General features: G+C 42.6%; 2 protein-coding genes across 2 annotated transcripts; one reads left to right on the forward strand and one right to left on the reverse strand.

The window, feature by feature from the left end:
* Positions 1-10,433: 10,433 nt before the first annotated feature.
* On the forward strand, positions 10,434-58,068 carry FRMD7 (FERM domain containing 7). Its single transcript, XM_004778721.3, has 12 exons — positions 10,434-10,703; positions 35,176-35,280; positions 36,092-36,134; positions 38,625-38,703; positions 41,192-41,289; positions 48,659-48,773; positions 49,189-49,336; positions 51,887-51,982; positions 53,348-53,511; positions 54,830-54,898; positions 55,010-55,085; positions 56,151-58,068. Exons 1-12 carry the CDS (start codon positions 10,647-10,649, stop codon positions 57,231-57,233), a joined length of 2,133 nt encoding a protein of 710 aa, XP_004778778.1. The 5' UTR covers positions 10,434-10,646; the 3' UTR covers positions 57,234-58,068.
* A 1,462-nt stretch (positions 58,069-59,530) lies between these two features.
* STK26 (serine/threonine kinase 26) lies at positions 59,531-111,248 on the reverse strand. The gene is made up of 11 exons (XM_004778720.3): positions 111,122-111,248; positions 79,598-79,828; positions 71,321-71,377; positions 66,898-67,006; positions 66,657-66,814; positions 65,285-65,470; positions 64,022-64,170; positions 62,857-62,950; positions 62,359-62,421; positions 62,140-62,276; positions 59,531-61,322 (listed from the first exon to the last, which is right to left on the reverse strand). The coding sequence occupies exons 1-11, from the start codon at positions 111,161-111,163 to the stop codon at positions 61,298-61,300; spliced, it is 1,251 nt and encodes a 416-aa protein (XP_004778777.1). The 5' UTR covers positions 111,164-111,248; the 3' UTR covers positions 59,531-61,297.
* Between the last annotated feature and the right edge of the window lie 32,931 nt (positions 111,249-144,179).

Raw genomic sequence — 144,179 nt, forward strand, 5'->3', positions numbered from 1 at the left:
TGTCCATCAGATGATGGCATTTCATTGGTTTAATTTTACCAGCCTATTTATTTAGTGACATAAAATAAGTTAGTTCAGTATAGACAAAGGCCGGTGTTTTGGGGGAATCTTGCCCAATCAGGTTGAAATGCACTTTTAAAAATGTATCCTTCAAAAACCAGTGTTTTACCTAATGTGGAAACCCTGGGAGCACTCCCACTGACGTCAGAAGAAAGAAAAGAATGTTCACTATTGCCACTATGATTTCACATTTCATTGGAGCTATTAGCCAGTCCAATTAGAGAAAAGAAAGAAATTAATGTTGTAAGAATTGGAGAGGAAGCGAGAAACCATTTCCATTCACATACAATATAACTGTCTGATATCTTTTTTAAAAAGATTTTATTTATTTGCCAGAGAGAGTAGAGGCAGGAGGAGATGAGCAGGGAGAGGGAGAAGCAGACTCCTCACTGAACAGTTCAAAAGTTTAGAATTCAGTTAAACTTGAATTTTATTGTATTATTTTTAAAAAGCTTTTATTTATTTATTGGACAAAGAGAGCATAAGCAGGGGGAACAGCAGAGGAAGAGGGAGAAGCAGGCTCCCCGCTGAGCAGGGAGCCCAGTGTGAAGCTTGATCCCAGGACCCTTGGATCATGACCTGAGCTGAAGGTAGATGCTTAACCCACTGAGCCACCCAGGCACCCCTTGTTGTCTGGTATCTGAAAACTCAAGAATCAAATGAAAAATGACTACAATTATTCATCAAAAATGAATTATGTATTTTATGTTGACTAATATAACACAATTAAAAAACAAAAGAAGTTCAATATGTTAACAAGATAGAAAATTAATATATAAAAATACCCTTCATATGTGCCAACAGCTTCCAGTTAGAAGACGGAACAGAAGAGAAGATCCCCATTTTAAAAAGCAACCACAAGGTATAAATACTTAGGAGTGAATGTATAAGAAATGCACAAAACCTATGTGAGGAATGCTTTTGAACGCTTTTGATGTTCATTAGTTAAACCCATTAATCAATCCTGGTCTCACTAAGAACGACCAGACATATGCCTCTTGATATGATGAAATACAAAGTATACAGTATCAACTATGAAGTCTCCTTACCAGAAAAGTTTGGATGGGAATCTCATCATGCATTTATAGCTACCTTCCATTTATAAGGAATATGAGTAGGATAACAAGTAAAATGACAACACAGTGAAGCAAGCTGACAGATCCAGAACATGGAATATTCCATAGGGCAATTGGCCAAGTTTCTTTAATCAAAGGCATTGAATGAGAGCAAGGGTACTGTTATAGATTAAAAGAAAATTAATAGATGTAACAATTAAATGCAACATATGGAACTTGTTTAGATTCTGATTCAAACCAACCAATTGTTTAAAAAAAATTTGAAACAGTTGGGGAAATTTGAATATGGCCTGGGTACAATATGACAAGAAAATTTTCTTAGTTGTGTTCATGGTCTTGGGGTTATATGAGAAGAAGCCCCTATTTTTAAGAGATGAATAGTAAGCATATGAAGGGAGTGAAATGATGTGATGTCTGGCATTTGCTTTAAAATAATTCCTAGGAGAGAAGCCTGGTTGGCTCAGGGGGTAGAGCATGTGACTCTTGGTCTCAAGGTTGTGAGTTCAAGCCCCAGGGTGGGTATAGAGATTACTTAAAAATAAAATCTTTTTTAAAAAATATTAACAATAATAATTCCTGGGAGGCAGACAGAGAGAAAAAATGCAAAATCTTGATGCTATTTATATTTGTTTTCTAGGGCAGGGATAAAAAAATACCACAACCTGGGTGGCATAAACAACAGAAATTTATTTCTTATACTTCGGGGGTTTAGAAATCCAAGAGCAATGCGTCAACAAGTTTGGTTTCTTCTGAGGCCTCTCTTTTTGGCTTGAAGATGGCTCCCCTCTCACTATATCCTTGCATAGGCTTTCTTCTATGAACACACATCTCTGGTACACGTGGGTACAAATTTCCTTTTCTTATAAGGACACCAGTATGATTGGTTTAGGACCCACCCTATAGGCCCCGTTCTAACTTCACTATCCCTTGAAAGACCCTATCTTCAAATACAGTAACATTCTGAGGAACCAGGGGTTAGAGTTTCAATGTATAAATTATGGAAGAATACAATTCATCTCATAACACTATTTAATCTGGAAGATGAGTGTATGGGAATTTACTGTACTAAACTCTTCGGGTTTGTGTATATTTGAAAAATATTTATTTACAACATTCCAGAAGAGAAGAACATTAAAGTCCAACTGAGAAAATTGACATACACACCCCATGAATGAGAGGACCTCCCATCTAAGATATACCAACTTTCCACAAGTAAATTTATCATTTTAACAAATTTTTAACAAGCTTGTATAGACAAAATGAGTAAACAAGAAAAGCCAGGAAAACTCTGTAAATGAAGATCAATGTGGTGTGGAACAGCCTTGTTAGATATCAAAACATAGGCCAGAAGGGCACTTGGCTGGCTCAGTTGGTAGAGTGCGTGACTCTTGGTCTTAGGGTCTGAAGTTTGAGCCCCAAGTTCGCATAGAGATTACCCAAAAATCAATTAATTAGTTTAAAAACTTAAAAACAAAACAAAACACACTCTAGAGCCTCAAAAATTAAAACAATGTAAAAAACATTAAAACAGTGTGGAATTGGTGCATGAGCAGAAGAGAATAAAAATCTCTAAACAGGCCCAAATATATATGGAAATTTAGTGTATGATAAAGGCATGGGGCACCTGGGTGGTGCAGTCAGTTAAGCATCTGACTCTTGGTTTCGGCTCAGGTCCTGATCTTAGCGGCTGGAGGTTGAGCCCCATATTGGGTTCTGCACTCAGCACAGAGTCTGCTCCAAATTGTCTCTCCCTCTCCCTCTGCCCCTACACCTGTGCTCGCTCTCTCTCTCACACTCTCTCTCTCTCAAATAAGTAAATAAATCTCTAAAAAATGTATGATAAAGGTAGATTTTCAAATAAAAGGGTTGAAAACAAACTTTCCAATCAATGACATCAGGACAATTAGGTATCCATTTAGAAAAAAGGTGAAAGTTGATCCATAAGTCACATCATATATCAAGATAAAACAAAACCATAAAAGTACTAAAAGAAAACCTTGGAGTGAAGAAGACCTTTCTAACTATGATTGAAAATCTAGAGGCCATTTAGAAAATGAAAGACAAATTTCACAACACAAAAATCAAAAACTTGGGGGAGGAGTCAAGATGGCGGAGAAGTAGCAGGCTGAAACTACATCAGGTAGCAGGAGATCAGCTAGACAGCTTATCAAATCATTGCAAACACCTACAAATCCAACAGGGGATTGAAGACAAGAAGAACAGCAATTTTAGAAACAGAAAATTGACCACTTTCTGAAAGGTAGGACCTGCAGAGAAGTGAATCCAAAGCAACGGGAAGATAGATCGTGGGGGGAGGGGCCAGCCCCCGGCAAGCAGCAGAGCAACAGAGCACAAAATCAGTACTTTTAAAAGTCTGCTCCACTGAGGGACATTGCTCTAGAGGCTAAACTGGGGTCAGCGTGGCCCCAGGTCCCGCGGGGTCACGGAAGGATCAGGGGTGTCTGAGTGTTGCAGAGCTTGCAGCTATTAGAGTGGGGAAGCCGGCTACAGAGACAGAGCCGAGGAGTGAGCTCTCAGCTCGGGGTTACCTTGAACAGGTCGCAGGCTGGGTGAGCTCTGAGCATGGCCAGAGGGCAGGGAGACAGGAGTGATTGGGCGCTATTCTCTGAGGGTACACTGAGGAGTGGGGCCCCCAGCTCTCAGCTCCTCTGGGCCAGAGACTGGGAGGCTGCCATTTTCATTCCCGTCCTCTGGAACTCCGGAAAGCATTCCTGGGACAAAAGCTCCCGAAAGCGAACCCGAGCGGATTACTTAGCCCGGCCCCTGGTAAGGGTGGTGCAATTCTGCCTCGGGCAAAGACACTTGAGAATCAGTACAACAGGCCCCTCCCCCAGAAGATCAACAAGAAACCCTCTCTGGAGAAATAAAAGCCCTTTCTGGAGAAATAAAAAAACTAAAATCTAACCAAGTTGAAATTTAAAAAGCTATTAATGAAGTGCAATAAAAAATGGAGGCTCTTACTGCTAGGATAAATGAGGCAGAAGAAAAAATTATCAATATAGAAGACCAAATGACAGAGAATAAAGAAGCTGAGCAAAAGAGGGACAAACAGCTACTGGACCACAAGGGAAGAATTCGAGAGATAAGTGACAGCATAAGACGAAACAACATTAGAATAATTGGGATTCCAGAAGAAGAAGAAAGAGAGAGGGGAACAGAAAGTATATTGGAGAGAATTATTGGAGAGAATTTCCCTAATATGGCAAAGGGAACAAGTATCAAAATCCAGGAGGTGCAGAGAACCCCCCTCAAAATCAACAAGAATAGGTCTACATCCTGTCACTTAATAGTAAAATTTACAAGACTTAATGATGAGGAGAAAATCCTGAAAGCAGCCCAGGAAAAGAAGTCTGTAACATACAATGGTAAAAATATTAGATTGGCAGCAGACTTATCCACAGAGACCTGGCAGGCCAGAAAGAACTGGCATGATATATTCAGAGCACTAAATGAGAAAAACATGCAGCCAAGAATACTACATCCAGCTAGGCTATCATTGAAAATAGAAGGAGAGATAAAAAGCTTCCAGGACAAATACAAACTGAAAGAATTTGCAAACACCAAGCCAGCTCGACAGGAAATATTGAAAGGGGTCCTCTAAGCAAAGAGAAACCCTAAAAGTAGTAGATCAGAAAGGAACAGAGACAATATACAGTAATGGTCACCTTACAGACAGTACAATGGCACCAAATTCATCTCTCAATAGTTACCCTGAATGTTAATGGGCTAAATGCACCAATCAAAAGACATAGGGTATCAGAATGGATAAAAAAACAAAACCCATCAATATGTTGCCTACAAGAAACTCATTTTAGACCTGAAGACACCTCCAGATTTAAAGTGAGGGGGTGGAAAGCAATTTACCATGTAAATGGACATCAGAAGAAAGGGGGGGGGTTACAATCCTTATATCAGCTCAACGAGATTTTAAGCCAAAGAAGATGAGGAAGGACACTATATCATACTCAAGAGGTCTATCCAACAAGAAGATCTAACAGTTTTAAATATCTATGCCCCTAATGTGGGAGCAGCCAACTATATAAACCAATTAATAACAAAATCAAAGAAACACATCAACAATAATACAATAATAGTAGGGGACTTTAACACTCCCCCCCACTGAAATGGACAGATCATCCAAGCAAAAGATCAACAAGGAAATAAAGGCCTTAAATGACACACTGGACCAGATGGACATCACAGATATATTCAGAACATTTCATCTCAAAGCAACAGAATACACATTCTTCTCTAGTGCACATGGAAATTTCTCCAGAATAGATCACATCCTGGATCCTAAATCAGGTCTCAACCAGTATGAAAAGATTGGGATCATTCCCTCCATATTTTCAGACCACAATGCTCTGAACCTAGAACTCAATCACAAGAGGAAATTTGGAAAGAACACAAATACATGGAGACTAAACAGCATCCTTCTAAAGAGTGAATGGGTCAACCAGGAAATTAAAGAAGAATTGAAAAAATTCATGGAAACAAATGATAATGAAAACACAATAGTTCAAAATCTGTGGGACACAGCAAAGGCAGTCCTGAGAGGAAAATATATAGTGGTACAATCTTTTCTCAAGAAACAAGAAAGGTCTCAAATACACAATCTAACCCTACACCTAAAGGAGCTGGAGAAAGAACAAGAAAGAAAGCCTAAACCCAGCAGGAGAAGAGAAATAATAAAGATCAGAGAAGAAATCAATGAAATAGAAACAACAACAACAAAAACCCAATAGAACAAATCAACGAAACTAGGAGCTGATTCCTTGAAAGAATTAATAAGATTGATAAACTCCTGGCCAGACTTATCAAAAAGAAAAGAGAAAGGACCCAAATAAATAAAATCATGAATGAAAGAGGAGAGATCACAACTAACACCAAAGAAATACAATTATAAGAACATACTACGAGCAACTCTACACCAAAAAATTTGACCATCTGGAAGAAATGGATGCATTCCTAGAGACATATAAACTACCACAACTGAACCAGGAAGAAATAGAAAACCTGAACAGACCCATAACCAGTAAGGAGATTGAAACAGTCATCAAAAATCTCCAAACAAACAAAAGCCCAGGACCAGACGGCTCCCCAGGGGAATTCTACCAAACATTTCAAGAAGTACTAATTCCTATTCTCCTGAAACTGTTCCAAAAAATAGAAATGGAAGGAAAACTTCCAAACTCATTTTATGAGGCCAGCATCATCTTGATCCCAAAACCAGGCAAGGATTCCATCAAAAAAGAGAATTACAGACCAATATCTTTGATGAACACAGATGCGAAAATTCTCATCAAAATACTAGCCAATAGGATTCAACAGTACATTAAAAGGATTATTCACCATGACCAAGTGGGATTTATTCCAGGGCTGCAAGGTTGGTTCGACATCCGCAAATCAATCAATGTGATACAACACATTAATAAAAGAAAGAACAAGAACCATATGATACTCTCAATAGATGTTGAAAAAGCATTTGACACAGTACAGCATCCCTTCCTGATCAAAACTCTTCAAAGTGTAGGGATAGAGGGCACATACCTCAATATCATCAAAGCCATTTATGAAAAACCCACCGCAAATATCATTCTCAATGGAGAAAAACTGAAAGCTTTTCTGCTAAGGTCAGGAACACGGCAGGGATGTCCATTATCACCACTGCTATTCAACATAGTACTAGAAGTCCTAGCCTCAGCAATCAGACAACAAAAAGAAATTAAAGGCATCCAAATCAGCAAAGAAGAAGTCAAACTATCACTCTTCGCAGATGATATGATACTATATGTGGAAAACCCAAAAGATTCCCCTCCAAAATTGCTAGAACTTGTACAGGAATTTAGTAAAGTGTCATGATATAAAATCAATGCACAGAAATCAGTTGCATTTCTCTACACCAACAAGAAGACAGAAGAAAGAGAAATTAAGGAGTCAATCCCATTTACAATTGCACCCAAAACTATAAGATACATAGGGATAAACCTAACCAAAGAGGCTAAGAATCTATACTCAGAAAACTATAAAGTACTTATGAAAGAAATTGAGGAAGACACAAAGAAATGGAAAAATGTTCCATGCTCATGGATTGGAAGAACAAATATTGTGAAAATGTCTATGCCACCTAAAGAAATCTACACATTTAATGCAATTCCTATCAAAATCCCACCCATTTTTTTCAAAGAAATGGAACAAATAATCCTAAAATTTATATGGAAAAGACCTCGAATAGCCAAAGGGATATTGAAAAGGAAAGACAGAGTTGGTGGCATCACAATTCCAGACTTCAAGTTCGATTACAAAGCTGTCATCATCAAGACAGCATGGTACTGACACAAAAACAGACACATAGATCAATGGAACAGAATAGAGTGCCCAGAAATAGACCCTCAACTCTATTGTCAACTAATCTTCAACAAAGCAGGAAAGAATGTCCAATGGAAAAAAGACAGCCTCTTCAATAAATGGTGTTGGGAAAATTGGACAGCCACATGCAGAAAAATGAAATTGGACCATTTCCTTACACCACACACAAAAATAGACTCAAAATAGATGAAGGACCTCAATGTGAGAAAGGAATCCATCAAAATCCTTGAGGAGAACACAGGCAGCAACCTCTTCGACCTCAGCCGCAGCAACATCTTCCTAGGAACATCGCCAAAGGCAAGGGAAGCAAGGGCAAAAATGAACTATTGGGATTTCATCAAGATCAAAAGCTTTTGCACAGCAAAAGAAACAGTTAACAAAACCAAAAGACAATGACAGAATGGGAGAAGATATTTGCAAATGACATATCAGATAAAGGGCCAGTGTCCAAAATCTATAAAGAACTTAGCAAACTCAACAGCCAAAGAACAAATAATCCAATCAAGAAATGGGCAGAAGACATGAACAGACATTTCTGCAAAGAAGACATCCAGATGGCCAACAGACACATGAAAAAGTGCTCCACATCACTCGGCATTAGGGAAATACAAATCAAAACCACAGTAAGATATCACCTCACACCAGTCAGAATGGCTAAAATTAACAAGTCAGGAAAGGACAGATGCTGGCGAAGATGCAGAGAAAGGGGAACCCTCCTACACTGTTGGTGGGAATGTAAGCTGGTACAGCCACTCTGGAAAACAGCATGGAGGTTCCTCAAAAAGTTGAAAATAGAACTACCCTATGACCCAGCAATTGCACTACTGGGTATTTACCCTAAAGATACAAACATAGTGATCCGACTCTTAATCTCACAAAACAAACAGGATTGCTGGGGGGAGGGGGGTCGGAAGAGGGGGGTTGGGTTATGGACACTGGGGAGGATATGTGCTATGGTGAGTGCTGTGAAGTGTGTAAACCTGGTGATTCACAGACCTGTACCCCTGGGGATAAAAATACATTATATGTTCATTAAAAATAATAATTAATCAATCAATTAATTAAATTATTAATTAATTAATTAATTTTGAAAAATCAAAAACTTGCCATGGCAAACAACACACCTACACCACAAGCAAAGTTGAAAGACAAAGGACGAATAGGGGACAATATTGGTAACTCACATCATGGGCAAAGGGCTAGTGTTAAAATAGTTCCTAGAGATTGAAGAGAAAAGGACAATAGCCAATATTTTAAAGAGAGTCTATGGAACTGTGTGAACAGAGAGTTCACACAAAAAGAAATCTAAACAGCCCTTAAGCACCTGAAAAGATGCTTAGCTTCTCTCATAAAAAGAAAAATTAAAATTCAGACTTCAAACGGCACTGAGAGGGGCTCCTGGGTAGCTCAGTCAGTTGAGTGTCCAACTCATGATCTCAGCTTAGGAATCGATCATGGGTCATGAGTTCAAGCCTCACGTTGGGCTCTACCCTGGGCATGTATACTATTTAGAAAAAAACAAAACAAAACAAAACAAAAAAGAACTGGATTGGGATTCTTTTTCTTTTTCTCACTTAACAACTTGCAGAAACCCCAAAGTTTGACACCACACTCTGTCGGTGAGCCTGGAGAAAAGAAGCCCTGTCATACACTGTTGGTGGGACTGTGCCCTGCTACAAACCGTGTGCTAGTTTGGTAGGTCTCCCATCAGAGATGAGGTGGGTGGCTTACAACAACAGGAATTTACTTTCTCACCATTCCTGGAGGCTTGAAGTCTGAGATTGAGGGGCCAGCTGGGTTGGTTCCTTCTGAGGCCAGTCTCCTTGGCTTGTAGGTGGCCATCTTCTCTCCCCCATGTCTTACATGGTCTTCCCCTTGTACGTGTCTGTGTCTTCATCTTCTCTACTTAGAAGGACACCAGTCAGATTGGATTAGGGCCCAACCTAATGGCCTTATTTCAGTTCCATTATTTCTTTATAGACCCTATCTCCAAATACAGCCACACTCCGAGAAACTGGGGGTTATGACTTCAGCACATGAATTTAGGGGGATGCAATTCAACCCATAACAAGTTTATGGAGGAAAACTTTGAAATCGCTATCAAAATTACCAACATGTAACTCTTGGCCAGCCATCTTACTTCCGGTGAGTTATCCGAACGCTGTAGCTGCGCACATGTAAGATGACATACGGATGAGGATATTCGTTTCACCCTTGTTTATAATAGCCAAAGTTTGAAAACAACCCACGGCCACCGATGAGGAACCATTTGAATAAACTGTGTTTTACCTCCGTGGTGTAAAATCACAGAGCTGTCAATAGAAACGAGGAAGCTCTCTCCGTGCACGGCTAAAGCGATATACGAAGAAAAGGAAGACACGAAGCAGTGTAATAGCATGCTACCTACATAGAAGAAATATGTTCGGATGTGCTTGTACAGCATTTGCTTAAAGAAACACAGAAAGCTAAATAACTAACAGCAAAAAAACCCGTAATAAAATTGGTTACTGATAGGGGTGCATGGGAAGCCCCCAGAACACGGTGGGCAGAGGGGGAAAACGAAGCTTTTCGGTATATTCCCTTTCACATGGTTTTTGTTTCTAGATCATGTAAATTCAAAACAATTAAAATCATTCTACATAAAAAAAAAATAATAAATAAATAAATAAAATCATTCTACATAAAGCTTCCTAGTTTGGCCATGAGCTTTCTAGTGCCCTATGAGACTAAGGTGAGTACCTAATCCCTTGACTTTGGAGAAGAGCTGTTCTCAGTTTATTCAAGCTTCACCTCAGGATTTCAGACCGTGCTCTTGTGAAATAAAGAAAATCCCCAGGGGTTGCGAATGCTTTCTCTCTTTTTCTTTTCCTTTGAAGAAAGGAACTAGTTTCAGAGGGCTAGAGAGAGTCCAGTTGGATTTGATGTTGACCAAATAGACGAGATTGCCCAGATGCTATCGATCACCAGTGCGGCGCAGCACAAACGCCCTGCTGGGATGGGGGGGGCTGGGTGGGGGTGGGGGCCCCCAAGCGCACGGCATCCAGCTGGAGAAAGCCCCTCTTCCTGTCACAGCTCCCACAGCACTCCAAGCCTGCTTGCAGCCCAACGGCCTCGCCGAGAATGCTACATTTAAAAGTACAGTTTTTGGATGATTCCCAGAAGATTTTTGTGGTTGATGTAAGTGGAAATCACATTGCTATTATTCCTTTATTATTCATTCAATAGTGGTCATTTGTGGACAGCCCATTAGCCGGCGATGTTATGTCTTCTTTAGGACCAAATGAAGGAGGACTGTGGTTTTTAGCTTTGGAAAAAGAAATCTGTGCTTAATATCACAGTGTAGCTTGTGTTTTCCCATTAACCTTTCTTCTAGAACAGGTTCTCTTTCCTCAAGGGACAACAACAGCGAGTTTGGAAGAGATGCTAAATATTTGTAAAAAGACAAAGCAGCAATAACTTATTCGTCTTACCCTGAACGGTATTAGTGCTCACTGAAATAACTTGTGAGTCTCACCCCAGGAACATTTGTGGGGAGAAAAGTATGGTTGTGAGGGAAAGGAGAAGCCGAAGGCTACCCTCCTTTTCTGAAGGAAACCTGGGGGTTTGGCGGAGGGGGGGGGCGTAGAATTATGCAGTCGTAATGAGAACTTCAGGAAGTAATGACAAGTATGAAGAGAAAAATAGGATAAGAGACTATTTAGTTTGATTTAGTACTTATAGTTCAGGGTTCTTAATATAATTCCTAGCTACGAGATGATTGCGTACAATTATACCTCATCTCTTCAAGGAAGAACAAATGTATTAAGCACATCATTTGGGGCTTGTCTTCCAGAATCTTAAGATTCGTACATTTTGATGTAAGGATTCATGTAGGAGCATTTTGAAATGTTCTGTGATTTTATTGGAACAAAAGATGCTATTTTGCTCTCATATTTATATTAGCTACTAACAAGGAACAAGCAGTTCATGTTCTTTGAAATTCGTACAAAACGCCGCTTGTTTTCTTTTATACACAAACTAACAACGGCTGTTGGGTGTGTGGGTAACCCATTTTTCAAATGAGTATTTCATTTTTATTTGAATCATGTGCTTCGTGGGTGATGACTTCATGGCCGTCTCTTCCTTTCACTTCTATTTGCAAAAGGCATTTCTAGGTCCACGGACCTGAATGATTTGTTTTTGTAGCACATAGCTTCCATTATAGGGATGAGGCATTTCCTAGTCTTTCTTGGAACTCTATTTAAAGGGTGGAAAATATCTTTTGAGTAGTTTATCCATTTGCAGGCTGGTGGTGTAGGCTCGTCGTGCTCCCGGACCTGAATGAGTGAGCTGGGAATTCAAAAGACATTGCTTTAGGCTAAGTTTTTAATAGAGATTTCAAGCGACTCAAAGAGAAATCTTTGACCAAAAATGACAGAAGAGCTTTCTGAATATGTAGCTTAAATTCAGATCCAGTTAAATGAGAGGGGGGGGAGGGCGGGGGACAGAGCACCAGAGCTTTATAAAATTCACCTTCTGGGGAACTGGAACCAGTAACAGCAACTGGAAGCCAGCCTGACTTTGCTTCGAGTCGGTCTGTCTCTTTCCAGCTGCGGCACATTGTGTTCCTTGGGAAGATAATGGGAGAGATTTGATACCCAGCAATTCGGGTGTCAGAGCATCTGATCCCTTCTGCCCTGGGAAGGCTCCTCTGTAAGTAGCAATCGTGGTGTCTCCCAGAGTGGCAAGAGCACTGACGGCAGTCCCACGGGCAGCTTCGTCCCGAGGGGCGTGGAACCTTAACTTAGCATCCGTTCGTCCAACACCGTCTTTTCTCCTTAACGACGGGAGACTGATGAGAAGGGGGCGGTAATGATGCTGACGATGATGGTGGGGATGACGGCAACAGCATCGAGTCACGAGTGGCGAACACTTTAAAATAGATAAAGCAATCTCGCCTCCATTAGTTCCCTGGACCCTCCATTCCACCCTGTGAGGGAGGGTAGGGGGAAAGTTCATCTTTGCCCATTTTGCAAATTAACAGGTAAAGCCTCGGGAGCTGAAGTGACTTGTGCTAGATTACGCGGCAGATAAATGCAGAGTGGGGACTTCCAATGCAGAAGTCTTCTCCACTAGTTCATACACAGTGTTCTATCTGGAAGGCTCATCTGTCAGTAGCCTTCTAGTCCTGTATTACTGCTCATGCACAGTATTTATTTTCTATTGCCCTCAAAGCTCATACCTATAGTGAGCCTTTTATGACAATTGTAAACCAATGAGTAGATCCTTCCTTCCTTACACATATTTGAGGAGTTATGAGAGAGAGTGGTTTCTAGAGGCCAGGAAGACCCTGGTGTGAATTTTTTTCATTGACTCAGAAGCTTAAAAAGGTCCCTCAGGGGCACCTGGTTGGCTGTCAGTGGAACATGCAACTCCTGATCTCGGGGTTATGAGTTCGAGCCCCACATGAGATGAAGAGATTACTTAAAAATAAAATCTTTTTTAAAAGTCCCTCAATCCTATTAATAATTCCTTAAAATGCACCCCTGCACCATACGTTGGGAGACTTCAAGTGGGAAAAGGGGGGGAAAAGCAACCTAAACATCCTCTTTCATTAGTACTAATAAAATTTTTTTTAAAGATTTTATGTATTAATTTGAAAGAGAGAGTGGAAGTGTGAGTGGGAGGAGGGGCAGAGAGAGAGAGAAAGGAGAGAGGCACAGACTACTTACTGAGCACAGACCGCCCCCCCAATCATGACCTGAACTGAAATCAAGAGCCCGAAGCTTAAAGTCTGAGTGCCCCAGGTGTCCCCATTAGTACTAATATCTAAAACAGGTGAAGAAATGCTTGGACCCATAGTAAAAAGAACCATTAACAGTGACAGAAAGCCACGCAGAAGGGCTTTTGGTAACAAAGTTGAAGTCTCAAGAGGCATGGATCAGTCCCGGGGAGAATTGTTCTTTAAGATGGAATTTAAGAAAAGAATTGGCTGCACGGGGGAAAAGAATGGTGTCTTGGGCACTGGTGTTGATTTTATAGAAAGTAGCATGGTAGAAATACAACAAGGATGCATGCTCAGGTAGAATAATGTCTCCCGGATGAGACTAACTGACATCTAGAACCCTCTGTTTTTTACTCCTACCCACCCCCCCACAACATTATCTTGATATTTACAATTGGGATGCCAGTGGCACCATTTACAGTGGGACCGGGGACGCTAGGATCCCCCCTCAGTTACATCTGATGCCGAGTATCAGAAGAGTCCGATTTAAAGGAATCGGACCCATGATGCTAATACCTGATGAGCTGATAGGGCAGCCATTTCCTCCAAGGCCCTGTCACTGAGACCTTCCAGTCACCCATTCATTCATTTAGTCTCTGTTCTAGACCCTGAGACAGCCTGGCTCTTCGAAGTTTCTTTGCATATCTATACTCTGAGGTTCTATGTGTTGATTTTATAGATGAACTCTCTGAAAATATTAGTCAAACTTTTCCTTTATGCATTTCCAAGAGTATTTGGGGCGATGCAGGATAGATACAGATACAATTCAGAATTGCTGGCATGTGCCTACTAAACTGTAATCCAATGAGGAAAAATGTGTTTAGTGAAAAGAAACCTCATCTTACTTTTCAAGGTGTCATATTTATTTGATAAAATTGATCATTTTCAAATATCGACACCATCCCTAGTGTCGCACTGATCCTTCAATGACAGAGAAGGACTCGATCTACAGAATGATGATGGGAGTAGACAGTCAGGAGGAGAAATGAAACAAGGTCATTACTTTTTAAAAATAATTTCAGATTTTAGTGTAAATTCAGTTTTGCCTCTTCAACATGAGGACCAGGACTCTTCGTGAGAGAAAAATGGAGGATGAGACCAAAGCTGAGGCCTTCTGAGCTTTCAGAAAAAAGTAGAGGAGGTCAGGTGTCCAGCTCGAGGTTGAATCATCCCAACACCCACAGGTGCCAGGTGCAGTTGTGTCCTTGGAGGCTGACCTTCCTTTAAGCCTAATGTTTGTTTATCTCTGGGTTAGACCGTGAGTTTCAAGGTAAATAATCCCATCACCATATCTGACAGATTTCTGTCTGATATCTCCCCCACCTTCCTGCACCCCACTCCCTGAACCTGACACAGTTCTACCTTGGTAGAAGCATGGTGGAGGGGAAGAAAAGCTGTTGTTGGTGAATTTCCAAAAGCACACTTTGTTTCAATGGTTTCTAGAACCCAAAGTCCAAAGAAGAGGTCTGAAACCTCTCAGATCTTACATTTTACCCGATTGCTAAGTGACAGCATTGACCACTGCAGTGGGTACCTCGTGGCTTACCCAGGGAGAGAAGGTAACGAGTCAGCTTACCTCAATCCCTTGGGAACCCCTCAAAAGTCCACCGGGCCTCATTCTCTGGAAGAGGCAGAGGGGAAGCCGTGCCAGGACTAAGCACTGTTCAAGCTAAATAAGAAAGCAAAGAACTGTCCAGGAATTTTTCTTTTTTTTTGGTAGTGGTATTTACCTTTGGTTGTTTGTCCAGGAGGTGGTTTTTCAATTTATAATGATGAGGGATCTTTTGTACCTCTGTCAACAGTTAGATGTTATATGTCAATAGACATGCCACCCCTTCCGAAGGCAAAGCTTTGCAAACTCCCAATGAGATGGAATTGCGCCAGTGTAAGTAGAATGTACCTGGATTTAGGGCTACAAGAACTGCATGGTTTTAGTGTGTAATCTTGGTCCAGTCACTTAACCCCTTAACTCCCTGAGCTGTTGTGAGAAGTCATAGAAATTATATAATGTGCATTTGGAATCTCATAAAACAGGGTAAATTAGACTCTGCCCCTTATAAGCTGTGTGGCCTTGGGCAAGTCACTTGGCCTATCTGAAACTGAGTTCTGTCAACTCTGAAAACTTGGACTGGGGCGCCCGGGTTGCTCAGTCAGTTAAGCAGCGGCCTTCAGCTCAGGTCATGACCTGAGGATCCTGGGCTCAAGACTCCTGTTGGGCTGCCTGATCGGCGGGGAGCCTGCTTCTCCCTCTCCCTCTGCCCTTCCCCTGATCATGCTCACTCTCTACATGCTGGAGGTGCCAGGGAGAGTCTGGATGATAGTTTCAAGTTCAGTGGTGCCAATGTTAGTCAGCCTCTGTGCTAACCCATACTGCCCACTATCACAGTATTCCAGCCTGATAGGGAATGGTGGAGACAGGAAGGACGGATACAGAGATGCTAATGAGGTAGAATTTCTAGAAGCAAATGATGCTGGTCCGGATACAGGAGATGACCTTCAAATTCCTGCCTCAGGCCACCGGTTGCATGGGGGCCCCCATTCACCAAGATGAAGAACAGAATGAAAGGAGCATGTTTAGGGTGGGCAATAATGAGTTCTGTTTGGATTTATCGATGGCGTTATGGAAAGAAAGAGTTCTGGTCCCAGCCCTGGCAGCCTTAAGCAGAGGAACGTCATGATCTCAGGGTGAGTCCCCTTAGCTCTCTGGGATAATCATAGCACCTACCTCATGAAGTCGCTGTGAAGACAAATGAAATGACCAGATTCCTGACCCAAAGTACAGAGTCAAAGCATGTTAATTCTGCACCCCCACCCTGCCCTTGCTTACAGACCTTTGGACTTCTACACTTGGCAAATCGACAGGGATCAGCCCTGATTTTACAGCCTACCTCCAGGCAAATAGCTCTTTCCCCAGGTCTGCCTTCCTCTGGGACTTCCTGGGGTTAATTTATCCCGCCTTTCTAGCAGTTTGCCCTTTGCTTAGTCAGCAGCCACTGTGGGGGAGGGGATTTGCTCTTCCCCCTGGAACCATTAATCCTGGGAGGGTCCCTAAGAACTGTCTAGAGTTACCTAAAATAATGTTAGGCTTCCTTTAAGGAAGCAGATGGAAATTGCCAAACCCTTTGTGTTTACCTACATTTTAAATTAGTCTGTGGTCACTACTCATAGTTAATCATGATAACAGTACCCCTGGCTAATAACCACAGATCTGATATATTCACAGCCTACATTGTACGTATGTTTTGCTTGGACTATCGTGTGTAATTTTTACACAAATCAGCGAAGGAGCACTGTCTAGGGTAATTATATAACTCTCTGTTGTAGTGGGTTTTCTCATCTGTAAAATGAGGATAACATTAGTTAGCCACTCCATAGGATTGCTACAAAGGTTGGATGAATTAATACACATGAAACACTTAGAACAACACCAGTAAGTGCTATAAAAGTGTTTGCCACACCAATGCCTTATGGAAACTGGCTCCAAATTTAGAGGGTGAACACATGTACTGATATTTATGTCCAAGCAGGAGGAAGGTTTGGAATGAGGATAAGGCCTGGACTATTATTATAAAAATAATAAAAATCCCCAATTTACAAGCATGTAAAGTGAGGTACAGAGAGGTCAACTTAGGCAAGGTCACTGTGCTGTTTAAGTTCATGGGTGAGCCAGGGTTCAAGCCCCAGTCTGCGTAGCTTGAAAACCTTGGCTTGTCATTCTTTAGGTGGTAGGTTTACGGCTCAAGCGGAATCACTCTAGGTTTGGTTTAGGGCTCAAGTCGGGGTGTGTGGGGGGGTCGCTGTAGGTGTGGTTTATAGCTCAAGTGGGGTCACTGTAGGAGTCGTGAAGCTTCCTGGTTTTCCAGAACCTCGTGATGTACCCTCTAGTTCCGAGCAGCCTGGCCCAGGCAGGCGTTCCATCGGTGCCAGATGACAGACTGCCTGTCTCAACTCATACCACGCCATGCCTGTGCAAAGAACTCCGAGGAGCATCCAAACCACGTCAGAAAAACTATCCTGCAATGTTCATAGCATCCCAGCCTAGCCAATGGAGGCCGTTTCTTTGCCAGGGATTTATTTGTCATTACAGGGGGCCCCAGCTGCCTGATGAATGCCTTTGTTTAAACTACTGAGTTTGCTTTGCCCCTCATAGCCTAAGGTTTGTTGATTCAGAGAATAAATTGAACTGAAAAAGAAAGAAAGTGCTTGTGCTTTGTCTGGCCCCGGGCCAGGCTGAGCAGCAGGCCAAGAGGGGTTTGGGTGCTGCCCCGCCCACTCCTTTAGGGGCCCCGGGCCTTCTGCTGTCACCTGGCTGCCAGCCTTCCCTCTAGATGCTCCATCTCAGAGAAGAGGCCTGAACTCAAGCCTCCCACCCCCCGCTGCTTGCTGCCAGGCCCCTCTCCCCGCATCCCTGCATCTGAGAGGAGGAGGGAACCTGAACTCCAGAGCGCTGGAGGCACTGGGGGCGGGAACTGGGAACTCTTTCTGGAGCTGGTGGGTGGTGGTTGGGTGCTCGTTCAAGTCTGCACTCGTGGGAATCTCTGCAAAGAGTTTCAGTGAGTTGGGGCTTTGCCACTCCACCTCTCATCCGGGTGCAAGGCCCGGCCCACCGTGTGCACCACCCCCGCCCCATCTCAGGGAGGACTAGCCTAGGCTCCCCCGCCCCCCCCCCGCAGCTAAAGCCCTCTGGGGGCTTCTCTGAATGCAACGCTAAAGGGCAAGATTCCCCTGAATTCTGTAGGATTTTCTCTCTTTCTTTCAAATGCCCTTGACCGCGCAGTTGCATTATCGGCCTGTCACGAATCCGAACCTATTATGCGAATAAGAGCTCAGCCCTCACTGGCGCTTTAAGCCAAGGCTGTTGTCAATTGCACCCATAGCAATTCTTCGAATTGCCAGTGCCATCTGGGGATCAAAAGGGGACGGCCTGAGGAGCAGAACCACCTGTGAGGTGGCCTGACTGAGCCAGCAATTCCTTAAAAGGACCCGGGTCCTGTCATCCCAGCTGCTGAGAGCAGTGCTGGCCTTCGGGAGACGAAACACTTTTTCCCAGACTGTCAGATCTGGAAGAACATTCGGTTAGACCAGTTCTACCGTGGGAGAGATCCACCCTTAGCTGATCATTTGCACCTGGGGAGGTCCTGGGGGATTGGCCAATCAAGTGTCTAGGCGAGGCAGCACGGGGAAGATCTGCAAAGCTCAGGAAGAATGGAAGGTGACAGGCGTTCAGGGGGGCACTTCTCCGGGGGCTGTGGAACTCTCTGATGTAGAACTTGTCTGTTCTAAACACAGCTGCTCTGCAAAAGCTGCAATTATTTACCCCCACAGGATCTTACTCCAGCCCTCTTTGCTCTATTCCCTGTCTTCTCCTTTAACCACTTCCTCCTTCTCTTCGGGGTCCAAGGTGTGGGGCCAGAGAGGGGTGGTCTGTCTGGGTGAGCTGACCCCAGGCCCTGGAAGCAGTTAGGCGCGCGGCACCTCACCACTAATCGCCGGGCTTAGCTGTCTTAAACAAAAGGTCCTTTGTCCTCTGAGATTCGTTCTATGATTATGAAATTCACCTTTCAACAGACTTGAACAAAGACAAAGTTTCTCCAGAATTTTACACCAGAACGTTTTAAGTGATTGCAAGAGATCCATCACAAAGTTACTGTCAATTGCCTTTGGTGCTCTGAGATACCATTTCCTGACCTGTGTTCCAGGAATTTCCACTTACATTATGCCATTCAATTGTGAGTTAATAAGTGTGGTAAATAGGTATGATTACACGACTTTGTTCATTCATCAGTCAGTTGACAAGTTCTTAGGAGCCTTCCCTGCGTCCGTGCACCGTGTTGGCTACTGAGGATGCAGAGAAAAGTAAGAAATAGTGCCTGACCTCAAAGACTCATGGAAGAGCCAGAAATGCAAACAGGTACCCACACTACAGTGTGACATGTGCAAATGACAGCAGCAAGGATGGTGTTTGAATGACACAAAAGAAGAGGGGCAACTAACCCAGACCAAAGTGTGCGTGTTGAGGGGTCGGTCAGAAAGGTTTCCTTGACGGAGATGATCTCTGTCTTAAGCCATCATGATTAGTACTAATTACTGCGCGGCGGAGAGGGAGTTGGACTAGAGTTGAAGGTTGGTCCAGACAAAGGGAGAAACACAGGGAAAGGCCTGGGGAGGAGCTCAGTCTGACCGGATCCTGCCGCGGAGGGCAGAGGGTTCTCGGAGAGCCATGAGAGGCAGAGATGAGTTAGGAGAGAAAAGCATGAGCCAAGTCATACAAAGGGATGTTTCAAATGAAGAAACTAAGGTTCAACAAGGTTAAAAACGAGCCCAAGTTCATACAACTGCAAGTAAGTACTTGTGTTGACTGTAGAGCCCCCCCCCTCCTTTCCCTACAGCCTGCTGCCTCCAGACTTCCCAGCAGCAAGTCTGGGTTCGCAAACTGCTTTCGCTGCTTTACCCAGCAAGGGCGACGCCGCCATGATCTTTTTCACGATTTATATTTGTATTTCGGTATTTAATTAAAATCTGATACAGAAGTTAAACTCTCTAATATTTCACTGAAAGTCCCAGACAAGGTGGGATCGGGAGGGAGACAAACCACAAGAGACTCTTAATCTCACAAAACAAACTGAGGGTTGCGGGGTGAGGAGGGGGGAGTGGGGGAGAGGGGGGTGGGGTGATGGACATTGGGGAGGGTATGTGCTATGGTCAGTGCTGTGAAGTGTGTAAGCCTGACGATTCACAGACCTGTACCCCTGGGGCTACTAATATATTATATATTAATAAAAATAATTAATTAAAAAAAAGAAAGTCTCAGACAAAAATAAGACAAACAGCCAACAAGGCAACCTAAATAAGCCGAGGAACTCTACTGCTGGATAAACGTCTCCTAAGGAATGATTAAGGTTGTGTTCCAAGATGGAGGTACATCATCGTAGTGTTTGCAATAGCTAACAGGAGGAAACGATGTATGTGTCCATCATGTAGGTGGTTTCCTATACAGTAACTAAGGATGGTATTCAGTTTTTTTATATAAGATTTTATTTTTAAATAATCTCTACACCCAATGTGGGGCTCGAATTCACAACACAAAGATCAAGAGTTGCATGCTCTACCAAGCGAGGCAGCCAGGTGCCCCTACTAATGATGATATTTATAATATAATGCTAACTTTTTAAAAATCTAGTGACCAGAAAGTGTTATTATATCACGTGAATTGGGAGTTATCTGGAAAGCTTTACCCTAAGGTCCTAATACTGTCTGTCTTTTGATGGATGAGATTATAAATACTTTATTTCTTCCTCTAGCTTTTCTGCTTCTTTTTTACCCTGCTTTTTAAATGAGCATATTTTGATTCTGAATGGGGGTGGAGAAGAACCCTCAAAAACAATGAAAAGGGGGGCGCCTGGGTGGCTCAGTGGGTTAAAGCCTCTGCCTTCAGCTCAGGTCATGATCCCAGTGTCCTGGGATCGAGCCCCGCATCAGGTTCGCTGCTCCATGCAGGGCCTGCTTCCTCCTCTCTCTCTGCCTTCCTCTCTGCCTACTTGTGATCTCTGTCTGTCAAATGAATAAAATCTTAAAAAAAAAAAAAAACAATGAAAAGAGGGTGCCTGGGGGCTCAGTTAAGTGTCTGACTCTTGATCCCAGCTCAGGTCTTTTTTGATCTCAGGATGGTGAATTCACGTTGGGCCCAGCGGGGATCCCACTTAAAAAGAAAACAATGAAAGAAACTTCATTTCTATAATAATGGTGCTGTATGAGGTCCATTTCCCTCATAAGCAATCAAATTAGGGATTTTCTTTCAAAATGGCTGGGTCACATGTTCCAATCTGCTCACACCCACACCTGCCTCAAAGTATCAACCCCATTGCCAGTAGTCCACAGTTACTACTCAACTCCTTTCCAATCTAAAAAGTAATCATAAAAGCTAATACACATTACAAGAACATTTATTATGTACTAGGCACTAGTATCAGTATTTTACACATATTAGCTCATTGAAATCCTCGGTGAAGTAGATGCTATTAATATCCCCATTTGACAGATGAGCAATCTGGGCAGAGAAGTATAGTGAGTGGTTGAAACAGAATTTGCACGGGACTTCTGGGTTAAGAACTCATTCAGTTGACTACCATATCCAGTCTTTACAGCTTGTCTTTCAGGAGTCACTGTGCTGGTGTTATCTTGGTATTGATGCCTCCTCAGTGGTTAGGGCTTGTGTGTGTGCTCGGCGAGGTGATGCCGAAAACCAGCTCAGCAGCTTCAGGGGAAACTGACTGGGGGTAAGCAGGACCTGACATAGTTATCAGGGGCTTTCGTGGGACAGATGGACAATGGAAACAGTTCTCACAAATGGACAGGGTTAGAGAGACAAGGTTTAGGGTGTCTGAGAATTACATGAGGCAATCAGGACAGGTCGTTCTTTGGGGCTCAGTGTTGTGGGGGGTATCCTTCCAAAAGGGCACCATTAGTTGTCTTAATCTGGTGAAGTCAGAGACTGTCTGTAGTATATGGTCAGCACCAGCCTGGAAACATAGTAGATGCTCAAAAACTATCCGCTGAAGCAATGAAAGAATGAATTGTCTTCTTGTTCTCAGCTGCCAGGCAGCTAATCCCTGCTCCGATGAGCTCACTGATAAAATGTCAGGTAAGAAAACCTTCTAGGAAATCAAGTCTTAAGTCAGGGGGGATGTGGAACAAACCTTTCATATACTACAGTAACAAAATTTCCCTGGACTAAACCTGCACCCAGGTAAAACCATGTGGTCACGGGAAACCGTCACTGACTGCCAGAGATGAGAAATGCTATGATTGGGCTTCCCCAAAGTTCAACAAAGGAGAGGTCGTGTCCTCTCCTGATAGCCTGCATAAGCTCTCCAAGTCTGTTTGGAGATGCCACCAACATGCCTGTTCGATTCCACATTTGTAGGAATGTGGGGTAGAGCCTCCTCAGCCGGGACGAGCAGATGTCAAGTTCAACATTCAGAAAGGAGGAGTATTTTTGGTTTTGATTTATAAACATCAATGAGTCAACTTCACCAGATCCTTCTGCACAGATAATCGCACCTAAGAAATAAGGAGCAAGATATGGGAGTGTGGGATTTGGGATTGTGCAACTAATTTTAAGACCCAAAGGTTAATATCTCTTGGGACCCCCGTTTCCCACTGAGGATGGCTCGTGACAATTCCTGCCGCTACTTCCTTCCCAGCTTCCCCCAGTTCTACATTTTGCAAGTGAAACCATGCTTTGTCTTTCTTTCTTGAATGCTAGAACTTTAGAGGTCCAGTAGTTAAAAATATATATGAATGCAAATTGTTCTGGGCTTGGCCGTGCTTGTCCCTGCGTGCAGTAAGAGAATCCCAGACAACCGCTTTGAGTTAGGCTGCACATCCCAATGACAACAGATCTGCCATATTGAAATAGCCCGGAGGAGGGAGGATGGCAGAGGTCTGCAAACCTGGTATCAGCCCCCGACTAAGTCCGACTGAGAAGAATATGTAACCACCAGGCTTTGGGTTGGCAGAGCCCAGGTTGCCGCAAGACCCCCATGCATGGGTGAGTCAGCACTCAGGACTTGGATGGCTATACACAGGGTGGACTAGAAGGAAAGGGGCAGAATGCAGCCTGCAGGCCCAGGAGTTCGGTGATACCGCTAAGCCACGGGCTCAGCAAATCTCACCTGTGTGCATGATGCAAGGTGAAGATCAAGCAAGAGGAGGGCGGAGCCTGGTGGAACCGAGCCAGCTGCCACGGCGGGGAGCCAGCAGCAAACGGCAGCAGCCCAAGTCAGAGACTAGGCGAGTGAGGGTCAGGAACTCAGACAGACGTCTAAGAAGGGAAAGAGGAACAAAACCTTGAGGGTGGAGCTTGGCAAGATGCCAAGTTGGGTCTGAGTCAGGAGCCCCTTACTTGCTTCTTGCTGCAGGGCAGAGCTGGTCTCTTGGTGTAGTCCGCAGGTGTCGAAAACGCCAGCACACCTGGCTAACGTGGGGGTGTTGACGGGGTGTGGGAACGAGACGCTCGGTGGCAGGGAAATTAGCCTGAGTGATAGTTCATATGACCTCACGTCTTGCTAATCAGTTAAAAGCCCTTAGAAATTCATTATTATTTTTCCACTTTCACATCCAGCTTTAATACGTGATAAGACATACATTCGTTATGGAAAGATTGGAAAATTCTGGCAATAAAAAGAAAAAAGTAAAATCCCAATAAAACTCCACCACCTAGATTTTTAACATTTTGGTATATATTTTATACACTGATCTACTATGTTCTTAGGGATCCCCAAACTTCACATGTGCCTCCCCCACTCCATTTAGTTTGGCAGACTTTTCTGGATATATTTTTAAAAGATTCTCTGTTCAGACAGCACAGCTTCTCCACAGTAACCTTAATACGTTGTGTTTCATGGCCTCTTATTAAGTAGATGTTTTAAAAGGCATTATTCTTTAATGGCTTCTTTATAGAGTTTCTGTGAAATTCACAACCTGTCAGAACAGAGTGGCTTCCAACCAGTTCAGAGCCCCGCTGGGTGACATACTGAGCACTCTTTCTAAAGGCAATAAAACTAATTCAAGGAAGGAAGAGACAGAAATGGAGAGACGTTGGAGTTGTAAGCAGCACAGAAACAGGAGTCAACAGTACAGTCAAAAGGTGAGAAAAGATGAGGTTAGGAGAAAAGAGTGACCATGAAAGGGAAGAGTGGATCAAAGGAAGGCGTTTTGGGTGTTTATCTCTTTCTTGTCCTCCATGGACAGCCTGGTGTAATGCAATGGGCTCTGCTTTTATTTTTTTTTTTAAGATTTTATTTATTTACTTTAGAGAGAAAGAGAGAGCACATGGTCAGGGGGGAGGGATAGAGGGAGAGGGAAGAGCAGACTCCCTGCTGAGCAGGGAGCTGGATGTGGGATTCGATCCCAGGACCTGGAGATCATGACCTAAGCCAAAGGCAGACACTTAACCAACTGGGTCACCCAGGTGCCCCCAACCCCAGTTTTGCTTTTAACCTGCTGAAAGCCCTTGGGCGAGTCTCTTCCTTGCTCTAGATCCAAATCTCCTCACTTAGAAAATGAAGGGGCCAGACTACATGACATCTGATGGTCTCTCTTGTGCCCTGCGTGTCCCGTATTGCTGCATACATACAGAATGTTTTATCGAATTCAGATTTAAAGAAAACTCCTGCTAGCATTTGGAATCTGGTTGTGCATCACGCACACCACACGGGTTTAGTGCTAAAGCATTACATGGAAACAAACAATTATCATTGTTTTAATTACCCGGAGTAGCTAGCAATTTCGACAAGACTTGGGAGCACTGTCTTGAAAACGCTATTATTACCCTGTCACTTTTCAACAGCCTTTCCAACATAGGCATGGTAATAACAGTGTCCCAGGAGTGGGGGCAAGGTTGCTATTAGAGTGGTACTCTTGGTTTTTTTTTTTTTCTTTTTATTCCTTTAGTACGAAGGCTAACTCTGAGCAATGAGCCACCATCCAGCAAAGAGTGTGAATCAGTTGCAACCTGTCTAGATCATTGCCAGGCCTCCGTAAGGCCTCAGGCAATAACACCAACCATTTTCTGGTAGCTTCAAAAAGGTGTCTGCCAGAAAGTATCTATCAGGTACTAGACTAGCTCTCTGTCTCCAGAGTTCTCTCCCGAACTTGGTTTGGTCAGTATCAATACGGCCGGTAAAGAGGGCGGCAGTCAGGCGGCCACTCACTTTGATTCTCCTTGATTCTCCCAGACCGCTCCCTGCCGGGGCCGCCACGTGGGCTGGAAATCTTGCTGAGCACTTAATCTTAAACAACGTTGAGCGCCCATCTATCATACACGCAGTACTCTGAACTGCCTTGTGTTCTCAGAAATGAAACAAAACCCAGTTGTAGCTCGGTGTGAAGGTCACACATGCACAAGCAAATACAAGGGGCGTTCTCTCCGTTTAGCCCCACCAGGAAATCGTAAGTACCCAGTTAAACTGTGCTTCCCTCCGGGGTTTATGGCTGAGCCTCTGTGCTCCTTGGAAGAGGCCTTGGTTGACTTCCTACTTATTTTCTGCTCTTTGATGTGTCTAACTGCACCTTGCTCTCCACCGGATGCCTGCAGAGAGGGCTCCGTTTTAGAATGAATGGCTGCTACCTGGAAATCAGCCTCTCAGTGGTTCTTTCTTTTTACCAGGAGTTCAACCCCCCACAGAAGGGTTACAGCATAGCCAATCATTTCTTCTGCCTTGCCCTGAAGGAGCTCCATTTCCTAGGTTCCTGGGGAGTTTACCTAGTGCATACTCTGAAATCATGTTCAATTTCTTTCTTAGAAAACTGGTTGCGTCTGACTCCATGGGTAAATGTGTGAGACATGGGCTTAGCTGTTTTACTTTATTTTTTATTTTTTGCAACTTCAGGTTATTTGAATTTTTAAAAAAGGTTTTATTTATTTGACAGAGAGATAGACCCAGAGATCATGACCCGAGTGGAAAGCAGAAGCTTAACTGACTGAGCCACCCAGTCACCCCAGGATATTTTCAGTTTTAATGAAAAGTGAAATAGCCTTTTAAAAGGGGCCATCTCAGGGTTTAATCATCTCAGGGTTTAATCCCTAAGGGGTTCTGAGATTTTTTTGGATATAGCCTGTGCATGACAGGGAAACAAAAAGATTTACCTCTGGAGGGACCCACACTCTCTGTAAATGAGATGTATGCCTGTTGCTGTTTATAAACAAAGAGCTAGACTGAGGTGAAGGAGGGTTTTCCATCATTGAAACTAAACCAGCGTCACTGAAAACATTCTAGCCCTGGATCTGTACCAAATGGTACCCAAGTCCAGAAGTATCTCCAGACTATTCTACTCAGTACAAATCAGATACTCTTACTAGAGTGCCTTTGTGGTTCTGGGTTCTGAAATGCCATTCGGAGTTCGGTACATGAAGAGGAAAAGGAGAGATGGAAATTAGCCATCAGGTTGGCCAGAAGGGACTAGCTCACAGTCGTCTACATAAAGATGCCGAGTGGCAATGTGCTTATACTATCCTGGACAGACCTGATTCTCAGCCAGTTACAGAGCGGGTGACTGGGGTAAGTTGCAAATGGGATAATACATAAAAGACCAGGAAAAAAAATTTCCAAGTGGATGACTTTAGAAGGAATCAGTGAGAACATCAGAAACAGAGTGTCAAGGTCACCTGGGTGGCTCAGTGGGTTAAGCATCTGCCTTTGGCTCTGGTCATGATGCCAGGGTCCTGGGATCGAGCTTCGCATTAGGCTCCCTGCTCAGCTAGGAGCCTGCTTCTCCCTTTACCTCTGTGTGCCGCTCCCTCTGCTTGTGCTCTCTCTGTCAAATAAAGAAGTAAAATCTTTTAAAAGAGAGAGAGAGAGAGAGAGAGACGGAGTGTCAAGAAGATATTTTGTAAGTGTACATCGGCAGAAAACTTGGGTATGACAAACCATGATTTTCTTTCCAGACTGACGCACAGGGTAGGGAGTGTCCAAGGAGGGGCTCAAGTATGTGCAGACATTGGTGAGGAATGTTCCAAGCATCCCCACTCTCAGATAGGTGGGTCTGGGAAGAATTCAGTGGCAAGGAGTGGTGGGAAGTGAGGGAGGCAAGCTTCTGGGGGGGGGGCGGTAGCCCCTTGTTGTGCATGTGGTCGGTGAGGCACCCGGCAAAGAAACAGATGTCAGGAAAGAGCAGGGTGATGCAGAAGGGCGAATAAAAGGCAGCAGAAGCTCGGCCATGGTTGATGCAAACTCTGGCCCTGGCCAAGAGCAAAAGGGGGGCAAGTGAAGGGAACACCAGGACCTCCAGGCCTCTCACTCTCCCTGACCTCCCCAGCCCCAGTGCGCCGGCCGTGGACGCGTGTCTCATACCTCACCTCCTTGGCTGCCAAAGTCCAGGCCACCATCTCTCTTCTCTCACCCAAGCTGTGGAAGGAGCCCCCACCCCGGCTCCGTCTGTTGCCTCTTTTGCCCCCCACTCCCTCTGTTCCTTACACCCTCATCCTGCAAGGTGTTGGTAACAGAGCAGCAGAAGGACCAGTCTCACCTGGGAAATTGCGAGAAGTGCAGATTCTCAGGCCCCTCCTCCCACCCATCGAATCGCAATCTGTATTTTAACAAGATCCCCAGGTGATTCATATGCACTTTACAGTTTGGGAGCCTCTGCCCTAACCACTGTCCAGACGGTGCTCCGGAAACCCAGCTCTGACCATGTCAATTTCCACTTAAAGTCATTCAGCGATCCCCACCTTGAGCCTCGCCTTCCGGTTTATGGCTCCCCTGGCACAAAAGGCCCATCTTGGTAAGGCTCCCACCCACTTTTCCAGTCCCCGTGTCTCAATTTCTCCTTTCCGAACACCTCACTGCTAACAGTTTCGTTCACACCAGGCTTTCTAGGCTCTGCCTCTGACATCCTTCTCATATCCTCCAACTCTTGCTTTCTGTCTTGGGTTAGGTGTCCACTCCAATCGGAATCCATCATGCTATGCCCTTTCCCATCTTTCTGGGTTAGGGGCCCATTGGATGTGATCTTTTATTACCCTCTGCTTACATACTGCCACAAGGGCAGTTAGCCCCAGCTACTGCGATTACCTGTTGAAGTGCCTGACTGGCCTGCCAGCCTGTTCTGTATTCCTTCATGGGAATGCCTGTGTCCAGTTCACCCCAGGATCCCTGGAGCCCCATAAAGTACCTGGCACAGAGCAGGTGCTCAGTAATGTGTGTTACATTGACAAGACAGGAGAAAGGTCACAAAAGAATAAAGGCATACATAAAAGGACCAAGGTAAGGGCATGAGAAGTAAGCCCAGAGTTGGGGCCAGGGGAAGGGGGATGATTACAATAGAAAAAAAAAAAAAAAGAATTGGATAAAGAGTCTAGAGAATGGAGAAAAACATGCTAAAGGGATTAGCTTTTAGAGGGTTTATTAAGGAGAAGGCTAAGACTGATGAAGGCATTCTCTTCCTGTCTTTTTTTTTTTTTTTTTTTTTTTTTTTTGCGAGGCTGTTCTGTGGAGTCAGAGGGTTAACAGGCCCCAAAGGCAACTCATTCACTTGCCAACGAAGGTCTGATCCACTGGCACTGGCCTCTATGACACCTACATTTACGTGGGTGATCCTTAATATTCCAGATCTTGAATATTCAGTGCCACCCTCATCAAACCAGACCCCTTGGGGGGCACCTGGGTGGCTCAGTTGGCTAAGCAACTGTCTTCTGCTCAGGTCATGATCTCAAGATCCTGGGAGTGAGTCCCGCATCAGGCTCCCTGCTCAGCGGAGAGTCTGCTTCTCCCTCTGACCCTCTCCCCCTCTCATGCTCTCTCTTTCTCCCTCTGTCTCTCTTCCAAGTAAATAAATAAAATATTAAAACAAAAAAAACCCAGACCCCTTGGGTGATCCAGATTCTAACAGCTAGGTGACCATCCACCAGGCTTCGTCCAGGACGATCCTGGTTTGCAGCTGTTGTGACGATATAACAATTAGTAGCCCTGTCAACCCTTGAGAGTGTGCCAGTTTGGACGACGGTCCTCCGACACTTAACACTTCTTTTTGAGCTCTTCCTACGGCCCTGACATTATGTAAAGCACTCAATGTCAATATTCTCATGAAATGCTCTCTATGAATCTTTAAAAATTGAGAGGCGATTAGGATGCCATAAGAGTCATCCTTTTAAAGTGTACGATTCGGTGGTTTTTAGTAGACTCACTGTGTCGTGCAAATATCACAACTACCTAATTCTGGAGTATTTCCATCCTTCCCAAAAGAAACCCCATCCTAATGAGCAGTCATTCCCCATTCCACCCCCCCCCACCCCAGTCTCTATGGATTTGCCTGTTCTGGACATTTCCTATAAATGGAATCATAGAACATATGGCCTTTTGTGTTTGGCTTCTGACAATCCTATTTTACAATTAAGGAAATTGAAATTCAGAGAGATGAAATAGCCTGTCGGAGATCGTCCCTCCAGCAGGTAGAGGGCAGAGCTAGGGCTGGCCGCTCCAGGGCCCACATTCTTAGCCACCTCCTCGTATTTATTACAGGTGCTCAGCACAGTCTTGGAACTCTGTTTTGGCCTTCTGTAACCGGGCACATTCTTTCCCAAATGCCTCATAAATCTTCGTTATTTGAGAGTGGATTTAATGTTCGGAGAGAGCCAAAGTCATAAAGAGTGGATATGGTAACTAAAGTGGGCCCTCCAGCATCCAGCTGGGTCAAGGCTATGGACAGAATCGTGTCCCACCCAAATTTGTCTGTTGAGTCCCTAACCCCAATGGGACTACTGTGGTCCTGTTTGGAGATAAGACTTTAAGGAAGTAATTAAGGTTAAATAGGATCATAAGGATGGGGTCCAGATCCAATGGGTCTGGTGGTCAGAGGAGAAGGAGGAGGAGGGGGAGGGAGGGTAAGGGAGGGGGGAGGAGGAGGGAGGGGGAGCAGTAGAGGGGGAGGGGGGCGGGGAGGGGACAGTTACCTTTCCGTTAGGTGAGGACACAGCAAGAAGGCAGCCATCTGCAAGCCAGGAAGAGAGGTCGCCCAGAACCCCTACCATGCTGGTACTCTGATCTCAAACTTCTCGCCTTCAGAACTAAATGAGAAATAAATGTTTGTTGTTTAAGCCATCCAGTCTATGGTGTTTTGTGATGGCAGCCAGATCTAATCCAGTCATATTTGGGGATAAAAGTAAGACATAACCATAGAGTCAGGAGAATGAGTGATAACCATCTGTGACTTCAAGAACAATTTCCTGCGGGGAAAATGAGAAATATTTTGAATGTGGGAATCAGCCCTGGAAACAGGAAAAGCATCTTCTATAAGACTTTTTGTACGGCACTACACTTTTAGATTTTATGCTGTCTATTGCATCTTTCTGAAAAATGTAACAACTATAAGGAAAACGTGAAAATAATTGATTATGCTAGTGTTAAAAATATGCTGTATTCAGTTCCAGTTCATTCTTTTCCAAAACCTTAATGACAGTGTATATTTTTTTAAAGTACACATTCAGGTGTAAAAACATTAGACTCTACTTTACCTAATGTCGTCAAAGGTGATTGTTGGTCAGTTAATCAATAAAATTTGTTAAAGCAGAAAATCATAAATACACACACACAAACACCTTAAACTTCTATTTTTTAAAGATTTTATTTTTTTAAAGTAATCTCCACATGCAACAGGGGACTCAAACCCACAACCCTGAGATCAAGACTCTCATGCTCTGCCAATCGAGCCAGCCAGGCTTAAAATTCTAATTTTGACATAAAACATATACATCATTATTCATTTGCCAATCTTTTGCTCAAGGGTCAAAGTTTTTTGAGTAAGGACTTCTGATTCCTTTTGTCTTTCTTCTATACAGCACACCCATGATGCATCCTCTATGATTTCCAGCGTTTGCTTACTTAGTGTGGAGAAAGAATGTGGATGTTTGCAAAGCATTTTGAGTACAGAATCTTTCCGGTATTTTCTTCCCCCATATTTTACTGCTGTCATATCTAAAGCTAATTTGACAGCACAGTTTGGGGGATTCCCCTCTATTGAGTTTTTGCAAAGTGATGAACTTAGTTTTTATAGAAACAATGCTTGCTTTTAGAAAACAATTTAATGATTCTCTGGGTCCATGCAATTTAATGGTGTGATTACATTAACAAGTAGAATTCTCAAAAATGCTTTCAAGAAAACAATTATTATTGAGCATGGAATTCAACTGATGGGTGCAGAAGTACACAACCTTTAGAGTAGCCTACTGGTCATGGGCTTTCATCATGACATAGGGTCCTGTCAGTGTTTTTTTTTTTTTTTTAACATTTTTTTAATTTATTTGACACAGAGAGAGAGAGAGAGATCATAAGTAAGCAGAATTGCAGGCGGAGAGAGAGGGGGAAGCAGACTCCCTGCTGAGCAGAGAGCCCGATGTGGGGCTCGTTCCCAGGACCCTGGGATCATGACCTGGTCCAAAGGCAGAGGCTTATCCCACTGAGCCACCCAGGCGCCCCTCCTGTCAGTGTTTTAAAGGGGGAATGTACGGGTGTCTGGCTGGCTCAGTCAGTGGAGCGTGGGACTCTAGATCTCAGGATTGTGGGTTCAAGTCCCATGTTGGGTGTAGAGATTACTTAAAAATAAAAGCTTAAAAATAAGTAAAGAGGGACTGTAAAACATTCTGAGTGCATCACTGAGTGCTCGTTAAAAACGTATCGAGATATTCACAGAGTAAATAGTTAAAATTCCCCTTTAATCTATCCTCCCTCCATTTACTGTGTATCTTTCCAGACTCTCCTATGCATTTATCTATATATGTGCATTGCTTAAGTCGTATGATGTGCTGGGCACTGTACTAAAGGCTTTGATGTGAATTATCTTGTTTAATTCTCACAAGTCTATGGGATAATACTCCTATTATCTCCATTTTACAGATGAGTTAACTGAGGCTCAGAAAGAGTCAGTAATTTGCCCTAGGTCACATAGTGACTAATTTGTTCTTCCTCCTGAAAGAGCTGTCTTACAGATGCATAGGAATCAAGTTAATCGTTAGGCTCCGTCCATTTATTCAGCAAATATTTATTGAACATGCGCTCTTTACCAGGCATTGTACGTACTGCCGGGTATTCAAACACATGGCCTGTGTCTTCAGGTACCTGGAAAAGGCAGGTCAATCTGTGAGCTAAAAGATTTTCCCCAATTCATCCAGTTAGTAAGTGGGTAGAGCAGGATTACAATTCGGGTTTGAGTTAACAAATTGTTATATGACAGGTATAGCTGCCGAAAGGCTGTGGGAGATTGTTTTGTATGGGAAACCACCTTGAATATTTGTTGTGCCCATGAGAAAAGGAATTTGGAGCCCCCAGAAATCGTTATGAGTAAAACACAGTTTGTAAATTGGAAATTATAGATAGAAGTTCTAAAAAGTTCTAAATTATATATATATAATATATAAAATATATATAATAATTATATATATAAGTATTATATCTATATATATAGATACAATACTTGAACAACACAAGAGTTACACTGTTGAAAATCCATGCATAACTTTTGACTCCTCCAAAACTTAACTACTAATAGTCTACTGTTGACTAGAAGCTTTACCAATAACACAATGCAGATTTTGTATGTTCTGTGCTGTGTGTGTGTGTGTGTGTGTGCGTATTTTTTTTTTTTTTAAGACAAACGCTGTTCTACTAAAATCAGGGGAGAAGGTTAAACAAGATTCAGGATTGTAGTTCCAATTCCTTGAGTGGGAGGACTGGTAGTAAAGACTAGATCGACGAAAGAACTGGGTTAGAATGTTGACAATGTCAGCTTAAAGAAGAACTTGCAATAGAAAAGAGAATCAGAAGTCCAGAAAGGGAAAAAAGAAAAAAAGTCTTGAAAAGTTGCGTGTAAAGAGTTATTATGAGAAAAATAATCGCAACGTAAAAATCACAGAATTGGATTGTAACGGTTAAACAATATTAAAGTCTGCACGCTGAGACAGAACCAAGAGCTTGCCTATTATGCAACACGTTCCACAAGGCTGGCCAATTTCGAAGTACATTATGGAGGGCTGAAGGGAAATGCCTCTCCCGAGGTGGGGGTGGAGAGCCCCAGCCACGTGAGCACTGACCTCCAAATGCATTATTGCCAAAGGCTTTTAGAGCCAGTTGGCAACATGTGCAGGGACAGAAGAATCAGGAGATTATTCTTATAAACATGGTATGGGAATCTCATGGAAGAGAGCAAAAAGGAAGCCTTGACTGGCATCCTTACAAGAGGGCTATATATTCTTTGTGACAGCAGAAACCTTTAAATATACAAACACATGGAATGTGGCAGCCTTGATGGGGAGGATTAAATACTTCAATGGAAAAAAAAAAGAATCCAAAAATGAGGAGGAGAAAGGAAAATCTTGAGTTTTTTAAATTGTTTGCAAAGAAACTGGAGTCTGTGACGGAATTTGGTCCTCATGACTGAAATGTTTCCTTGGTGTCGGAAAAAGTATTGCTGTCGTATCTCTCTTTAGAAATTCTTCTTCTTCTTTTTTTTCTCATAATAAAAATCCCATGGCAGCTCCTTGTCTGGACGACTTTAAAAATAGGAGCGATTTCATCTGTCTGGAATGGTCTGTGTCAGCATTTGCCCTAGGCAAGGTTGCCACATAGGCAAAAACTCCCCCTTCCCTCCTCCCTCCCAGACGCCCCCTCCTCCACCGCCCCCCAAGGCCTTTCACGCCCTTGTGTTCCACCCCCAACTCTGTGTGGGCTGACCCCCCTCTCCAGGACCGCAGCTCCAATGTGACCTCGAACATAAAAATCCAAGTGCCCCCCCCCCGGGGGGGGGGCTCTGTCCAGGTGCTGGGGATGCAGTAGGTGTCGCCCCTGGCGGCCTCTTTGCATTTCAAAATAGGACCCTGGTTAACCCACGTGCCTGTTGAGTCCGTGCAGCTTTGGGGGGTGAAACCAAGCGGAGCGAGGTCCAGGGGAGAAGGAAGGATATTTGGTCACTGGGGGAAGAGAGTGGGGTAGGCCACCTTCCTGGAAGCTATTAAATCCCAGATGTGGTCCCCCTGCTCAGTGTGGCACTGCCTGGAGGGAGAGGGTAGGGGGTCGGAGGAGGGTGGCCAGACTCTCTGACCTCTCAAGGTTGCCGTGAGTTCTACGGGTCGGTGATTTCCAGCTACATTTCCCTTCGCCGGGCTTCCTGAGCAGCACCATGGGCACTGCGTGACTTGGCTTTAACTAGGGGTTTTCAGTGGCGTGTCTCTGCAACAGCCACCCTCGGGTTCAGCTCTGATGGAATGGTCTGATGCTCCGCTTAAAGCTGTGCTCCGCTTAAAGAGATTTGCAAAGAGATCTTCAAAGCTCCTGTTCTCAGAGAAACCTGGGAAAGGGGCTCTTTTGTGCTCACAAGTCTGCGGGCTTTAGGGGAGGAAACATGATGTGTGGCGTTATGGGAACGAATTGCTGGGAGATGTGGTGGGAAAGGCTGCAAAGTGAAGTCTGCTCAAGGAGCTCCCATGCGTCACTGGGTCAGTTTCACGTCAGAGCAACAGACATTCAAGAGTCCCTACTAGGTGCCAGGCTCTGAGTTAGACGTGGTGAGTCACAGGAGAAATGAAGCGAGGTCCCTTCTCTGAAGGGACTCAGTCCAATGGGGAAGACACACATCCTGAGTTGAGAGTATCAGGTGTGAGGCAAGCGAGGGTGCTTGGGAGCACAGAGGTTGCCCTTGTCTCAACCTGTCGCCGATAGGATCAGGGCAAGTTCTCCAGGCAAGACAGCCTTTAAGCTGAGTAGGAGTAAGCCAAACCGAAGAAAGGTGGGAAGGGCGGTCTGTGGAGAAGGAATGACAGGAGCAAAAGCACGAGGCGCGAAACCACTTGACAGGTGTGGGGAACCTGGGCAAGCGGGCTGCGATTCTTAGAAAGGGGGAGGGGCAAGAGGAGAGGCTGGAGGGGCGGGCAGGGCCAAGGGAGGGAGAGAGGGCCCAGCCTCCCGATGGAGAGCCTAGACTGTAAACTGAGGGGAGCCACAGAAGGATTTTTAAGCAGGTCAGATTTGCTTCTTGACTAAACTGTCTGTCAGTTTGGGGGAAATCATTCAAATTGCCCGTGGGATGAATTGATTAAAGAATTCCACTGAAAGGGTAACACTGCCAACGTAGTTCAATGCAAGGCTCTCTTTTTCCAAGAGGGTTTGTGATGAGTCTGGGGCTTTTTGGAGGGGGGCGGGAGGGCTAAAACAAGCTACAGGTAGATGCATGTATTTATCCGTAAAACTTCGCGGTTTGAGAGGATGCAGGACGGCTGAAGGGTGCTTAGAGGAAACGGTGTCTGCCAAGAGGTGGGTGGCTTCCACCCCTTCTTCCACGTGGCCTGACAATCTCGGGTTAGGAACACAGACTGTGCTATGATCTCTCTGTTTTGTTTAGCAAAAGTCATCCGGGAAGGCGCTGTTTAACCTGAGTTGCAGCCACCTAAATCTCGCTGAAAAGGAGTATTTCGGATTAGAATTCTGTAGCCATTCTGGAAATAATGTAAGTTGGTTTCATTACAGGGTTTTTTTTGTGTGTGTAGCCTCTAAAACGCTGTTTGCGGCTAGGGATGTAGGGCTCAAATCGGATTGAAAGTATGAAAAAGCGTTTGAACCCTTGCAAAGTGCCTGGATTTAATAATGAAGTTTCCCCTCCTCCCTCCTTGCCTATCTAAAATCACCTCAGTTTCCCAAACTTTTCTCCCCTCTACTCCTCTTTCGTCACCCGGAGAACTAGAAGCTCTGCTTTATGGGTTCTGATTTCCCAGAGGCTGGACCTCAGCCTCTACCAGGAAGACTCCTAACTCACCAGTGAGGGTTCAGTGAATTCTTCACTCCTCTCTCAGCTCCGTGCTTTCTCTGTAAGTTCTTCCTCCTGTGTCCTGCCTTGGCATATCTGTTAATCTGGCACCTTCCCAGAAAGGCTCATTAGATCGATTAAGCTGGCATTTGGGGGATATAGGATTCAAATGCAGAGCCAAATGCCTTCATTAGTCTTTGTAGTAACTAATGAGCCTTGGATGTGACACCTTTGTCACCCTACTTAGGCAAGGGAGTAGTGATTCAAATGTCAACAACAAAGAATTTATAGATCAACAACGTTCACTGTCACTGGAAAAATACAAGGGGGCTAACTGAGTGTGGTGGAGATACGTCAGCTCTTTGACACGGCTGTTTCTAACTTTCTTTAGAAGGGGGCCAAAATAGTTTGGTATTTGATTATTTTGTGCTGACTTCTGTTTGTTACAAAAAAAAAAAAAAAGCTGTACTCAATGCCATGTTCTACCAATTTCTTTTCATTACTCTTATCACAGGTCTGGTTGGAACTGCTGAAGCCAATTACAAAGCAAGTGAAAAGTAAGTATGGGAAATCACCGAAGGCATCTAATTCCCAGTTACAGCTTGAAAATGTTTCAGTGACACCATGCTTCCTCACCAAATATAAGCGGAGAAAAGGGCTTCGAAGCATCGTGTTAATCCTTCACAAGTCCAGTGAATTTAGCAATTTAAAAAATCACTGTAATGTTGTCCGAGATGGAAGAAAAAATCATGCTGCTGGATCTTTGGGGAGATTGGAAGAATGCTGGTAATGACAGCATCCTGGGGATTGGCTCAGATCTTGGGAGCATCCTTGACGTTCCCAGGGAGGGAAGAATTTCCTCTGGCCTTCAAGGTCCTTCTAGTCAGACTAAGAATCAAATTGACACAAGACAGATAAACAGGGGAAATTCAAATTTAATCTCATACATAGGGGGAGGCCACACAGACCTGGAAATTAAAAGACAGTCAGACATCCTGAGCAAAGAAAGCAATTCGCAGGGAAAAGGGAGAAGTAAATGTTTGGTAGACAAATGTTTGCTGGGCCACTCAGAAACAATGGAACAGGAGGACTTTGATCAAACAGACCTTGGGAGGTCCCTCCCTGTCTACCACACCTAGTTCATATTATAATGTAGTTATCTAAGGTGATAGCTCTCTTCCTGGTACAGGCTCTCCTTTGCAATGTAGGTTTAGCCTGTTGGGGTTGGGCGGTGAAGAGCGTTTCCTGAACTGTCTGGGTTTTGATTGCTTTTAATTCAGAATACTCTTTTTAGAAAAGATTTTATTTATTTGAGAAAGAGAGAGAGAGAGAGAATGAGCAGGGGGAGAAGCAGAGGGAAAGGGACAAGAGGACTGACACCAGGCTCGATCCCAGGATCCCAAGATCATGACCTGAGCCAAAGACAGACCCTTCACTGACTGAGCCACCCAGGTGCTCCTTAATGCAACATAATCTTAATTCCCAACTGGCCCATTTTAGGCAATCTGACCTTGCTACTTATAATGCCATTCACGCTCGGCCTGAAGATGTTTTAGTTTTATCATGTTACAGACATTGTCCATTTGTTTCAGTTCACATTCGAGTGCCCGCAGTGTACGAAATCTCCCCCCCCACCCCCGCCCCTTTTTTCAGCACCTAGTGCGGCGGTTCTGAGATTCCAGTGGGGAGTAGGAGCACTTGTTCTAATGCAGATTCCCGGGCCTCATTCCCGGGTTGGGGGGCCAGCAACCTGCGTGTTAAATTCCACAAGTGTTTCTGACGCAGGGGGGTTTCAGTGAACACTTTTGAGAAACGCTGTCGTATGGTGTCCCCTGGCTCACCTGCCCTCTCCATGTTGGTTCTGTCTATTCCCACCGCATTGTAATCATCTGTCACATTACTCCAACCGCTTCCTAACTGGCTGTCCTGATCCGTCACCTACCCTACTTCCCAAGGGAACTACTGCAGATACAAAGGTGACCACATCACGCTCTGGCTCAACAGGCTTCTGTGGCTCCGTATTGCCCTTAGAATGGAGTCCGAACTTGTTCGCCTGAGCCACGAAGAGCTCCTGCCAGTCTAGTTTTCCCTCTGCCACTGACCCCTTCGAATGCCTACCTCTCCTGTCTGTGGCAAAACTAACTTCAGGTGTAGGGCCCTCAGAGAAAAGAAAACATGTCCACCTAAATTGGAATTTCAAATTAAGAAAGAAAATTTCTCGGTGTAAGTATGTCCTTGTGTTATGATTGTTTATCTCCAATTTCGATCTAACCGGAGCCCTCTGTCCTCCCTCTCGTGCTTGCTCGGTGCTCTGTGCTCTCAACCGTCCGCCGTTCGCCAGGCTGCCTCTTCTGAGGGCTTAATTGCCTTTCTATTCCCGGTGCCTGTGCCCGCTTAGTACAATGCCTGACCTGTAATAGGCATTTGACAAATATTTGCTGAACGAATGGTGTTAATGGTGTATGGAAGTGTTTGCTTTTGATGCAAAGAGTTTCTTTTATTTTCTTTTCAAACCCGAGCAGGAGTGAAGGCAAGTTGATGTGTTTTCTTAAAGCAGATTTTAAGCAACAAAGAAGCAGCATCCATCCACTTCTAGTTCCCCTTATAAGATGCTTGATGCCAGATGATAATCACCTGCTTCTAAAGCTGAGCTCTTCTCTCAGCCGGGAATGCAGAAACCCAAGGGGCAAGTGGTGTATATCTTTTTAAATGGGACACTTCTTAGAGGACCCATTAGGGCTCCGGAAAGAGGCGCCAACTTTACAGAAAGAAACTCAGAGGGAAAGAGGGTAGAAAGAGGGCTGCAGGAGAACTTTCCCGATTGCTAGCCACATGAAGACGCAATCCAGAGATAGCACCATATTAGAAAAGTGGAAAATTGAAATTTAAAAGAGAAGTCTGAGGGAGGGAGTGATGGGGCGGGGGTGCAGAAAGTACAGGGGGAAGCATATCTGTGTGTGTGTGTGTGTGTGTGTGTGTGTGTGTAAAAACCTGTAACTATTGTGATGGACATTTAAATAAAACTTATGGAGATATTGTGTTTTAAGATCCTAAGGAGGTTGTTTTCAAATTTATGGTGAAATTTTTCCCAGTGGACCCCGGACATCTTCGAGAAGAGCTTACAAGGTAGAGTAAATTCCCTGTGTGTCTGCTGCATGCTGTTACTTAAGAATTGTTACTCTCCATTTATCAGAGAACGGGCTTCCAGACTTCTTTGGAAAGCTTGGCTCTCACTCTCTGGGAGATCGTGAGGAGCTGGAGAGAAGGTGGGCCTAGCTGGTCCCCAAAGCGTTAATTTTGCAAAGAGTGGGGACCTCAGGGAGAAGGAAGGGTGGCATTCTAGCAGGGTAGCCGGCCTGGGTGCCCACTTGGGGGTTCTGCCATTAATTGCTACAACAATAAGAGCACTCGCCTTCAGTGCATCTGTGTTACGGTCAGAGGGCAGCTTGATGGCACAAGTGTGATACCAGCTAATTTCCGTAGATGTTGAAAACCGTGTGTGTATGTGTGTGTGTGCGCGCACGCACGTGCGTGCACATGCGCGTGCATCCCATAGGTAGAGAGTGATGATGACGTGTACTTATAAAAAATTTAAAAAGTAAAAAAATTAAAAGTCTAAAAAATGATTTAAATAAATTATTTATCATATATAATATAAATCATTGATAATTTTATTATAATTCTTTAATAATTATAAATTATTCATTGTTTTATATCATTTTAACAACCATTTATAATTATACATTATTCATAATTTTCGATAGGTAAAATATTTTATACTCATAAAAATAAAAAAGTTAAAAAGTCACCAGTATAAAACAGTTTTTAAAAGTATATTTATCCTTACATACAATGCCCTTCATTATTACAACGTAACCCTGTTTCTCCAAAAATGCACTGTCAACCTAACGCTCTTCCAAACCTGAATGTGCTTGCTAGACTCTAGAATCTTCCCCTACAAGGGATGCATGTTATCATCTAGCCCAACCCTCCTGGTTTATAGAGGAGGAGAAAGTTCCGGGAGTTAGAGTGACTTGGCTGGGCCTTCCGCACCCCCACTCCCCCCACCCCCACCCACCACACGGATCGCCCCTTCTGCACAGGGGCCCTAGTTTTCTGAGGGGTCTCTGCAGACGTTACCTTTCACAAGTCTGTCACTGGCTCGCCCCTCGCCCCACATGTGTGAGTTGTAGGCCACTTTCCCAGATAACCCGATATCTTGGTATCTGTATCGGTTTGCACTAGCTAACCCATTTGAGTCTCAAATTATGACCAATTTTAATGGAGATAAACTTTCTCCCCCGGCCGCCAAAAAAAAAAAGGAATGAGAAAATCAATGTGATGATAAATGATTCATCAGCTGTTCAGAGTGAGGATTTGGTATTTGTAGCAGGCAGCTGCCCTCTTAATAGCGAGGAACGTGTCAAATGACAAGAAGTTTCCTTTCTCGCTTGCTAGGAGCAAAATGAGATTCTCTTTCCCTTTAGCAATTGAGGCTTATTATTCTCATTCACATCTATATTTGAAAGCAGGCAATGGCAAAGGTTAGACTTCCTTTATTCTTTCCTTGGTGGTCCGTTGAAGATACTTAACCATAGCTGACTTCACAAAGATGCCTCATTTGGGGCCAATCTGTGAGTTTCTGAGAGTGGTCTGCAAATATAAATTTTCTATTTGAGTCATTTTTAGCCCATTAGAGGAGCTCATAATTTGAAGGATTATAATGATGAGTGCGTTTAAAATTGAATAATCACCTACTAATTTTGCCTGTTTTTCTATCACCTGCAATTAATTTTGATTTACCACATTGTTTTCAAGGCTTAATTGATTTAAATTAAAAAGTCCAGATAAAAATGTTATTTAGAAAGGCTCATCTTATATTGGGAAATGCCCACAGTAGATACTCATGAATGCTGGATACCTACCCGTACTTGCTGGGTCCCTGACGAGCCTTCGGTGAGCAAAAGGGCAGTGTGGCTTCATTCCATTCAGAACATTGGCATTTCCTACCTGCCCCGTGGCAAGTGCTGGGCTAGGCTCTGAGGATACAGAAAAAGTGGTACAGGTGAAGCCCAGCCTCACGTTCTTGATTTCCACAACACAATCTTTTGGGTAGGAGGAGACCTCAACTCAGTGGGTGACCTGACATCTGGCCGCAGTTTTGCTATCTTTGGGCAAAATCACCTTGCTTAAAATCCCTTCACCTCTGCCCTTCTATAATTGTAAAATGGGTCTGATCGATCCTGCCCCACCAACCTAAGCTGTTTGATAGAGAGGGCTTGATAAGCATTTGCTAAACAGAGCGGCCCGAGTCAGCTTTGTATTGCTGAATCTCCCTTTCTCTCGGCCTGGGTCTGTGGCTTTGCTCCGTGGCAGAAACCACGAGAGGATGGTTGGCCAACTCCCCCAGGCTGGCACAAGGATTTAGCCGGGGTGAGGGAGGCCTGCCAAAATGCTGCACCAGACCTCTGCCTTAGTCACCCTTCCAAAAAGGCATCTCACTGTCTTGGGGTCGCCGTTTCTTTCTTGAAACATCTTGGATCGGGGAGAAAGGAAATAATTCTCTCTTGTTCCTGTTTCTTTCTCAAGAGTTTTCCCCCCAACTTCTTTTCAGGTATCTTTTTACTCTTCAGATAAAGAAGGATTTGGCTCTAGGAAGGCTTCCATGCAGTGAGAACTGTACTGCGTTGATGGTATCTCACATCCTACAGTGTAAGTAGCAGACGGCGGCTTCGGGGCGAGAGCCAAGCAAGGGAGCCGAGCACCCTCCCTGTGCCCATCCTGTGGTAGGACTTACAGAGGAGAGAAAGCCTGCATAAAGTGTCCGGAACCCGCATGGACCAGTACAAAGAGGCTGACCATTATAGCCACTCAGCTTTGAATTCCAGATCCAGTCCCTGCTATGTTCTAGCTGTTGTAGGCTTGGGTGAAGTCCCCTCACCTGTCTGTGCCTCAGTTTCCTAGTCTTTACAATAGTGACAAGAGGTGCTTCTCATAGAGTGGTTATGTAGATTATAAAAGTCAATGCGGGTTTTCTTCCATCATGGTGTAACCTCCACCCTCACCAACCCCCACCCCCCACCCCCACCTGGGGCTTGCTGTCCAGGAGCTGGGCTGGACTCATCTGTCCAGGCATGGATTTTGCCAGGCAAGCTCCACCTCCTCTGCTTGCCCCGGGATACATTTCTGGTATGTGCTTTCTGTAGCACACCATCATGTTTGATGGGATTTCTGCATTGCTCTTTATCCTGAGTCTGGGGAACCAAGCACAGAATACAGCAAGTAAAAGAGGCTAAAAGGAAAAAAGGCCCCAGGGGTCTACTAGGGTCCCCCATTTGCTGGCAGCCAAGTAGCTGGACTAGGCTGAATAATGAAGGCAGGGAGAAGGAGACCCGGGGAACCGCAGGGGCCTGCTTGGGAGGGGGTAAAGCAAGGCAAGCCAGTCTTCTCCTGCGCCCCTAACAGCGGGGTCGAGGCGGCTGGAGACAGTATTTCATCTCCTATGGCCAGTGGACTCTCTCCCTTTTCTAGAGAGGCCTTCCAAGAACAGGCTGTTCTTTACCACTTTTGCGGAATCGTAACATCATTTTTTGGCTTGTTTTACAAGTTCGGTGTTGACCTCTGTCCCTGACCATTCTGACAGGCCAGAGCTGGTCGATTTCTGATTTCACTGGGAGCACCAGGATGAAGTGCTTGGAGAGAGACATTGTCTAAATCGGTGTTTATCTCAGGGATGCCTGCCTGGGATAGGTGACCACAGCCCCAGGGTATCAGGAATGCAGTGGGCAGTGAGAACAATAGTAATCAGGAAAGGCTTCTGGAGGAGGTGGCTTTTGTGCTGGACCTTAAAGGAGCGCATAGGTAGTGATAGGCAGAGACACAGCTCAGGTATAGGTCAAGCATAGGGTCTGTTTAGGGGAAGTAACCGAGAACTACAAGTTGTATGGGTGGGCTTAGAATGCTCGGCTGGTGGGGTGGGGTGTGGGGTAAGGCGCATAGACAAAACAATGTTGGAAGACTTCTCCTTTTTCATTATCAGCCTGTTAATGACTGGGGCTCCCCCGCAGCCTCTCATGGCTGTGGGGGAGCCCCATTTCAATTTTAATAGCTGAGCATTATGGATTTGGGCATTCCCTAGTGGCCATTTGAGGCATAGCACTGAGGACTTTTGCTTTTCTAGAGAATACTTTGTCAATACAAGTTCTTTCCATAGGGAAAAATCTAAAGTTTCAATGAGTCCCAATCCTCCCAGTGCAAGTCACTGGAAGCTAGGGCAGTGTGCAGAACATCAGCAGGTGGCTCGTTCTTTTGCCCATTTAGTCATTCATCTGATATTTACATCATAGGCACTCCAGAATCTCCACATGCTGACCTCATCTGCCTAAGTCTCTCTTACACATCCCTTTTATGAACGCTCTTAGTAACTTCTTTGTCATTCATTCAACAAAAACTTATTGAGTGCCTACCACATGGCAGGTGCTGTTATAGGCACGGGGAACTGGGCAGTGAGCTGGACAAACACAAAGCCTTGCTCTCATGGAGCTCACCTTTTGGCAGGGAAGGACAATCAGACAACCTAAATGAGGAAATATAGCATGTATGTTAGAAAGTTGTAAGTGCATCGGGGAAAAATCACATATGGGAGGAAGATGGGGAATCCAGGGAGTGGATACTCAATTTTTCAATAGAGTAGTCAGGGTAGGCTTCACTGTGAACATGACAGGTGAACAAAGATTTGGAGGAGGTGAGAGGGCAAGCTTTACAGAAATCTGCTGGAAGGTCGTTCCAGGCAGGGATAACATCCTGTGCAAAGGGCCCGAGGTGAGAATGTGCCAGGAGTGTTCAGAAACATTTAAGCAGACTTTGTGGCTGGCTGGAGCTGGGGGAAAAGTAATCATGGAGGGCCTTAAAAACCTACTAAAGAACTAGAACATTATGTGAGATGGGAAACCATTGATGCATGTTAAGCAGAGGAATGAGATTATTAGAATTAGGTTTTAACGGGAACTTGTTGGCTGCCGGGGTGAAAACCTTATTCTGGAATGGTGGAAGTAGGGAGACCAGAGAAGAGGCTGTAGCAGTAGAGAGAGATGATGGTACTTTGGGCCAGCGTGGTAACAGTGAATATGCTCATAACATTTGCTACCTTCTTGTACTGCTGATATTTACTCATGTGAGTTTCATAGGTCTCTTCCTAGATTGTCATAGTCTTGCATGGAGTGAAAAACTAGCAGTCTTATGTGTTCTTGTGTTTTCCAAGGGTCAACATAGGGTCAGGGTCATGTGCTTAATAAATAGTAGGGTTGGGTGTGTGTGTGTGTGTGTGTGTGTGTGTGTGTGTAATTTATTTTTTAAAGATTTTACTTATTTAATTGAGAGAGAGAGCAGGAGAGCATGAGTGGGGGGAGGGGCAGAGGAAGAAGGAGAAGCAGACTCCCCACTCAGTGGGGAGCTTGATTTCAGGACCCTGAGTTCATGACCTAGGCCAAAATCAAAAGTTGGACACTCAACTGACTGTGCCACTCGGGCACCCCCTCTAATTTATTTTTAAAAACAGCTCTATTGAAGTATAATTTACTTATCATAAAATTCACCCTTTTAAAGGCTACAACTAAACAGTTTTTAATAAATTTACAAAGCTGTGCAACCATGGCCACAGTCCAGTTTTAGAACTCTCCCATCATGCTGAGAGACCTTTCCAGGTATAATATTTTTGAAATTCATGTATGTTACACCATGAATCACAGCTATTTCTTCCTTTCTTTTGCTGAGTCGTATTCCATTTTATAGACATACCACATATTGTTCATCTCTGTACTTGGCTGTGGACATTTGGATTGTTTCCAGCTTAGCTAATATGAATAATGTTATGGACATTTGTGTGCAAGTCTTTGTTTGGGCACGTTCTCATATCTTTTGAATAGATTCCCAGGAGGGTAATTGCCTCATCTTAAGGTAAATTTATGTTAAAAATGGTAAGAAACTACCAAACTGTTTTCCAAATTCTAACAATAAAACCAGAAATGTATCACATTTCTAACATGCCACATCTTCACCAGTAGTTGGTATTATCTGAGTTTTGGAGTGTGTGTGTGTGTGTGTGTGTGTGTGTGTGTGTGGTGTTTATTTGGTTGTGGCCATTCTAATGGATATGAAGAGCTATCTCACTGCAATTATACTTTGCATTTTCCTAGTGAGTAACGATGTGGAGCACCTTCTCATCTGTTTATTAACAGTCCCTTTTTGTTGGCAAAATGCCTTTCAGATCTTCTGCCCATTTTAAAATGGATTGTTGTCCTCTTATTGAATTTTGAGAGATTTTTATATACTCTGTTTTAAGTTTGCTTATTCTTGTAAATAATCTCTATGTGGGGCCTAGACTCATGACCCTGAGATCAAGAGTTGCATGCTTTCCCAACTGAGCCAGCCAGGGGCCCCAGATTTTTATATATTCTGATTAAAAATCATTTGTGAAATATGTAATTTGAAAAATTTTTACCCCAGCTTGGTGACCTAACTTTCCGTTTCTTAATCCTGGGTTTTGGAGTGGAACAGATTTTAATTTTGCCAGAATTCCCCTTTCTCAATATGTTTTAGTGGATCGTGCTTTTAGTGTACCTAAAAACTCTTTGCCTAACCTAAGGTCACAAAGATTTTCCTGTTTTCTTCTAGAGCCTTTGCAGGTTTACCTCTTAGGTCTAGTTATATGATGTTTTGAGTTATTTTATTTTTTTTTGTCTGCTTGTATGGTGTATGTTGTGAAGTGGGGATCCAACTTCTTTTTTTCGTGTGGTTGTCCATTTTCCCCCATTTGTTGAAAAGACTATCATTTCCCCCATTAAATTGTCTTGGTGTCTTTATAAAAAACCAATTGACCATTAATGTAAAGGTTTATTTCTGGATTCCTAACAATATTCCATTGATCTATATGTCCTTATGCTATTATTATACTGTCTTATTTATTGTAGCTTTGGATTGAGTTTTGAAATAGGGAAGTGTATGTCTTCCAACTTTGTTCTTCTTTTTCAAAATCGTTCTGGTTATTTTGCATCCATGTGTTTCCATGTTAAGATTATCTATCAATTTCTATCAATTAATCTATCAATTAAGATCATCTATTAATTTCTATTTAAAAATGTGGTGGGAATTGCATTGAATTTATAGATCAATTTTGGTAGAATTACCACCTTAATTATATTGAGTCTTATAATGCATGAACCCGAAATGTCTCTCCATTTATACAATCTGTTAAAAATTTAAAAATGTTTTGTAATCATCAGTATACAAGCCTTATACATCTTTTTATTAAACTTATTCCTGAGCACTTTATTTTTTAGATGCTACTGGAAATGGAAATTTTTTAGTTTCATTTTTGGATTGTTCATTGCTAGTGTATGCACATACAAGTCCTTTTTGTATATTGATCTATTTTGCTAACTTGATGAACTCCTATATTCTAGATGTTTTTTTGTGGATTCCCCAGAATTTTCCACACACATGACTGTGTTGACTGCAAGTAAAGACAGTTTTATCTCTTCCTTTTCAGTGCAAATTATTGATATTTTTTCTTGCTTATTAATTGGATTGACTAGAACCACCAGTACAATGGTGGATAGAAGTGGCAAGAACAGATGTTTTTGTCTTATTTCTGGTCATAAGAGAAAGCATTCAGTTTCTCACCATTTAGTAGGATTATGATGTTAGCTGTAGGTTTTTCATAGATAACCTTTATCAGTTTGAAGAAGTTCCCTTCTATTCTGTGTTTCTTGGATTTTAAAAAATTTTTTATTATTATCTTTTTCTTGAAAGAGCAAGAGAAAGAAAGAGAGCAGGAACATGGGTGAGGGGCAGAGAGAGGGAGAGGGAAAGGCAGAATCTTAAACAGGCTCCGGGTCCAGTATGGAGTTGGATACTGGGCTTGATCCCACAACGCTGAAATCTTGACCGGAGCTGAAATCAAGAATCAAATGTTTACTAGTATTTTGTTGAGGATTTTTGCCTCTGTATTCATGAGGTATATTGATCCGTCGTTTTCTTATGATGACTTTGTCTGGTTTGGGTATCAGAGTAATACAGCCCTCATAGAATGAATTAGTAAGTATTTTTTCTATTTTGGGGGAGAGTTTGTGAAGAATTGGTCTTCATATCTTCTTTGAATATTTGATAGAATGAATCAGTGAAATCATATGGGCCTGATTGTGTTTTAATGAGATCTGTACATTTATCAATTTTGGCAAAAAGTAAATTAAAAAGCCACTGATATGGCCTTTTTAAAAAGAACTTGTTTATGAGGATTTTTATGTAATGCGACTTATATACATACATACCTCATCTGTCATGAGCATATTGGTGAACATGTCATCTGTCTAAAATGTAATACAAGGGTGCCTGGGTGGCTCAAATTGTTAAGCCTCTGCCTTCCGTTCAGGTCATGATCCCAGGGTCCTGGGATCGAGCCCCGCATCAGGCTCCCTGCTCAGCGGGAAGCCTGCCTCTCCCTCTCCCACTCCCCCTGCTTGTGTTCTCTCTCTTGCTGTGTGTTTCTCTCTGTCAAATAAATAAATAAAATCTTTTAAAGAAATGTAATAGAAAAAAAGAGAAAAGAGGAAGTAAGTTTCCAGCCCTCAAAATCAGTGTCCCATATCCATATATTTTAGTCACAGGATTCCATGGAGAATGTATTTACTCTTACAATTCATAAAATGCCAATTGTTTTGGATATCTATATCTTGGTTAGGAATCCTAATTATGACCAAGTGTGGAAACCTTTTCGGGAGAAGTCAGTAACCAAGAAGTGATTCATACCAATCTGACAGAGAGGGAAAAGGCATAAAAATTATAAGGAAGACCCAGTAATTCAAAAATTGAAAGATTTTGAAGCCATTAACTATAGGAACAGATAATCCTGTATACCTCAATCACCTTTGTAGGCATTGTGCTGTGACAGGTGTTTACAACAATAAGCTAGAGACATCTAGAAATGAGTAGATTATGATCAGGGATAAGCTGCCAGTGATTTGGGAAAGCCAGAATGATTTCCAAAATGATTCATTTACTGGGCATTCTGGATAGCTGGGGTTTTACTCGTTTCGTCCACAGTGATGAAAGGCTGTGGCTGGCTTGCATTTGTACTTGGGATTCAGTCTCCTTTTCTGTTAATGCACAATCGGGGTAGAGTGAGATTAGGGGCCCGTGTGAGTTTGCTAGGGTTGCTATAATAAAACACCAGGAACCAGGTGGCTTAAACAACAGAAATGTCTGGACGCATCCTCACCCGCCCTTTCCTCCAGGTACCAGGTTCCTGGTGTCTCTCTGCAGGGTCAAGTTTGCTCTTCTAAGGACACCAGGTCCAACTCACATAGGGCCCACCCTACTGACTCGTTTTAACTTAATCCTTTCTTTATAGGCCCTATCTCTGAATATAGTCACGTTCTGAGCTATGGGGTTTAGGACTTCCACTTCCGTGGTGGGCAGGGGGTGGGGGCACCCATTCAACCCATAATATGCACTGGTGAGAAGAAAAATACCAGAAACAGAGTGTGGAAGAAGGAACCAAAGAAATATTCATCTGTGATCCTGGAGCCTTTAAGACACACTGTGCCTATGATTTACTATACCGAGACTTCATGGCAACCCACTGCTTCTGATTTGAAAAAGACCCAGTTATGGGGCACGTGGGTGGCTCAGTTGTTAAGTGTCTGCCTTCAGCTCAGGTCATGATCCCGGGGTCCTGGAACTCAAGCCCTGCGTCGGGCTCCCAGCTCAGAGGGAAGCCTGCTTCTTCCTCTTCCATTCCCCCTGCTTATCTGTCTGTTTCTCTCTCTCTCTCTGTCAAATAAATAAGTAAATAAGTAAGTAAATAAATAAATAAATAAATAAAATCTTTAAAAAAAGGAAAAAGACCCAGTTAATTCCCCCCCCCCATCCTAAAACATAAATACATATAAAGCATGGAGTAGGGGGCCTAGGGCTGCACTGGCTGCAAAGAAAAGGCTGTTGGCGTGGTTGGAGGGTCTGCTGAGTGCTCCGTTGCTAAAGCCCCCAATGCTAATGTGAAAAATGTCACTTCTCCATCATGCAGCAGAACTGGGAGACTTTCATGAAGAAACAGACAAGAAACACCTGGCACAAACCCGCTACTTACCGAACCAGGACTGTTTAGAGAGCAAGATTGTGCACTTTCATCAGAAGCACGTGTGAGTCCTTCAACCAGTACCCACTTCTACCAGCAGGGAATGGGACAGCTGGGGTCAGCCTCTTAAAAGCAAGTCCTTGGGGCACCTGGGTGGCTCAGTGGGTTAAGCGTCTGCCTTCGGCTCAGGTCATGATCTCGGGGTCCTGGGATCGAGTCCCACATCGGGCTCTCTGCTTGGCAGGGAGCCTGCTTCCCTCTCTCACTCTCTCTCTGCCTGCCTCTCTGCCTACTTGTGATCTCGGTCTGTCGAGTGGATAAATGAAGTCTTAAAAAAAAAAAAAAAAAAAAAAAAAAGGAAGTCCTTAAGTCAGAGAAGCTCCAGGCTCAAGAAAACAGTGAGCTCCTCCAGGATCCCTTAGGGAGGAGGTGGCATTCTTGCTGCATTTATTAAGCTCATAAATTCTTTCCCTTTGCAGTGGCAGGAGCCCCGCGGAATCTGACATCCTGCTACTGGATGTAGCGAGGAAGCTGGATATGTACGGCATCAGGCCTCACCCTGCCAGCGACGGCGAAGGCACGCAGATCCACCTGGCTGTTGCTCACATGGGAGTACTGGTGTTACGGGTAACAACCATTTCATTCCAAGTCCTGCGGCTTTGGGGGTTATCTTGGCTCCAACTTGGGTGACCTTGCCCCTCAGTCTTACCACCAGCCAGGAAGGGAGGGGATGCTTATGAGTGTCCCGTGTCCAGATTCTTGCCTGCCTGGGCTTTGTCTCCATTTGTGGTCTCTGACGGACTGATTTGACTCTGAGGATCATTGGATCGGGCCGGCGTGGCGGAGAAAGTCAAGAGGCCCTTTGGAACTCTTAGACCCTACATATGAATATGGATTTTGGCATCCTAAAAGCTTTGGCTGTGACACTAAGTACACCCACCTTGTCCAGACCCACCAGAAACAACCCAAAGAGACCCAATGAGAGATCCGAAGAAAGTCCCAAACAGGTCAGGTGCAGACTCGGCTAGAAGTTTCTTGGTCTTCTCATGTTTCGGGTTGTAAACTTTGCAGCACGAGAGTCACACAGGTGGGCAAAAGACCCAATGGGTCACAGGAATAAGTGTTCTCCCAGGAAGGAATTTGACCCATTCTACTCTAACTGCCCCCCATTAGTCCTAGCCGTTTCCTACTATGTGGGAGAGAATGGGAAGGGGAGGGGAGCAAGGCCGTCATGTTAGTCGGGAGCTCTTCCAGCCCGAGCACTTCTGTGGACAGTGTGGAATAAAGTAGCCAGTCTATTTTGTCCTACCCCAAATGCAGTCTAAGAATACTTGTGTACCGAGTACTTTGTATGTGTTCGGTATTGCATTATTCTTAAAAAAAAAAAAAAAAACACAAAAAACAGCTTTATTGAGATATAATTTGCATAATCTACAATTCATCTGGTTTAATTGTTCCGTTCAATGGGCTTGAGTATATTTACAGAGTCTGGCGGCAACTATTCCTTCATTCTGTCATCCTTCTGTCGGTGTAGTTACTGTATAGCTAGCCAGTGCTGGATACTAGAGCTGCAGAGGTAAACAGGAGGGATGCTGACAAAGTCTTTCTTTTCTTAAAAGATGTATTGATGTATTTACTTGAGAGAGAGAGAGAGAGAATGTAAGCAGGGGGAGGGGCAGAAGAGAGAATCCTCAAGCAGACTCCCTGCTGAGTGCAGAACCCAACATGGGGCTCAATCCCAGCACCCTGAGATCGTGACCTGAGCCGAAATCAAGATTTCTGGCTGAGCCACGCAGGCGCCCCACGGACCTTGCATTCTAATAAGGGGGGAAGACAGACAATGAAGCAAGTAATTTTAAGCAAATGCCATGTATTTGTTTTCGAAGAAGTATGGGGTGCTAAGGTAACGCATGTGAAAAGGGTTTAACATTTGAGCTAAGGGGGCACCTGGCTGGCTCAGCTGGAAGAGCTTATGACTCTTGATCTTGGGGTCATGAGTTCAAGCCTCATGTTGGGTGGAGAGACTACTAAAAATAAGTAAATAAATAAACTTAAAAAAAATCTAAGCCAAGACCCAAGGAAGTTGTCCAGATCAAAGAGATAGGGTTGGCTGGGGCTGGGGGCGGGGTGCGGATTCCAGACAAAGGGCACAAAGACAAAGGCCCCGAGAAGGGGGAAGGATGGCACGGTCAACAAACTAACGTTAAGCATGACCTATGGCTCAGGTCATTAAGATTCTCACAATTTGGAGAGACCAGAGTAATAGTGATCAATATCAGTAATCAGTCATAAGTAATCCAAAGCTAATCTATCCTACACACCTGAAGCTGCGCAACAAGCATACCTAACAAACTAATAAATGTGGTTATCCATAGAGAATGGACAGATGGGTACAGAGGGACAGATACAGGAATGATGGTGGTGGGAGCCAGACTTCTCGATGTGTATATTTTTTGTATACCTTTGATTTTTGGACCATTTAAACAAACAAACATCAAGCAACTGACCAACCGGCCAACCAACCAACCAACCACCCAAAAGAGCTAAATGGTTTGAGCAGACCAGAAGAGCCCAAGGCGTTCAGAGCGGTTAGAAATGGATAGTTACACAGAATATTTTAGAAGGGGGTGCTGGCACACTGGCAAGACAGCTTGACTATGGAGAAGGCAATTCTGGGTAAGGAGAATGACGAGCCCTCTGGGTGGGAAGGCACAGAGTTGGATGGAAGGGTGTTTTCTAGGGTCAGTGGGATAGAAGGCTGGATGTTCAGTACAGCTGAGGCAGGACACCCCAGCCAAACATGTTTAGACTTGATGATGCCTGCAGTGAGAAGTTCTGGAACGTATTCGAGTAAATGCGGTGGCCGTTGAATCTGGAAACATAGGAAGGGGGTGCAGTTAGAGAACTGACTGTAGTCATCCCTTCCTCCCGTGGTCTCCCTATCCTGGCTAGAGAACTTTCCCACGTGAACCCCTTCTTGCTTGCATTTCAGAACAGCCTTATGTCCCCCTGGAATACCTTCTTTGCCCACAGCTCCTACCTAGTACAACAGGATCATCCCGTGCAAGAGGCGCGATGGTCCCATGCATGAAGTACGTTTTCTACGAGGTTCTCATTGTTTTCCAAACCAGCTTGTGCTGACATTCACCTTGAAATCTGCCATGCATGTCATTACAGGGCAATACCAAGATCAATACTTTCAACTGGGCTAAAATTCGCAAGTTGAGTTTTAAGAGAAAGCATTTTCTCATCAAACTTCATGCCAACATCTTGGTAAGTAGTTTCTAATAAATTCTTTTACTTTCTGTTCACTTGGGATTTCTTGGTTGTTTCAGCAAATGGTCTGAATGTGAGTGGTGAAAGCGGAGGGGTGAGGTACTCCCTTTTTTGCCTCTACATAAATAAACCGGAGCATTAGTCATATTTTTACTCGAGGCAAAACACCAAGAAATCCTATTGGCAGTTCAGAATGAGTAAACTAAGTCGGAAAATGGGGTGGCTGAAATGAAAGCCAAGTCTCCTTAAAAACCATGTTTTTCCCCCAGGGATTTGATAAGTCAAATTCAAGTGACCAGATCTAGGACTACGGACATGTTTAATGGCTGTTACCTGCCCCATTTTATATTTTCGTCTCCTTTCCTTAAACAAAAACAACTGAACACTGAGTACGTGCCAAATAATTGAACACTTATTTGCCAAAGCAGGATGCGGTATGAGGGGGTGGGATATAGATTAGGCAAAAGCAGCTCTTATTGATCAAGGCTGGATTGTACAGGGTAAGACAAAGGTGCTAGAAAGGAAGCTTTGTGACTCTAAAGGAAATGAACATGTGTATCAGCTCATTTTTTGACTTCCAGAAGATGCTGTAGTATGGCCTTCATTCTCTGGATCTTAGTCTCACACAAAAGTGTTCATTTGAGGAGTTCAGGAGACTGTCTCCAGTGTAAAACTCAGGAAGTGTCCCAGGGCTGCATGTGGGAACCTGGAAAGGAATGAGGGAAGGGGGGAATCAGCAGAAAACAGGGCTTCATGCACACATGCGCAAATGGGGGTCATAAAGTGGGTTGGGGTATGGGGAAAACTTAACCTTTAGGTCTGAAAGGCTAAGCTCCCCTGGAGCAGATGAAGACATGCTAAATGAGCAACACAGAGCATCACAGAACAAGGCAGCATAGGGAGGGCAAAGTGCTTCTAGCTGGTATGTTGGAAAGACTGCTATACATGTAATCATCCTACAAAGCCTACCATCTATAAGGAAATCGCCTCCTCCCCCTCTTTCCTGTTGGTCATTTATAACTTCTTGTCATCTTGAAAGGATGTCCTTTGATGTTCATTTTAACTTAATTTACAACTTCATAAAAATGTTCCTGGCAGAGAAGAGGGGGTAAAAACGCGTTTGAGGTGTGGGGGCTCCAGTGCAAGATTGGCTTCTCAGAGAAGGCTCTGTTTTTGAGCATTGGCCATGTCTGTTCCTCGGAAGGTTGCGTTTGGTTTTAGTAGGTGTGAAGACTGTAGGGAGCCAGGTGGAAAATCAGAAGCTGCATGGGCCCCTGAACCAATCGTTTGGAAAACATTAGGAATCAAAGTTCTTTGATAGTCTTGAAGGATGTTTGGTTTGATGGAAATTGGTTTACACAGGTGTTGTGCAAGGACACCTTGGAGTTCACCATGGCCAGTCGAGATGCCTGTAAGGCTTTCTGGAAGACCTGTGTGGAGTACCATGCTTTCTTCAGACTTTCCGAAGAGCCCAAATCCAAGCCCAAAACCCTACTGTGCAGCAAGGGTTCCAGTTTCCGCTATAGGTAATGAAATATTGCACATAAGCAAACAGGACACACAGCTTCTTTTCAGTAGTGTGGAAGGCAGTGGGAGGCATTAAATTCTAGAAGCAATAAAGAATCCCCTTTACTGCTCCTTCTCTGTGTCACACCTGACGTCCATATTTCCTAAGGGGGAGGCCAGAGAAGGGAAGCACCCTAGTCTAGGGGCTAGATCAGAATATTGGCAAAGATGGGGGGGGGGCTTATGCTGTTTAAGAATATGTATTTAATGAATCTATAGTTTTCCTTATATTGCAACTTACGTGCAAGGTATCTGTTTGGTGATGGTTGGGCAAGAAAGGTGGGGAGACAGTCTTGGAGGAGCTCAGGGAGGCCGAACTCCGAGCTATATGGTGGCAGAGGTGGCAGGTGACACTTTGGAGGAATGGAAGCAAGGTCAAAATCAGATCTCATTTTTACACGAATGCACCAGCCTAGGAATTCTTTGGAAGAAGCCTTCAAAACTCTTAGCTAATATTTAAAACAAAACAAAACAAAACGAAATGAAACAAAACCCTCTTAACTGAATGTTTCCCATAGGGGATTTTCAAACAGTGGAAGCCCTCCTAGGAATTGAGATCTCAAAAACATAGGTATTTTTTGATGGAATCTTTCCAAAATGTGTTTTTACAAATCCCCACCTTCTTAAACAGATGATACTGGGCATATTTTGCCCTTTTCTTAACTATCAGAGTTATTATAAACATCACTTATGATCCTCTGTGGGCAGCTGTGGTCCAGTGATAGCCACCGGGTCGGGGCAGGGGAGACATGTCAGTCTCTGTACCTCAGTGATAAATGGCTCAGACTTGTTGGGTTTTATTATTTTTCCTGATTTCTTTTTTGGCTCTTGTGTTTCTCCCCGCCGTCAGCTGGCTTTCTTTGCTGGTGTATGTCTGGCTGTTGCAAACGTCTTCTACTATTTAGTTAGCTGTTTTCCTTGTCAGGAATTGGAAAACCAGCTAAATAGCCTTATTAGAAATTGTATATAAATTTGCAGGTAGGGAAAAGGCCTTTATAGGAAAGTCGGTTTGTTTTCAAGGCCAGAATTTTTAACTGTGATATAGTCCTGTTCCGAAGCTTTTAAAAATCTTCTGGGTTCTGAGTAGTTGAGGTTGCTCTAGGCCTGATAGTTGAAAAAGCGGGTAGTTATCATTATTGTGATTGATGGTCAGCCATTCAGGGCATATGTCATTCATGGGGACGCTTGACTTCAATAGTAATTGAAGCTTTGGAGTTTTAGTAGCCTACTGGCTTAGGAGTGGTGTCAATAAAATATCTCTCTCATTCTTAATCACAGTGGAAGGACCCAACGGCAGCTTTTGGAATATGGAAAGAAAGGGAGATTGACGAGCTTGCCCTTTGAGAGGTACGGGATTTTCTCTCTCTCTCATGTTGATTTGAAGCCGAATGTAGAGATTTCTGTGTATTCTCTGTGTGCCTGCAGACCATTTCAATTCCTTCCCTTTGTGGATTACAGGAAACATTACCCATCTGAGTACCATGAGCGACAGTGCCGGTCCTCACCAGACCTCCTCTCTGATGTGTCAAAACAAGTAAGGTTTCTGAGAATCCCTTCTTCTTTAGATAAATGTACTGCATCTACATGTCAAATGCTTTTAAGAATTGATTCTGCCAGAAACCTCCCGGTGTGTGAAAAGGTGACTCTGAGTAGGCTAGCCTCCTCAGGAGGTCTGTTAGCTCAATCTTTCCAGCCAATAGAAGACCATTTAATAAATTACCACTGGTGTGCACCTTATGGACTGAAAGGATCTGGCACATCTCTAAATTGCAACTTGTATTGCTAACGTCACATAAAATGCGGATCCAAGTGAATTTCTATGGCTTTGAATTTTTTAAACTAAAAGCTCTATTTTTACCTAATGAAAAATTTTAAGGCTTAGAGGAAGCTTTAAGGTCTTGGGTTAACGTTTTAAAGTACCCTTGTCGTGTAATTTTGTCACTTAATTTAAGAACAAAGTGCTATTCTGGAACCGTGAGATGATGGCTTCATTTGAGTTTTATAAGCATTAACCATGTTAATTATTTTTCTTTTGCTCTCCCTAAAAAAAATATATATATATAGTTCTCACCACCTCTCATGTCTTCATTCAAATCGTAGGCAGTTATTATCTCAAAGGCATCACGGAGGTATAATGCCATCAGAGGGTCTATCAGTGACCCTCTGATGCCATTTGTAGCCCTCCTTCCCAGCATTTTATAGAGAATAGGAAGGAAGCTAGAGCAGAAAGGTCAGGAGATCCACCTCGAGTCCCAAGGCAGAGCCAGAACCGGAAAGCAGAACCCCTGGCTCATTTATAAATGAGCTACTAAACCATTCTGCCTGAAGTACCATGCCAGCGGAAGTACCTGGAGAACTCAGGAGGCAAGGAGTGGGATGGCAGTGAGAAAGGAGACTGTCGTGGGTCTTTAGCACAAGGATTGGGATAGGATACAAGGTATTTCCCTTTCTGTATACATTCATCAACTTGGAATAGAACATGGAGTTGAGATGACCTTGTGAAAATACCTTCGTGAAATTCAAGGCCAGTTGAGATCCTTGCCCCACCCCCAAGCAAATGGCTTTTCTCTTCTTTCACCAACGTGTCCTTTCTCTCAAGGTGGAAGATCTGAGACTCGCATACGGCGGTGGGTATTACAGAAATGTGAATGGAGGGCACGCGTCGGAGCCGGTGCTCGACGGTAGGAGGAGGAACTCCGCAGTGGAGGTGACGTTTGCAGCAGAGCTGGAGCGTTCCAAACCAGAGGCGGATCCCACGCTGTTACACCAGTCCCAAAGCAGTTCCTCTTTCCCTTTTATTTATACAGACCCCGTCTTTAGTACTGACCCGGATCCCAGAGACTACTTTGAGGAAAGGAGTCCTCTGAGCTCCTTCCAACCAAGCTGTAAGTTTGCTGACAAGCACATGAGCACATCTTCTGGCCTTGCAAGCAAAGTGAGTCCAGCAAAGCAGCTAACTTACACAGATGTGCCCTATATTCCTTGCACGGGTCAGCAGGTTGATATTATGCCTCCCCAAGTCTTTTTTTATGTGGACAGACCACCCCAGGTGCCCAGACGGTCCCCAGTCATGGCAGAGGAAAGGGAAAGGCCAGACAGCTGTCTAGAGCCCACTGCAATGAAGCCAGCCAAAAGAAGCCCAAGGAATGTCAGAATGAAGAGCTTTCAGCAAGACTTTCAAGAACTCCAAGAAGCTATGGCCAGGACTAGTGGGAGGAGCAACATCAATGTAGATCTTGAAGCGGAAGACCCAAATTTAGAAGATGCATTTGCATACAGCATTCAAGACCAAACCCCCAAGCGATCCCAGAGCCAGTCAGACATGAAAACGATGCGTTTTCCTTTTGGGTCTGAATTTAGACCTTTAGGGCCTTGTCCTACTCTGAGTCGTAAAACTGACCTTTTTACATATATGTTTGCAGAGCAGGAGTTTCCAACAGTTTTAATGGATGAGGGAGCAGCAGAAAGGTACATAGCTAGTGAATCCAGTGATTCGGAATCAGAAATTCTTAAACCAGGCTACTACTCTTTGTATGGCAAAGGAATCAGGTCGCCCATGGCCAGAATCCGCTTGTCTTCTGGTAGTCTACAGCTTGATGAAGAGGATGAAGGTGTTTCTTTCAATACGCCAACTGCTGAAGACAGGACTTTGTTAAAACCATGTAATTACTTTTTAGCTTGAAGGTATGAACTCAGTGAACGTTTCTGGGCCAGTTCCACGTTGTCAACTTGGGTAAAAAATAAGGAACCTCTGCACAAACCATTTTCTTAGTTACCCTTCATTGGTAATGAGGGGATCTGCTATGTTTGGGCACCTAGCTCAGGAAAAGATCCAGCTGCTGCCTCATTCCTCAAGCTCCCCTCTTCAGTTTCCGCTGAAGGGGCTCTAGAACATACCCTCTCCTCATCAGCACTGTGGTGGGGCGAGATGGCTACTGGTCATCTGCATTATACATTTCCCCATAGAGACATCGGTGACTGTCAGCATTGTATGATGTTGACAGTATGGGTTGGCATAGCATTGGCCTCTGATGTCTTTTCGTGATTTGGTAGATTGTGACTGTGTTGGCCATTTAGTTTTTAAGCCATACTGTGACTAAAGGTTCCTGTAAAAATGGTCCTGTTTTATGGTAAAGACTTCAATTTTTTTTTTAACATATGTAAGGGAGAACATGGCCATCCTATACCTCAAGAACAAGATGGTGGCATAGAACCTCCCATCAGATGCATCTGGGACTTGGAAGCATTCTAAACCCTGGAATTTCACGAATCGGTCAATTTCTAAAGCCAGATAGATGCCCAGAAGATATTATGACGTTTGACTTACTACTTCTCTACTCTTAACTATGATATGTAGTGACAGATAAAAGTTTACATGTTGGTTTCTCTACTTTCTCCTGTAAGACTTTATTGTTTTGCCATCTCTTGCATGTATGTAGGCAAGGAAATGAGATGAATGGTATTTTAATAAAGAGTGATGGAAATCCATTTACTAAAAAAATAAATTGCAAGTATGATCTTCATTTTGTTTTAGTCAATTTCAGAAATGGCTGGTTCTGGTCTATTATCAAGGGAAGAGACAGAGAACAAGAAAAAGGAAGGAGACAGGTGAAAATGTAGAGTCAGGGAAGGAGAAGATGTAGAATTGGGGTAGTTGATGAGAAAAAGGATAGTGCTAAAACCAGACTGAGTTCATGAACCAAGATTCATTCTTGAACCATTCAAAATTTCCCTACTATTCCCCCTGGAAGGTCCAATATTCCATTTGAGCCCTTTTGGTTATTGATTTTAATGTTAAGTACAACATATTTATGAGATAATGGTAGGTACTAACTTCAAAGAAACGATGCAATTATAGAAGCAAGCTATTTTTTAGAACATTTTATTTATTTATTTGAGAGGGAGAGAATGAGTGAGGGAGCAGGAGTGGAGGGGGAAGGGCAGAGGGACAGGGAGAAGCAGATGCCCCACTGAGCTGGGAGCCCAGAGATGTGGGGCTTGATCCCAGGATTCTGGGATCATGACTTGAGCTAAAGGCAGACACTTAACCAACTGAGCCACCCAGGTGCCAATATGCAAGCTCAATATACATTTATGTAATATATAAATAAATATAAATATATATTATATGTAACAATATATAAATGTATATATAGCTTGCATCATGGTATTACTTTCCTAGTTCTTGTATCAGAAAAATTCCTTTTAATACACCTCTCTCTAGCCCTTTCCCACACTCTAGCACTTTCTTCCCTGCTCCTACCCAGTAACATGAATATAAAAAAGCGATTTAAACTTAAGAATATACTGAAGCCTAGTCACCTATATGTTAATCCTATAGATTCTTTTTTTTTTTTTAAGAAAGATCTTATTTATTTATTTGACAAAGAGAGACACAGCAAGAAAGGGAATACAAGCAGGAGGAGTAGGAGAGGGAGGAGCAGGCTTCCTGCCCAAGCAGGGAACCCAATGTGGGGCTTGATCCCAGGACCCTGGGACCATGACCTGAGCTGAAGGCAGATGCTTAACGACTGAGTCGCCCAGGTGCCCTAATCCTATAGATTCTCAGAGCTACAGTAAGTTCATCCTTGACTTTTTCCCTAGGAAAAACTCAAATTCCTTTAAGCTCTCAATTTCTGGAAGTCTCTGTGAAATTTCTTTTCCCCAGAGAACTATAGGGTTCAAATCTGTGTATGACTTCCTAATAAAACTATAGTTGGGGTGACCATACAATGTACTGTCCAACCTAGGGCATTTTTGAGCGAAAGATGACTCTACCAGTAATTGTGTCAGGACAGGGGGGCAGATATGCACTGTAAATACCATCAGTGCTTCAGTGTGAAGAATACCTTCTAGTTTTCAATGGAGATGTTGGTGTCCAAGTTCCAACAACAAATTAAAAGGCAGAGGAGACAAAATGTCAAACAATAAAAATTCTGCCTCATACCCCCACCTGGAGAAAACAGACGCTGAGGGCCATGAAATTTAAATATTTATTTTTAAATCCCCCACAACACTGGAGTATGCTTCACCTAGACACAGTTTATAGGACTAATAACTCTAATGAATAAGCAGTATGGTTCCTAACCATGATGCAGCTGTATTGTAAAGTTTCAAATAATCCATTTGTAAATTCACTGCTTTTGTTTTTTACAAAAATATTCATTTAACCCATGATATAAGTTGAAAAATTACTTCTAGACCTCTAATAGATTACGAACTGAAACTGTGTTTCAGTCACACAGAAGGTGAAAATTTCAACTGAACCATTACTTCAAAATACAATGCATTAAAAGTAATTGTTACAGTATAGGCACCAATGAAAAGAACTTTCTTGGCATATGACATGACCACGACTTACTCAAGTGTCTGAATTATTACAGAAAGAGAAGAGGTAATGGCCACTTTGAGGAAAAACGGTATTCTCTACTTGAAGAACACCTTTCTTCTAATATTTGGCAATCATTCAGATTTTTAGAAATGACTTCGGTGCAAAAACCAAACTGTGCAGATTCAAACAACAAAACGTTAACTACCAAAACTAATTAATATCAATAATTCTACAACTACTGAAATACAGCCCCAGTTTGGAACTTAGGCAGGCGTAATATATATACTGGGCTTTAAAGAAAAAAGGTATTATTACCCATGTAACAGTACCATAAATATAACTGAAAATTAACTGTACAGTCTAACAACTTCTCTACGGACATAGGTCATCCCGTACTATGGTTATTTTCACATGAACTAGAAAATGCTTATTTAAATACCCTTTCAAAAATGAACAAATGATGCTTTTTGTACTGGATAATTACGAAGAACAAAAATGTATAAATAGTTTATAGGACATTTCACTACCATAATGAAAATATGCTGGTGTCTAAGATATATTCACACCTGTTGATCAGGTACTTAATCACATGAATAACAGCTCTTACTTAAGCTCCCCCAATCCAAGCATATAGTATGTGATATGAGTTGAAGACTTTAAAAATGAAGCCTGACAGATTCCTCCAGGACTGCCAAAAACCCATCCTTGGTTAATTAGCATTGCTTGAAATCTCCATCCATGTTGAATAAGGGTTAACCGCCTCTTCCGCAAGAGAAGGTCAATACTACACACCAAGAGGTACCTCCGCTGCTACATGTTGCCTAGACATGCTTCAAACACAGGGCTCTCAAATGCGATCATCACTGAGCTGCCTAGAAAATCATCCCAAGTTGGTAAAGGGAGTCAATACTTTTCAGGTTTCATTTCTAAGAGCTTATTAAAGAAAATTAAGAAAGTATGACTTGTTTCTACCTCCCCACCAAAAGTCATTTTTAGAATATGCTTGTTTTTTTTTTAAAGAGTTTTGATGCTTGATGACTTGCAAACATTCGGTATTTAGGATGACTCTGAAAGACCTGTACGTTTCATGAGTGTACAGTTAACTAAAGATCAAAACATGAAAGGTATTCATCCCAGTAACTTAAGTAATAATGATACCTAAAAGCAAAACTGTATCTCAACATTTAGTAGAATACAGGTGAAACTATAGTATTAAAAGTTATTCCTTACAAAATAATCTCTTTAAAATATAAAATGATAAACACCATCACAAAATAGTTGAAGAGCTTCTTCCAAATCTTCAATGTTGCAAAGATCCAAAAGGCACATGGAGCTCATGAGTTAAGCACTGTTAAGCTTGAAGTAGCTTTGGTGGGTTTCTCTGGGTCCGTATGAAATAGCCAGTAAGAAGTTCCTTAGGGGGATTCATCTGCTGAACACCTATAAAATGAAGAAAAACTTAAACCTATATACAAATACACATTTGTATTTCTCATCTGTATGAACTCTGCAATAAAGGTACTGATTCAGCAAACTAATTCTTTTACTGAATCTTATCAAGTAGAAGTTAAAAAAGAAGTTCAAAAATCTCTTCTGTGGGGCACCTGGGTGGCTCAGGTGGTTAAGCGTCTGACTCCTGATCCTAGCTCAGGTCTTGATCTCAGGGTTGTGAGTGCAAACAAAAGTCTGGTTTCAAAAGAGAACTTAAAAATTAAATGTATGAACTTTACTGAATGGGAACAAAGTTAAACCAACAATTTGAGACAGTGTGGAAACTAAAGTCAATCATAAAAACCTTCTGTAGGCTGTACTGACTTCCTCTACCTACAATCCTTCCCTTAACTTTTCTTATGGGGGCTAAACGTAAGAACTTCAGCACTGCAAACTGCGTGAATAGTAGTATGATGAGGGTACTGGCAAGAATGAAAGCATTCCTAAATGGTATTTATAAGGGCCCAAATAAAAATACACTCCATGACCTTTTGTCTGTACCCCTACTAGCGGGCAAAGGAGAAAAAAGACAAAACAGGCCATTTCTTTCAGGGGGAAAAGTACCTTGTAATACCCAAAGATAACAATTCCAAAAGCTCGTGTTTAAGATGAGCAACAAATAAAATAGTTTTATGCATACAACTATTAAGAAGGGACTTAATAATGAAGAAGAGCCAAAATGACTGAATCAAGGTAATCATATTGTAAAATAAACATCCCAGAGAAAAATGTAAAAATAATTTCTTAAATGACATTTCAAGCTTACTTTTGAAATTTTTCAATTAATTTCTTCACCATTTTATCTGTGATGCCAGGACAGGCGGCTTCGGCCACAGCAATACTTTTCTCAAGTTCTTCAATCGCCTGATTCCTGCTAGCGTTATTCTCATCCTGCTGTTTAAGCTGTGGAAGATCAATAGTAATAACATTTGAAATCGCCAGACTTCTTAACATAGATATCCAAAGCTAATGAATCCGTACTTACTTCAGCAAATGCAGGTGTGATTATCATAGACAAACAGCTCAGTGTTTGCACGAGATCTTGCTCCTTGGAACAAACAATATAGATTATGCAGATGAAACTGACATAAGTAGTCACGGTTTTCTTACTCTTTAACAAGTGAGGGCTAACTGGAAACCTCTCTCCCATCATCATCCAGAAGACCTCTAACCTCTAGGATTACAACAGATACCCACGATTCCACTGGGTTTATGCATGTCTAGGTTGCATTTAAAAACATACTGATGGCCACTTAAATGACTCCCATGAATAATGGGAATAATTTTTAATAATTTAATAATTTAAATAATGAGTAATTTTTAATGAGCCCAAAGCTAACGGCACATGAAGCATTCTATGGACACAATGAGGTAAACGGGCACTTAGGGGTATTAAATTCTAGTAATTTCTGGCCATCACAATCTCACTGTATTAGTCCACAAGAGTCCTATCGAGAGAAAGTGATCATCGCCATGTACATACTGCCCCATTCTGGAGTTTCTTTGGATCAGGCTTCTTTCGCACGGTGGTAAAGCTCCATTCGGGATGAGTATTACTTTCTCTGCTGGTGGATTCCCTAAAGAGATGGCCCAAAATACTGATATAAGTTCCTAAATTATTCAGCTTGGTGAAGATACCAAATCAATGCAGCCAGACTCTGAAGAGTTGTTCCGATATATAAAAAATCACAGTATTTAAAAGCATTTGCGTTCAGTTTTGGGTGGAGACTATTTACTGACGAAGGGCAGTGATCCTCAAATCCTAAGCGTGCATCAGAATGGCATGTGGAGACCTCTCACCACATAGAAAGGCCTGCCCCCACCCCCTCCGCACTGACCAGATCAGGATCTCTTGGAGTGCCTTTTGCTTCTTTTTTAAAGTTCCATGGGCCACTTTCATGGACAACCATGGCCAACAAACCAACAGGGGCACAAGAATCAGCCTGCTATTTTTTATTCTTTTCAAAAGTAGGGCAATTTCTCATAAATGCAAGGACTCTGAGAATATTATCGAAAGAAATTTCGTGTTGCCTTTGTGCTGATTCAGCCAGTAGAAGAGTAAATTCTGGTGTGACCTACAGACTTCCCTGGTCTACATTAAGTATGGACTTAGAATCTCAGATGTCGAATGTCAATGCTGCAGTTAGAAAAACAGTGGAACTGTTTTAGGGGGGTAGAAATCATATATAGATGAGTATTTTAATGGATCAGTCTGATCACAGTTTAGTATGTGGCCAAGGGGTGGGAAAGGCCCAGAGGTCACTCTCCAGAAGGATTCTGCAGGTTCCCTGCCCCCCACCACCGCTAAGTATGAGAAGACATAGCACCTTATCACTTGAAGCAAACTAATGTAACACTTTTGATCGATTTTTTCCCCCAAATTTTGTAATATACTCAAGTATCCACTAGGGGTTAGACCGAGACCATTTAAAACAAGAGCAATTCACTTCTAAGAAAAAAAAAAAGTTTCCAAATTCATTGTACTTACTTCACAGACTGTGATTTTAAAAGACTTCCACAGTTTCTAAAGTAAAACTCTAAAATAAGGTTTGTATTTTATGCTAGAGAAGGCACAGTGGATACTAGCTAAAAGACAGGCAATATTAGAATGAGCTACCTACATAAAAAATTAAATGATTTGTACATACGAATCAGAGCCCTCGGAATCGGATTCATCATCACTGTGGCCTTCTGCCTTCCATCTCTTAAATCGATCTATCAGTTCGGTCAGATAAGAAGTCTTCTTTGAATTTTTTACAATGAATTTGTGTTTCAGAAGTTCTTTTGCTGTAGGACGCTAGGGAAAAATAATAAGGATGCATGAATACTTCCAGGCTCTTTATGATTACAAGGGGTGGTAAAAAATTATTTCAGTCATTAAGCAGGAAAGGTACACCTGGAAAGTAGGTCTACAAACATGAGGACAACTAAAATGCTATAGGGCAATAAACAGCTAATTCTACTTTTTGAAGTGGTTCAAGGCGACCAAATTAAATTTACTACCTTGGTACCAATTTGTTCAAGCCCAGTGGGCAAGGCGGTAGCCTACCTACCAGCAAACTGGCAGGCAGGAAATCTCTCAAAACCAGAGAAACACATGGCAGGATTTTGAAGGTAAGTTAAAAACTGAAAAATGTTTCAAAATAGTGTTTTCAAATACTCTTATTATATTTACTGTAAGTTGAAAAAATGGATGACAACTAGCAAGGCTGTAATTTGATCATCAACTACACACGTATGATCCCCAGATTAACCCTTTCTCCATCACCCATTAATTCAAAGTGCATCTAAATGCAAATACCAGGGGCTATAGGGACTATTTCTCCCCTAGGGCTTTGTTAATATCAGAATATTCACTCTCAATTTAAAAACAGTTACATCAAGAACTTAGTTCTTGTACAGTTCTAGCTTCTAGAAGTCACCAGGCAGCTTTATTTTAGAAACAGTAAAGCAACTGTGATCAATTCTGCCAGGTAAATGAGTAGAGCCCCCTAGACTTCAGTAAAAGCGTATGACTCCGTATGCTGGAATTTCTCAATATTAAATTCTTTAAGAAGTGAAATGCACACATCACTTTTCAAGAAAAATGAAAACACAGTTGAATAAAAACCACTGTGGATAGTTACAAGTGTACTTTAATAATGACTTCCTATAACAGGAACTTTATTTCTCAAATTTCTTTCCCTTTGAAATAAGAAATAATCAACAGAATGAAGGAGCTAGGGACCATGAGAAAGTGCAAAAGACACCGGGGAAGGAGAAAAGGAAGAACAGAACTATTAAGAGAGAAGGACGAATCAGGTTCCTAGAAGGATCTTAGGCAATTTTCACAGTCACTGTAGAAAAACCCCGTTTGCTAATGCAGATTTAATAATCAAAACCAAATAGTAGCAATAGCAATATATACTCACAAATGACGGATCTTTGTTCAGGCAAGCATCAATAAACTCCTTAAAGGACTTAGTAAAGTCTCCAACGAGAGTTGGAGGATTGTTTTTTGGAATAAGGAACAGAACTCTCATCGGATGCATGTCAGAGTTAGGTGGCTCTCCTTTGGCTAGTTCAATAGCAGTGATGCCCAGTGACCAAATGTCAGCCTGATGTAAGAGAGAGAGAAAAAATTAGCCTGACATTCCATTCCAACAGACTGCCATGAAATAGCCTATGGGTCACAAGACGTTAAGTGTCTTAAGAGGGGCACTTGGCTGGGTCAGTTGGAAGAGTGTATGAGTCTTGGGCTCGTCAATTTGAGCCCCACGTTGGGGACAGAGAGGAAATCAATCAATCAATCTTAAACAAACAAACAAAACAAGGTATCTCAAGAAATGCAATGTAATGTAATAAGTTTTTACTAATTGAATTAATTAATTTTTTTTAATGACCAAATTTCCTTATGGTTTGCCAGATACCACATTCTAAGCACTGAGAATTCAGGTGGTGAATAAAGCAGACAAAAAAAATCCCTGCTCTCAAGGGGCTTGTGTTCCAACAGAAGAGACAGATGAGTAAATAAATAGTATGATGTCAGATGGTGCTAGGTTCTGTGAAGGAGAGTAAAATTAGGGTAAGGGAATAATGAATGATGGGGTCAAGGGGCTGGAAATTTTACACAGGATGGCTAGGGAAGACTGCTCTGTGAAGTAATTTTTTAAAAAGATTTATTTATTTATTTTAGAAGGGAGGGACAGAGGGAAAGGGAGAGTATCTCAAGCACACTCCATACTAAGTTCCAAGCCCAACATGGGGCTGATCCCCCAACCCAGAGATCATGACCTGAGCCAAAACCAAGAGCTGGAAATCCAACTGACTGAGTCACTCAGGTGCCCCTACTGTGAGGTAAGGTTTAGGCAGAGACCTGATTGGAAGAAAGGTTATTCCAGATAGAGGGAAGGGTGTGTGCAAAGGTCCTGAGGCCGGAGTAGTACTTGATAGGTTTGAGGAATAGCAGTGAGGCCCCTGTGGTTGAAGGAGACAGAATATAGAGGAGAGTGAAAGGAGCTGAAGCAGGAGAGGCAGACAAGGGCCAGATCATAGACCACTATGTATGTGATCGTAAGGACCTTGGATTTTATTCTAAGTGGGATGGAAGGCTACTGAAGGGAAGAAATCGAGTCCAAATACAGGAACTTATGATTTAGCAGAAGACTTGATAAAATACTAGCTTTTGAAATACTTTTAAAAGAAGGAAAATTAGGGCAGTTTTTTTTTTTTTTTACATAGCATAGCATGTGATATAAAAGCTATTATTAAAAACAAAAGAGTTTTATACAGGTAACACTTTACTTTTGAGTCATAAGCTGACTGCTGAATAACTTCAGGAGCCATCCAAAATGGTGTTCCCACAAAGGTATTTCTTTTGATTTGTGTATCTGTCAGCTGGCCGGCAACTCCAAAGTCAGCCAGTTTAACATCTCCTTGTTCTGACAGCAAGACGTTGGCAGCTGGGGGGAAAAAGAAACAAAAACCCCTCAGCTTCCTTAGAATATAGCTATGTTTCTCAGGGTCATATAAGATTTCTGTGTACCTTTTATGTCTCGGTGAATTTTCTTTTCTGAATGCAGATAGTCCAGACCTTTCAAAATTTCCTTTAGCATGGTAGCGATCTGGAACTCATCAAATGGACCAGCTCGAAGCTGAGGAGGGAAAACACACACACTTTTTATACACAACTGAACAATCTAGTTCAAACCTGGTATTATCTGTGAAATCAGGGAATCACTTAGATATACGAAGCAATTCTGCTTATTAAGCTAACACTGAAACAAATGGGGAAATAATTTAAAAGGTGAGGGAAGAGACTAAATAAGTTAAGTCGAAGGGAAAGCGTTTTTTTCCAAGATTTTATTTATTTACTTGGCAGAGAGAGAGAGAGAGAGAGAGGGGGAGATCACAAGTAGTCAGAGAGGCAGCCGGAGGGGTGGGGGGTTGGTGGGTGGGAAGCAGGCTCTCTGCCGAGCAGAGAGCCCAATGCAGGGCTTGATCCCAGGACCCTGAGATCATGACTTGGGCAGAGGGCAGAGGCTTAACCCACTGAGCCATGCAGGCGCCCCCTGAAAAGGTTTTTAAATGATTAGATTTAATCTCGAAAGATAATATAAGCAGTGTGACCTCTGTACTAGCTACTTAAATTTTGGTGTTGGCTATTTCAATGACTAACTATTTACACTGAACTGATTTTGAGGTAAGTCGGCCCAGAGTACAGTTCTTAACTTTTGTGATCTCAATCACTTTGGAAAGCAGAGAGAATTTTTGAGACTGAAATTTAAAAGTTAGCCAGGAATATGATAATTAATCTATTCAGACTTTCACTTTAAAAAAAAAAAAAAAAGATCAAATTGTGAAGGGATACGGTTTTTCAAATAAATGTAACACATTTGCCTTTCTTTCCCCATCTCTGTACCAAAGCCAATCGTTCCAACTGGAATACAAGGAAAGCAATGATTAGGTTTCAGAACTTGTAATGGAATATCTGAAAATCTCTCTTTAAAATAAATGGTTATTTTAAAGTTCTGGTACCTCATAAAGCACAAACAGTGGACTGTACAATATTATTACAGGAAAGGGTGGGAATCTAAAGTCAGAGCTGAGGTAGAGTTCTGTTTGCTGGAAGGAGGGAAGAAGTGGTGAAAATCAAACATCGCCCACTCTGCCTCACACTGGGAGGGATTCACAGCTCTTTGGCACCTTGTGTATTTCATCTTTCATGAATACCATATTTATTCTGAATAAAGGGCACTTTCATGTTGAAATTTAACAGCTTAAAATAGACTCTGTACTTCAGTCTCACCATTGAATAGGAACTGTGGGCTGGATATACAGTATACTCCGGGGATGTCCATAGTTCAATAGGTGCCTTTCCTAGGTAACATTATCTATTTACTTATAAATCTATCAACTTCCACCCCAAAAGTTTCTATTTAAACAGGAGTGATTAAAGTTGTTCTCAAAGGTGAAAATGGCATTTTACTGATCGCTAGCAATGAAATTCTGAGGGACTACCAAGGAAGTGAGAGACCAAGGTCATACTAAGGATTCGTAGTTAGTATCACTGATCCTAATATGTTGACGGGGGCAGAAGACGTATATCCTCAGTTAAAGAAATCAGGCAAGATCTGTAAGGGATACTACTTGTCATTCTAAAGGACTTCCAAAAGTGGCCTGGGTAAGTCAGTGTATTAAGTAAGAAATTAAAAAATATATATTTCCATAAAACAAAAACAAAAACAAAAAAGGGGTCCTACAGACCCACTAGCTTATTGGGTATATTTAGGACCGGTTTAAAATACAAGAAACACAGACTCTCAATGAACGGGCTACTGGGGGAGGCAAAAAGGGGGAGACTCCATGGCAGGGAACTGGGAATAGGGTGCTGCAGTTCAGTTTTTCTGGTTCATTATCAGACATAAAACTATTTCAAGGCTTGTGGTTAAAATGTTTCCTTAGCCATGTTGACAACAATGGGAAAAGGAGAAAAAAAAGGGAGTTGGGAAAGAAAGCGAAGGTAAAGTCTCTGCAACAGAGACATTTTTTTTTTTTTTTTTTTTTTTTTGGCCATACGACCTTGGGAGAGATCATGATGAAATCTTGGTTCACTGGCCTTGGAGTGCATAATTGAACTTCTCCTCAATGACTGAAGATGGTGACAATGTCTCTAATAGCTAATACCCATGCCTTTGGGGCCGCATACCGGCCTTGGGTACTTTGCCTCTATTGTCTGCTGAGAGTGTGCAATAGAGGGACATCTGCTCTTTCACAGACTATATACTTGTGGGCCTGGGGCTCTCCCCCACTCCTTTAGATTTCCAGCCGGTCCTAATCAGCCAGTCCCAAGGCAGTACATTGTATTATGTCTTCTCTTAAGGCTGGCATATTGTTTCCAACTTTTTTCTTTGGTGCTCCTGTTTTATTCTATTAGCCTTATCGTATGAGTTTTTGTTGTAAGCCACCGCAATTCTTCTTGGAAAGAAGTCGGGTATGATCAATTCCATCAAATAAGCTACAATAGGCACAAAGTCTGTTCATACACAACTCGTTTTTTTTCCAATGGGAGAGAATCTTGAGGTATACACTCTGAAATGTTGATGTCAGTTACAAGTTGTAATCATGCTCCTTTAGTTGGGCACCACCTTAAAGTGAGAAATCCTCTCTGCCCAGCATCCCTCTTATTTCCTCTTGTCCCTAACAGCAGTGCTCTCCCTGCCACCTAATCCTTTCTTCCATTCCCCAAATGCTAGCCTTCATCTGTACAGCACATTTTCTCATCATGCGCCCTCCTTACAAAGGCCAGTTACATGAACTTTATCATTCAATCACAGCGTTCTTGAAATTGAGAAACAAACCTCGAGCAATTATTAATTGAATTTCTTCTTTCAGTATTCGAGGAAATCAAGGCACAGAGGTTCAATGATGGTTTGTCCAGTATTAGCCAGCTAGTCAATCGTAGAACGAGGACGAGGACCCAGGTTTCTTAATTTTTTACAGCACAGGGAAGGGATATGGTGAGCATCTTGGGGGACCAGATAAGGTAACTGTGATCAATTTGAAAAAGGCTCTTAACTATATGAAAAGTAGAAGGAGGATCGTGGAGCAACTGGCAGGCTTCTTGTAGCCCTAATGAAAACACTATTGTGAAGGATTATTATACAAAGAAACACCAGTTGTGTTCTATCACTAGAGAGGAGAGAGAGAAAACACGAACTCCAGCTTTGGGGTGTAAGAATTAGATTAGATACAAGGAGGGTAATACCTAACTCAGCAAATGATTACAATGAGATGAATTCCTAGAAGGAGATGAGACTCTCCGTCAAGTTTAATTACCATTTCTTTAGAAAGCTTTAAATTTGGTTCTGTTTCAAGGACAGAAAATCTCTTACCGTCATTTCTGTTCATAGGATTATTTGAAACTTTGGAGTCATTAGCAGGGAGGATTAAACCCTTTTAGAAATATTTAATCACTCACGGTTGGGAAAACTCATCTCCACTTGAAAATAAGAGTTAAAATATTACTTGATGATCTTAATCATGAAAACACTTTATTTTTAGAAACATCACACTCTATAATTTCAAAAGCAGAAGCATGCTAAGAAAATATAAGTCATATAATATTCAAGACAGAAGGGAACTTAGAAATAACTTCTTCGTTTTATAGGATATCCAAGTCTAAGGAATTTATGTGTCTGGTTCACAGGCACAGATTTAGTTATGAAGACAGCCCCATAAGATCAAACTCCTATAGGCCAGCTCAGTGGTCATCTTACTACACAAAGTTGCCTTTAGTAATGCATACTGAATTTTAAATACAATGTCATATTAATAAAGATTTAAAAGGGGGAGACAGCAATGACAGAATCACACCAATTTAGGGAAAACCACCTGTGTTTCTCAAAGGGATTATGTGTGTGATCACAGCTTCACTGGGTGAAACTTCTCCTGCCCATCGGAGGATTTCAGCACCCTGATCTTTGCCCACTAAAATGGCCCTAGCACTTCCAAGTCATTATGACAACCAAAAATACCATCACATTCCCAAATGGCCTATAGAGGGGCAGAGAGTTCTGCAGGAAACTGGGTCCATAGGCCTCTTTGGTGAGAACACAAGAACCAGGTTAATCACATTTTTAAAAATCCAAGAACGCGGTCTTTTCAGGGAAATCCTTGCGAAGTAAAACTCTAAACTGATAGCAATGGCCACATACACTGCTAATTTGCAGAGCTTTATTTTATTAAGATATTCATGTTTCATTCACATGCTAAGAATATCAGCAATATGCTCAATCCTGCAATCTAGCTCAATCTACATAAGGGCAGGGGTCCCAAAGTAAGAGTTTAACTTGAACATATTACCAGAGCAACCATTCAGCTCACCCAAAAGCCACTGCTTATGCCAGTTAAAAGAAAAAAGTTAAAGTATAGATATGTTAAGTATATAATTATTTAAAAATACTTACAAGATCCAGTGCTGAACCACCACCCAGGTATTCCATTATTATCCATAATTTTGAACCCTGTAAAATCCATGAAACAATTTAATCATTGTAAACCCGAGCCTAATAACTAGCATAATATGTTAAATCTGACATACTAATGTACTGGTCTTAAAACACAAGTTTAAAATTAGTTGTTTGAAGCCCAGCATATATTTTTCCATAGAACATTACAAATATAAGTAAAGTTCTGAGTCTTGATCTTCCTCCCAACCTTTTCAGCCTGTGATACGGCTAAATGAAGAACAAATTATTATTTTTTAAATTATTTATTTATTTGACAGAGCTCACAAGCAGGCAGAGAGGCAGGCAGAGAGAGAGGAGGAAGCAGGCTCCCTGCTGAGCAGAGAGCCTGATGTGGGGCTCGATCCCAGGACCCTGAGATCATGACCTGAGCTGAAGGCAGAGGCTTAACCCACTGAGCCACCCAGGCGCCCCCCCCCTTTTTAAAAAAGATTTTATTTATTTGACAGAGAAATTATTATTTTTTTTAACTGTTGAACTATTAGCAATTTTTATAAAACCCAGAATAAAGAAACCATAGCCTTAAATTATTATTTTGGATGACTTTGAAAGGAAAAGAGTCACATTAAGGAACGAGGAGGTATATGGAGACTTGTAGAAGTTTTAAATGGAGCTTCTGGGTACCTCCCATGTGATTTTAAGAGTTTGAGTACACTGGTTAGTTTGCCTTATTACGGTTTTTGGCTTTTGTTCTCATGTACTGTACCACTTCTATCAGCCATGATTACTGGGCATTTTTCGGACACATGTGGAACCTAGAAAGGATATTGTTCCTCCTGGCCTCCAACTCCTATTGCCGAGGTACATGGCTAAGAGAAAGGGAGTGTGTAGCTTGAAAAGCATAGAATTACTTGATTATTCCGGAATTAACTTCATTCTGAGCTGTACAGAAGGAATGGGGCAAGTTACCTGAAGTATGTAAACTTCAATCAGGTGTACACACATGTGCACACAGGCACCACTCAGCTCTGTCAGACAAAAATTGGAATCAACCATTAAACCTCTTTCAGCGATAGCCTGAAATACGAGGGACACTTCTCTCCCCAAATCATTTCATGAGTGTTATTCTCTGCATTTTTGTGGGACCCCAGATTTGACTCTAAGTGGAATGGTTGATTTTACTATCCTGGCAAGGGGCCAAGTTGTGAATGGCTGGTGTTCTAAAAGTCCATTTTAAGTAAGGTGTTTCAAATTTGAAAAGCAAGCACTTTTCCCATAAAAAATAATGTCGAGGTTCCTAGGGTAGTCCCCCACAAAAGAGAGCTGAACACGACGGTCTCCACAGTGTAGCAGAAAGAATGCCAAAGAAATGACTGTTTACACCCTCATAATGTTTCCAGGGGAAAAACACATTCAGTGTTGTGCTTCAACTTGGGATGCCAGGGACACATTTTTTACCCTTACAGCCTCAGCTGTGGGATAAAGATTCTCGAGCTACTGCCAGGAGCCATCAAACTCTAAACTCCTCAGGAAGTACTCAAGAGTTCCAATCAAAATGTCTACATGTCCCCATGAGGCTGGGGCTTTAGCATGGCAAAAGAATGGACCCCAGTAATAGGACGATGGGTGACACTATAGTGAAGGGACTGGAAAAGAGGCTTAGTATTGGGGCCGGGGGAGGAAGGGCTCCGGTTAAATTAATATGCAAGGATTCCTCCTTTCTTTCTGGATGCTGACACCATGTAGGATGCACAGCAGGGGGTGGGGGTTGGGCGGCAACAATGCGCACCCCCCCCCACCCCTTGCCTCTTGACAGCCACCAGCCACTCCCCTATCACAACCTGAAGTGAAGGAAGAAGCAGCCAAGAGTCTTTGCTGGTGGAGGTGTCTAGGGTAGGAAAGAGAGGAAGTATGTTCTCTTAACAGTGGGGAAGGAGAAAGAGCTCTGGGAGTGCTTCAGGTAACTTGTTTTTATGTCTAGAATCAGGCCCTCAGAACCTGAAAATTGACAACCTCATGTGTCTTTATAGTTGATTTTCTTTCGAGAGAAGAAAGAAGTGGTTCTCACAAGGCGGCACAGCCTGCGGAATTTTTTCTTTTGCCAGTTTGTTTCTAATCAGCCCTACCTTCTACCTCATGAGCTCAGAATGCTTCCCATTCACCTGATACTTACAAGGCAAACGAAAAGATCTTATTAAACACAGTTCTTCATGAATGAAAGCATCTGTTTTCCGAGTCTGAAACAATGTGTGTCCTTTTGGGGGGGGGGGTTACTGACTCAAAACAGAAACTTACCATCTGTTCTCCACTTAAGCATATTCACAGAGAGCTCAAAATGCTATTAAAGTTGTGAGTAAGCAACTTCCAGATCTGAAAAAGGCGGCTTCCTCCTCCCAAGCAAGCCACTGGGTGGGACCAGGACTCTCTGGAAACAGCAGGGAAGGAAGGGGAGCTGCCAGACAGAATTTTCTGCCTGCTTCCTTCTGATTGCCACTTCTGGGGACCAAGTCTCACTAGATGATGGCCACAGGTCTGGCCCTTCAGAAGATTGCTACGCAGGTGTGGGGACTGAAGTGAGGCTCGTGGGGCTCTTCTCTGCTCAAGGAAGCTTTGTCCACAGAGCGTTTTCTGACAGGTTCCTTGTCCACAGCAGGCCTCAGGGAAAACACCAATTGCAAACCAAACAAAACTGAAAAGCCTAGACTCTCTGTTTGTGTTCTTTTGGAGGACTACAACTTCTACCTTTGATTTCTGTGAAAAGATGTTTGTGTTGGAGAATGCAAATCAGTATGTTTGGCTTGCTTTTAAATAATTTAAAAGGCTGAGATGATATCTACATACCGGCCGAAAATTCCAAAAGAGCCAGGGACTGTAAACCATGCCCGTACATCCGGCACATTGAAGCAGAGGAAGTCCCTGAAGGAAAAACTCCACTTCTCCACTAATAAAGTGACCCGCACAGTTTCACAACGGGTTGGAGGAGTAAGTTTAAAGTCCTGCATCAACATGGGTGGTCAGGGGTTAGGAAATGGCTTTCTGATCCAAAATTCAGAATGCCTAAAGCGTAAGGACTCCAGAGTCGTACTATTTACTGGGGAGAACTTGGAGCCTAGTGTTAACAAGTTATCTCTGCCACCCCACAAGAAGGCCCCCGAACCCCACTGTTTGCTGCTAAATAGACATTTGGCCAAAGCAAGGAGGGAGAAGGGCTACTGTGAAATTTGGGATTCATTTGTTCATAGAAAAAAATTTTTTGAATACCCATTGTATGTATCTGAGAGATGATTATTGTACTATGTATTAAGTACATGTTGAATTAAATGGGCTGGTCTATGAATCATGACATTGACCACATAATCCAACATGGACAACTAAAGTCAGCCAGTTATCAAAGGACAAATGTTGTCTGATTCCACTTATATAAGGAACCCAGAGTCATCCAATTCATAGGGACAGAAAGTAGAATGGACTGTGGAGAGGAGACCATGGGAAATTACAGTTTAATGGGTACAGAGTTGCAGTTGAAGAAAATGAAAAAGTTCTGGAGATGGATGGTGGTGATGGCTACACAACAGGAAGGTATTTCCTGCCACAGAAATGTACACTTCAAATGGTCAAAATGGTAAATTTTATGATGTATATTTTACCGCAATAAAGAAGAAACAGCACATAAAATTTTAGAGAACCATGAGGGACAGGACAGATCATCTGGCCACATGCCTTACCACCCCTGAGTTCCTTTTTTCCAAACTGGAAGACCATCTCTATACTCCACCCTCACCAAAATGACGCTCAAGTTCTTGTTCAAATGCTACTCCTCCTTGTCAGGGTTACTGTACTTCATGGACCCATAGATACGTGGGTAATATGAAGCAAGTTAGATGTATCTATCTGGGGTTAAGTAGAGAGGCTAGAACCAGAGACCTGAATTCAGAAGTTGTCGCCCTAGGGGCGCGTGGGTGGCTCAGTCAGTCAGGCATCCAGCTCATGATTTCAGCTCAGGTCATGAACTCAGGGTTGTGGGACTGAGTCCCACTTGGGGCCTGCACTCGGCATGGGGTCTGCAGGAGATTCTCTCCCTCTGCCCGTGCCCCCTTTCAAATCAATGAATCTTAAAAAAAGAAAGAAGCTGTCACAACAGAGTGGATGAGATGGACCACGACAAATATGCAGAATGAAAGGAATATACATAGTAGGGCATTCGAAAAGCAAATGTCTGCGAAATTGAATCTAATAGGGGGCTCCTTAGAGCTGTGTTATTTCAAGCTTAAAGCTGTATTTGTTTTGAGAAAAAAAAAAAACATTGTAAGGAGGAGAACATTTTTCCCTCTTAAATTTCCTTTAAGTTTTATAAGAAAACTCCAAAACACAATTTTTAACTAAGGAACATTCCAGAAACATTCACCATAGGCTGGGAATAAACACACACAAAAGTCTCAGGAAAAACAGTGAGAAGGCCACAAAACCGGACTCTGTTCTGGAATATTTTACTTCTATCATTTTTTTTTTTTTTTTGGTATCAAGGTGGTGGTGTGTATGTGGGGGGGCATAGTTCCTTAACATAAACAGAAATCTAAAGGCGATTTTCAGCAGCAAATAAAGGCATGATTCAAATTCTAGTCAATGCCTGAGTGAGCTTCATTTTAAGATTTACATCGAACTAGAAAAATATTTAAAGATTATAAAAGATTTTTCCAATATTATGAGATCAGAAGGGAAGGGTTTGCTTATTTTAGCACTCTTCATAAAGACCAACTTTGTCTCTCAAGAAAATCTGCAGTGAACTAAAATTAAAGGAAAATACTGTGGTCATACTGATGTTTGTCTGGTTTTTACTCTTGTTTTTAAAAATGAAGTTATACAGTGAGCTCAGTCAAAATGAATACCTTGTACATTTCTGCATGTTTCAAGGAAATCACTACAACTGCATACAGTTTCAGAGAGCATATAATTTTCTCTCAAATGCAGTAACTTTTCCTCCAGCTTACAGTGCGGTCTTGGTTATGTATAATATCCTGTGTAAAGACAACCTGAGAAAAACCCTTATCCTACTGTACTCAATTAACCTGACTCACAAAATCCCCCATGTCTTCTGAAATGGAAGGATGCGCCACAATAAACCCTAAGTCGATTGATAATGCAGGCCCCTGATGGTACTTAGAGGATGTAGCCTTGAGTTATATTGACTGCATTAAACAGAACCCTGTTCCATCTGATGTGATTTTAGTCTAAAGAAAAGCAAGCCTACAGACTCTCACTGTTTTAAAATAAATGGAAAATAAAGAAGTCGGTCAATTTAAGTTGGTCACTTAAATAAATATTACAAGGTTATAAAATCATAGGCTATTTCTGTGTGTATATATGCACAGAGACAGACAATACACACGCATTTATTTACTCTAATGTGAATAAATTCAGGATACGAATAATCAGTATCAGCCGGCTGTGGATTTCTACAATTCTATCAAGAAGTGACATGTTTTTTCAAAGTAGTCTTTCATATTGTAGACTTTAATTAATGATGGTAAAGGGGATAAAAATTATTCAGTTTAATCCTTTAAGAAGACATCATGGATAATGGCCCTGATTCATTCACTAGTCTGAAAACATTCTATAATCAAGAATTGGGCATGACAATCTGTTTCTTTAAATATTAAGTAGTCATTGGGTGACTGGTACATGTACACTGTGAAGGGAATTTTTAAAAAACTTTTTAAAGTTCTAGGAATAAATAATACAAACAGAGCTATAATTCATTTTCCATAAGGGTACTGAGTCTGATTCAACAAAGGCTATAAGCAACCAATGAAAACAGTCAAAACCATGTTGGTACCCATTTTCAATATAATATAGAATAACCCATTAGGAATAGGGCTTATTTAATATTTTAAGTCAGTCACCAAAGGGAGCTTATCTGTTGTTACAAGTGCCTAAGAATAGCAAACCTTTAGGTTTGCTCTAGAGTAGGTCTGGAATCACCAGAGTCCAATCCAGAAAGAGTAAACCAGACATGCTTTAGAGTAGATCTGGAATCACCAGGATTCAATCCAGAAAGAGTAAACCAGAATCTGTAAAGAACACACAACAACAACAACAGATTCTTGAGGCTGCCTCAAACCAAGTGTGCTATGGGAATCAGGAGGGAGACCTGAATATATTGAGACTGAGTGACCTTTCAGGATTCCTTAAAAAGAATCTGACCTGCTAAGTAAGTTTTGTAGGTAAGAATTCACAAGCAAAATATGCCACGAAGAATCCAATCATTGTGTGTACAATTAGAGAGAGTAAAGGCTAACACTGAGAAGTGAATTGAATGGTACCATCTCCTCTTGGAGCCGCCACCGCCCTCCCCTCCAAATAAGAAAAGTGACTACATGCTTATTTGTGTTGTCTGTACGTTGTACATACGTAATCACAAAATCTGCACTCTGTTAGTGCAACGTGGGATTGTGTGCTCCTTAAAGGCAGGACTGAGTTATTCATTTTTTTAAAAGATTTATTATCAGTGAGAAGAAGGGAAGGAAGGGGTGGAGAGAATCAGCAAGCAGACTCCGGCTGGGCGTGGAGCCAGACGCAGGGCTTGATGGATTGAAACCAAGAGCCCGAGGCTCGGCTGACTGAGCCACCCAGGTTCTTCATTTTTCTATCTCCAGCACCTAATGCCGTGTATGACACACAGTGACAGCCTGTTTAAGGATTTATTCTACTATGCATTCATTCCACATTCATCTAATTCATGTAATACTAGAATAAACAGGCTTTGTAAAAAGGCAGTGAAATTTTTGATTTCTAAATAAGTAATAACTAATATAGCTAGATTATTCCAGGGTTTATTCGGTCAGCAGAATAAAAAAAGATAGCATTAATTCTTATTCAGGCCAGTAGCCTGATGAATTATAAATACACTCTTTTTGACCCAGAGATAGGTGAACATAAAACTAACCAACCAGGATGCCTCGGTGGCTCAGTTGGTTAAGCGGCTGCCTTCGGCTCAGGTCGTGATCCCAGCATCCTGGGATCGGGTCCCACATCGGGCTCCTTGCTCCGCGGGGAGCCTGCTTCTCCTCTGCCTCTGATGCCACTCTGCCTGCCTGTGCTCTCTCTCTCTCTCTGGCAAATAAATAAATAAAATCTTAAAAAAAAAAAAAACAACTAACCAACCAACCAACCAACCAACTAACCAACCAACCAGACTTCTCTGCCCTGCCCCGTAAACCCTGAAAAGCAAAGAACTAACTAATACTGCCTTCCTCTGAAAAATTACAATATGGGGATACAAATTTTTAATTTTAAAGTAATTGTATCTCTACCCAAAGCTAGATTTTTCGATTTATTCTTCACAAATCCTGACCTTTTTTTTTTTTTTTTAAGATTTTATTTATTTATTTGAGACAGAGAGAGAGAACACAAGCAGGGGGTGTAGCAGAGGGAGAGGGAGCAGCAGACCCCCCACTGAGCAGGGAGCCTGACACGGTACTCGATCCCAGGACTGTGGGATCATGACCTGAGCCAAAGGCAGATGCTTAACCGACTGAGCCACCCAGGCGCCCCCAGATCCTGACCTCTAACTCTGGAACCCAAGAATTCTTGGGTTTTACTAACCAGAGTATTGTGTTATGCAATCACATCTCCACCTGCCGTGACCTCAGGTGTCTGCTAATTCCATGATCCTGGAAACTTAAAATTCCAACTTCTGTTGAGGGAGGGAGGGAGAACAGATAGTATTCCATTTGACTCTACTTCAACAGATATTTATCACGGACTTAAGATGTGCCATGTCCTGTGCTAAGTGATGTAAAAACCAAGCCTTGTTGAGCTAAATTCCCTGCCATCGAGGAGCTCATAATCTGGAGGGAGAGAAAGATGTGTATATAACCACCATAGCTCAACGGAGTAAGTGACATACTTATATATTCCATCAATTCTAGGTTGAGACAGACTGGACCACTGAGAATTATGTGTCAAAGCCCAGGGGGAAAGCTCTTTCCTGACAAAGGATACGTCTCAAGGACCAGCTGCATTTCTGCTCCCCCGTCAACCCGGAGTTCAGGTGTGGAGTAACGGCGCAGCCGAGTGCTGGGATGCATTCAGGATACAGCTGCTAAATCTAAAAACAGTCTATTTGGCACTATAAATGGAGCTGGACTCTGCCTGGAGGCCAAAGACTGCCAAATCCTAATTTAAGACATTGCCTTTCAAAAAATAGAATTTAAAAAAAGGAAGAAAAACTTCTAATGAAAATACCTTATGACTTAAATAATACAACACACACATTACCTTTAAATATGATCCGTAGTATTTGGTTACATATGAGCTGTCACACTGACTCAAAACAGTTATTTCTTGCTGAATGTCTTCAATTTCATCTTCGGCTTCCTCGAGGTCTATGATTTTAATAGCAACCACTTGCTGGGTACGGTTATCAATTCCTTTGAAAACTTCTCCAAAGGAGCCTTTCCCAATGCGTTCTAATTTTGTGAAGAGTTCCTCTGGATCAGCTATGTTATTCTAGGGGCGGGGGGGTGGCGGGGAGAGAAAGAAAGAAAGAACACAAATGTTTTGCATCAAGTTTTTTTTACATGAAAGGAAAATAAATCACATAAGACAATAACACATTTTTAAAAGCATACAAACTCCCCTGACTCCCCGCATGTGCTTTGTTAGAGCAATTACAATCCCAAACAGCCAGCTAGTCCATATTCTACAGGGTCACCCACGCTAACTGGGCTTAGCTGATCCTGTTACCACAAACAGTCCCTTGTAACAAATGCTGTCTCTGCTGCCTGCCAAAGGGCCGGGTACTTTTTACTGTGACAACGGCCTTAGCAACATTTTTTTCTAAATACATGTCCTTAGGCAAGGGAAATAGAAACAAAAATAAACTATTGGGACTACAACATAAAAAAGCTTTTGCACATGGAAAGAAACCACCAACCAAGGGACAAAGGAACTACTGAACAGGAGAAGAGATCTGTCAATGATATGCCTAAGATAAGCGGTTAATACTGAAATGACATTAAAACACGTATACAGGCCAACACCAAGAAAGAACAAATAATCTGATTAAAAATGGGCAAAGGACCTGAGTAGACCTTTTTCTAAGATTTATTTATGAGAGAGAGAGAGAGAGAGAGAGAGCGTGCACGGATACACATACACACAAACAGGTAGGGAGGGAGAGAGAGAGAATTTCAAGCAGACTCCCCACTGAGCTCGGGGGCCCAATGCCGGCTCTGATCCCAGGACCCTGAGATGTTGACCTGAGCTGATATGCTTAACCCACTGAGCCACCCAGGTGACCCCTGAATAGACATTTTTCTTTTTTTTCCCAAAGATTTAATTAATTAATTTATTTGACAGAGAGACCACAAATAGGCAGAGAGGCAGGCAGAGAGAGAGGAGGAAGCAGGCTCCCCACTGAGCAGAGAGCCCGATGCGGGACATTTTTCTAAAGGCATCCTGATGGCCAACAGACCAGTGCAAAGATGCTCAACACATCACTAATCATCAGGGAAATGCAAATCAAAACTGCGATGAGGTATCACCTCACACCTGTCAGAATGGCTGACCCCAAAAATAACAAGTGTTGGCGAGGATGTGGAGAAAAAGGAACTCTTGTGCACTGTTGGTGGGAATGTAAATTGGTGTAGCTACTGTGGAAAACAGTATGGAGGTTCCTCAAAAAAAAAAAAAAGTTTTAAAAAATAGAAATATCATATGATCTAGTAATTCCACTACTGGTTAATTACCAAAGAAGATGAAAACACTAATTCTAACAGATATAGGCACCCCTCTGTCTATTGCAGAATTACTTACAATTGCCAAAATATGGAAGCATCCCAAGTGTTCACTGATAGATGAATGGACAAAGAAGATGTTATATATGATATAATATTACACAGCCATAAAGAAACAGCCAGATCTTGCCATTTGTGACGACATGGATGAAACTAGAGGGTATACTGCTAGGTGATATAAGCCAGACAGAGAAAGACAAATACCGTATCATTTCCTTTATATGTGGAACCTAAATAAAACAAAACAAAAAACAGACCCTTAAATACAGAGAACAAACGGATGGCTGCCAGGGAAGAAGGGGTTTGGGGGCAGGGGAAAGAGATAAAGGGGAATAAGAGGTACAAACTTCCAGTTATAAAAGAAATCAGTCACAGAGAGGAAAAGTCCAGCACAGGGAAGAGAGTCAACAATCCTACAGTAACACTGTTTGGTGACAGATGGCGACTCTACTTACTGTGGTGAGCACTCAGTGATGAATGAATCATTATGTTGTAAGCCTGAAACTACTATAACATCGTATGTGAATTATATACTCCCAAAAAAGGGGGGGCAGGTACTTTTTAGAATAAAGCAGCTGACTAGACAAGAGTCTGTACATTAATGCAAGGATAGGGATGGTGACACAATGGCTAACTTGAGCGGGAAGCACGTGAATTGCTTAAAATTCTAACATTCTGCCAGCAGAACATTACTGTTTCACTCTCCTCTTTTCCAGCTCTGACATTCTAGTCGCCCCACCTGTACTCCTGAACCACCGTGTAATCACGGAATGCAAAAGACTCAAGAATCTCGGAGTCTTTTTTCTTAGCATGGGATCCTATCTGTATGACATTGAAGTGCACTTGGCAATGGTAACAGGCTGAGCTCCCACAACTCATCTTGCAGCAGAAATCCAGAGTAAGTCAACATTTTGCTACAATAAAATCTGGAATGAAGCATAGTTTTTTAGGTGAACCAATGCTTTGGATATTCAAAAATTCACTGTCCCTTCCTGATTCAGAAATATCCTGTGTCTTCCACAATTCAGAATTCAAATGTTCCTCTCGTGAGACGGTATTTATATCCTTACTTAAACTCATACAGCTGAACTGAAGACTCACAATATTTATATCCTTTCTTAAAACTCCTATAGCTGAATACGTACTGCTGATCAAGAAGAAACACAGGATTTCCAAACCTCCCCCAAAAGGCACGTTATTAATTTGTACTTAAATGCTTCAAAATACAGAAGGATGCTGCTAGCTAGGTGTGGTAAGCTGTATATCCAGTCTGAACATTGGACCGACATTTATCTGTTCATTTACTACAATTTCACCTGATCAACAATTTCAGGAGACAACTATAGAGTTAGTGTGGTCCCTTAGATTTTCTGTTACTAGACAAGATCATTGAAGTTTATTTTTGTCTCTCATCAAGTTGCTTGTAGCCTTGGCAGCATCAAGAAGTAGTCTCCTTGATACTGCGAGCTACTTGTTATCCCTGCCCATCTCCAGTACCCACAAAGAACAAATGTATGTTGAGCTTCCCATACGGGCTTTTAAAAATAATTTAGGGGGCGCCTGGGTTGCTCGGTGGGTTAAAGCCTCTGCCTTCGGCTCAGTCTCCTGGGATTGAGCCCCACATCGGGTTCTCTGCTCAGCATAGAGCCTGCTTCCGATCTCTGTCTGTCAAATAAATAAATAAAATCTTAAAAAAGGGGCACCTGGGTGGCTCAGTGGGTTAAGCCTCTGCCTTCAGCTCAGGTCATGATCTCAGGGTCCTGGGATCAAGCCCCGCATCAGGCTCTTTGCTCAATGGGGAGCCTGCTTCCTCCTCTCTCTCTGCCTGCTTCTCTGCCTACTTGTGATCTCTGTCTGTCCAATAAATAAATAAAATCTTTAAAAAAAAATCTTAAAAAAAATAATTTAGATTTCCAGTAGGCTGCAAATGTGTTTTTACTACTTACATTTTATTATATACCTTCTCTAACACTTTAGTACCATCATTACTGATTTCCTTGGTGTTCTCTTAGCAAGACACTATACTTTGCTGTGATTAATATCACATAGTAGCAAAACCACCAGTTACCTCTTCATACTTTTGGTGATGGTTCTTGTCTTTCCAGTATCTTGTGGCAAAAATACTCACCAAGGTCGGTGACAGAGTCACCTCTCTGTAAGTTGCTAAATACAGTGGATTTGGAAAAATAAAAGGAACAAATCTTTCTATTTTTCTGATATAATCACAAAACAAATCTGAACGTGGTAAGCATACCACTGATTAAAAACTACATAGTATGCACTCTCTGATAACACATTCTGGACTAGGAAGTGTATTCGTTTACTTTGTAACAAGATTCTTTGTTGTTGTAAGCAACAAAGATTAAATCCTAATCTCTTTAATTCAAGTTTTAAAAGGATTTCACTGAAACAATCCACCCCTGGGAGAACACAGCTGTTCTATAATAAAATGGGTTCCAGAGAGTATGTAAACAAAGATTTAAACATCAAGTCACATTTTGCATTTTAAACAAGCTCTGAAGTGAATCCTCACTCAGGGATAGTTTCGGATTTTAAATCAAGGAATACCAAATTGGAGAAAGGAAAAGAGAAAGCTTTTACACAAAGCTTGCACTTTCTACTCCTTTATCTTGAGATGAAAACTTGTCACACAGAACCCCAGTATCTAGAGTGGGGGGAGATCATGAAAACAATTTTTCCCGAGTAGAACCTCACCTCTTTGACTTCAGAAGGCTAGAGGTCCCTGCCCTGCTTATCAAGTCCTGAATCTGGGCTAGATAATGCCAAAGTTCCATCTCTTCCTCTTCTATCTCACTAGCTTCTTAAGCCAAAGTATACCAAATCTTTATTAGGACAGGTATTCTTCCTGTTTTTGTTTTGTTTTTTTTTTTTTTTTTCTGTGCAAGGGCAAAATCAAGCAAATACATGGTAAGTATCTCAAACAATGCAGTAGGATAAAACCTGTATGAAGAAATGGAACTGCCCACTTGTTCACATCATTCTTCTTCAGAGTCTCTAAGAAAACCAAGTCGGCTCCCTCTGCATCCCAATCAAATTTTAAGAATATTAAAATATTAGAGAATATTAAGCATTTCCAAAGAATATTAAAATCTCCTAATCTTCCCACCTCTACTGCAAAATTCCAGTTTACTTCTAGATCCGTATTTGCATTGCCTTCTCAAAGCCATGGCACAGGACGCAGCTCTCAGGTCAGTAGCAGCAAACAGGAGGACTGGCTATGTTAACTCATGGTTTTTACAACTAATGGTAGACAATTTGTATATGACCCCACGGAAACCGGTCTTTTCACATGGGAACCTCACAGGTCCACCTCAGGATTTTCAGTGAATTGTGATTGGATCTGAACTCTTCGGCTCTAAGTACAGTGTTACATATTTAAGTCTTAGAAGTTGTCATTACTACTAAAACAGTAACTAAGGGCAGCAACAAGCTTTCAGTATGGAAATACTCTTAGTATCTCTAAAAGGGACATCTTAACCGTGGAAAGTCAGGGGCAGATGGAAGAAGTTTTCTTGCACACTTTAATCACAGAATAAGAGGGCTGGAAAGATTCTTAAGGGTTCTCTAAGGGCTCTCCAGTCCTGGCTACACAATAGAGCTGGCAGTGTTACTTTTAAAATGCAGATACCTAGGCCTCATCCCCAAAGTACTGATTTGGGCATCTCTGAGCTTAGAGCCCAGCAGTAAGTTCTTGTTTTAAAGTACTCTGAACTGCTTCCTATGCAGTCATTCTGGCACAAGACTTGACATCGGCATTGCGAACTACTGAGCAGACATCTGAAATTTCTATCCTTGATTATAGGGAACTCATCACCCCTATTTTTCCCAGACAAACCTCTGGCTCTCTTCTAACTGTGCACACTGAAAGTGGACAACTTAAGAGATAAAAAGTAAACCAAAGGGACTTTGGTATTTATATATATACTTAGCTGTATTTTAAAAATTTAGTCTGTAATAATTCTAACGACACATCTCTAAAATTAATGTCTAACCTCAAATAAGGCCAGAAAAGTAATATTTACCAAAACACAAAATGTATCCTGTACTTTTTTGGGGTTTTTTTGGGTAATTACTTCAGTTTGTTCCTTTACTACCTGGAGGCCAGGGCCCCAGGAAGTGCCACAAAACTGAGGCAGGATAGACCAAAGTGCAACCTCCCTTACTCTTGGTGTGTATATCTTTGAACACTTTAAAAAAAAAACACACACACAGTATGGTCTATGTATTAATAGGGCACGTAACAGGTTCAGATCTAATTGATGACCGTTTTGAGTTAATAGTCAAGTCTGGCAAAGAGTTTAGCTAGTAGAAAATGGGTACAAATTGTGGAGGGGGTGGCGGGAGGATAATGGTTTCCTTGACCCTCTTAAGGTCCCTGGCTGGGTCTGAAAATTAAACTCACAAAGATGGATTCACAGAAGAAAAGCATATATATTGATTTAATATAAGTTTTACAAGATACTGGATCCTCCATAAGGAAATGAAGACTCCAAGAAATGGTTAAACTGGTGGGTCCTTTTAAAAAGAATCAATAATTTATTTATTTGGGAGAGAGAGAAAGAGAGAGCAAGAGGGCATGAGCAGGAGAGGAGCAGAGGGGAGAGGGACAACCAGACCCCAAGCTGAATGTGGAGCCCAACATGGGGCTCGATCCCATGACCCTAAGATCATGACCTGAGCCAAAACCTAGAGTTGGATGCTGAACGGAATGAGGCACCCAGGCGCCCCTAAACTGGTGTGTTTTAAAGCTAGGTTTGACAAAAGAGCAAAAAAATGTGGAAACGGGCAAAGAGTATGAACTAAATGTAGCAAACTGGGGGAAACGTAGCAAGGCCTGTTTGTTCAGACTCTTCTTGGCATCCCTTTGTCCTTGGAGATATGGATGCTCCTTTCTTCCAAGTACTATGAGAACACCTCCCACATGAGGGTCTTAAGACCCACTTCAGGGGAGAGGGGCAGGGGGGAATGGAAGGAGGAGAGTCAGTCAGAGTAACCTTCCTGCTTCTATTTCCTCAAACACCTTCAGCTTAAAATATTCAATATGCCAAGGTGCTGTATTTTGGGGTAGCATATCCTGAACCCCATCAGGGGCACTAAGAATAACTGAATCTGGAGAAACAAGAAAACTGTGGACAGAATTAGAATTAACCTTGAGGTTTTAACAGAATGGAGACCTGGAGAGCCAAAGGTGCAGTAAAAAAAAAAAAACCCCAAAGGTGCGGTAAAAAACCCAAAGGTACAAAATCTAGTTTCTTTGAATCTGAGGTAGTCAAAGTAAAACCTCTAGTCTGCAGCTGAGAGTAAAAATGTAACAGATTTAGGGAAGAGAAGGTAGATTTCTCGGAGAATTTGACCAGGAAGGGTAGAGCTCAAGTGAAAGAACCTTCAAGAACTAAGAACCCAGCTGAGCAAAGCTGACCTCAACATAGGGTTTGCACTTGCCTCCCTACCTTAATAAAAGCCATATTATGGATGCTCTTGGTTATATGATACTTTCTGCACTTTACAAAGACTGATCTATGTAGAGGCCTACCAGTGACTCACGGATGAAGACAGGTATACAGGAAATAATGAGCAAAGAATGTGCTAATGATATCCGCTTAGAAAAGAAGACCTCTTACTCTCTTCAAAGTCTCAAGTGCAACACCAGGAGTGACCTGCAGTGAACTCAGGAAGCCTGGACAGTCACAGAGGGTAACTAAAAACTGTAGCCTAACAATATACTAACGACTCGAATCTACCCATTGAAATTGCTCAGGTTAGTTCTCCCAAGCTAGAGAGGAAACGCTTTTCTGGAATACTTCCACGTCTACACTATTACTTGTCATCTAACAAGTAGAATGCATAGAAATCATTTTCTAGGGGCTCCATGAGCCTCAAATGCAGTTAGTTCTATGATGCCTGCCTATGTTAAGATTCGTCAACTACCTATCAATATTGCCTCAAAAGTTATACTGAATGCTTCCTAGTCAAGATACTGCCAGAAAAAAATATGTAAAGATTTAAAATCAACAGCCACACATCTCTTAGCACTGCTTGTGTTCAAGACCACAGGACACTACCTATCTTTTTAAAGTGCTATATATTATCCAGGCACAGCTGACTGCTCCCTAGATAGATAGAACAGTCACAGGCTTTTACAGCTGGAAGGGAGTGTGTAGGTCATGCACACCAACTCCTTATCACCACCATTAGTAACAAGCATCTACCGTATGCCCACTGGGTCCCAGGCTAATACCACCAAATGGAAGCTAAGAAATTTAAGGCCACCTAAGTCAAAATGATGGCACAGGTAGGGAAAGGTTAAGAAGGGAAACAGAAATCCTGAAACTAAAAGAATGATGGGATCTTTGAGATGAACAGGAACTTAGCAAACATCTGACCCAAAATCCATTCTTACCAGGGAAATAACTCCGTAGCTTATGGAGGTCAGAAACTGTTCAAGGATGTAAGGTAGTTAACTAATGGCAAAGCCCCAACTTGAACCCAGGTCCCCTGACTCCTCTAAGTGCAAGGTTCCTTCACTACAGCTTGGATCAATTTGTAACTTAAATTATACTCTTCTGCTATAAAACCAAAATTATTTTCCATCACACACAGAGCACGTAACTGTTGAAGGTCTACTTTGGAATATCCCTACATTTAAAGAGTCTGAAAACTTTTAAACATCAAAAATTTTGGAAAAAAAAAAGTAGAATTTTCCTCTCCTCCAAATGATACGATTTCTTACAATTTTGGAATTACTCTGCAATTGACTGATCCCTGCAGATATGCATGATTACCAAATATTTTATACTACAATTCCACAGAGAAGTAACCTGTATGTAATCTTGACTTTCAGGCAAGGGTACTGTATTTGGCCCATTTTTTCCCATGTCAATAACTAATCTGGAATGGGCTAGCCTCTGGAGTGTGGGAGGCAAGGTAGTGATGGTATTCCATACCATGAGTCCCACGGGATCCAATATCCGGAAACCAAGAGCTCCAATTCCAGCTTTATCAGTGATTTACTGTAACCCTTAACACTTTCATAACCCTTAACACTAGGGCTTTCAGTTCTGTTCCTTTAAAAAAAAGACCCTGAGGTTGATGAAATGGTCCAAGAATAAAAATACTATTTTTGTGCTAGGTTTTATACAGGGCAGAGACTGTTCACATGACTATGTGAACACTCAGATTACTTTAATAATGAGAATAAAAGAAACTCATAATTTTTTCTAGACTTTAGAAGGATGTGATGTTAGCAGAGTGTTTTCTTCCTTTGTACAACTTCAGGTTCATATTACAAGTATCTGATAACAAAGTTGATGGAACTCTTAAGAGACCTCTGTGATTTAGATTTCTGGAGTAAAATATTTAGCTTCACTGTATTCTGTATGTGACAGAATAAGAACCAAGGTAATAACTGGTATGTCTGTATGTGTTTCAAATTAAACATGGAGAGTTGGGCTTGAGGTGATCAGTCGTCTGAATTTTTATTTCCATGTCTGAGAGCTCAAAATATTTATCTAAGTGCATACAGAAAATGTTCCTAGTTTGCCTATTTTTATGCCACACTCACATTTTTTTCTCTCTCTCAAAGGTCATGATCTGCTTTGCCAACATACTGCACATGTCAAACTGCCCAGTTTTATGTATATGCAATAAAATAAATGAACTGTAGTGTAAAAAAAAAAAAAAGTTGTTACGACAACCCCGGTCTTCCTTGTGGTCACCACATGGCATTTTATCAACTCACAGTGGCGTCTCCTTCTTTTCTTACCACTTAAAAGGAAGTTTTGAGACAGCTGAGGCAGCCCTGGTCTCACTGGCAAAAAGCACGAAGTCGAAGGTCTCATACAGTATTATTTTGTACTCTTAAGCAACAATTTAAACTTCCAGCAATTTTGTGCACAACAACAAGAAGAAGAATGTGTTCATAAGGCAGAAATAGAATTAAGTTTATAAGTACTTTTTCATCCTTCCTTTAGTTTATTATTCCGATTTTTAAATGTACCTCATTAGCAAAAAATACTTGGAAAATATTGTAGCAAAGGATAAATTCGTTGAAATTATTACAAAAGGTTTTGACACGGTGGCATGAATAACACAGCAGTTTGAGGAGTTTCTCCTTATTAATTTTGAGTCTACTTCGCCTCTAAGAACAAAAGAATAATTGAAAATACTCCATCTGAATTCCTCCTACTCAAGAGAGGGTAAGGGAAGAGCTTCCTCTGTCCTAACGTGCTTTCTTCTTTGTACTTAAGCTCAGAGCAGAGGGAGAGAACAAAGGAGTAAGCGGGACACATTCTGGGATGTGAAGAATGAAGTTCTTTACACATGTTGGTAAGACAGTTCAATTTACAATCGGGGAAAGAAGAATAAAACATCTCTTTGATTCCACTGTCCCTTTCCCACGTACCACATTTTTTCTAAAGAAAAAAAAAATTAAATGCAGAAAAGCATGAAAAGAAATTTCACCGTAGCTTCTCCCCTCTTCGAAATCCTTAAGAAACAGCGCTTTTATTAGCTCTATTTCCATCTTAGATAGATCTTGAAATTCCGGCCATCTTAACTGAAAGTAGAAACATCAGATTATTCTGTTCAGCCAGGTAAATCACCTTCAGGTCTAAGGCCACTTAAATGGAAGGAAATAACTAATTTTGTCTTTTTGACTAACTTTCTGGGATGTGCAGTTCCCTTAAGCCTTTAATTATAACCACGGGTAAGGGGAAGGAGACATCCTGCAAACAATCACATTTTTTTCTCAATAAACCAAAAAGTCTAAGGCTATCATCACAATAAATGCTGGATGCAAAATGCCATTGCATCATTTAGCTCATTTCTCTGTGACCTTACAGCTATCCAGAGGAAAAAGGAGGTCTGGTTTCTTACAAGGATTGCAGAGGTAAAGCAAGCAGAGAGGTCAGGCAGAATTGCCCTCATTTTGCTTATCCTGGAAATTATGAGAACTCAGAGATTAGATGTTGGCTTCGCCATCTGTACAATGAGGGAAAGAGGACTCGGTGATCTCTAAATCGCTTCCTGTTTTGACACTGCGAATCTGTGAGGTATTAAAGCCAAGTCGCAACAAAGCAGGGGGTGAACTGGCAATTCTGTAGTGGTATACGATGGCTCAAATGGGAAGTTTACGCTACCCCACTGCTGCAGCCAGCAATTCAGAATCTCATTCGCAGACTGCATTCAGGGCCCAACTCGCTGATACTGTAACGAAGTAGGCTCAGAAGCCGAGGGCGGACGGAGAGCAACAGGATGAGTTACTGTCCGGACTGCCCTCTCGCCTCTCACAGGGACCAGGTCCCATTGAGTATGAGCGACTGCTCTAAGGAAGTCAGGGGAGCCAGAAGCGCAGCTAACACAGGACTCAAGGTTATATTCGTCGCCTTCTCCTTTCATTGTAAATTCATTCCCAAAGTAATATTCAGAAAAGTAACATAATTGTACTTGCCCATATACAGAACTAGAACGCCCAACAAAACTAAGTGCCCAAGGGGAAAACGTCGGGGATAGCTTCTCATATATCGAACACAAAGCTTCAGTGAGTAGTAGCTTGGACATAAAAATCTGAAGGCAATACTCCATTGGGGAACAATTTTACATTCTTATTATTTAAGATTTTTATTTATTTATTAGACAGAGGTCACAAGTAGGCAGAGAGGCAGGCAGAGAGAGAGGAAGGGAAGCAGGCTTCCCGCTGAGCAGAGAGCCCGATGCCGGGCTCGATCCCAGGACCCTGGGATCACGACCCGAGCCGAAGGCAGAGGCTTTAACCCACTGAGTCACCCAGGCACCCCTTACTTTCTTATTATTGAGGCTTTGAGTCATGCCATTTTCTCTGCCAACAATACAACCCTCACTCTCCCCCCATTTCTGGAAATACCACAACTCTTAAAAACAAACAAACATACAAAACACCTTCCCAACTCCCCAGGGTAACCTGATCACCTAACAATCAACTGCTTCATCCACTGCCCTCCCATAGCTCTTTGCTGGAGCCTTGGACTCAGCACACATTTTATTATCTCTGTGTTCTCTTTCACTGCCATGATCATTCTTTTTTCAAATGAATAAGCTCACTAAGGATGGGGCTCTGTCTCAGTAAGCACCAGGTACCCTCACAGCACCCAGGGCAGCGCCTTGCACACTGGCTGTAGTTCTTGGTTATTTGCAAGGTGTGTGCAACTTACCTGCAATCTTTGGCATTGAAGCGATCCTTTCATTTGTAGTTTGATTTCAGACTTTTGGTGCAAGGGAGAGTGCATTCGGTACACTTGAAGGATGTTAAAATAGGTATGAAATTCTCTGTGTCAATCGCTATTGTTGCATGTGATTAACATAATAGAAACTTTCCAAAGTGACAACTTTGAGAGTTTTTTTTCTTACTTGGAGAGCTCTTTAGGTTGCAAAATAGCAATTCTTAATTAATATGCAGCCATACCCAAAGGAGAGTAGGTAGTAGTCATACCCACAAGGATGCATATCACTAATATATGCAAATATGATTCTGGAAGCACATCCGCAATTACTATTAATGAGAGCCATATGACTGTGTGTCCTGGAGAGTAGCACAATTTCATACTCCAAGGCAAAGATTAAAGGTCTCGAAGAGTGGCAGTCGGTGTATCATTCTGCTGTATATTTCTTTTAATTTACCTGGGCTAAACACATATAGAAATACACAATTCCATCAGGGATCAGGTTTAACCTTAAGCATGAATGTTAAAGTAAAGGGATTATTACTTACTAGACAGGATGTTACATAAATATGGCCTGGGATTGATAACAAGCTCTTACTATAAAATATTCATTTGGAAAGGGGGATGAGGCCATATAGTGAAAGGAAGACAAAGATTCTGCTAATACAGAAATGATAAAACAGGTATCCTAATTTATTCAGGCCATTATTTAATCAAACCCACACACAGGGCACTTTAACATGATGGACGCTGAGAGCCTCATTTTATGCTATCCATCCTGGAGGTGAAATAAAAGGATGCCATTCAAGTACTTTCAGAAATACACATCTTTGGATAGAATCTAAGGCAGAGACACCTTATAGCAAATATCGAGCTATTGCAGATAATATTACTGTGAATCTTTAGCACACTTATTAAAATGCATCAGATTAAAACAAAATTGATTTGCTCACTGCCTATCTTCCTTCTAGATGGGGAACTCCAATTAAAATCAATAGGTCTGAAGCTTGTAAGCACAGTACTAAATTATTAACACCACGAGTTCTTTTAGAAAATTAACACTGATTGAAAAAGTGGAATTTTACATAGACTTACCTTTTCATTCTTAATGAGAAAGTGGCTGCAGTATAATTTCCCTCCAACATTTTTCTCTTTAATCAAATCTATACTTTGAACGGATTTAATCAAATTGTATTTGCAAGGAGTTACCCAATGGAATCTTAGGACTAAGGAAAATTACCTCTTAGGTCCTACTGGTTTTAACATTCTACGATCCCAAGAAAATCATACTGATGGGATGATGGGTATCAACACTAAAGAATTTTAAGTCTGACAAATACAAAGACTAGAGAAGATTCTAGAATACTCTAAAAGAATGGTCTGTAATATTTTCAATAATCCACTCTGTAGTTCCTCAAAGTGAGAAATATCATCAGAGCATCTGTTTATGTGTGTGTGAATGGGTGCAGGGCTACAAGAATAATGCTTTGTTATTTTTACGTATTTTACCTTAATTAATATCTATGTCCTTAAAGAATTTGAAGAAGTGCATTCATAAACAATACATTCAGGAATCAAGTAAAGTGGGTGTCTTTGTGGGTCACAGCTGTACCTGAAAACCTAAGGCAAGAAGAGCTACAACAAATGAACATAAAAGTTAGCTCTGAGCTCAGCACTGTGGTGCACCCAACATATATGAGAAATTAGCTTACGGGAAGAAACCTGTTACACTAACAAAACAGGGGCTGGATTTCGACATTCTCACTGAGGATTTTTTTTTTTTAAAAGATTTTATTTATTTATTTGTCAGAGAGAGAGCGAGTGAGAGCGAGCACAGGCAGACAGAGTGGAAGGCAGAGGCAGAGGGAGAAGCAGGCTCCCTGCGGAGCAAGGAGCCTGATGTGGGACTCGATCCCAGGACGCCGGGATCATGACCTGAGCCGAAGGCAGCTGCTTAACCAACTGAGCCACCCAGGCGTCCCTCACTGAGGATTTTTATTACCATTACTCCTTCCCCCTTGCATAGGGAATACCAGTTCATTTGCCAAAAGAAAAAAAAAAAAGGCCCTGTTTATCACAGTATTTCCATTTCTCCAAAGGATTCCAGCTTGGAGACCTCTTCTGCTTTTTGTTGTCAATTAATCTCCTCTTGAAGTTTACAAACTTGTCCCAAACTGAAATTTCTCAACCCATCTCCATCCTACCCTACACTCCACTGTCCCCGCGTGAATATCCTAATCCCTATCCCTAAAGGTACAAACTTACCAGTTTGAACCCCCACCGATTTGTGTTGACCCTGCTGACACCTGTTCATGTTACCGAAGCAAAACATTTGACAAACTCAATATTCAAAGACAGGGGGTTAATGCTACTGACATAATGAGCTACTACGAACATGAGTTGAATCTTTTAATTTTTAATGAATACCATTATAAACATAAGGCTATTTACGTGTTCTTGACACAGCTGTGTTTGGGATATTTTATTAGTTAAAATCTATAGCCTTTGTTCATTTACCAATCAACAACACTGCAATTCTCCAAAAAGGAGAATCAACATCCAGTACCAAATTTCTTTTTTTTTTTTTAAGATTTTATTTATTCATCTGACAGAGAGAAATCACAAGTAGGCAGAGAGGCAAAGAGGAAGAGAGGAGGAAGCAGGCTCCCTGCTGAGCAGAGAGCCCGATGCGGGGCTCGATCCCAGGACCCTGAGATCATGACCTGAGCCGAAGGCAGAGGCTTAACCCACTGAGCCACCCAGGCGCCCCATCAATACCAAATTTCAACACATGTACAAAATCTGAACGTTTTTCCTCCAAAAAAATATGCTATATGGTCTCTTTAGGAATGTTAAAGTGTCATTTTATTTTAGACCTGGGAGGAACCCTTATAAAATATTTAGGTTTTTGATTTTTATAACGAGTGATTTCCAGCTGGGGGCAGGGTGGGGAGGGACAATAAACAAACATACAACCTCAAGACGGAGACAAATGACAAAGTTCCTTAATTAGTTCTTGTATTGCCACAGCCAAAATAAGCTTGATGAGCAATTCAAGGTCATTAAAATGCTTTGAACAGTGTGCTACCCAAAAAGATCTGTGATCTACAACTTGAGCTGACTCGTACCCTATCATCTTACAGCCCTAACCAGAAAGAAAGTACCACTCACCAAACAAATCCTCACTGCCCACCCCGAAAGGACCCATAAAACATTCTGAAAAATTTCTAACCCTTTGTCCTTTCCTGCCTTGGCAAACTTCTTTCCCTTCCTTTACCTTCTTCCCACCCAGTCTTAAAGCCGGCTCCGCTACCCAGGGATGCCTTTCCTGACCATCCCCGGAGGCTGGTTTAACACATCATTCCTAGGAATTTCTGGACAGGCTAGGACGGAGTCACCCAAAGCTGTCAGCAGACAAGTGGAAAAATCAAGTCTGTGTTCTAGGTAGCTCCCTCCTGTCTGCACCTAGCCCTGAGCCTACTTTGTGACAAAGGCTAGAGTGCCATGATAAAAGACGAGATGATGTCTGACACTTTCTGGGGGAGGGGGGGAAGCCCTCATAGACCTTCATGATTAACTGAATATGGAGATAAAAGAAATCAGCAGCAAATTACAAATAATGCCTGCTAGTCTTTTTCTCCCTTGATAATTCTGTGATTTACCAATATATGTTTTATGGCCAATAGCACCTCCCCCACTAAATCAAGTAGTTAAGCGGCATTTGGTAGAGCCTGATTATTTCATATGCTATGATCTAATAATTTTAATGCATTTTTGATTAAGTACTATTCTCCTTACTGCTGACAAACCTGAGACGTTAATTGTAGGGTGAAGGCACTCATTCAGTACAAGGAGGAAACAAATGTGATTATGTCTGACACTCAGCACTCTATTCACTTTTTTCTCTAACAGATACCACCCTTTAATTTAAAATAGTGATGAAAGCAATCAGTGCCTTCTACGATGTTCCTATATGAAATTCTCCCACTTTTATTTTCTTGCTTTAGAAACTAAGAAAAATATTAAAATCTATCTGTATATGTACACACCTACATATAATTTGTATTATCATTACCAGTACAACTTTCCATATAATTCAACCACAAAAATTTCTGCCTCGAAAACAAAACAAAAATGTCTATCTATTTAGCATCACAGTAATGGGACCAATACATAAGTCAGTTACTTTCATAAAGAGCAACTTTCCTATTATCTTACTGTATCCCTAACCTCCGAGCAAATGCTATAAAACATTTCCTTTATTTAGATCAGCAATTTCAGTGTGGTCCCATAACCTAAGACAGAGGTCATTGAACTATTCTGTAAAGGGCCAAACAGTAAATGTCTCAAGCTTTGTGGGCCAGGTACATTTTGTGGCCCCTGTCACATATGCCTTGTCTCGTTCAATGACTCTTTAAAAACATGAAAAAATATTTTTTAGGTTGGAGGCTACACACAAACAGGCTGGAGGCGGGGCTTGGCCCTTGGCTACAGTTCTCCGACAGCTGCTTTAAGGAATCCACTGGATGTATGTAATACATAAACTCTGCTCTACCACATCTAGAATGGTCTTAGCTTGAGAAAACATTAACTTAAATCCTTTTCTCGGCTTTGTGGTTCAGATGACAACCCTGGTTGAGAAAGGCTGCATTACATTAACAAAGGTCCAAAAACACTACTGGAAGAAGATGATAGTTATTATTTTCGAAAGACACAGGCATTCAAAAATATTGAACGCGGGGAAGTTAACTCCAAAAGTTTCTAGAAACTTTTGTCCAAAGCATAAGCCAAACACTACAGCCCTCACTATAATTACACACAGAAGCGAAGTAATTACACATTAATTGCCTCAGTAGAAAATTAATTACATCTAATTCAAAATGTGTTTGGAACAGGTACCTGATCCCTTCTATACATACACAGTCACACATGCTTTATCTTTGTAAACAATAACCTAGTCCAGCCTCCCGAGCAGAATCCCCCACAGTCACAGTTTCAGATCTCACTTTACATTCGAGGACAGGCATGCAGGCATGGTTTCATAGTACAGAGGAACAGAATACACTACATTCCTCATTCTAGTACCTAGGAGGAAATGACTTCGTGTCTTACCAGGAAAAAAAAAAAATCATTAAATTCTCAAATTCTGGAACCCCCTGCCCATATGAAATAAAAATATTCTTTCACAATATACAGATCATCTTTCCAGTTAGAGTTTTTTTAAAAAATCATTTAAAACTGTGCTTCGTCTTTGAATCAGGATCATACTTACACCATCATTGTGTGACACACAAGAGAAATGAAAATGCTCCTGGTTATACGGATGGGACTCTCCCAAAGAACCTTGGCAAGCAGGTGAACCAGGGAACCTGGGGTGGGGGGAGGTTGTAATCCCTGAGCAGAAAACAATCTTCGTTGGGTTTTTAGGTAGGAGAACATTTATACCTTTTAAACTCCTGAGAAGTTAACAGCCAACAATAGAAACACATGGTATTCAGTACCAGTAAGTGTTCTTAGAAAAAAACCAACTGGATTACATACCACTTAGAACTCTTCTCTTAGCCAAGACATAAATCAAATAGTGCTAAAAAGTCATTAAGCAAACTTATTTTAAAGTAAATTTGAGATGCCACTCAGCCTCGCAATACTCCAAAGAACTGTTTTAATCATTCTCTGAAGGAGACTTTTAAGGCCAGCACCTACTGGAAAAGTAACAATAATATTAAAGCCAGTCATTTCAAAGAAAGCTTCCTTCTCTTTAGCCTTGCTCCCCGCCCCACCCAAATAACAGTCCAAATGAGCCAAAGATAACCCAGTGATAATCTAGCGCTTTTCCTTGTTAATGAAAGGTATTCATTTTGCCTACAGAAGGAAAAAAGTAAAAGGCCACGCAAAACGACTCCAAGTGGCTAGAAACAATTTATTGGCCCAGTACACATGCCACCAAAATTGCCCATCTTAAACAGAAAAGCAGCTGAACTCCCTATGCCTTCCCCCCCAGATCTTTCCCAAGCTTTCTCCTGACCCAAAAGACTCTTTACATACGGTCCCTTGCCACAGCGAATCAATTATGTAAATGTAACTGTTATCACAGAAGTCATAAGCAACAAGAAAGAAATGAATGACTATTACCTCCCCAATTTCCTTTTCTGTTAGCTTTTTCTCCTCTCTGCAGAAAGTAGAGAAATTTCCCATTCTCAAAAACAGAGAGAGAATTCGCAATCTTTAAAGCGAGAGGCTACTTTTCTCCCCTTCCTTGGAAATACTGTCTTTCTCTTCTTCCAGAGTCCACACCTTTCCCCTCACCTATATTTTCTGTCTGCTCGTGAGGCGGCAGGAAGCCTCTGGTATTATGAAATTCTACCTTCCTCAAGCAGGGTTTGCACTGCAGCCTCCAAAACGATGCCTGAAACTCAGCAGATAGAACCATAGCAACAGCGGTTAATAGTTTTGGTTTTTTTTTTTCCCACTTGCCATTACCAGAAATCACAGTCCAAAAGGACGACCATGGAGTGTCACTTATGCTAAATCCTCGAAACTGATTCATTATTTAACTAGTTAAATCCCACATTTTCATTTTATGTGCCCTTTGGAAAGCTGTGACAGAAGAAAAAAGATCTTTCAATGACAGCCACATTTTTCATGAAGAGATAAATAGTTTAAAAAAAAAAAAAAAGGCAGCTCTCTGGGTACAAGATTTTATTGGTCCCTGAAACAGAATCCGATGTCCCATCTCCTCTGTTCCCTATCATCTCAGAATCTATAGTGTAAAGTACCTATAGCAATTTTAGCTTCAAAATAAGAGCTTACACACAACGATCACAAGTTTCTGTTAACCAGAAGTCATTTGCATACTATCCATAGGACTCTGATTTTACTCACAGGTAAACCGACTGGTATTTATTTATCCTAAGCAATTCCTTTGATGCAATGACGCTCTGTAAAACTATTCTATGGGAGAAATTAAGCAGAGAACTGAGAATCTTGATAAATATAGTCCTTCATAATGTTCAACTCAACCCTAACTCACTAAAACAGCTTAACACTGGTACTGGATTTCACTAAAAGTCACTTCCCATGATCTGTATCCTATATGGAACAGACTGCTGTGAGCCCAATTTCTTCAGGAATAATAATAGTTTTAGCAGTAAAGGCAGAAAGAACTAGGCATGATAAAAATGTAGCATGTGTTGCATCCTGATAACCCTGTTACATATACAGACAAAGGCACACATATATATACGTATTTACCTTAGAGTAAATATTTTGAAAGATGGTAAAGAATTCTAAGTATTTTCTATCTAATAAAAATATTTAGCGGGCGCCTGGGTGGCTCAGTGGGTCGAGCCGCTGCCTTCGGCTCAGGTCATGATCTCAGGGTCCTGGGATCGAGTCCCGCATCGGGCTCTCTGCTCGGCAGGGAGCCTGCTTCCTCCTCTCTCTCTCTGCCTGCCTCTCTGCCTACTTGTGATCTCTTTCTGTCAAATAAATAAGTAAAATCTTTAAAAAATATATTTAGCAAATCCCTGGATATCATAATGTTACTGAGCACATAATTTTTATATGTATTTTACTGAATTCCCCTTCTACACAGAACTTTTTTAATTCTTTAAAGAAATTGTTTTAGATAATCTCTATACCCAACATGGGGCTCGAACTCACAACCCTCAGATCAAGAGTCGCACATTCTACCAACTGAGCCAGCCAGGTGCCCTATACACAGACCCTCTTAAATGATATTGCCAAATAATAATTTCCTGCTTCTTGACTTTAGTGACCATCCTAACATGTATTCATTTTTTATTTCAACAATGCACTTTTCTACTTTCTATGTTTTAAAATTTATTGCCTATTTTTTTTCCTTTTTTTAAATTAACATATAATGTATTATTAGCCCCAGGGGTACAGATCTGTGAATCATCAGACTTACACACTTCACAGCATTCACCATAGCACATACCCTCTAAAAAGATTTTATTCATTTATATGGAAGAGCAGGGCAGACAGGGGCAGTGCGAGAAGAACAAGCAGATTCCCTGCTGAGTGGGGAGTCTGAGGTAAGTCTCCATTCCAGGGCCCCGAGACTGTGACCTGAGTCGGAAGTCAGATGTTTAACCAACTGAGCTACCCGGATACCCCACTTTTCTACCTTCTAAAACAGTTATGTCTAAAATTGATATCGCTGATTAAAAATTCCAAGGCAAACATTGAGCCTCATCTTCTTGAAGAGAAGAATAATACACTTTGTGCACAATACAAATTGTGAGTGCATATATACAACCCCTATCAATTTTCAACAAAAAGTTAATCTACTACCCAGAACAATGAAAAAAATGGGTCACAAGAGTAACTAAGTACCCTGGAAAAGAGACAGTTAGCACATAAGAGGTAAGAAGTATAAGGTAAAAGTACCAGAATTTTTACACCCAAAGAAACTGAATTCCCTCAAGGGGGAGCAAGTTACCTAGGGACCCAAGCAATTTATCTTCATGATAATCATTGCTTTAAATGTGTTCAGAGGTATACTTCTATGCATGCTTTTGAACATGGGCATTGGGGGCAAATCTTTGATTCTGAAGGATAATTTTGTTTCTGTTGGTTTTGGGTTCATTTTAGAAATTGAAAAGTGATTTAGATCCAAGGCCAAAGAATGAGGCGCACCATCAAGTTTGCTCACATTGTTTGGCGTTGGCAAACTCTTTAAGCAGGCCCTAATTGCTTCTCTTATTTTCATTCCTAATCCTTTGTTTAAACGAAGCTCTGAGCTTCTCTACATGGTACCTGTTGGCAAATGGGAATATATTAATCTGACAGGTACAGAGAACAATTTAGAGAGCAAGAGCTGGACCCAGAAAGGCCATTTAGGAATTGGTATTTCCTTAACGATTCAGAAGTAACTTCCTCTCCCCGCCCCAGGAATTTACATATGTAAGCACAAGTTGGCTTTGGACTGTCAGGACCGCGAATGGGCATTTTTTGACATAATAGCAGTCCGGAGTTATTACATCCAGCAGGGTATTTTTGGGGAGGGGAGGGGGCAACAGCAGCAGGGTGGGAAAAAAAGGGGGATTCTGAACAATAAAAATTGATATGATGCATCAATATTCTTTTTTTAAAGATTTTATTTATTCATTTGACAGAGAGAGAGATCACAAGTAGGCAGAGAGGCAGGCAGAGAGAGAGAGGAGGAAGCAGGCTGAGCAGAGAGCCTGATGTGGGGCTCGATCCCAGGACCCTGGGACCATGACCTGAGCCAAAGGCAGAGGCTTTCAACCCACTGAGCCACCCAGGCGCCCCTGCATCAATATTCTTAAGAATATAAATCTTTGGGGGGGGAAATATCGCCATTTGCTAGCATTTGGGAAACTGGCATTTTATTTCACTTCAGACAAGTTGCATTTTCACAACTACAAGCATAAAAAGGTTTCATGTTCTTGATAAACGTATTTGCATTTGAAGATAAGAGTACTGAGTTTTCAAATCTACCTAGATCAAGGGAAACGGAAGTGACGGGTGACACTGAGATTTTGCCAAGTTGCAGCACTTCCAACACAAAGCTGCTTTCAGCGCCTCCCATCGTGTTTCTCTCCTTTCCATACCAAGTCACTCATCAAGGTCTGTTCGTCTTGAGTGGTGCTCGGAGTGGTCGCCAGATCAACGGAGCAACTAGGAATGCATTAGAAATGCAAACACACAGGCCCCAGTGCAGACCTACAGAATCAGAAATTCTGGCCATCGGGCCCGGCAGTCTAGCAAACCCTCCAGGTGGTTCTGCTGCATGCTCAAGTGGGACCATCACTGCCCTAAATCAAACCCTTGCTAACGAAAGCCTGGGCTATTTCAACATCCGCTGATTATATCCAGCCTTCCCCCTCTCCAAACCATCCTGTTGGGTTGGAAGCTCAACGCAACTTTCCAAAAAAACAAAGAACAAACGAAATAACCACTGCTTTTATCACTTCACTTTCTTGAAAACACGTCCTTGTTGTAGACTGAGTTAAAAAACAAAAAACAAAAAAACAAAACAAAACAAAAAAAACTGTCTTAGTCTGGCATTCAAGGCCTATCACAGTTTGGCCCTAAGATTTGATGCCAGCGGCACCTACCTCAAATCTGTGATGGAGGGCACCTGGTGCGTTCTCCCTTTGTATCTTTTCCCTTGCATTATCTCCTGTTCTCCTTTAATGGCATCCTGTAAATGACCGTTCCCTTCCCTTAGTCTTCTCTACCCTGGAATGCTCCTGAATCAGTTTCTATCCCATTTGCGATTCATCGCCACTGTTCCACCTTGCCAGCTTCCTAAACGTGTAGGTGTCTAGTCTCTCCAGGTATGGCAAAATCTTCTCCAGGCCTGGGATTCTTTTTTCTACTTTCTGTACCTCAAAGATAGGCTTCAAGTACCGTGTCCAACGCAAAGTAGGCCTTCCAAACTTTGTTGCTGATAATTTTCGAACTTAAATCACACCCAGTTGTTTCATGACAACTAAGGGCCGAAAAACATTAAACCAGGATCACCAGTGTCCAACTTGGGAAAGTCTAATATGTTACCATTAACACATAGGAAAGCTCAGAGTTAAAAAGTTCGAACAAAGGATTTAAACTAAAACTACAGAAACAAACAGGACCCTAATTAATGAGCTTGCTTACTGTTCTACCCATGGGGTCAGTAGCACTTTAAAAGCATATATTTGAAAAATGCTTCTTTCCCTGAGGCCGCCAGACACACTGACTGTAGTCTCCTTAACCACAAGAGGTCAAAGTTCTATTTTCTGTCACCATACTTAGTAGCATGTGTGCATGCTTTGCTGATTGGTTTCTTTTGTGTTTCTGCTCAGAGTGAAGGCAGGCAGCAGGAAATTGAGACCAGGGAGTCCAGAAACTTTCCCAGGTCGAGTGGGCAGTGACAAAGAGGAGGCAGAGGCTCTCGGAAGAAATAAGGACTTTATGGTTTCTACTGGCTTGGCTTCCCCAAATTTTCTTGAATTTATAAAAACAACTTGTGCCCCCCCCCGATGATCTGTGCTGTCCATCCCTTTCCTGTCACCCACTGCTGTGTTATTTATACGACACTGCATCAAGCAGTGAAGTCCTAGCTTAATATAACATACTGTAAAGTGATATGTTGCAAAGCCAAAGGTTTAATGGAAAGCTGGGGGGAGGGGGATAAAACGGGCACTAAGAGAGCAACTGAAAAATGCATTTTCAAAGAAAAAATCTGGATGCGTCTAGATGTCCTTAAAGTATTTCCTCCACCTGCCAAAAATTCACTCCTAGGATTGTGTTACCAGGCACTACTGAAACCTGGTAGAGTAATTCACTAGTATGCTTTGAAATTCCCTAACCTATCTAGTGTGGTATGGATTTCAAATCCAGTAAAACTTCATTAAGTTGGTACTGGTGAGCTGTTTCTATAATTCAACGCAACTGTTACTCTTCAGCTAGACACCCTATTGTTCTGTAAGGAACAAACTGAAAATTCCAATGGTGGCTGATTTGAACACTACTTTTCTCTGTCCTTTGCATTTAAAATTGATAGGGTTTTACACAGCTTTCTTTTCCCTACGTAGTTTTTGAACACACGATCTGCTACCAGGATCACAAAGAAAGACTGAAAAGTTGTCCTGTAAACCTTTTTCGTGAGAAAAAGACAAAAATATAATGTCTTCCATTTCCTCAGCAGCACATTTTCGAAGTGACTTGACCGAAGAGGAGGAAAGTAGCCACTTAAAAAAAAAAAAAAAAAAAGTATTTCTGGGCGCCCAGATGGCTCAGATGTTTGAGCATCTGCCTTCAGCTCAGGTCATGAGCTCTAGGTCCAGGGATCGAGTCCTGCGCACTGAGCTCCCAGCTCAGATAGGAGTCTGCTTCTCCTTCTCCCACCACCTCTCCCCGTGCCTGTGTTCTCTCCATCTCTTTCCCTCTCAAATGAATAAATAAAATCTTTAAAGAAAGAGTATCTTCAACTCTTTCACCTAAAGCTGTCTGCAATTTTGCTTGCGTTAGTTTCTCAGGAAGTATGAACCACAATTCTGTTCTCATTTTGCTAGAAGAGCCGAAGCTATGTCATACCAATGACTGATCTGATATTTCAGGACACGGGTCATTTTAATCCATGACGGTATGTATGATAAATGAAGGAAAAGCAAGGCCAGCAGGGTATAGTCAGGGAAATGCTGGAACAAGCCCAGAACAGGCTGAGGGGGGTGCGTAGCTCCATCCCCAGTGAGGTAAATGCTGGTGACAGGTGGTGCGTTGACAGAGGCAGGAATGGAGGAGAAGGACGCGATCAGGCTGCACTAGGTTTCCTGGCTTCTCTGAATGGGCATGTCAAGTAAACCGCCTGAATTACAAGGGATCTGGGGGAGTGACATCGAAGAGGAGGATGATGGGTAGAGCTGGCTAGCAATGTGGTTTGCTTTAAAATCCAAATGTAAAGGCATTTTCGGATTGGATAGCTCTTCCTAACTCACAGGACTACTGAGAGGAATTAGTCAATATATATGTTTTAAAAGATTTTATTTTTTTATTTGAGAGAGAGACAGAGTACAAGGAGAAGCAGAGGGAGAGGGAGCAGCAGACACCCCAATGAGCAGGGAGCCCGACACGGTGCTCGATCCCAGGACCCCAAGATCATGATCTGGAGCTGAAGGCAGACACTTAACTGACTGAGCCACCCAGGCGCCCCAGATTAGTCAATGTATTTTTTAAAATGTTTGATTTCACAAGCATTAATTCAAAGATGACCACGGAACACCTGTAGTCTAAAATGGCAGATGGCAAAATGAAAAACAGTCCTAATTTTAGTAGTGCCTATTTTATTAATCTTTGTTCTCTTAAAAGCGAAATTACCTCACAGCTTTCTTCCAGAGACATTTCTTTACATGTCCCTGTGGTGAAAATTGTTCGGGTCTTAATGACAAGAAATGAAAAGCAGTTGCCGCTGTTAATTTTGTTCTCCTAATTCTATTTTCTAGCAACAAATAAGATGAATAAAACCAGCCCTCATTCAGAAGACACGGTTCAGTCAAAAACAACCATCAAGCTATCTAAAGTGCTACTACTGGATTTCCTTTTTTTATTTTTTAGACATTATTCCCTGTAAAATGTGAACATCCATGGGAGAGGTCATTCACTGAGCCATTAATCAAAAATACCTTAATATGAAATTTATCAGATTCTTTCTAATGTGACAGCTGGGACAGAGAAGCAAAACAATTTCTTTTATTTATTTGTTTGCCTTTTGAGGACGGTGGGGTGGGGAGAGGAACAGAGAGAAGAGACAAATGGTTTATTTCTCATAAAGACACAAATTTGTCTGCAATCAGCCTGAGTTACAAGAAAAGCAACGAGTTTCCTTTTTCGCTCAAAGGCCCTGGAAAGAGAAATGAGAATTTCCTTGTGTGGACAGCTGATTAGTTAGAAGTATAGGTTGTCAGACATGTTACATATAATGTATTAAAATCATTTTAGTGAGTATAAAAAGTCTACACCGTGTACACATAAGTCAGCCTCCATGACCATTTAAGAATTCAAGCATTACACAATATACTCAAAGACAAAGAATGGAAAAAAAGTTAGAAAAGTCTAGTCTATATGGGACTCATTAGCCAACAATTTTACATACAATTCATGCCTAGTGGCATAAATAAAAGTAAAATATAAATATAGTAAAGTATAATATAAATAAAGTATGAAAAAGTAAAATTCAAGAAATTTACGACCCCGTTTGGAAGACAAGTATGTTAGAGAAAATCTAAGGCAGTGTATGAAGCCAAGGACTGGACTGCATACTACGGACAAGAGATATAATGGGTGCCTGGAAATACCAGAGATTTCTGTAGCCTGGACCATTCAGGCATAGTTCACAGAGATAGTAAGTTTGCAGACCTTGAGAATCAGGTAGGATCTGGTCAGCCAGTAACTGCTAAAAGGTAAGTGGCATGGTGGAACAAAAGGGATTTCTTGCCAGGGAAATAGTGATAATGCAAAGTTTGCATCTCTAGACCAGAGCCAGATAACGGAAAAGTCTGGAAAGCTGAGCAGAAGACTTTGGGTAGGGTACTGGTAGTGTGGGGAAGAGAAGAGGAAGACAGGATTTCAGCAGAAAAATGTGGGTTATCAAGTAGGAGAGAGATAAGATAATGAGAGTGTTTTCATGTGATTAGTCTAGCGTTGTTTTGCAGGATGAACAGCCCGTGTATACATCGTAACACCTTTTATAAAGGGGCTTGAAATATACCCCACAGATGACAGTTAATTCATCCTAATAACAGCTCATTGAAGCAAAGGAAATGCAGCTTTTATTAGTCCCCATTTTGGAGATGATTTGCTCAAGGTCACTGAATAAATAAAAGGCAGAATAAAAAAACACAGTATCATGATGCCCATAGGTTCCTAAGTACCAGTTAAATTATGTTCTCTTATTTTCTATGACTCAAGCAAGGGACGCACATGATGGACCTCTGTCCTCAAGTGCCATTTCCAGACCCTCATTAGTGTTCAAGACACGTATCCTACCACCCCCATTCCTGTTACTCTCCCTCTGGCCCCTGGCCCTCTAACTCCACACCTTTCCCCCACCTCCAACTCTCCCAGCGAATAGTTGTTTCTGATTATTCTGTTCCAGTTGGTCTTAGCCATTATCATTAGTATATTCAACTTTTCTGCATCAACCACTCATCAATATGGACAATGGTATGGCTTTATCAGTCCAAGCCAATGCTTTCAAAACTCTTTCCACCTCAAACTGCAAAGCTCAAATGACACCTTCGGAAGGTGTGAGGGAGGTAAGAACTACACATACTAGACTGTGGCACCAAGCTGAGTTCCTCTCCAACTTTCTTCAAGATCAGAGTTAGTTAAAGCATTGCCCCAGTTAACCCCTTCTTGGTGCTGACACATTTTCTCATCCTCCCATGGATCTTGAAGTCACCCCTCCTTTTCTTACAAGCTAGTCCCCCACTTACACTTCCTGTCTCCCGAGGGCCCACACCTGCCACATATTCTCTCTGGCCTTAGCAACTTCTCCCTTCTTGGTGGCTCCTCTTCAGTTTCAAGTAAAGAGACCGGCATATAATAAATGCTCAGTAAATGCCTGATGAATGACTAAAGCTCCAGATCTGTATCTTCAAATATTTTTTGGACATTTAAAAAAATTATTTATTTATTGGGGGGAGGGGCATAGGGAGAGGAGAGAAGTTTCAAGCAGACTCCCTGCTGAGTGTGGAGCCAGATGCGGGGTTCAGTCCCAGAACCCCAAGATCATGACCTGAACAGAAATCAAGAGTTGACTGCTTAACCAATTGAGCCACCCAGGTGCCCCGGGACATTTTTTAAAAAACAGCCTTATTAAGGTATACTGTGGTACAAAAAAATTGTATGTATGCATATACATATACACCTGTGAAACCATCACCACAATCAAGGTAACAGACGAATGTTCCACATTTTTACTTCATCATCTCATTGTTACCTCAAACTTCCCAACTGTAGAACAGAAATCATTAGCTTCCTACCAGACCTGGCTCTTCCTCTTGATTTTCCAATTTCTTTCATATATGTACTGTAACTCCCAGTTTCTCATATTCAACACCATAACACCTTCGATGCCTCCTTCTGTAATTAGCTAATTATTAAGTCTAGTAATCATATTTTTTTCTTCATAGTATTGGGCATATGGAAAGCAATCAGTCAATGCAAGGTCCACTGCCTCTGTACAGATGATGACCATCCCCCTGAAACAGCCTCAGCAGATCCAACTGCCTCAAGACTCTCAAACCTCCATGTCATCAGTTCACCCCATCTTGGGATTTCTCTTTCTATATATAACTGTTCACTGAGCCTCCTTTACTTGGAGAAGTTTCACAGCCAGTCCAAAGGCCAGAGTCCTTCCTTAGCATTCAAGAACTACCATGATCTAGACCCAGTCATGTTTTCCAATCTCAACTCTTATTATTCTAGAGGAATTCATCATAATCCAAATGATTTTATCTCGCTCTCAAAGATTCTGTGTGCATGCACACTTGTGGGGGGTGCTCTTTTCCCTGTCTACATGCCTTTGCTCAGGATACGTCCCTGCCTGGAAACATCCTCTCCAATATGGACCCCAATAATCCTTAGTGGTTAGTTTACCTTCTGTAAGCCTTCAACACCTCCAGTCAGTAAGTTCTATTCTAGAATAATTTTTATTATTTTATATTTCATGTACTAGATTTAACTCCTCAACATCTGTAAGACCTTCAAGGGCTAGAGATCATGCAGTATAATTGTGTGTCCTTCCCAGAACCCAATAATGAGGTTCAGCAATGCAAGACAGTGTTTTCCATCTCTTAGATAAAAATCTTTAATAAAGTGTTCATTAATTCTTAAACTTCATTTCCATTTCACATCTCAATTAATAACCACTTAAAAACTGTCCCACCTAGGGGTGCCTGGGTAGCTCAGGCAGTTAAGAATCTGACTGTTGATCTCAGGGTCATTGACTTCAAGCCCTACACGGGGCTCCACGCTGGGTGTGGAGAGGACTTAAAAACAAAGCAAAAAACCCCAAAACCAAAAACCAAAACCATACCACCTTTATCATACTTAAGGATAGATGAAGGCTACTTTTAAAATTCTTTAATAGACACTTTAAAAAGCTTTCACAAGAGACCTAACATAAAGCATAACATAGTACCACTGAGTACTCCAAGTCAACATTTAACTTTATTCTCCCACCTACATGGAAGATTTAACAACCAATTTAGAATACTTGCCTAATAAATACTAATGCAGGTTCTAAGGGAAAATATCTTAAACTTAAGTGTAACTTATAACTGAAAACTTCAAAGAAAAATATGTTTTAAATCATTAAGGAGTAAATATTTGAGTGGAAAGAAACAGGTTTATTGGTTTATTATTATTTTTTTAAAGTTGTGCTTTAAATATTTTTCAAGAGTTTAGCTCCTGGTATGGAAAATTCCTTTAGGTACACACTAACAAAATAAGCACAAATTACAAAACAAATTCATACCCTCAACATTTGGTGTAATAGGGCAAAAATGTTCATTCCCACAATATTAAGAAACATCAACAATATGAGTTTGAATAACTAATTCATAAGGAAGAGTTTGAACTGGACCAAATCCTGGATTTTCTTTCGTCACTCCAAGTTTCTTTTCTATTTTAAACTAGTGGCAACAGAAATTTCTTTGTTCGAAAGTCAGGAATGCTGGAAGTCTTAAGTGATAGAACAGGTAGCTCAGCTTCTAACTTCATGTCTCTCCTCAGGGGGAGAAAAACACTGCGGATAAAGTAATTTTGTTTTTATTTCTGGAAAAATCATTTTTTCCATCAATCTTCATAATTCTCTAAAATAAACTGTTAAAAAGTTATAGGCCGGTCAACCACTTCACCCTGACTTGTGGAAATACTAGACATTAATTTCAAGAACACATGGCTTACTCAAGTTTTCTTACTACTCTAAGAGTTTAAAAGTTGCTCCTAAGTCTTGAACAAAAGTCCAGGAGAATTTTACAAGCTCATGATATATTTCTGCATATCATCTGCAGTATTTGGGAACAAAAGAATAGTCAAAGTAGTCTAGGCTCAAGAGTCACACTGAAGGCCATCAAATTTATTTTTAAGGTACCGTACAATTTTAACAGTGGAAAACTTTTGTGTTGCTCAAATGCTTAAGGACTACATCTACAAATAAAGTAGAAATAAGCAGCTAAGAATTTACCATTTCATTACAATGGAGAAAGTGACAAATATCCCTCTCTTCTTTGCTAATATGGAGATGATGCCCTCCCCAAATAATGTGGGACAAAATAACCACAACCTTGAGAAGGCGTACAGTGAACAGCAGAACTTGTAAATTAAAAGATGTGATTCACATTCTAAACTACCTTAATTAAGATTTTAAAGTTCAAGAGATAGGGAACTCCGATAACTAAACAAAGCAGGGAACATTAAGAAATACTGAACAGCACGTAGGTCCTAAACCATATAAATCAAATAAACACAAATCAAGTAAGGACCAGAAACCATTTTCTCCTTAGCACACAGAGTTCCCCAGAATCGCAAACTTGATGAACGCGAGGCACTCTCTGTGCTGACGCAGGCGCACACAATGGAGACAAGCATGGAGACCCCCAGAGAAAAACTTTCCATCTGTACCGTTCTACTCTCCACATAAAGGAAAGCAGAGCAGGGTGAGAAGTTTTTCGCACTTCTTCCACATCAGACGGGGCAAAACTGGGAGTTAGTATTGCAAGCGACTAATCTCTGGCTACAACCAAAGACAGACTGAATGAATGGAGTGTGGGGCAGGGTGCATAGGGGACCGAGCAAGGCGGGGAGGGGGTGGCCTCAGAAAAAAGTTTGAAGCATTCTGTAAAGCCTAAATGGATTAAACTTTTAAAAAGCCCCAATATTTCTCATTTCCCTTTTTCTTCCTCCCTCCCTCCCTCTCTTTTTATTAAATACACACCGACTTCCTGGGACTCAACACAGACATGCTCTATACTCAGCTAAAAGGCCTGGTGCTTAGTACACACGGGAGTCCTAGAATTGATGTATGTCCCACACAAATGGTCCTTTTGTGATGAAGTATTTTTAAAATTACTTTTTTGTGACCATGCATAAAATATGACCTATTGCTAAAAAAAAAAAAAAAAGGATGAATTCCATGCATCGATTAGTAAACTGAGTCCCCAATCCACAGCGCTTGATTTTTACTAGAAACATAAGGTGTCTATTTACTACTCTAAACGTGTTTTCTGAACTTGAAAGTCTGCTTTCACATTTTTAGAAGATAATGAGGGACTGAGGCTTTAGGGTTTCTAGTCTCTGATCTGTTCACAAATGGGTTGTTTAGACTATTTAGCAAAGGAAAAAAAAGTGAATTCTTAAAAAAGTTAGTAGATCTGAGTAACATTTAGTAGATAGCTTGAAATGCACCAACTTAAAAACCTAACCGCGTAAAAAGTGTAGGGACACATCGCTTATTTCTTCTTGAACAGAAATAAAAATATAATGGGGGGAGGGGTCTGGGTAAATCTGGAGTAAGGAGGTGGGTCCCAATCATTAGTCCCTTGTCCAGGACAAAAAGCTTCCTTTAACCACATGCAACAGTCTCTTGTGGGAAAGGCCGGGGGGGGGGGGGTCTGGGGAGTCATCACCTTGGCCACTCTGACACAGGACCCTGCATTTCTCACGCCACACTATGGGCTGGGCCAGGTGGGGGGAGCGAGACAGAACTTCGCCCTTAAGAAGCAACAGCAAAAGGGGAAAAGAAGCCACCTCGCTCTTCACTCTACGAACACAGGAAGAGCCCAATTCAATGCCGCCGCCACCGACACCCCCTTGTCTTGCTCCGCCCCAACTTGTGTGTGTGCGGGGAGGGGGGGCACGACTTGCATTTTACTCCACAAATTCCGAAACACCTCCATCTCTCCCAGGTTAAGACCTCCCACCTCCACTCCCCAGCCGGACCGAGCTCTGCAGACGCAGGTGTCTGGATCTGGCCTATTTTATGCTCCCCCGCCCCCTCCCCCCGCACCTCGCCGCGCGCCGGGTCCCTCCCCGCCCTCCCCGCGCAGTGCACCCCCGCGCAGCGCACCCCCGCGCAGCGCACCAGCTAGCCGAAACGCCGGGAAACGCTTCGAGCCCTACTCCAGGGTCACCTGGCCCCTGCACTCGGCCCTGCCTTCAGGGGAGTCCCGGGGCCGCCTCCGGTGGCCGGGGACCGCGCTCGGGGCTCCGGGGCAGTCACGTGGTCGGCAGCGGCGGCCTGGCTTCCTCACCTGCATCCCGGGAACTTGGACAGCCACCGGTGAGTGGGCCATGAAGGCGAAGGCTGCTCCGCACTGCTCCTGCGGCGGCGGCGCCTGGGGCTCGGACTGGCTCCTCCTCCGGGGGTAGCTCGGCGGCCCTCCCAGGCTTTTCGACCAGGGCCTGGAAGGACACACAGAAGTGGGGTGACGGGGCTGGTGGCGCGCAGCCCCGGGCTGGCGGGGGTGGGGGGGGTGGGCGGTTGGCGGCGCGGCTGCCCGGGACTCAGTCTACCTTTCTGGCGCCCGCCCGCCGCTGTTGCCGCCGCCTCCGCCGCCGCTCCTCCTCCCGAACGCGGGGCACAGCGTGTGGCGGTGGCCGGGACCTGGGCTCGAGTGATGCCGCCCGTCTGCGCCTCGCCGCTTTAGGAAGAGGAGGTGGAGGAGCCCCAGCAAGCCGCCCGCCCGCCGGGCCGGGAGGCGGTTGGGGGCGGTTCCGCCGTTGGCCCTGCCCCCGCCCTGCCGCCGGGCGGTGTCAGGAGCGCCGGGGCTGCTCGCGGTGCAGGGCTGTGGCTGGGCTTGCCCGCGGAGGGGCGGGCTCCCCCCGCGCACACGGAGAGGAGAAGCCGGGGGCTGGGGCACCCGGCACCCGGCTCGGCCTGGGAAGGGAATGGAGGAGTCTGGGTGACCCTGGGGGTAGGAGGGCGTCCCAGACGCGGCCACGTTGCAGGCAAGCGTTCGAAGCTGGGGCACACGCAGCTTCGGAGACGACTTGAGTTGAAAGTTGGGGAGTGTTGGAAGTCCCTCTGGGTTCCCCGATCTAGTCGAGGGTGGAGGCACGGAAGACCACCGAGTCGGTGGACCCCGACTCATCCCCGCAGTCGGGTCCCTGCCCCCCCCACCCCTCCGGGGGGGGGCGGCGCCTCTGGACGGATTCTTAGCCGCTCGCTCGCGTTCTGGATTCCCCGCCCCCAGACATGCTTCAGGTGACTTGAACCTGAGGCTACCCCTGCCTCTTGGGCTGTCAGTTCGTGAAAGGCGGCCAGACTGGGGCTTCTCTTCCCAAGTTTGCACGTGGAAGAGAGAGAGAGAGAGAGAGAGAAATTGGAAAACAGTACATCAACAGAAAATTAATGAGGATGGTAGAGGCATGGAAGACGAGACTGGATCATTAGCAGTATGCCTTACTGAACTCGACACACACGCAGCCGTGGTTTCAGCAATTCCTTGCCTCTGCTCGCTCTTAAATTCCACTCCAGCAGAGAGAGGAGTCCTTTTGAGACTACCCTAATGATAGTAACAGTAACAATGATAATAGTAACAATTACAGAAATCTCATCACGAAGGCACCTTTGCGGACCAACGGGGGTTAATTAAATTTAAAAATGTCACGTCCAAGTGCCAAATTAAGACAAGGGTGAAGTTCCTTACATTGCAGGTTGTTATAAGTCTATACCCAACACAGTGTTGGGGCTCTAGTAGACTCTCGCTAAAAAGTTTCTTGTGTTTTGTTGTTGTGGTGGTTTTGGTGCTTTTGAATCTTTCTGAAAAGATAGCATCTTACTGTTATCAATATAATTATTATTAATGGGTGTCATTTTCTTTGTGCCCGGACTGCCGGGCTAGTGCTAGATATGCATTACCAGATTGAATCGTTACAAGGGCCCTCTGATGTCATACTGCCTCCCCCATCATTTTACAGGTGATGAAAAGGCCTCGGTGGGGTTAAATAATTTGATCCAAATATCACACAGTTAAGAAGTGGTAGAGCTGAGAATCCAAACACAAGTCCCTCTAACTTTTAAGATTTACTTTCTTAGCAACTGTCAAGGATACAATAGATTGTTGTGAACTATAGCCACCATGCTGTACGTGACATCCCAAGAACTTACTCATCTTCTAACTGGAAGATTGTACCCTTTGACCACCTTCACTTATGTCCCCTCTCACCTGCCCCTGCCAACCACCAGTCTTCTCTCTATAAGTTTGGTATTTTTTAGATCATTCAGTATTTAGGCACGCGCGCTCTCTCTCTGACTTCTTCCCCTTAGCATAAATGCCCTCGAAGTCCATCCATATTGTCACAAATGGCAGGATTTCCTTCCTTTTCAAGGTTGAATAATATTCCATTGCATGTAGAGCCATCACATTTCATTATCCATTCAGATGATAAAGGATATAATTGCATTCTCCTTACTCCTAGTTCCCCCTGTCCAGGCCCTCACAACTTCTAACCTTATGATCGGCCCCAATCCACTCTCCATTTTCCACCAGCCCAGCTCACACTTAACAATGCCAGCCTGGCCAGAAATCTGTAGTTCCACCTAAACTTTAATGTCCTTATAAGTTCCCTAGAATTCTCGGGGCACCTGGGTGGCTCAGTTGGTTAAGCATCTGCCTTTGGGGGCACCTGAGTGGCTCAGTCACTAGGCGTCTGCCTTGGGCTCAGGTCATGATCCCACGGTCCTGGGATTGAGCCCCTGCATCCTGCTCCCTGCTCAGCAGAGTCTGCTTCTCCCTCTCCCTCTGCCTCCCCCCAGCTTATGCTCTCTCTCTCTGTCTCAAATAAATAAATAAAATCTTTTTTAAAAGATTTTAAATATTTTTAAAAGATTTTTAAAAGATTTAAAATCTTTTAAAAAAGATTATATTTATTTATTTGACAGATAGAGATCACAAGCAGGCAGAGAGACAGGCAGAGAGAGAGGAGGAGGCGGGCTCCCTGCTGAGCAGAGAGCCGAATGCGGGGCTCCATCCCAGGACCCTGGGATCATGACCTGAGCCAAAGGCAGAGGCTTTAACCCACTGAGCCACCCAGGTGCCCCTAAATAAATAAAATCCTAAAGAAAAAAAAGAAGTTCCCTAGGATTCTTTTTAAAGTGCAGAGTTTGATTTAGCATGTCTGGGATGGGCCCAAGATTCTGCATTGCTGTTTCCCAAGTGGTGCCAGTGCGGGTGATTCTCAGGTGGTGCTTTGAGTAGCAACGGTCTAAATCTCAAGTCCCAACCCCACAGAACCTTCCTCATTGTTCCAGATCCTCCTTCGATACTCCTCCTCTTGCATATTGGTGGAAGTAGTGCTCAACATTGTAGTTCTTTCTTCTTATTTCATGGATTTCATTTGTTTGGTCTGCCCAACAAGATGATTAACTCCCTGAGGCCAGAGATCCAGCTTCTCTTACCTAGAAATTATTCAGGTAGAACGTCAGCTTTCTGAAGGCAAGATTTTTGTCTGGATTGTTCCGTGCTGTATCCTCAGAGCCTAGAAGAGTGTGTGGCACATAATAAGCCCTCAGGAGATATTTGTTGAATGAATGAATGATGAATGAATGAATGATTCCTTTGAATTGTTCACTGAGGTTAGTATAGTGCTAGGCTAGTAATGGGTCCACTGTATTTTTAATTGATTCTTGGCTAACCTCCTGGTCACTGCTCTTGTTGAATCTTTAAATTGTTCACTTTACTATATGTTACACTGTTAATTTTTAATGTCCTAAATTCTTTCCAGTCACTTTAATCTCCCAAGTGCCTAAGAGTGAGTTGTGTAATTTTAATAAATAAGTAAATTTACACCTATCTGAGAAGTGACTTTCCCTGACGTCCTTCTGAGCCAGACTGTGGAAGACCGAATGCTAAATTTTGAGACCTGAACTATGAGACATTTCCTTAAAAACACTGCATTTGAAATCTTAGTAAACTTTCTGACCCTTATTTAGGTCCACTGCTATTAAAGAAATTATCTGTTGTCGTAATTATACTTGATCGTGATCATTTGAGTTGTGACATGGAGTTCCTTGTGGTTTGGTTATGCTTTTTCATATATACGTATATATTTTTCTTTTTCTTTTTTGTTTTAAAGACTTTATTTATTTATTTGAGAGAGAGACAGTGAGAGAGAGCATGAGCGAGGAGAAGGTCAGAGGGAGAAGCAGACTCCCCACGGAGCTGGGAGCCCGATGCAGGACTCGATCCCGGGACTCCAGGATCATGACCCGAGCCGAAGGCAGTCGTCCAACCAACTGAGCTACCCAGGCGTCCCCGTATATATTTTTCTTAATTTAAAGATTTTATTTATTTGAGAGAGAGAGAGAGAGAGAGAGAGAGAATAAGATAGAGAGCACGAGGCAGGGAAGGTCAGAGGAAGAAACAGACCCCTTGCTGAGCAGGGAGCCCAATGCAGGTCTCAATCCCGGGACTCCAGGATCATGTTCTGAGCTGAAGGCAGTTACTCAACCAACTGAGCCACCCAGGTGCTCTATATTTCTTAATTTAAATAAAATGAAAAGAAATTCATGTGTGATTTTGTTACCCCCCAACCAAAAAGGACACTTGAATGCTTTACTTCAAAATGTCAGCCCAGAGTCGAATGATACGTTACCATGTATTCCCACAACTTGATGGAAGCAGTTCCTTGAGGGGAAACACCACATCGTATGCTCTTTGGTAGCCTCATAGAATGCAAGATTGTACCTCGGAGTGGATTTGCTACCTGCTTGTCGGTCGGGACCTGAGTGGCTATGAATACTTAATAACTGTGTAAGTCAAGTAAGCTCATATACAGATTAAGCAAAGTCAGTGAAGTTAGACATTGTCTTTGAGCCCACCAAAGCTTAATAATTTAAATTTACAATCTGTGGTTTCAATTTCCTGACATGTGTCATACCCTCAATACTAAATATTTAACTTTACCCATGTTTTTAAATATTTACTGAGTGAATTGGTTCATGGCTACAGTGTAGGGAGATAGAAATGGCCAGACAAACTTTGATGTAGGCCGTGGTGAGGTAATGATGTATTAGGGCTCTGGTTCTCAACCAGGGGCAGTTTTGCCTGTTGGAGATGTTTTGGTTGTCACCAATGGGGAAGAAAGGATGCCATCGGGAGTGGGTAAGGCCCAGGGATGCTGCTACCCATACTCCAGTGGGCAAGACAGCCCTCACAACAAGAGACTGCCCAGCCCAAAATGTCAGTGGTGCCAAGCTTTGAGAAACCACGCTCTGTACTCTTTGCATTAAGGATTACTAACCAAGAAACAGACTTGGGAAATACTGTTCCCTGAGCATGTCAGTTCAGTGTGGTGGCTGGGGCAGAAATCAAAAACAAAAGCCCAAAAAACAGCCCGAAAAGCCATCACCAAAAAAAAAAAAAAAAACACTCCAAAAGATATTGGGCCCCATCAAGGGACAGTACTGGAAACAAAGCAGTTATTTTTATGTTACCTTTGTATGAAACCATAGATCATCTTCCCCCAAAGAGTGAATACTACCTGGTAAAAAGTAATATTGAACAGAGAATAACTTTAAGAAAAATTTAATGATTGACTTACAAATATTTAATCATGGGGGCGCCAGGGTGGCTCAGAGGGGTAAGCCTCTGCCTTCGGCCCAGGTCATGATCTCAGGGGTCCTGGGATCAGGCCCCACATCAGGCTTTCTGCACAACGGGGAGCCTGCTTTCCCCTCTCTCTCTCTCTCTGCCTGCCTCTCTGCTTACTTGTGATCTCTGTCAAATAAATAAATAAATAAATAAATAAAATCTTTAAAAAATAATAAAGTGGTAACCACGTATTTAAAAAACTATTTAATCATGGAGCAGGTTGTAGTGCACTAGGCATTACCTAGGAACCTTCAAATATGTGACTTTGTTGAGGTAAATTTGACCTCTTACTCCACTTGACAAAATTTAGAGGTAGGGTTTCACATTTGGGACTTCTAACAATTTGAGCCTTACTTAAGAACTACATTGAAATGTATGATATGTGTCAATGTATGAAGCACAGGGACGAGCGGTTCAGTTATCTGAATTTCTTTCAATTATCCAAATATTGGGAATGGAAGGGAATTATTTTGGTAATTCCAGAAGCTCACCGTCCAGGGGTAGGAAGATTTGGATTCAGGCTGCTAAACTCCGTACTGATATTTGGAAGGACGATGGTCAAGGGTCCTTTTTTTTAAAATACGTAAAAACCTAAGTGATGCCTCCAGGCTCCTCTTTACTGTCTGCGGGCATCAGATTGGAAACCATGACGTAACAGTTCTTGTAGATGTTGCAGCCTCGCTGTTGTTCCAGCAAAGTATCTGGAGAAAAGCCTGGAGAATCAGTTCTCGGTCAAGGAGCGTGAAGCCTTTGGGGGCTTGCACGGGACTCTACCACAGTATCACTTACAACAAACACACATGTCTAGGACCCAGCCCAGCCGCATTGTCTTGCTAACTTTACTTCCTGATGCTACTGCGGGGGGGGGGGGGGGGGGGGGGGGGAATAGAGCCGCAGAGGAGGTGGGTGGAGGCAGATGCTGCTTCAGTGGTTTCCTGCTTGTAATATCTCTTTACATGTACGCGCATTCACTTGCATTTAGGTACGGAAAGAATTGAGCTCGTTACCTCTTGCCCTCACTGATGAGTTAGAGAGCCGAGGGGTAAGTGCAGCCCAGACAATGTCATTCCCATGTCGAGGTAGGAGTCAAAAGATGGAATGAGAAGAGGTTTCCTCCTGGTTCCAGTTGTGCTGGCTGCTGGAATTCTCACACAATTCCCCTGGGGATCTTTCTGGGCCTTGGACCTAAGGCAAAGGCCCTCGGAACCCAGCATGCCTTCACTCCCAGCCTCCTTGGGGGTGACAGAGACACTGCTTGCCGCACCAGTCATCCCATAATGAGAGTTTTGTGGTGCCATGGGGAACATGAAGACTGGGGAGTTTCTTAGGAGAGAGTCTTGGGGAGACTGGGCTCTTTGTAATGGAGTCAGGTAACTTCTCTGTGCACTTCAGATGCCGGTTTTAGCCACAGGAGAACCCTTCATGTGTTACCGTGAAACCACACCGAACACCCAATCGGCGTGATCCTTTCCCCTCTGAGTTACCTTCTTAGGATGGATTGAATTGACCCCTTGTTCTTGAATTTGGAGGCTCCTCAAGAAAACAGTTCTAGTCAAAGGTGGCAGTTAAAAACAGGAAAAAAAAAAAAAACTGGCAGTTGAGACCAAATAGGAAGTGACTATGCCATCAGCTCTCACTGAGGAAAAGGAAGTTGTCGCCAGAACCTCTAAGAAAGGCAGTTGTGTAAAATTACCACCCTTCAACTTGCTCGGTGAGGTTCTGTCACCCTGTGGTAAAAGCTCCCATAGTTTTGTTACTGCTGTTCTCAAGAGGACATGAACAGAGCCGGGGAGTAACAGGCAGCCCTTGCAGGACTATTATCAGGGAGTACCAGAAGTTTCTGGGGGCAGAAACTCAACACTGTAGACAAGCAAAGCTTCCACCCTACTCATTGTTTCTTTCCTGTGCCGAATTGAAAGTTGAAGATTAGTAAAAAGTCAGTGGGTAATCCCATGAGGCCCACCACAGGGTCCAACTGTAGACTGTAATGGGGTTTTTGCTGAGAAATAGAAGACAGGATGTCTTTTTATGTTTGCACTTGGGCTCCAGAGCCAGCCGAGGCCACACCACCCTTCCCTTTTTCCTTTTCTTTCTCCCTGTTCTTCTCTTCCTCACATATCTCTTGAGCACAGTGCTAGGAACTGTGCTAAGTGCTGAGAATACGAAGAAATGCAAAGAGTTTGCCTTCCTGCAGGAGAACACTATAAAAAACAAGGAGCACTCAAAGTGATACTGATTATAATAACACTACATTTGAATGTTAAGGCAGTAGGCACCAGAGAGAAGTACATTTGACCTGTATAGATCCTGGAAGGCGTCACAAAAAAGGTGACATTTGAACTAAGCCTTGAAAAATGGCCAGGACAAGCCTTGGGGAGAGGGAGTAGAGAAAACCTTCCAGATAGAAAGCATAGCACAAACAAATGCCTAAGCCGGGCATCATCACCTGATGATCTAGTTAAAATCTACATATTCCGCTCTATTTGTAGAGATTGTGGTTCTGTAGATCTGAGGTGGAGAAAGGGCTTGTGTATTTTATTTCAAAACAAAACAAAACACACAAAAAGAGCAGGGGGTGGGGCTCCTGAGTGGTTCAGTAAGTTGAGTGTATAACTCTTGGTTTCAGTTCAGGTCATGATCTCATGGGTTGTGGGATGGAGCCCCACGACGATTCTGCTTGAAAGGTTCCCTCCCTCCGCCCCTCCCCCCAAAATAAATAAATAAATCTTTTTTTTTTTAAAGATTTTATTTATTTATTTGTCAGAGAGAGAGAGAGGAGCGAGAGTGAGCACAGGCAGACAGAGTGGTAGGCAGAGGCAGAGGGAGAAGCAGGCTCGCGGCTGAGCAAGGAGCCTGATGTGGGACTCGATCCCAGGATGCTGTGATCATGACCTGAGCCGAAGGCAGCCGCTTAACCAGCTGAGCCACCCAGGCGTCCCTAAATAAATAAATCTTAAAAAAAAATTCCTTGGGTGATCATGATGTGTCCTCTTGGTTATGAATCACTAGCTTAGAGAAGTGACAAGCTTTCTTTGAGGACTAGCTGGTAGTTTGGTTTCACAGGCAAAAATACAGAGTTCATGAAGCATCCTAGTAATGAGGTTGGAAGGGAAGTGAGGGGCAGACAGTGAGCCTTATGTGCCCATGCTAAAGACTTTGGACTTGATCCTGTAAGCTCCTAGGGGTACCGAGTGGTTTTAAGGAAGAGAGGAATTTGCTCCAGATTTGAATGTTCAAAAAGCAAAAACAAAACGCCCCTCTGGTTAGTACATAAAGGAGAGACTGGAAGCAGAGGGACCTATTAAGAGGCCATTAGGAGGCCATTGTAATAGTACAGAGGAAGGACTGAGTTATATTTATGGCTACGAGGATGAAGAGCAGGGGATAGATTCCAGAAACAATTTGGGGGTGGAATCAACAGCATTCAATTGATTGCAAGTGGCCAGGACCAGAGGGAGAGGTTTAATAAATAAATAAATAAATAAAATGCCAGAGACATCTAGCTTAGGGAAGTGGGTAAATGTTGATTCCTGGAGCTGAGCCAGGGAATACGGGAGGAGGACCAGGTTTGGGGAAAAGATAAGGAGTTCCGTTTGGGTGCGCTGAGTTCGAAGTGCCTGTGTGATATCCAAGCGTGGATGTCCAGAAGCTGGTTAAAAATAACAAGAGGTCAGATTGCAAATATAGATTGAGAATTGCAGAGAAGAATCCTTTGTTACCTGATGGCAAGTTGTCAATAAGGGACATAAAAAATAGAAGCCAAGTTGGAATCATTCACTTCCTATTTCGAGAGTCACTTCTTGAATAATTGTCCCATGTTTTGGTCCAGTGAGATGCTGCCTGTGCCAACTGACATCAGATCTGTCTGCAGAAAGCATACCATTTTCTTCAAAGCAGTGATGATTAATCTCGTCTCTATAAGATTATGCTACTAAATATTTCTGCTGTGTCCCTGCATACATAGATAGCCCTTTGAATGCATGATAATGACAGCTAAGAAAAGAGTGGAGTAAAGAACAGGAGTGACGTGAAGAGATCTGAATGCTACGTGGCCAGGTTTTCTGGGACAGTTTTCTTGCATGCAACTGTAAAACAGATTATTGTGCACCAGAGCAGTTTGTATTCGATTTCTCCTCCTACACTCTAAAGAAAATGAGGTGGGAGATGACATGCATGCCTCGTTTCATGAAGCCAAGTTAGTGTCTTCTACAGTGGAAAGAAAAACAGGAAGAATTTATTGCAATCTAAAGCGCAGATTACTGGCAAAGCCATGTTAGTTGCCTGCTGTGAAAGTGCACAGCAACTTTAGTTAATATTCCTCCAATTTTTCAGAATCATTCATACTATTCTGGTTCTTCCATTCTTTCTGTGCTATTGACCTTTTGTGAAACTTCACACATCCCTGTAGTTTACCATATGTGAAGGTAAGCATTCAAGTGGCTAAATGCCAACTTGAAATTAACATAGATAAATCATGCTTTTCATATAAATTGGGAAAATAGGGGTAGACATTTACAATCTGAAATCATGAAAGCAGATACAAATAGATTGTGTTCTAAATGTTTTGTACAATGCATTTTATTATGTGTTTGGGTTTTTCTCAGGTGTTACAAGAAACTGAAACATACCAGCTCTTAAATTTTAATGTTACTTTCCCATCTGACAATATACAGATTCCTGCAATGCAAATACAGAGAACTGGGTGCTTAGTATGTTGTGAAGGATGGATTTAATTCATGAAATATATACTAAAAAAAGATACTTTCTTATTTTTTTTCCAGACTCTCAAAGCATAAAAAGGTTATTGCTGTTTGGAAAGGTCATTTATATGAACAATAACAGAAGAAACGGTGTCTTGGTTGTAAAATGCTGAGTTATTGAATAGGTTTCCCAGTAAAAAAGTAAGGTATTCGATGTGAGTATGCATAACAATACACTTCAGTATTGCTCTTCCACTCTGGTTCTGCACCTAGTAAATGAGATATAAAGTTATTCTTTCATTGTCCTTTTTAAAGCAGGAGCCCAAGCCCAACTTGTATTAAGACTTGTATTACCTGGGGCGCCTGGGTGGCTCAGTGGGTTAAGCCGCTGCCTTCGGCTCAGGTCATGATCTCAGGGTCCTGGGATCGAGGCCCGCATCGGGCTCTCTGCTCAGCAGGGAGCCTGCTTCCCTCTCTCTCTCTCTGCCTGCCTCTCCATCTACTTGTGATTTCTCTCTGTCAAATAAATAAATAAAATCTTTAAAAAAAAAAAAAAAAAAAGACTTGTATTACCTAGTAATACAACTTGTATTACCTAGAAAATTAGGTAATTATAAGAGCTATCATTCATGTAGTGCTTGCTCTGTGTCAGGCATGGTTCCAATTTACATATATTTCCATGTCATTCTCACAACGCCATGGGCTTGTTACTACGATTGTAACATCATTCCCATTTTATAGTGACAAAACTGAGGCACAGAGAGATGAAGTAACTCATCCAAGGTAGGAGTGCCAGATAAAATACAGGTTGCCCAGTCAAACTTGAATTTAATTTTATTTTATTTAAAAGATTTTATTTATTTATTGAAGAGGGAGAACAAGCAGGGGGAGCCGCAGAGGGAGAGGGAGAAGCAGGCTCCCTGCTGAGCAGGGAGCCCAGTGCGGGGCTTGATCCCTCGATCCTGGGATCATGACCTGAGCCCAAGGCAGATGCCCGACCAACTGAGCCACCCAGGCTCCCCCTAAACTTGAATTTTAGATAAGTAATGAATAATCCTGCATGAGACGTACTTATACTGAAAAACATCATTTATCTAAAATTCAAATTTAACTGGACATCCCACATTTTTACTTGCTCAATCTGACAACTCTTCAGGCCAAGGTCATATAGTTCTTAACGGGTAGAGCTGGAATTTGAACCAAGGGACTATGACATCAGAATTTCTGCTTTTAACCACTATGCTTCTACTGATTATAAGAAATGGGGGGGTAGAGAGCTTCATTTTCTCTATGTGGAATATTGAAAAAAAATCATGGCCGATGAATATATCATGGGCGAGATCACAGGTCTACAAGTTTGAATTTCTTTTCATTTACTCTGATTGTTGATATCATTTGGGCACAGCATTTTTAATGGGAATTTTTGTTCTAAACTTGGTAAGATCTATAACATTTTGAATGAATTTTTCCTTCCATGCTCTCCAGTAGGAGAGGTTTAAAAAAAAGTGTGCTTCACTACAACGAATGGAATTAACTGATAGGTACTGTTGTTCAAAACCCATTTTTCTTCCTTCACAAAGCAGTTTTATGTTGTTTTTAAAGAGTAAGGGCTTTCTAAAAGAGAAATATAGGATAATTTACTCACACCATTTTCTTCTTTTCTTTTTTGAAATTTTATTTATTTATGAGAGAGAGATTGAGAGAGAGAGAGAGAGAGAGAGAGAGCATGTGCACGCAGGCAAGCAGGAGGAGCTGCTGGCAGAGGCAGAGAGAGAAGCAAGCTCCCTGCTGAGCAAGGGGCCAGATGTGGGATCTACCAAGCTGGGAGGGATCATGACCTGAGCCAAAGGTGGATGCTTAACTGACTGAGCCACCTAGGTGTCCCACCATTTTCTTCCTACTTTGAAATATTTACTCTACACCAGAGTAAGTGGCATCTACTTTTTGAAAAGCAGTACAATTTAATGGGGGAAAAATAAACATGGGCTTTGGAGCACAGACCTTATTAACTTTGTGAACTTGATGTCTGAGCCTCCTTTTCTTCATCTGCAAAATGGGAGTTATTAATCCTTCTTTCGAATGCTGACAGGATTAAATGAGATGATGAACATAAACTGCTTTACAGAACTGACGGTCCATGAATAGTGGTACTTCTGCTCCCCTGTCCATTTGCCTCTTCCACCAGAGCCTCCACGGTGCTCAGCAACCCCCATGAAGCTTTGAAAATCTGATGCTTATGTACAAAAGTGTCTTCACTCACTCAGAAGTTACGTAGCAATCAGTGGTTGAGTCAGCTGGAATTCAGTGCCTAAAAGGTTTTCTTTCATTCCATGGTGTTTTTTTTTTTTTTTGAACCCCTAAAATGTTTAGGTTCTAACAAAAAATTACAGTGTGGTTTTTTAAAGATTTTATTTATTTATTTAAAGAGACCCAGAGAGACAGAGAGAGACCAAGAACACAAGCTGGGGGAGGGGCAGAGGGAGTTGGAGATCATCTCAAGCCAACTCCAGTGCCCAGTGAGGGTCTCCATTCCAAAACCAAGAGATCCTGACCTGAGCCAAGATCAAGAGACTGTCGCCCAACCAACTGAGCCACCCAGCCGCCCCTGTAGTGTGATTTCTGCCCTTAGAGATTAATTGCAAGGATTTTTAGGGTGTTTATTTTCCTTTAATGATGAGAATATTCTTCGAGTTTCAGGTTAGGGTTTATATACTTTAGTCTCATGGGGAAATTCACCATGGACATCTCTGATGGACACAGAGGGGCATAAAAAGAGATGGCAAGGGCAGGGAAATTATGTCATCAATGCATTTTCCTGTATATACATGCGTGCATGTGTATATGCATTGGAGCAAGGGGGTGATATATAATGAGGGGAAAATACAAAAATAAGTGCAGTTAGGGTCAAATACAAAGTCACCATCAGGAAGCCACTAACATTGCTGCTGAAAACAATCAGTTCTGCAAGGTGGTAGAGAGAGAGTGTGCTTATTAAGAGCAGGGACTGTGGAGGTGTGCCTGGATGGTGCAGTCAGTTAAGCCGCGGACTCTCCGTTTTGGCTCCAGTTGTGAGATCGAGCCCCGGCTGTGATCGAACCCCAAACATATTAGTGTGAGCCAAAGTAAGAATTTTTACTCAAATTGTTAAGAGACCAAGAAATGGAAAATGCATTTGGCAGAAGTTTTTTAGGCCTCAGTTTCCTCATTGTAAAAGGGAGAGAATTGGGCCATCTGTAAGGTTCTTTCCAGTACTGACATTTCATGATTATATAAAAAAAATTATTAAAAAGCAAAATCTGGAACTCTCTGAACAATTATTTTATAGCCAAATAATAAATCTAAAGTCAAAGTCAAACATGACCTTTCAGAAAGAAGGCAGCAGGGTTTCTGTGAGGGGAAAATCATGTCTGACTAATCTATTAGCACTCCTCAAGAGAGTAAATAACATATGGATGAGGAGGAACCAGGGGATAGAATTTACACAGACTTAAAAAAAAAAAAAAAAAACAACCCTTGACAAGCTTCCTTACTGTTGACTTTTTTGTTGTTAAATGAGTCCCTGTGGGATCCGGGGAAACATTTTGTCATGGAAGGCAAGCGAACTCACAGAACGAAATGGAGGGTAAGAGGGGCGCCTGGGTGGCTCAGTTGGCTAAGCCTCTGCCTTCAGCTCAGGTCATGATCTCAGGGTTCTGGGATTGAGTCCCGAGTCAGGGTCCCCGCTTAGCAGGGAACATGCGTCTCCCTCTGCCTGCCACTCCCCCTGCTTGTGCTCATGCTCGTGTTCCCTCCCTTCAAAAAGAAAAAGAAAAGAAACGGAGGGTAAGAAGAATGGCTGCTTCTGTGGATGGAGAAGTGTCAGCATTAAGACTCCTATGGTCCCAGATTTATTTGTTACAGGTGGTATAAAATAAGGTGTACACAGTGGTATTTCTGTGTTTGTAGCTGGCACTAAGCTCTTTTCAGTAGTGAAATGCCAAGCTGATGTAGCATAAATGGCAAGAAAGTCTCAGAATTGGGAGAGTCGGGGGATGCCTGGGTGGCTCGGTGGGTTAAGCCTCTGCCTTTGGCTCAGGTTGTGGTCTCCGGGTCCTGGGATCAAGCCCTGCATCAGGCTCTCTGCTCAGCGGGGGGTTTGCTCCCCCCCCACACACACACCCCCGCCTCCTGCTGCCTCTCTGCCTACTTGTGATCTCTGTCAAATAAATAAAATCCTTTTTTTAAAAAAAAAAGGATTGGGGGACTGGGAAAAAATGAACAATTATCTCAGCAAGGTAAAGCATCTAGGGAAAAAAAAAAGAAACCCTAACTGCATCATACAAATGATAAGATTGTTGTCATTTTTAGCTCACTGCACCATTTTGGCCAGAAAGGTCAACAAAATTCTGTGCGTCCGTAGAAAACAGATTAGAAACAGAATGATATATTATCCTGTTTTTGAAGAAAAAAAAAAAATTAAGAACCTGGGGCAGGAACACAATGTTTAATTCAAGAAAGGCAAAACAGAATCCGAGATGGTATAGAGGTGGGCAGGCAGGACAATGGAATGAAAGTATTAGGAGTTTTTAACCCCAAAAATTAAAGATTTGAGGCAATGGCCAAAGTCCATACTAATATTGGCACTACGAATAATAACTGCTTATTTAGTGCTTCCTCTGTGACTTGACATGTCCTGGATCATTCAGCACCTATTACCCCTATGAGACGAGCCCCCCTATTATCCACACTATAAAAGCATCATGAAGAATATGTACAGAGTAAATAATGATCAAAGCTGTTTACTGGCTAGAACTCTAAAGAACCAAGTTCGAGACTAACAAAAGTGAGTCTACATGGGGTGGGCAGTAAAACCTAGGGAACTCAACACCTCAAGCAACAAGTTGAGGTGAAACACATTCAGGAAGGATTTAGGCTATATTTGTAGAAGATAAAACCATGATAGCTTACTAAGAGAATCTTGTGAAATGTCTTTAACCTTTGAGGTTGTCATTAAGGAGGCCAACCACACCCTTTCCACTCATACTGCCAACATGTCTCTGAGTCCTCCTATAAAAATTTGGGGCTGGATAGACCAAAAATTTGGTCAAGTGTGGCTTTTCTTTTTTAATTATGGAGGAATAGCATGTAAATTCCTTGTGGCTATTTCAAAATGGTTGTACTTTATCCTATGCTTGAGGCTGTTGTTTTCATTGATAGCCTAATGTGCACGGAATCTTACCGAAAGCAAAGCTTTCCCATGTAGAAATGGAATCTAAAAAACAATTACTTGCAGAAGAATAATTTGCTGCATAGAGGGTAGGTGGAGAGTTTTCCTTTAACACCATTCTCTGGCCAGCATTCATCTGGGGGCATTTCATGCCCATATTTCTTTAAGAAATTCCATTTCAGAGAAAATAGATTTCACATAAGGAAAAATAGCTTATAAGAGTATCCCTGTATAATAACCCTCCCATAAGGGCGCTTGGTTGGCTCCGTCAGAGGAGTGGGCAACTCTTGATCTCGGGGTTGGGAGTTCAAGCCCAATGTTGGGTGTAGAGATTACTTAGGAACAACAATAACAACCCCTTCCATGAAAACTACACAGTATCTTCTCTGTCACATCGGTGCTCAAAAATCCCAAGGATGGAGCCATCCAGGGTTGCTCGGGGCTGCTTCTGTCTTCATGGTGTAACATGGTTAGTTTCCATAAAATGTACCCCTGTCCTCCTCTGGCTTGGTGACCTCTGCCTTACTGAAATACTGTATGTGCTATAGGCACACCATGAAAAAGAAATGGGGAAGAGAAGGAAGCCTAAGTGTGAACATCTAGTTCACAGGGAACTCGCCTTACCTGTGGGAAGGATGTATGAAAAGAAAAAAGAAAACTGGAAAGCTGAGAAATAGAAAAAGGGTGAAAGGACAGATGAAACGATAGGATTGTTCTGAAGTCCATGGAAATCTTTTAAAAAGTGAGCGAGGACAAACTGTGGATTTCAGCGCTAATATGGATAATAGGGCCATTAGCCAAATGATGAAGGTGTGTAATCCTTTGAGCTCATCTACTTCTCATGGAAGAGTCTCTGCTCTCTGTCCACTCCCCTGACCCTGACTCTGTGTCCCTGACTGTCCAAAGCCCATTTTGGCAGCTAGTGGCTGAGCCAGTACTCCCCCAGGCTGTGCCCTGGTTCTGGGCTTTTCTCATCTCTCTGGATCCAAATGTATCTATGTTTTGCCCATTTCGTTGCCCTGCTGGAGAACCTCCTCATCTTAATAGAGACTACTTACTAAACATGGCTCTCTACGTCTAAGTGCAAGTAGAGAGAGGGATTCGGGGAGCAGAGACCTCCTCACCCACTCAGATAACAGGTGGAAAGTCAGTAGCCTTTGTCTCCGAGGTAAACCACTCTGACCATAGGTTGCCCCATCTGTAGAGAGGAGATAATTAGGCCTTTTGTTTCTGTTACAGTTGACAACACTTTCATATACATTTACCTCTGGGATCTTCACGGCCACCCTCTGAGGTAAGGACTAGTTCTCCATTTGACAGACAAGGGAACTGAAGCTCAGTGAGGTTAAGTGACTTGTCCTGGGATGGTATGTGAAAGGGCCCAGGCACGAGGAGAAGACTCAGCTGGCCAAGAGAGTGAGATGACACAGGATTACAGAAGCTGCCTAGGCAGCGGTGCCTGGCGCAGGAGGCATGCGGCTGTGTGGAGGCAGTTTGATACCAAGGTTATTCGGGTGGGATTTGGAGTCACACACACCTGGGTAGGAATCCTGTCCCTATCCCTTGTGACCTGGCATCTCTTTGACAGCTCCCTTCTCTGGCTCTATGTTTCCTCATTTGGAAGATGCAGATAAGAGCGTTGTGAGGGTTACATGCAACACCGAGTGTAATGCACTCAGGACAGGGCAGAGCACATGAGCAACAGGCAAAAGATGTGGAAGCTCCTGGAATGATGGTTAGTGGTAGTAATACTTGGCACACATGCCGGCCCAGAACATGGAGTCCACTGGCCCAAACGTGGAGTTCGCTACTAGAGACCAGGCCATTGGCAAACAGAACCAAACATGGCTGACGCAAGGAGAGAAAGAGGAGGCTTGGTGCTCTGCAGGGGCCACTGGTCAAGGCTACTTAGAGTGAGGTTGTGGTTTCCTTAGAATAGTGCTTCTCAAACTTGAGCCTGGGTTAGAAGCACCTGAAGGCTTTCTTCAATGACAGACAGCTAGGCCTCCCTCTCAGAGTTGCAGATTTAGAAGATCTGGGATGGGGCCTGAGAATTTGCATTTCTATTGAGTCCCTTGGTGTTGCTGATAGACCTCGGGAGCCCACTTGGAGAATCACTGTCTTAAAGAATCCTTTCCCATTCTAGGCATCAGAGTTTTTCCTTGCTTTCATCTCCTCTTCTCTCCTCAGTAAAAATCCACTTGAAAAATGCCTCCCCTGTTCTGGCAGAAGAAAGGGAATTGCCCATCAGTGGTCCACGAGGGCTAGTGTAGAGGACCACTGGAAAGCAGGGATCACCAGGTGTCAGTGGTGGCCCCGGCGCAAGGCTGGGGACAGCCTTAGACTAGAACAAAGGTCAAAACTCAGATGGGTTTTACAGAGCCTTTCCCAGCTTGATTTTTCCCTCATAAGCTTTTTCTTACGTAAGCTTTTTATCCCTTTTATAACTACTACCATCTTTGGGCTGCTGGGGGGCGGTAGGGGAAGGATTCACTATAGTTTCTTCTTGCGCTTTTCCTACTTCCTTGTTTTACTCTTTGTCAACCGCAAGGCCAGTATGAAATTCTTGTAGAGCCTAAAGCAGCGTGCACAGATGATGGAAGCCTGAGCGAAAAGTTTAACAAAATTAGACATCTCTCTTAAAGCAAAATATGTGCTCTGTGCTCTGTATCGTGTTACAGCAAATTCGAAAAAAATCAAGGGCTGGATTCCAAGTCACTGCCTGGCAGTTGTCAGGAACTAAGCCTCCGCTACCTGTTAAACACAGTTAATGAAGCAGTCTGTGTTTACAGATTAGAGGATTTGTCTTTGAAAATAGTAACCCAATAGAATAAGAAAGATGGATAGCCTTGTATTTAGATTTAGGGATTAGAAATCATCTGTCCCATGAATTCCAAGGGAGCCAAAGAGCTCGTGGCTTCACTTACCGAGAATGTCTATTTCTAGTGCAAATTTTCAGAAACTGACATGCAAATAGGAAACATTGCTGTAATTATAAGAATGCAAGTTTCTTTAGCTCTTGAGGCAGAGATACTTGAGATTAGGGATTCCATATACTGTGTCCAGGCCTGTTTAGTGCCTTTAAGCTATCAGGTATTTGCCTGTACCAACCTGCCCACATTACATGAGAACAGGCCTCCCTCATTCTTTCAGAATTCATGGCTTCTGTCCTGAACCATTCACCCCAGCTTATCTCACACTCATTCCTAACCCTTCCTCAGTCTGTTCTCCTTTCTGACCTCATGACTCATTTTTCCTCTTACCACTTTGCCTCGCCCTAGGACCTGGCACTTGCTGTTACTTCTTCGACTTGAGCCTTTTGCAGAGTCCTCTTTGGCCAAGAATCAGATTCTCCACTTGGCTAGATTGTGGGGGACAGCCATGGATGAGTGCCCTGAACTGGGACCAGCCCACTTCCTGGGACTTCTACACAGGCACCCGTGGAAGGTACCGCTGCCCAGTGGACTGAGTCCTGGAAGCAGAACTCAGACTTGAGAGATTTGTGGCTCCTTGATAATGGTCTCAGAAGGAACAGAAAACAAATGGAAAGGAAGGAATTTGATTGCCCAACCAGTATCTACCAAGGAGCCAACTGAATTTCTGTATCGCCTAAAGTAAATGAGGAAGAAAAGTGATGGTTTGTAGCCTCTACTCTTTAGTAGTTCTTGCTTCTCAGATGTGAAGGATTATTACTTATTTTCCTCTCTCCTTCATACCCACCTGCCTGCAGCAGCCCACCCGTCAGTTGGTGGCCAAGACTCATTAAGTCTACCCTCCGTAATGTCTCTTGACTTCATCATCTCTTGCCTGAGCTGTTTGCAATAGTGTCCTAATAATTGGTCTCCCTGCGGCCAGTGTCTCTCCCTGTCGGGCTTTTCCATGCTTCTTACCCTCTGCCTGTCCATTCTTCACACCTCTGCCAAAGTAATCTTTCTAAAACACAGATGTGTTCATGTTACTCCTCCTCTTAATACTTTTCATTCCCATGTATGTATCAGATTGTTATTATATATATATAATATATATATACTTATATATATGATTCTTGTTGTTATATATATGATTATTATATATATGATATATGATATGTTTTCTGGAAAATAGACTCTGATAATTATGACAATAGTATTGATCTACTATATCTATATTGTGTTTTCACTGCTATTCTATAATTATAAGATATTAATCCTGTGACTCAGCTATTATTTTATCTCTATTTGTGAAGAGAGTCTAACTTCTATGTATAGTGAATGGTACATAGTGTGTGTCAGATATTTACAAATTATGTATTGCATCTATTTGGCAAAGTGTTTAGTTTAGGTCCTCCAGAAAAAAGTCAAACTTTCAGTTCCAGAGAATGATCTTGTTAAATCTTATTCGGATGCTGGCAAATCTCAGTTGTTGAGAGCATGTAATTACTGAGGTCAAAGTTGGTGGTTCAATTCCCATTTGTTTAAGTTAGCCTCATTCGGTTTCATGGACGTAGTTTGTAACCCTAACCTCAGCTAGCTATTTCACAATTGCAGGTCCCAGTGGAACATGGGTAACAGAATATGGATAAATCTACGCCACGACTCCATCCCTGTTTCTTGAAAACTCAAATATAATGCTGACTCCCTAGTGTTATATAGAGTTTTGTGTATTCGGTTACACAAAGAAGTTTTAGTAATAATCATCTAGACAAAGAGACAAAATGATTCTCCAGAATGGTACTTCAAAGACCCCAAAGAATGCTTAGCAAATATCTCATTCCGATAGTAGTTTCCTAATTATACAATCCCTGTCCAATAATGCTAATGCCACCTCTAATGATGACTTGGGTAATAATTTTTAACATAACTCCAGATAAATCCTGTAGTAATCCTACGTATGATTTTCCCCATTTTTCTCTTGAATGAATAACAAAACAGTGTGCAGTTTCTACTAGCTTTCTCATTCAGAGATGTGGTGAGCACCAGACAGCCTGTGTATAGATGGCATGACTGACAGGTAGCACTGAGAAGACCCTGACTTGAAATTTTCAGGTCCCCTCTTACTGACTCTGGGTTCAGGCAAGATTCTATTGTGAAAATGCAGATGTCAAGAAATGTTAGCTATTACTATATAAATAAAAATCTAAGGTTGTATTTTATCCTCAACTATATATACTGTATTCTTAGTGGACCAGTGCTTCCATGGATTCAGATTTATTCCACCCCAACATAAAAACTCTAGCAAATTTCTTTGATGCTAGAAAGAAATAAACCTGAAATAACATGAGAAATAAGCCCAACAAAAACAAAAGGTCAGCAAGGGTCCCTGTGTTCCAGCAGAGACCCAAAAGCCACACTTTGGAAAGATGAGGTTTAATCAAATGTGCAAAGTTGACAACTGAATTAGTACCAGGAGAACTCAGAGTAGTGTAGAAGGTCAGCAGGTGAAACAGAGCTAGAGGTAGAAGCACACATTACCTATTCACAGAGAAGCTGTGTGTGTGATCTCTGGTCAGCCTGTACAAATAAGATGTGGTTTCCTTTGCAAAAACCATTTAGAGGAAGGCAATGAAAGTGCAACCTCTTTTCAAGATAGGAGTTTAGGGGCAAGACATCACTGGTGACCTACTCAAAGGTCATGTTTATTATTATGCATGTAGACTTTTAATTGATAGTTCATAGAAAATAACATTTGTGTTCGTGTCCTCCTGGGGCCTGAGGACATTCTTCTTGTTCAGAATCCGCTGATTAGCTGGTATAAACAAATCTCAAATCACCAAGTTACAACTGTTGCTTTTTAAGGACATATACAATGAGTTCTTACCTATGTGACTAAAAGCAGGCCAAAGCACTAGGTTTGATGGAATGTTAAAAGTATGGCTGTTAACTGTCACCCGCACAATAACCCCTGACAGCCATTTCCTGCTTGACAGCATAGGGGAGAGCGCTGGGGAGTGTGGGTGATTGACCTGTCATCTTGACCCGTCATTAGGACTTGAATAAGCCCTTCTGCCTACCTATCCTGCACAAGCAACATTTTCTTTAATTACGAGAGACACAGTGTCAGTAACTTGTTCTAAGGAAAAAGGTCAGAGTTGGTTCTGTTAGATTCAAGAAGTGAGTTTTCACGTCAGTGAGATAACAATTAACATTTGTATGTAGCTCCTTCCAGCATGTAAAGCACATTTTCCCGCATGATTTCATTTAACTACTACAACAGATCTGTGATGTAAATCATAGCTATTTTTTGCTTCTCCTGTGAGGAAACCGAGTTTGCAGGGAGAGAAGCCTTGCCCTGGACTTCACAGCTAAGTGACGAACATTCCAGCATTGACTCCCAATTCTGGGCTCTTGACTTCACAGCTAATCTCGATGAACGCTATCCCTATCTGCCAAGGTTCCCCATTTGACCTCCTTCAGTCTCCTTCTTCTACTAGTCATAAGAAGCCGTTAATTTTACCGCCATGATAATTCTCAAATCTGTCCCCTATTGAGCTTCCTGTCCCCACTTCCATGGTCCTAGCCTAAGGCATCATTGTTACTCACTTGGGCAATTGTAGTCGTCTCCTAACTGGTCTGCTTTGGATAGTCTGATCTGTCCCACCTGCAGCTGCGAAAGTGGGCTATTTAACCATGCAGATCTGGCCACAACACTCACGTGATTATAAACCCGTCAAGAGCTCCTCAGCTCCTTCAGAATGAGATCCTTATTCCTTAGCATGGCCGTGCCTCCTGTCTTCTCTCTTCTCCTTCTTATACACGACGGTATGCTCTGGTTGTAACCAGCTCTCTTCTCCTCCTTGAACCTCTCAGGACCGATCTTGTTTCTGTGCTTTTCATTCCATTGGAAAAATTTCTTTCTCCTGTTGTCCGCCGTACTGTGTAGGCGCAGCCTTGAACAAATGTCTTCGATGGTGTGGTCTAACCCTGAAGTAGTGCTCCCATTCGTCTTCATTTAAACTCTTGTTATGGCATTTAACAAGTTTGGCTGTGATTAGTGATTTACGTGTCCATCTGATCTGCAATAAGAGCCAAAGACTTGTCTGATGAAAGGTATATCCAGTCTTTCTGCCTACAACAACATTTGGAACATAGTAGGGAGTAAAAGCTGTTTATTGTGTGAAACTCCTAAGCAATGATTCATTATATGCCATATGCCCAACTCTGTGACACGTAGGGAGGTACTAGGTCCAAGCCTTAACTGAAAAGAGAATTACGCGATTCATTTTGCTAAGGAGCAACAGACGACATTTTATAATTGAGATATTGTGTGGTACCGACTGAAAGTCTAGAGCAGTTCAGGAGAAGATTGGAAACTAGGGAGACACCTTTTTCCTTTAGAAACCGATGATTACTTACGAAGGGCCAACAGCAACTGAATATTTGCCATCTGGCAACTGTCACAGTACTCATTGTAAATCAGATTTAATAAAACCAAGTCCTTTGAAAAGTGAAGGTGTTTTCTGTTATTTAGGGAGAAATATCATCCCCCAGGAGACAGACTCAAGGAAAGTACTTAGAAACTGAAACTAAATTCCTCCAAGTGTCAGGAGGCAGAATTCTACCTGGCTGGGATGTCACATGGTTGGAATACCTTCTTGAAGGGAATTCATATCCATTATTTTCATCGAGGAGAAGAAAGCACACTTGCTTTTCATTTAACCCATCAAAGTTTGAATAAATCAAGGTGGACATTTGGCGCTGCCCACTGGCCTGCTTTTCCCAGGTCAGCACTGCCAAGTCTCCCCTTACACTTAAACAGAATGTGATGCCAGTGGTCTTCCTGCTTAGGGCGTAGACTCTCTGGAATACCAGAGCACAACCTGTAGAAATGTGCCCTTCCACTCTCCGCTGGCTGACTGGGAAGCTGCGTGTCTTCCCACAGAAGTGATTTTGAACTGCCACCCAATCACCACTCCGGAGAGCTGGAAGTAGTTGTTTTCATTTAAAAGTGTGGGACCGGGCGCCTGGGTGGCTCAGTCGGCTAAGGCCACTGTCTTTGGTTCAGGTCATGATCCTGGAGTCCCGGGATCGAGTCCCACGTCGGGCTCCCAGCTCTATGGGGAGTCTGCTTCTCCCTCTGACCTTCTCCTCGCTCATGTTCTCTCTCACTCCCTCTCTCACTTTCAAATAAATAAATACAATCTTTAAAAAAAAAAAAAGTGTGGGACCTTAAGTATTTTCCCAGTAAAGTTGAAGTAAATCCGAATTGTCTTTAAAACATGGATGTGCTGTGGGGGATGCTAGGTGGTGAATGTCATTCAAGAAAACTGGATCAACAAATCTTTACTGAGGATTGGCTCTACGTAAAGCCCTGTGCTTATCGTGGTGTGGGACATGCAGAACCATAAGCCATGGTCCTTGCCCTTAAACTGTTTAATTCGGTGGCAGAGGGGTCCCTTTGCCTGGATCAGGGATGGGAAGAAAAAGTGAAGTTGACCCTCAGTTGGCATGTAACAAAGAATTAACAGGCATTTTCAGAAAACAAAAAGAGCAGACAAGCTATGATAGGAAAATGTAGGCTGGGGGACAGGGAGTGGCTTAAGAGTTAAGAAAAGAGAAAAGGAAGATCCAAAGCCAGGGATTCTAGATGCACGGTAGTGGGTAATGCCAGGCAGAACCTCCTAAGACAGTGAAGGTCATAGGAAAGTTGGTGGCGAGAGCGAGGCCTATGTCATGGGCTGGGGAAGGGAGGTAAAAAGAAGCATCATTCATTGAACAGAATAGTCAGAATGTACCAGTTGTGTTGGTAATGAGGATGCAGGCTGCATACACAGAAATGGGTTCTTCCAGAAGCAAATGGGTTCCATCTAGGGTTCAAGCAAAAAAAGAACCTTACTCCTCTAGAAACCAGAATGACAACCAAAAATAATAGATCCACTCTGGACTGGAGGGTGAAAGTAAAGCGAACTTGGAATTTCTTGACACAGAGAGAGGACTTCGTTATAAGCTTAAATTACTTGTTGTGTTGGTCCTCAGGGGATAAGGTGGAAGGAGAGGAATGGTGCTGGAAACTCTGGACAGTCTGGTGAGAATGGGGAACCTATGACTCTGAATAAAGAAATCTCTAGCCTCATCACGCACCGTGTCTTAATAACCTGAGATATGTCCAGACGGGGTAACTAACTGCCTCAGGGTCTGAAATGTCCACCGTGAGATTCTATCTTTCATGGCCTTGTGGAAACATGTGCATTAATTGAACTAAGATATCCCTATCTGGGAGGAGTAACACCTTATCCGATTTGTTACTTTTGTCTCCATTTATTTAACAAATATTGAGGGCCGGGTGCAAAGGTAGTGGATGCAGATGTGTGTCAAACCTAACTCTGAATCCCTTGCCTGGGGCCTTACATGACAATGGCATAGGAACATCGGAACATAGGAACATCGGTCTTATGGGAGGTGTAGGTGGAATGAGGTTACAACGTGGTTGGGGCGGGGGGGTTGTGGGAGCCTAGGAAAAGCTGAGCCTGGAGCTCTGTGAGGAATGACAACCTAAACTAAGGAGGTAGGAAGAGGCTGCTAGCAAGAGAAGGGCTAGCACAAGAGGGTGGCCAGCTCCATGGATTGGCAGACCGATAACAAAGCCTGTGAGGAAGAGAGAGGAAGAAGCCAAAACTAGAGCAAACTTGAGTTTTCTGAGTCTAAGTTTATGAATGAAACAATGTCGTTTCAGTGCCTCTAGGGTGTGTGTGTGTGTGTGTGACAGAGGCAGAGACAGAGTGAAGCAGGCAAAGAGGGACAGAGGGAGGGAGAGAAAGAGCGAGAAAGAGCTGGAGAGCAAGAGTTAGCAACTAGATCAGTGAGGCTAAATTGAACTTTAAAAAAGAGGAAGTGAGGAAAGTTTGTTTGTGAGCTCTGGTGGCAGGAAATCCTGTGACTAACCTTATTTCACACATCTCAGATTATTCAAAAGGATCTTAACTTTCTTAAGAACAGTAACTTAAAATGGAAGGGGCTGTCTCAGAGGCACACACACGCCTGAGAAGAGCTCACACCCTTGCTAAATCAACTAATCCAATTTGGGTGGCCCTTTACTGGGTTAGGGAGCATGACCCCCTGGTATTTCCAATCAATAGAGTAAATAGCATTAACAAATGGATTCAACTCTGGGGGTGGAGGGGGGGAATGCGGACAGTTTGGAAACAAAACCAATGGGTGATCCTGTTTTTCCTGGCAGAAATGTTTTCATAGAGCTGAAAGCAATCATTACATGAGTGTTCTAATAATTTTAAATAGCCCGGGTGGAACTATGGAGGTGGCGAGGACTGGCAGGGGCCTGAAGAGCTGGTGCGGAGGGGACCGGATGGGGGTCAGGGTCGGGCGATTACAGAGCAGCGCACGCCCAGGCAAGTAGGGACCTGTGTTCTGGGGGCCGCACGGTAATGGGAAGGAGCCCCTGTGCTGGGCGAGGCTGGTCTATTAGCAGGGACAGTTAGGGTTCCAACCACCTGGAGCTTTCATTTCCAGCTGAGGGTGAAGTGTGGCAAGAAGCGGGGAGCGGCTCAGACTTCTCTTTTGTAACCGTGCGTGGAAATGTATCTCAGGCAAACACAGCAGTGCTTTGCTTTTCTGTTATTCCAGAAGTGTATCCAAAGCACGCTCAGTTGTCTAAAGGCAATAAAGGAACAAAGCTGGGGAGTTCTTTATGATGTATGCTGAGGGCTGGCACAGTTCGGGCCAAGTGACTGGATTTCCTAAATGGCCAGGGAGACCCTCGTTAACATCCCATGACTGCTCTCCTTGATGGGGTCCACAGGACTCTGAGCCTAGTCTCCCTTTCAGATAAAATCCTCTATCTAAAAAAAAAAAAAAAAAAATCCTCTATCTAAAGGTGCACAAATCATGTCAATACTCATCTTGGCGCCTCCCGTCCTGGCCATGAATCTCTGTGGGGGTGTGCTGCGGGGCTACGTGTCTCGACAGGCAGCGGAGCCATAGAAAAGGCCAGAATCCCATTTACAGGCCTGACTTGCCATTTCACTCCTGGACTGATGAGGGCAGGTTTCTTTCTGTGCTGTCTGAAATCGTTTGGGGGAACCTGCTGTGTTCAAAGAACTCAAACAAAAGGCAGGACGAGTAAATAAGTCAGATATTTGCAGGCGCAGGCTGGAAACCGGGCCTCCTGTGGACACACACACACACACACTGGTGGTGATTTTCCGGGCTCTTATCAGGCTCACGCTGGCCAACCACCAGATCTGAGGGGCCAGGTCAAGGTTGGAGACCCCAGTAGGCTGAAGTAAGTACTCCCAGCTGGTCTGGAGAGCTGGGACTGGAGACCGGGGCTGGAATTACATCTGTACCTGGTTCAGGGAAGGTTCAGGAATCTGAGACAAGATCCAGCAGAAGCCAAGACATGGGGGAGGGGCTATGTCAGGCCAAGGGGAATTCTGTGAACGAAGGCAAAGAGCAGGAAGGCTCAGAGCACTTCTGAGGAAGAGGGGGGTGTATTGTTAGCACCCAGGAACACGGGGGGACATAGAAGCCCGAGGACATGGGAATCAAGCCTCAAGACCTGGGAGAAAACTGAAAACTGTCCAGTATCGGTGAGGTGCGTTCAAGGAAAGAGCTTCTCATTCTTGACCTCAGAAACGGGAAAGCAGTTACCTCAAATCCTGGTGATCAGGTTGACTGGACTTGCAATCTGAGCTGAGGGCCTTGGGACTCAATTAAATGCATTTATCAAAAGCCTACTATGTGCAAAGCACCCTGCTCGGTTCTGAATCAGGAATGTGACGATTAGGAACACCAAAGCCATATCAAGAGTGTAAACCATACCAGATTTGGTTCTGTCAAAAAGCCAAGTGTATGGAATCTCCAGGCCGGATTGGACATATGATGTGCTATAGATTTGTTATTATAGATTCATTATGAATATGGCAACTATAATTTACAAATCCCAGGTTGGATACATGATCCAACTAAGGATTTTTTTTTCTCATGACTAAATTTATTTACATAGTTATTATAAGCTATTCTAAGATTCAGACATGAAATCACATTCAGTTCTACGTTTTATAACTGATCTTTATTGAAAATAATAAACACACATGAAGAGAACTATACTAATAAAAATGTACATGAGTGAGAAGCAAAGAAGTAAATTAGAATATGCAGGGGTGCCTGGGTGGCTCAGTGAGTTAAGCGGCTGCCTTCGGCTCAGGTCATGATCTCAGGGTCCTGGGATCGAGGCCAGCATCGGGTTCTCTGCTCAGTGGGGAGCCTGCTTCCCTGCCCTCTCTCTCTGCCTGCCTCTCTGCCTGCTTGTGATCTCTGTCTGTCAAATAAATAAATAAAATATTTTAAAAAAAAGAGTCTATTGTGAGGATTAAGTGAAATAGTCTACATAAAACATTTAGCAAACTGTCCATACGTTAAGTGCTCCAAAAATGATCTTGTATTTTTGTTGTTGATTTTGTCATTCGCTTGTTGAGGCTGATAACATATTGTTCCATTTACACTTTCTTTTTAAATGGATTCAGCTTATTCCAGAAATCTTTATCCTTAATTTTTTCAAACAACTTTTTCAAACAAATCTCGGCAAGCATTTGTGTATTCATTTGGATTATTCAGAGAAAGTTTACATTTTTTAGTGATCAGGAGTGGTTTTTCCTAATCCCCTTAATTTGCCAATTTGTGAAAATGACCCTTGATCCCAACATTCCTACCTCATAGTCAAAGGATGATTCTCCACATCCCTTACATTTACAAGATTGATACTCTCAAGAGGAAATTATTTAAGTATATTATACTTCATCTGATCCATAGTTACTCTCTCTATATCCCATTTGGCTAGCAAGTCCTCATTAGGCTATGATTTAAGAACCAAAGGTTCGTTACACAGATCATCGTAAGATACAATAGAAAAAATACTTTGACAAAGACCGTCTCTTTCAGGGCTGTTTATGGACTAACTCAAGGATAATTGCGGAGTCTTAGCTTGGGTTCTCCAGGAATCAGACTCTGAGACAAGGTTTTTGAATGGATGCAGTTTGTTTGGGAATTGCAGCTGACAACTCTAAGGGAATGGGATCCTTATAAAGGAAATGAAAACACTCAATAAAGATGGTGCTGTTAAGCCAGCTACCATAGTGGTGGACCGACACCTAATCAGACAGGGCAACTCTGGAAAATGCCACAGCACACACCATGCCTCAGAGTTACCCCACTTGAGGGGCAAGGCAGCTGAAGTATTTATACACCAACTCAGGAGCCCCATCTCACCACTCGGTGTGGGGAGGGCGCGGGGAGGTTAATTCACTGCCATTTTTTGGGTTGCTGTGCATGGAGACCGCATGGAGATCTGCTGTTCTGGGGAAGAGGTCTCAAGCAGTTGTGCAGATGCTGACTGCGGAAACTCGGCCTGAGGATCTGGAAAGGTCCACGGGATGTTACGGGAGCTCTGACAATACCTGTTATATCAGGAGAAACTCAAATGGGCTTTTATCCTATGGGGTGTCAGGCTACTGGGCTAAGGTTTGGGCTAAGCTCTGACTCTGATTCTGGCTGTCTTACTCTGTTGCCTTAATCTGTTAATCTGCTTGCCACGGACTGACATGTACTTTCTTGCTACTAGAGTGGTAATAGCTAACAACGGAGGATGATCTTGGGGGCAAAAACTGGAGAGAGAAGTTCAGAGGATCTGAGCAAGGGCATTTTCCTCTATACCTAGAAACACTGGCCCATCTTTCTGCACCTGTGGCCCTCCTGTCATCACCTTACCTCATGCAGGGAATCAAGCCAAAAGACTGAGAGGGAGAAGCGGGAGATGAAGGGAACAGAGCTGTTACCTGCCTAACATCATGGAAGCCAAGAGATTGCCTGAAGAGGAGATCCCAAGAAAGAGGCAGACCCTCAAAATACTAGCACAATGGCTCAGCATCCCAGAATGTGATGACTCTCTTGCTATGCTACTCTTCTTCTAGATTTCCAAAAGAATTAGGAAAATGAAGATGGCCAACATTTATTAAGCTTTGTCTTCAGAAGGTCTGGCTTAGTAGTTTGCACACCGCAGCAAGGGTATAATAGACATTTGCCCAGCTTTGGCTATCTACTGCTGAACTTCTTAGCAGTTCTCTAGTCTCCCACTGAGGAATTTTCCATTGTGGGCCCAGTGGGCGGCACTGCTTACCTTTCATTATGGTAGCCCAAGGGCCAGTATCTTGCTCTCCACAGTTCTTTGCAGCCATGGGGCAGGCAGGTAACAGTAAGAAAACATCCTGGAATTAATTTGCATAACTATGGAAGACTGGGGGCATAGGATAGCAACAGAAATGAGATCAGAGGGTGAAAGGAAGACATTTCTTTATTTCCATTGTTTGATACGTGGAATATTTCAGAGTTCAACAGAAGGAGCTTTCTGTGTAAGGGTCCCCTGAACAGGTTTATCACACTGGGAGCAGGACTGATGATGGTGACAATGATGACGATGATGTCGATGGCGAGGACAACAAAGAAAATGCCTCCTCTGGGTCAGATACTTAACCTGGGTGATATTATTTATTCTTACAATAATCCTGTGATCTCAGTGCTATCATGCTTTCCGTTTTTCAGAAAAAGAAGCCGAGGCTTGGAGAAGTTAAGTAACTTGCTCATACAGGTAGCAAGTCGTTTCAAATCCAGTTGCATCAGATTCCAGAGCCTGAACTCTTTACTGCCATGCTGAGCTGCAGCTTCTCATCTCCAGGAAGTCATATAGTTGCAACAAGTTCAGCTGAAACATGAACAGAAGGGAGTCCAAGTCCAAGGTAGAGAGGAGGGCACCCTTAAACTAGCTGAGCAGAGTGTGACCTGGGAAGGGAGGCTGTTGTGACCAGATCATGCGGTTGTGATTCAAATGGAGTGGAAGGTACTGAGCGATGAATTCTGTAGGGAGGGTGGAGAACCGGCTCAGTGACTTCAAGGATGATGGAGACAACATGGGAGAATGATGCCATTCGAGAAACAGATGTGGTGTGTGTGTGTGTGTGGGGGGGGGTGGCCTGTGCTGGTCTGTGGCTTCTGTAAATTTAAAGGGGATAGCTGCTCTATCTCCAGCCGTCATCTTCTTCACATTTTTGTTGATTTCCTGATTTTTACAAAACCTGTCAGTCTTGACTTCCCAGTTTTGTTCTCTTCCTGGTCACCCAAGTACAATTTACATTAAATTTAAATCTCCATTTTTAAATATTCTCCCAAGCAGTGCTGGGTCCCACTGGGACAAAATTCAAGTAATGATTTGGAGGCCTAAGTATATTTGTACCCATGCAGTTCCCTGCTTATTTCTCTTTGGCTTCATATCTCTAGTGGTAGGGAAATTATATTCAAGAATGCTCAGTTCAGATATGTGTGATATGCATGCTTGAGGGGTTTTAATGATGATTCGCAATTTCAAACATTAAAAATGGACTTCAGGTTTTTTTTTTTTCTTTTGTCTGAGAGTTTCTAAGGGTGTAGAGAAGCTACTTCTGAGTACGGACTGCCAACTCTGGCTTTATGCCGAGTTGTGCTTGTGTGCTTGTTTATGTGCGTACGTGCGTATGTGCGTACGTGCGTGCGTGCGTGCATACGTGCATGCGTGCATGCATATGCACATGCATGTGCTCTTGCGTGCATATACATGTGCCTGCCTGCCTCTACCCACCAGGAAGCTGGCAGGTACCCTGAGGGCTACTGGTAGTGTGATATTCTCAGGGTTGTGAAAAAGAAAGGAGAAATCAGGTTGAAGAAATTATTTTTCATTTACTTGGGCCTTAGGGATATAATAGTATGGCTAGATATAAAATTTGTACTGGTATCTCTAGCCAGCATAAATTAGAAAGGATGAGGCATAGCACCCCTCCTCTACACATACTCCTTGCAAACACTTCTCAAGACCTCTTGTTTATATTGGTTGTTGGGGAAATGTGCTTTCACATGGGGGCAGAAAGGATTGGAGGAGAAAGAATGTGTGTTCAGGTGTCTCAACAGCTGTGGGAAGAACATACTTGCTGGTGGAAGTCAGTTGTTCGCCAAGATCCAAGACCCCTACGTACATCACCTCCTCTGCTGTTGTGAGATTCCAGACCCTGGAGAGTGAGCCTGGCAGGCTTACAGGCTGGCTAAGACCCAAGTCAGAGGTTCATTATTATTGAAAGGAACCACAGGGTTTATCCAAATTACTTAGACAAGGTCACAATGGAGACCAAATCCAATTTTCTATTTTGGGAACTTTGTGATAAGAAGAATAAGCCATCGGGAGTCTCATTTGCATAAGGACACCAGCCTCCTGGGATAATTGTGAAGGCTCTCAGCATAGCTGGACTGAAAATGTGAACAAAGAAGGGAGACAAAGACTGTTCCAACATGGGGGGTTGACAGGAACTCACTTGAAAGTAGGAGAGAAAGTGCAGGCCCTGAGCTCTTTTCTGTGACACTAGTCTGGGAACATCGAGAATTGCATTTAGTGGTGCACTGGAGGGTGGCCCTCATATGCCCTCTGGCCTGATCTTTTGGACTCTATAGCAAAGGAAGGAACAAAACCAAAATAGTCGGAATACCTCTCCTAATGCAAGGTAGTATGCCTATAAAGATAGATCACATCAGGCTGGCCAAGCAAATGGTATTGAAAGGAAGAGATGCTCCCCATTGGAGACCCCATTAGCTGTGGCAGTGGCAGCAACAGTGGTAATGAAGGGGTGACAACTGTATGCACAGGGCACAGGAAAGGGTTAGCAGTCTGCCCCAAACACTAATAGTGATAACTACAACTTACAGGCGCTTATCGTGTGTCGGGCCTCGTTTCTAAGTTATCTTGAGCCCATGGACTCAGTACTGGCTGACCTCCAATTTACATATGAGAAAACAGAATCGGAGAGGTGATGGCAAGCTTCTAGTCACTCCTGCTATCATACAGCCCAGTGACTAAAAGGAAGGATCACTCTGGTGGGATCCAGTTTGTCCTCGTGGGAACTGAGAACAGGGTGGAAGAGTGGTCTTCAGCAGGCTAGCACTGCCCATCAGATGAAGTTTTAGAAATTTCTTGGGGGCATGTTTGTCTTCTCCTGTATTTCTGCCCAAGCTTTTGAGTGTAGGAATAAATATTTGTTTTATATGAAATCACTTTCCCATTTGCCCCTCATTTACATCACAGGATGTTATTTTTTTTTATTATTATTTTTAATTACACGTGTAGGCAGGTTGAATCGTCAGTGTTTTCCATTTCGGGATAACGGGAGGTGTTAACTTTGTTTTGAGAGCAAGTATTAGGTAGGTTAAGCACCACGGTTCTATAAGGTTGATAACAACCCCTCCAGTCCTGATAGTCTATGGTTCGCTGGGACTGGTGCAGTGATGCAATGCCTAGTAGACAAAGTGTTGGGATGACCTGATTTCCCTCGTATAGCTCAGGTCATGCTAATGAGGTTCGAACCATAGATTTTTTTCTGTTCCACCCCACTCAATTCCTCCCCTCCCCTTCATACTGGTTGGTGAGCTCTTCCTTACTCCTGATTTAGAAGACTTTCCATCCTTTCTCCTTAGGCCAGCTCCAGCCATAACCCTTGAGTTTCAGTCTGAGACTGCTCGTTAGGCTAGCAGCTAAACTCAACTCCAAGGCTGTGTCCTTCCAGAACTTCTGCTAGCATCTCTTAACAAGTCTCTCCTTAGAGCCTTCCTCTTAGCCTGCCAGACAGTTGCTTCCAGAAGTGACTTCCTCTTCTAAGGCCTTTCTAAACTACCCCTAACTCAGGGCTGCCCCTAGTCATTGCAGCCTGAATCAAGTCCTTGATGGTGTTACATGACTTCAGTTTCTCTGCACAGCACGTTTTCTCTCTGGTACACTGTCCAGTGAGTTCCCTCTTACCTCCATCATCTCA

This window comes from Mustela putorius, unplaced genomic scaffold, assembly GCF_011764305.1.
Source record: "Mustela putorius furo isolate JIRA1106 unplaced genomic scaffold, ASM1176430v1.1 tig00003899_pilon_pilon_pilon, whole genome shotgun sequence".
NCBI lineage: Eukaryota > Metazoa > Chordata > Mammalia > Carnivora > Mustelidae > Mustela > Mustela putorius.

What these genes read in the sequence shown, in the direction of transcription:
- FRMD7 (XM_004778721.3), top strand. Translation starts at nt 10,647, where the DNA reads ATGCTACATTTAAAAGTACAGTTTTTGGATGATTCCCAGAAGATTTTT. An exon ending in TGGGAGTACTGGTGTTACGG is followed by an intron (nt 49,337 to 51,886) that starts GTAACAACCATT and finishes ATGTCATTACAG; the next exon opens with GGCAATACCAAGATCAATAC. An exon ending in TCTCTGATGTGTCAAAACAA is followed by an intron (nt 55,086 to 56,150) that starts GTAAGGTTTCTG and finishes CTTTCTCTCAAG; the next exon opens with GTGGAAGATCTGAGACTCGC.
- STK26 (XM_004778720.3), bottom strand. Translation starts at nt 111,163, where the DNA reads ATGGCCCACTCACCGGTGGCTGTCCAAGTTCCCGGGATGCAG. An exon ending in TCCAAGTTCCCGGGATGCAG is followed by an intron (nt 79,829 to 111,121) that starts GTGAGGAAGCCA and finishes CCCCGCCCCTAG; the next exon opens with AATAACATAGCTGATCCAGA. An exon ending in GTGGTTCAGCACTGGATCTT is followed by an intron (nt 67,007 to 71,320) that starts GTAAGTATTTTT and finishes TTCCCTCCTCAG; the next exon opens with CTTCGAGCTGGTCCATTTGA.